The sequence below is a fragment of the Populus nigra genome, chromosome 19 (assembly GCF_951802175.1).
Source record: "Populus nigra chromosome 19, ddPopNigr1.1, whole genome shotgun sequence".
In the NCBI taxonomy this organism is placed as follows: Eukaryota; Viridiplantae; Streptophyta; class Magnoliopsida; order Malpighiales; family Salicaceae; genus Populus; species Populus nigra.
The window spans coordinates 12,588,988-12,726,647 of record NC_084870.1 but is presented as its reverse complement, the minus strand read 5'-3'; the positions used below and the strand labels follow the sequence as shown (position 1 = coordinate 12,726,647).

General features: G+C 34.9%; 18 protein-coding genes, 1 non-coding gene and 1 pseudogene across 28 annotated transcripts in view; 14 read left to right on the top strand and 6 right to left on the bottom strand.

Moving 5' to 3' along the window:
- Positions 1-118, top strand: part of LOC133680227 (zeaxanthin 7,8(7',8')-cleavage dioxygenase, chromoplastic-like) — a 1,788-nt gene extending 1,670 nt beyond the window's left edge. Inside the window, exon 1 of the mRNA XM_062103033.1 lies at positions 1-118. This exon is cut by the window's left edge and continues 1,670 nt beyond it. Coding sequence (XP_061959017.1) covers positions 1-118 — 118 coding nt within the window.
- Positions 119-13,363: 13,245 nt separating this feature from the next.
- Positions 13,364-18,523, top strand: LOC133680602 (outer envelope protein 61-like). The gene is made up of 11 exons (XM_062103628.1): positions 13,364-13,719; positions 14,373-14,603; positions 14,809-14,865; positions 14,985-15,113; positions 15,293-15,370; positions 15,475-15,545; positions 15,876-15,925; positions 16,032-16,206; positions 16,762-17,335; positions 17,693-17,836; positions 18,104-18,523. Exons 1-11 carry the CDS (start codon positions 13,624-13,626, stop codon positions 18,248-18,250), a joined length of 1,752 nt encoding a protein of 583 aa, XP_061959612.1. The 5' UTR covers positions 13,364-13,623; the 3' UTR covers positions 18,251-18,523.
- Positions 18,524-22,885: 4,362 nt separating this feature from the next.
- Positions 22,886-23,308, top strand: LOC133680226 (uncharacterized). The gene has a single exon (XM_062103032.1). It carries the CDS (start codon positions 22,886-22,888, stop codon positions 23,306-23,308), a length of 423 nt encoding a protein of 140 aa, XP_061959016.1.
- A 3,877-nt stretch (positions 23,309-27,185) lies between these two features.
- LOC133679936 (uncharacterized) lies at positions 27,186-28,919 on the top strand. 3 transcript variants are annotated; one of them, XM_062102677.1, is made up of 2 exons: positions 27,186-28,287; positions 28,596-28,919. In XM_062102677.1, the coding sequence occupies exon 1, from the start codon at positions 27,306-27,308 to the stop codon at positions 28,095-28,097; it is 792 nt and encodes a 263-aa protein (XP_061958661.1). In that variant the 5' UTR covers positions 27,186-27,305; the 3' UTR covers positions 28,098-28,287; positions 28,596-28,919. The 3 variants fall into 3 exon arrangements, with proteins under 3 accessions (XP_061958661.1, XP_061958660.1, XP_061958659.1); XM_062102676.1 differs by having other exon boundaries at positions 27,186-28,311; XM_062102675.1 differs by having other exon boundaries at positions 27,186-28,449.
- A 3,632-nt stretch (positions 28,920-32,551) lies between these two features.
- Positions 32,552-35,690, top strand: LOC133680421 (uncharacterized). 3 transcript variants are annotated; one of them, XM_062103363.1, is made up of 5 exons: positions 32,552-32,735; positions 33,117-33,310; positions 33,522-34,492; positions 34,684-34,731; positions 34,926-35,690. In XM_062103363.1, the coding sequence occupies exons 3-5, from the start codon at positions 33,566-33,568 to the stop codon at positions 35,337-35,339; spliced, it is 1,389 nt and encodes a 462-aa protein (XP_061959347.1). In that variant the 5' UTR covers positions 32,552-32,735; positions 33,117-33,310; positions 33,522-33,565; the 3' UTR covers positions 35,340-35,690. The 3 variants fall into 3 exon arrangements, with proteins under 3 accessions (XP_061959347.1, XP_061959345.1, XP_061959346.1); XM_062103362.1 differs by having other exon boundaries at positions 32,553-32,735; positions 33,512-34,492; XM_062103361.1 differs by having other exon boundaries at positions 32,552-33,310; positions 33,512-34,492.
- A 2,169-nt stretch (positions 35,691-37,859) lies between these two features.
- Positions 37,860-43,531, bottom strand: LOC133680641 (magnesium transporter MRS2-11, chloroplastic). Of its 3 annotated transcripts, none has more exons than XM_062103671.1 (14): positions 43,080-43,530; positions 42,930-43,002; positions 42,751-42,821; positions 42,581-42,666; positions 42,373-42,472; positions 42,196-42,264; positions 41,714-41,794; positions 41,464-41,626; positions 41,244-41,289; positions 40,404-40,484; positions 39,428-39,510; positions 38,762-38,805; positions 38,545-38,662; positions 37,860-38,312 (listed from the first exon to the last, which is right to left on the bottom strand). In XM_062103671.1, exons 1-13 carry the CDS (start codon positions 43,428-43,430, stop codon positions 38,567-38,569), a joined length of 1,344 nt encoding a protein of 447 aa, XP_061959655.1. In that variant the 5' UTR covers positions 43,431-43,530; the 3' UTR covers positions 37,860-38,312; positions 38,545-38,566. The 3 variants fall into 3 exon arrangements, 2 of the variants coding, with proteins under 2 accessions (XP_061959655.1, XP_061959656.1); XM_062103672.1 differs by having other exon boundaries at positions 42,382-42,472; XR_009836357.1 differs by lacking the exons at positions 37,860-38,312; positions 38,545-38,662; positions 41,244-41,289 and having other exon boundaries at positions 38,756-38,805; positions 43,080-43,531.
- Positions 43,532-44,090: 559 nt separating this feature from the next.
- Positions 44,091-50,281, top strand: LOC133679609 (organellar oligopeptidase A, chloroplastic/mitochondrial-like). Of its 3 annotated transcripts, XM_062102258.1 has the most exons (17): positions 44,091-44,339; positions 44,464-44,631; positions 44,724-44,847; positions 45,522-45,598; positions 45,927-46,070; positions 46,178-46,408; positions 46,477-46,567; positions 46,805-46,926; positions 47,066-47,173; positions 47,271-47,516; positions 47,600-47,745; positions 48,015-48,132; positions 48,521-48,680; positions 48,765-48,796; positions 48,942-49,007; positions 49,905-49,976; positions 50,064-50,281. In XM_062102258.1, exons 1-17 carry the CDS (start codon positions 44,223-44,225, stop codon positions 50,148-50,150), a joined length of 2,109 nt encoding a protein of 702 aa, XP_061958242.1. In that variant the 5' UTR covers positions 44,091-44,222; the 3' UTR covers positions 50,151-50,281. The 3 variants fall into 3 exon arrangements, 2 of the variants coding, with proteins under 2 accessions (XP_061958242.1, XP_061958243.1); XR_009836180.1 differs by lacking the exon at positions 48,521-48,680 and having other exon boundaries at positions 44,092-44,339; positions 50,064-50,130; XM_062102259.1 differs by lacking the exons at positions 48,521-48,680; positions 48,765-48,796.
- Positions 50,282-50,602: 321 nt separating this feature from the next.
- Positions 50,603-51,370, bottom strand: LOC133679610 (protein AGENET DOMAIN (AGD)-CONTAINING P1). The gene has a single exon (XM_062102260.1). It carries the CDS (start codon positions 51,248-51,250, stop codon positions 50,831-50,833), a length of 420 nt encoding a protein of 139 aa, XP_061958244.1. The 5' UTR covers positions 51,251-51,370; the 3' UTR covers positions 50,603-50,830.
- An 846-nt stretch (positions 51,371-52,216) lies between these two features.
- Positions 52,217-57,141, top strand: LOC133679653 (uncharacterized). Its single transcript, XM_062102311.1, has 11 exons — positions 52,217-52,391; positions 52,488-52,799; positions 53,117-53,182; positions 53,342-53,481; positions 53,903-54,029; positions 54,780-54,931; positions 55,023-55,158; positions 56,133-56,217; positions 56,322-56,593; positions 56,740-56,885; positions 56,961-57,141. Exons 1-11 carry the CDS (start codon positions 52,266-52,268, stop codon positions 56,971-56,973), a joined length of 1,575 nt encoding a protein of 524 aa, XP_061958295.1. The 5' UTR covers positions 52,217-52,265; the 3' UTR covers positions 56,974-57,141.
- A 781-nt stretch (positions 57,142-57,922) lies between these two features.
- LOC133679234 (GDSL esterase/lipase At5g22810) lies at positions 57,923-59,656 on the bottom strand. The gene is made up of 5 exons (XM_062101772.1): positions 59,362-59,656; positions 59,137-59,267; positions 58,809-59,042; positions 58,458-58,713; positions 57,923-58,378 (listed from the first exon to the last, which is right to left on the bottom strand). Exons 1-5 carry the CDS (start codon positions 59,603-59,605, stop codon positions 58,185-58,187), a joined length of 1,059 nt encoding a protein of 352 aa, XP_061957756.1. The 5' UTR covers positions 59,606-59,656; the 3' UTR covers positions 57,923-58,184.
- A 1,853-nt stretch (positions 59,657-61,509) lies between these two features.
- LOC133680225 (putative phospholipid:diacylglycerol acyltransferase 2) lies at positions 61,510-66,407 on the bottom strand (annotated as a pseudogene).
- An 11,514-nt stretch (positions 66,408-77,921) lies between these two features.
- LOC133680266 (UDP-D-apiose/UDP-D-xylose synthase 2-like) lies at positions 77,922-80,925 on the top strand. The gene is made up of 9 exons (XM_062103093.1): positions 77,922-78,292; positions 78,387-78,479; positions 78,602-78,709; positions 79,367-79,481; positions 79,563-79,696; positions 79,789-79,890; positions 79,978-80,070; positions 80,169-80,304; positions 80,381-80,925. The coding sequence occupies exons 1-9, from the start codon at positions 78,017-78,019 to the stop codon at positions 80,491-80,493; spliced, it is 1,170 nt and encodes a 389-aa protein (XP_061959077.1). The 5' UTR covers positions 77,922-78,016; the 3' UTR covers positions 80,494-80,925.
- Positions 80,926-83,841: 2,916 nt separating this feature from the next.
- Positions 83,842-88,002, top strand: LOC133680387 (BTB/POZ domain-containing protein At3g44820-like). Its single transcript, XM_062103303.1, has 5 exons — positions 83,842-83,914; positions 84,495-84,596; positions 84,914-84,983; positions 85,676-86,875; positions 86,955-88,002. The coding sequence occupies exons 2-5, from the start codon at positions 84,547-84,549 to the stop codon at positions 87,522-87,524; spliced, it is 1,890 nt and encodes a 629-aa protein (XP_061959287.1). The 5' UTR covers positions 83,842-83,914; positions 84,495-84,546; the 3' UTR covers positions 87,525-88,002.
- Positions 88,003-88,682: 680 nt separating this feature from the next.
- TRNAS-GCU (transfer RNA serine (anticodon GCU)) lies at positions 88,683-88,764 on the top strand. Its single transcript has one exon. It is a non-coding gene; the product is annotated as a tRNA-Ser (tRNA).
- A 184-nt stretch (positions 88,765-88,948) lies between these two features.
- On the top strand, positions 88,949-92,894 carry LOC133679402 (protein RETICULATA-RELATED 1, chloroplastic). The gene is made up of 7 exons (XM_062101989.1): positions 88,949-89,750; positions 89,859-89,957; positions 90,081-90,301; positions 90,855-90,924; positions 91,157-91,236; positions 91,962-92,026; positions 92,371-92,894. Exons 1-7 carry the CDS (start codon positions 89,229-89,231, stop codon positions 92,562-92,564), a joined length of 1,251 nt encoding a protein of 416 aa, XP_061957973.1. The 5' UTR covers positions 88,949-89,228; the 3' UTR covers positions 92,565-92,894.
- A 1,108-nt stretch (positions 92,895-94,002) lies between these two features.
- LOC133679983 (AP-2 complex subunit alpha-1-like) lies at positions 94,003-105,198 on the top strand. Its single transcript, XM_062102750.1, has 27 exons — positions 94,003-94,442; positions 96,164-96,295; positions 96,681-96,806; positions 97,014-97,076; positions 97,153-97,250; positions 97,342-97,549; positions 97,775-97,846; positions 97,927-98,019; positions 98,775-98,876; positions 99,028-99,125; positions 99,424-99,505; positions 99,619-99,707; positions 100,264-100,369; positions 100,467-100,532; positions 100,663-100,769; positions 100,860-100,964; positions 101,058-101,178; positions 101,315-101,497; positions 101,606-101,845; positions 102,097-102,177; positions 102,319-102,483; positions 102,592-102,678; positions 102,799-102,924; positions 103,857-103,937; positions 104,017-104,088; positions 104,414-104,493; positions 104,583-105,198. Exons 1-27 carry the CDS (start codon positions 94,311-94,313, stop codon positions 104,728-104,730), a joined length of 3,063 nt encoding a protein of 1,020 aa, XP_061958734.1. The 5' UTR covers positions 94,003-94,310; the 3' UTR covers positions 104,731-105,198.
- Positions 105,199-107,277: 2,079 nt separating this feature from the next.
- Positions 107,278-115,742, bottom strand: LOC133680009 (DDT domain-containing protein PTM-like). 2 transcript variants are annotated; one of them, XM_062102785.1, is made up of 9 exons: positions 114,583-115,742; positions 113,489-114,196; positions 112,028-113,264; positions 111,556-111,844; positions 111,258-111,382; positions 110,669-111,132; positions 110,518-110,546; positions 108,838-109,389; positions 107,278-108,740 (listed from the first exon to the last, which is right to left on the bottom strand). In XM_062102785.1, exons 1-9 carry the CDS (start codon positions 115,380-115,382, stop codon positions 107,812-107,814), a joined length of 5,133 nt encoding a protein of 1,710 aa, XP_061958769.1. In that variant the 5' UTR covers positions 115,383-115,742; the 3' UTR covers positions 107,278-107,811. The 2 variants fall into 2 exon arrangements, with proteins under 2 accessions (XP_061958769.1, XP_061958770.1); XM_062102786.1 differs by having other exon boundaries at positions 114,802-115,741.
- A 4,714-nt stretch (positions 115,743-120,456) lies between these two features.
- LOC133679260 (E3 ubiquitin-protein ligase RSL1-like) lies at positions 120,457-124,398 on the top strand. Its single transcript, XM_062101803.1, has 3 exons — positions 120,457-121,242; positions 122,908-123,683; positions 124,058-124,398. Exons 1-3 carry the CDS (start codon positions 120,520-120,522, stop codon positions 124,170-124,172), a joined length of 1,614 nt encoding a protein of 537 aa, XP_061957787.1. The 5' UTR covers positions 120,457-120,519; the 3' UTR covers positions 124,173-124,398.
- Positions 124,399-127,029: 2,631 nt separating this feature from the next.
- Positions 127,030-129,017, top strand: LOC133680224 (AT-hook motif nuclear-localized protein 7-like). The gene is made up of 5 exons (XM_062103030.1): positions 127,030-127,381; positions 127,917-127,984; positions 128,100-128,231; positions 128,339-128,500; positions 128,682-129,017. The coding sequence occupies exons 1-5, from the start codon at positions 127,030-127,032 to the stop codon at positions 129,015-129,017; spliced, it is 1,050 nt and encodes a 349-aa protein (XP_061959014.1).
- Positions 129,018-129,348: 331 nt separating this feature from the next.
- On the bottom strand, positions 129,349-133,838 carry LOC133679277 (GABA transporter 1). The gene is made up of 7 exons (XM_062101820.1): positions 133,644-133,838; positions 132,462-132,692; positions 130,829-130,926; positions 130,547-130,733; positions 130,325-130,452; positions 129,917-130,150; positions 129,349-129,838 (listed from the first exon to the last, which is right to left on the bottom strand). Exons 1-7 carry the CDS (start codon positions 133,750-133,752, stop codon positions 129,458-129,460), a joined length of 1,368 nt encoding a protein of 455 aa, XP_061957804.1. The 5' UTR covers positions 133,753-133,838; the 3' UTR covers positions 129,349-129,457.
- Positions 133,839-137,660: the final 3,822 nt, after the last annotated feature.

The window sequence follows — 137,660 nt, the reverse complement described above, 5'->3', positions numbered from 1 at the left end:
TATGGATGCCAAGTCTCCAAATCTTGACATTGTTGCGAAAGTTAAACTTCCTAGACGTGTTCCATATGGTTTCCATAGCCTCTTTGTAAGTCAAGATAGCTTGTCAAATAACTGGTAATTAATTACAAAGAAATATGTATTCGAACAGTGCAATTAGCAGCTAGTTAATATCGGACTTGTAGCCTCTTTTTTTCCGTTGGAAAAGTAATTTTTAATAAAAACAAAAAAATATTAATTTTATATAGTGATTAATTGGAAACGTTTCTTGCAACTAGAAAGTCATGATCAAGGGCAATCTAAAAGCTAAAAGATATTTTTCTATTTTTATTGTACAATATTGTTTTGCACATTATTTTAAGGAGACCCAGTCCATCGGCTTTGAATCGCCGGGCCAAGTTTTATAATCATGTTCGTGATTCTCTACCAAACCCTTAAGAAGAAAAACGTTCTGGATGTGGTGAGATATACAATTAGTTTATGAGAAAAATCAATTGTGGCATCTCGACCCCAGCTAGCACATTTAAAAATAATTATAAAGTTTCTTAGATAAGATTTTGCATGAATGAATGAATGAATCGGTCCTTATATATTCGTGTAGTATATATGTATTAAGAATATAATGGTTAGGTGAAAGTTTTCGAAGAATTGATGTATGAATTATAAAACTTTGATTGAATTATCAAGTATTTCAACAATTTTTTCTTTACTTTTACTTACTGAAAGTCGTCTTATTTTGAGCGTTGTACATAGCAAAGCTTATGTGAATTTTTATTTTTTTTATAAATTAATATTTTTTGATGTTTTTAAATTGTTTTAATTTACTAATATTAAAAATAAAATTTTAAAAATAAAAAATACTATTATTTCAATATATTTTCAAACCTCTAGAGTCGTACATGTTAAATTAATTGAGATCAAATAGAGAAAGGAGGCTAGAATTCTGAATAATCTGTATATTATGAATGCTTAGTCTTAACCTAAATACAAATAGAGTATATATAGGTCAAACTGAAAGTACTATTCTACCCTTAATAAATAAGACCACATAAATATTATTTAACATCTCCCCTCAAACTCACGATGCGGCAGCTACAAGCATCGAGAGTTTGCCAACCAGAAAACGAAAACGAGAGATGGAATGCGCCTTAGTAAAGAAATCTGCAATCTGCAAGGAAGAAGGAACAAAAGGCAAAGCAATGGTGCCATGTTTGAGATGATGACGAGTAAGATGACAATCGATCTCAATGTGCTTAGTGCGCTCATGAAAAATCGAGTTATGAGCAATCTGAATAGAACTCTGGTTGTCACAATACATAGGAGTAGGATGAGAAAAGGAAATTCCCATATCAGCAAGTAACCAACGTAACCAAACAATCTCTTTGGTAGTAGATGCCATGGCACGATATTCTGCTTCGGTGGATGATTGAGAAACAATAGATTGTTTCTTGCTCTTCCAAGAAATAAGAGAATCACCTAAAAAGATACAGAACCCGGTAACAGACTTGCGATCTGTGGGATCACTACCATGATCAGCATCAGAGTATGCACGCAACTCCAAGGAAGAGGTGGATGAAAGTAAAAGACTCTGAAAAACTGTACCCCGAAGATATCGCAAAATACGAAGAACAGCTGCCCAGTGAACAGTAGTAGGAGAAGCAACAAACTGACTAACAACATGAACAGCATATGCAATATCTGGACGAGTAATGGTGAGATATACCAAACTCCCAACAATAGTGCGGTATAAAGTAGGATCTGTCAAAGGTAAACCATCAGAAGAAGAGTACCTTGCGTTAACCTCAATAGGAGTATCTACAGTTTTGTTATCAGTAAGTCTAGCCCGCTCAAGAATATCTGCAACATATTTCGACTGAGAAAGAAGGTAACCTCTAGGTGAGTATGCTACCTCAATACCCAGGAAATATCGAAGATAACCCAAATCCTTCATTTCAAATCGTCTAGCCAACTCTGTCTTCAAAACTGAAATACCATCAATATCATCACCAGTAATAATCATGTCATCAACATATAAAGACAGAATGATACGACCTGCATCAGTGCACTTAATAAAAAGAGCAGAATCATGACTGCTAGAAACAAAGCCAAGAGACGAGATCACAATAGAGAATTTCTCAAACCAAGCACGAGGTGCTTGTTTGAGACCATATAATGCTTTCTTAAGCTTACAAACATATCCAGAGTCATGTGAAATACCAGGAGGGGGTGCCATATAAACTTCTTCTTGAAGATCTCCATTCAAGAATGCATTTTTAACATCAAGCTGAGAAATATGCCACTGACGAACCGAAGCTACAGCAATAAGAGTGCGGATAGTAGTCATTTTTGCAACCGGGGCAAATGTCTCCTCATAGTCCATACCATACTGTTGAGAGTATCCTTTTGCAACCAGCCTAGCTTTGTATCGCTCAATAGACCCATCAGAATTAGTCTTGATCTTATACACCCAACGACAACCAACAACACTCTTACCAGGAGGTAGAGGAACCAGATCCCAAGTATCTGTCTTATGCAAAGCAGAAAGTTCCTCATCCATAGCTTGCTGCCAAAGCGGATCAAGAATTGCCTCTTTATAGGAAGAGGGCTCAAAGAGACAATGAATAGAAGCTAAAAAGGAAGTAAATGATGAAGAATAACAAGAATAAGCAAAATCTGGTAGTTTTGTGGACTTACGAATGCGGATGGACTGACGTGGAGGTGGATCAACAATCTCAGATGAAGCTTGAGGGGCTGTAGATGAGAATGGAGCTTCAGATGTGCTAGAGAGTAAAGTACCAGTACCTGCAGAGTTATGAGTACAAATTGATCGAACATAGGGAGAGGTATCATTACCTTGTGTAAGGCTTGTTCTGATGATTAGAGAATGGCTTAGAAGGTACTGCTAGTACAGAAGGATTTGAAGCAGAAAGAATTCCCTTTTCAGAATAAGACTGAAGACGTATTTCTTCAGCCAATAACTCACTGACAACAGAGTCAACAGAAGGCAGTGGAGTACGATGCAGAATTGAACCTCTAAGTCCTTCGAAGTCACTGCGAAGCGCTGTTAAAAACTGTACCAATCGTTGCTGCTCTCTACGCTCAATATAGGCACCACATGCCTTTAATTCTGCTGATTCTGTAAGAGCCAATTGATCCCAAAGATCTGTCATAGCAGAATAAAACTCTTGAATACTCATATTCTTCTGATGAAGAGCTCGTATGTCATTCTCTAATTGGTACTGTTTTGCAAAATTTGATTGCGTGAATAACCTTTGCAGATGATCCCAAAGCTCTTTTGCTGTCTCATACTTCGCCAACTGCGTACCTATCGAATGCTCAACAGAATTGTTGATCCAAGTAATGATCTTTGCATTATTTGCTTCCCATGTATCTATCAAAACAACATCCCCCTCCTCAATATTCTTAGGTATTATATATGTTCCACTAACATACCCCCACATCTTCTTACCCTTAAGAAAATTTCGCATTACATAGCTCCAATACGAATAGTTCTTCCCATCCAACCTCACACTCACAGACTGAAGCGAATCATCTCTTTCAGTAGCCATAATTAACAATCACAGAGAACCAGAATGCAAAAACAGCGGAAAACAAAATACCAAATTGCAGAAACTGAACAGAGATTGCAGAAACTAAACAAATATCTTCTCAAAATTAAACGATTACTCCAAAACACAAAATCAATTTGCAGAAACTGAACGCAAATACCAAATTGCAAAAGCTGAAGGGTAGATGAAATACCAAAATAATTGCAGAAACTGACAAAATTCCAAATTTTGCAAAAGCGGAAGACAAAATCTCACTCCAAAAAACCAGCTCGTTTCATAAAACCAGCTCTGATACCATGTTAAATTAATTGAGATCAAATAAAGAAAGGAGGCTAGAATTCTGAATAATCTGTATATTATAAATGCTTAGTCTTAACCTAAATACAAATAGAGTATATATAGGTCAAACTGAAAGTACTATTCTACCCTTAATAAATAAGACCACATAAATATTATTTAACAGTACATAGCAACTTCATGTTGTTTTTTCCGAGCTAGCTGTTACAAAGGTATCATGGATCGAATCTTTGTTCATCAAACCTCCTGGAGTCCTAATGGTGGTCGTGATTTTTCTGGCCGAGTCCCTAGTACTTGCATTTTCCTACAACAATACAGATTGTCTTACCAAAAAAAACCGAATGAATTTCTTGTGGGGAATAACAAAAATAGAGTGCTATATATATTTCTAGATGAAACAGCAAACAAGCCCCACAGTTGAAAGATTTTAAGGCTTCCTGAATCTGTCATAGAAAAAACTAGTTTCCATGCCCACATTAATTTGGAAGGATTCCTTAATAGTTCATCCATCCATGTCAAGGTGGTCCTCAATTTCTATGGCGGTAACGAAGAGTGAGGATTTGCTAGACTTGCAATGTTTAGTTTCTTGAAGGGCCTTATAATAGGCAAGATCGAAATATTCCTGTATATCAGAATTTTCCAGTCATTTTACTGAATAGCAAAAACCAACAGCTACAACTAAGTTTCAATCCCTTACAAGTCCTTCAGCAGCTCGATCATAAACAAAAATTCACCTAAATATCGAGGGGTATTATTAGATCCTACTCTTATATTTTACAAAAGAAACGAACAGCAACACCTGCAATTCTTTTATTTTCTCTATTTATTTATGATGATCCACTTGCAATTGGAGAATTTATTCATAAAAGAGTGCAGTGGAGTGGAGTGTACGGAATGGTTGCCCACAAGCTACATCTAGAAACTGAAAAATATACATGCATTATTATTATTATTATTATTATTAACTATGACTAAAACATCAGCCTTTTACTGTGACTGCACAGTGCAGTCCACAGTAAAAGGCTAATATCTTTAGAGTGCTATATATTTCAAAACAAAACAGCAAACAGGCCCCACTACAAGTTACAGGATTTTAATTCCCTTAGCTTCCTGAGTCTGTCACTAATTTTCTTAGTTGCATTAATTTGGAAAGATCCACTAATATATAGTTCATCGATCCATCCACGTCAAGGAGGTCCTCAAGTTCTATGGTGGTAACAGAGTGAGAATTTGCTCTTGCAATGTTTAATTTCTGAAACTCATATGATCCCTGTATTTTTCTCTTATTCTTTTCCTCAAATGATATAAATAATCATATAGTTCATGAGGTGTGAATGCAAAAGAGTCTGGAATTTATATATATCAGAATTGTCTACTCATTTTTACTGTATAACAAAGAGGAACAGCAACAACTAAGTTTCAATCAGATTACATGTTGTTTTAAGTTGATTTAATTCAATCAGATTACAGGTCAGACAAGTTTTATATATAATCATGTTCGGGATTCTCTACCAATTAAACCCTTGAAAAGAAAAACGTTCTGGATGGGGTGATATACAATTAGTTTATGAGAAGAATCAATTGTGGCATGTTGACCCTAGCTAGTACATTTAAAACTTAGAAAGTGTCTCAGATAAGATTTTGCATGAATGAATGAATGAATCGGTCCATATTCGTGTAATATATATATATATGCATTAAGAATATAATGGTTAGGTAAACGTTTTCGAAGAATTGATGTATGAATTATTAAATTTTGATTGAAAATCAAGTATTTCAACAATTTTTTCTCTACTTTTACTTACCGAAAGTGATCTTTGAGCGCTGCACGTAGCAAAGCTTATGCGAGAAAGTATTATGATTCCATTTTAAAATTTTTATTTTTTATTTTTTTATAAAATTAATATTTTTTGATATTTTTAAATTGTTTTGATTTACTAATATCAAAAATAATTTTTAAAAATTAAAAAAATATATTATTTTAATATATTTTCAAATAAAAATATCAATATTTATTTATATTTATAAGAATTTATTAATAAAAGAGTGCTGTGGGGTGGGTGGAGCTAGGGAATGCATGGTTGCCAAGAAGAATACTATTTGCACGAGAAGAGAAGTTAAAAAATCAAAATATTTAAGGTTTTTATCTATATGAAAATTAGTCCAAATTTCATTTATAAGGACATTAATAATATCCAATAAACTTTAGTTTCCCACATCCCTTTAATTATATTATTCTTGTAAGACAATATATATTGTATTAAAATTGGCATTTTTCGAAACCTCATCTCATAAATTTACCTTTAAAATTAATGAACTATTTTATATATCATTTTTAATTCATAACAAAAGAATGAAACTAAACCGAGTGGTCTCTGATTTACAATTTTCTTGTAATCTCTTGTCATAGTTAGGCAAAGATAGACTAATATTGCCATGACATCATTGACAAGCTAATCAAGGATGCATGCACACGCACCATACACAGAATCGCAATAACTTCAGAAAACAAAAGAATGAAACTAAGCTGAGTGGTCTCTGATTTACAATTTTCTTGCAATCTCTTGTCATAATTAGGCAAAGATAGACTGCCATGGCATCATTGACAAGCTAATCAAGGATGCATGCACACGCAAGTACACAAAATCGCAATAACTTCAGAAAACAAAAGAATGAAACTAAGCCGAGTGGTCTCTGATTTACAATTTTCTCGTAATCTCTTGTCATAATTAGGCAAAGATAGACTAACACTGCCATGGCATCATTGACAAGCTAATCAAGGATGCATGCACATGCAACATACACAGAATCGTAGTAACTTCGGAAAACAAAATATTTTCAGATAAAAGAAAGGAGGAGGCCCAGGAGGGTGCTCTGGAATCGACAGTTAATTCGGAATTGAATAGCTTGTAGCATCACCAAAATATCAAATTCAGGGTCCAACACTTCCCGGCAAAAAAAACAGAATAATCCGTGTCAGAAACACACATATCAGCTAGCCCTACCTAGCAACAAAATTCCTACCGAGACAGCATTCTTGAAATTGCAGCCCATAACCCTGCAGATTACACAAAGCAGCAAATGACAAAGTGAAACACATGTTCTTCGTTTGATTTTAATCAGTCCATTGGTTCATGTTTTCTTATGCTGCAATTCCTGGTCGTGGAAGGTCTTGATCGGTATGCTTCATGTTGGTTTTTCCGAGCCAGCTGTTATACAGGTATCATGGATGCCTTGTTCATCAAACCTCCTGGAGTCCTAATGGTGATCTTGATTTTCCTACAACAATACAGATTGTCTTACCAAAAAAACCCGAATTAATTTCTTGTTGGGAATAACAAAAATAGAGTGCTATATATTTCTAGATGAAACAGCAAACAAGCCCAACGAGTTGAAAGATTTTAATTTCCTTGGCTTCATGAATCTGTCATAGAAAAAACTAGTTTCCATGCCCACAATATTAATTTGGAAGGATTCCTTAATAGTTCATCCATCCATGTCAAGGAGGTCCTCAATTTCTATGGCGGTAACAAAGAGTGAGGATTTGCTAGACTTGCAATGTTTAGTTTCTTGAAGGGCCTTATAATAGGCAAGATCGAAATATTCCTGTATATCAGAATTTTCCATTCATTTTACTGAACAGCAAAAACCAACAGCTACAACTAAGTTTCAATCCCTTACAAGTCCTTCAGCAGCTCGATCATGAACAAAAATTCACCTAAATATCGAGGGATATTATTAGATCCTACTCTTATATTTTATAAAAGAAACGAACAGCAACACCTGCAATTAATTCTTTTATTTTCTCTATTTATTTACAATGATCCACTTGCAATTGGAGAATTTATTAATAAAAGAGTGCAGTGGAGTGGAGTGTACGGAATGGTTGCCCACAAGCTACATCTAGAAACTGAAAAACATACATGCATCCACCCGATACAGAATCACAGTAACTTCAGAAAACAAAATATCTTCAGCAATTGCTGTTGTTACCAAAAACATATCATAAGGTTGCATCACAATTGCAAGTTTCAACGTCCAGTAACTTTTACTATGAGAAAATTAATAAATACAAACAAAAACACTAACATAATATTTTTATCTGTAAATTACAATGAATTTTACCGAAGAATTACGGTTGGAAAAAAAAGAATTAAAACAAAGCAAAAAAATACGATGACATGTCATTTATACCAATGGAATTAATTCCGCTGGTAAAATCCGTTGGTAAAGTGTTCACTTCTCCCTAACACTATTTATCACGTCAATTACAAAGGGAATCACTGACAGAATATTCCGTTGGTATTGTCTAGAGAGCACTGGAATTGTTCACTTTCCAATTGCACTGTTAATTATTGTTCTTTACAGAAGAAATCATTGACGGATTGAAAAGTCGTCGGTGTTATTTGATGGGTTTCTGAAAATTTTAAGTGAATTGAAATTTTAAATTAAATATTATAGACAAAATTATCACCGACGGATTGAAAAGTCGTCGGTGATATTTGACGATTTCTGAAAAAATTTTATTAAATTAAAAATTTAAATTAAATATTATTAACGAAATCACCGAGGGATTGATTAGAAATATTAATATTTAATTATCTATCAGTAAAACCATCAATAAAATACCTCAATAAATAGAATGCCTCATTTCACAACAGATGGCCCTGTTCCTCTTCTTCTTTTTCTTCTCCTTCTTTTTCTTCTTCCTCTTATGTAAAAACCATCAACATTCCTTTCTTTCTCTTCTCTCCTCAACTCCTCTTCTTCTTCATTCTCAGGTATGTTTTCTTTTTTTTTTTCTTTTTTCTTCTCTGATTTTTTTTAATATTTAACATACTTTATGAATTTTTTTTTCTCTTCTCAGCTTCACTCACAACTACATTAAGGTAAGATTTTTTTTTCTTCTTCTTTTTTTGTGTTTTTTTCATTCTATTTGTTTTTTTTTTTCTGTTCTTAATAATTGTATGAATGTTGTTGTAGGATTGTTTTTCATATAAGATCAATGTTGTTGTTGTTTTATTTTTTTTGTGTTATTTATTTGTTGTAAATTTTGAGTTGATTTTCTTCTTCTTTTTTCCAAGCAACTCAATTCTGAGTGTTATGAAGTTTTAATTTATATTAATTTAATTATTTTCTAGTTTTGTTAAATAGTTTTTTTTTTAAATATATATTTTTAAATAATCACCGACGGAATTGCATACGGTATTTTCTTTTGGTTATATGACAATTTTCCCGAGGGAAATACCGACAGAATGAAGCGGGAATTTTTTTTTTTGTGTGCATTTTCCGTTTGTAAAACAATTGGTTTTTTATTTTTATTTTTACCGAAAGAATTAGCGACAGATGATGGAATTACTGATGAACGTTATTCCGACGGACGTATTCCATCAGTGAATTAGTCGGTAAAATTTTCACCAATGGAATGGTAATCCCGCGCCAATGAAAAAATTCCATCGATAAAACTATTAAATATTATAATGTTTCATTTATTTTTGTAGATTCAACCTAATAATTTAAGCTTATGAGCAAAAACACATGTATTGGCAAGCCAACCTTGCAACAAAATTCCTACCGAGAGAGAATTCTTAAAATTGCAGCCGATAACTCTGCAGATTAGACAAAGCACAGCTAAAAAGCAGCAAATGACAGAGTAACACATGTCCTAGGTTTGATTAGTTAATTAGTCCGTTGGTTCATATTTTGTTATGCTGTAACCTGGTCATGGCAGGTCTTGATCGATACGCTTCATGGTGTTTTTTCTGAGCTAACTGTTATATAAGTATCATGGATGCTCTGTTCATCAAACCTCCTGGAGTCCTACTGGTGATCATGTGTTTGCTGGCCGAGTCCCTTGTGCTTGCATTTTCCTATAAAAACACAAATTTTTTTACAAAAAAATCCGGATGCAATTCTTGTTGGGAATAACAGCAATAGAGTGCTATATATTTCTAAATAAAACAGCAAACAAGCCCCACAAGTTAAGGATTTTAATTTTCTTGGCTTCTTGAGTCTGTCACTAATTTTCTTAGTTGCATTAATTTGGAAAGATTCATTAATATATAGTTCATCGATCCATCCACGTCAAGGAGGTCCTCAAGTTGTATGGTGGTAACAAAGAGTGAGAATTTGCTCTTGCAATGTTTAATTTCTGAAACTCATATGATCCCTGTATTTTTCTCCTTTTCTTTTCCTCAAATGATACAAATAATCATATAGTTCATGAGGTGTGAATGCACAAGAGCTTGGAATTTCTTTAAGCACCTTATAATAGACTGGGTCGTAATATTACTATATATATATATATTAAAATTTTCCACTTATTTTTACTGTATAGCAAAGAAAAACAACAACAACTAAGTTTCAATCCCTAACTAGTCCTTTAGCAGCTCGATCATAGACAAAATTCACCTCAATATCGAGGGCAAAATGGCAAGCACCAGTCCTGCTTTTATATGCAAGCACAGTCCTTGTTCAATCGTTTAGTCTGGCCCATACTCTTAAATAATGACATGTGAAAGACATTTGACATTGAAGACATGAGTACTGATGGATTTTATAGAAAGGATTTCTCAAACTCTAAAGATCGCACCCCCTAAATTGTAAAGAAAGTATAGTCTCTCATGTTCTAAAATTGCAGCTCCCTCTGAACTGAATAATCATCTATTCAAAAAATAAACCCCAAAACTATTTAATTAAAATCAAGTCAAATTAAAATTATAGAATCTATTTAGAAAAGGAATCCGAAAATAACTATAAAAATTAAGAAACTTTCAAAACGATCCCGACCTGAACTGGTTACACCCAGCTGACTTATTATAAAACCGGGTATGTGGAGTGTGTTAACAAAATCTCAGTATAATCCAACTATCTTTTCATCAAAAAGCTCGTTTGTGCTTCTTTACATGTCTAGGAATCTTTTGTGTTCGGATGCAATGCTGTTTTGTCTACCAGGTTTTGCTCTTCATCTTGACAGCTGTTCTTTTTGGTTGCCTGTTTTTGGAATGAAGCTTTAATGGATGATTTCTGTATAGGACTTCTAACATGGTTATTTAAGGTGTAGGCCTTGTTAGATGTAATAATTCTAAAAAAATCCGAAATAATCACAAACTCATTTTGTTACAGCAAATTAACCTACTATAGAAGTGGGCAGGTGAAATGTGCTTATATAATTTCAGCTAATCAAATTAAAAATTAGATTTGTTTCTGACAGAAAGCTCGTTAGGCTGGTACATGCGTTTCCCCCGAGACTCTATGATTTGCCATTCTATATAAGAACTGAGCCAATTCTCTTATTTTAAATCTTGACATTCCCTTGAGTAGCACTTGGCAGTGCTATTCTGATCTCTAGTGCCCTTAATTTGTTGCAAGAAATGGGTTCTTTCTCCAACATGTACACTGATCCAAAACTCTACAAGAGAATGTCAGGAAATACTTGTAATTAATGTTCCAGCAAGCCGAAGCATAATTGCCATAGGCCGGCCTTCTCGCAGACGAGAAGCATGGGTGCCCGCACTCTGTTCCCTCGAACAAAGCACAAACAGAGAATTAGAAAAGAAAGCAATCTTACCACCTTCGTTACTTTTATCCTCTCTGATTTCAACCTTCCAAAAAAGCCTTCGCACCACCATATCCAAATTCATTGATCACCCTCCTCTCGATCCATCGGTCAATCCAAATCAAGTGTTCGCAGGAAATTTTGCACCGGTGGATGAGCTAGAGCCAACAAATTGTGAAGTGGTGGAGGGTGAGCTGCCTGGATGTTTGAATGGTGTTTTATCTTAGAAATGGTCCAAATCCACAATACATACCTAATGGTCCTCTCCATTCCTTAAAATTATCTGGAGGCCAAGCAACCTATTGTAGCCGCCATGTCAAGACTTACAAATACATGCTCGAGAAAGAGGCCGGCTTTCCCATCTTTCCGAATATGCTGTCTGGCTTACAAATATAGCCCTGCAGATATTCTTGGGCTTTGTTATTTTTTGTGGAGGGTCATGTGTGGCCACATCAATCTCATGAGAGGATTTGGTTTAGCCAACACTAGTCTTGCGTTCTTTTCGCATAATCTCCTTGTTCTTGGTGAGTCTGATCTACCATCCGCCATTTTCTTGACGCAGGAAGGAGATATCGAGACATAAGGTAGATGGGATTTTGATAGAAAGCTATTTGCAAGCGTGACTGCATGCACACCCCAAAGGTGACAAGGATACAAAGGAGGCATTCGCTTTCCAGTACTTCAACTTCATATTTCCTCCTTACAGTACAAAGGAGCACAAAACTAGCAAGTTTTAAGCACTAATCAGGATCATTAACATTAATAATGAAAATTTAAACTTTGATCTATTTTTAAAATGCCAAATTAACTATAAAATAAATAAAAGAAAATATTAAAAAAATCAGACTTTTAAAATGGTTAAAAAGTGATGAAATGTTTTTTTATACATAGAAAGGAGAGGGCTGGAGCCTGGTTTTGATGATCAACTCTGAGCTTGCAGACATTTTTTAATGGGCCAACAGTAGGCCCATCCTCAATAATTTGAAAAGAGGGACGGACGGCCGAGTAAATTTCGACGAAGCGAAGCATATTCGATTGTTACTTATTTCCGCTCGGTTTCTTTTTAATTGAATTTGGAGTCACTACAAATCAGTATCCAAGGAATATTTAAATTAAATATCAGTCCCTAATCTTCAGATTCTTGCTAATTTATCCCCATGTCTCCGATTCCCCATAGTTTCTTTACCGTGAAAATTGGATTTGTTAAGCTTAATTTTATTAATTTGAAACACTATAGTATTTTTTTCCTAGAGTATATGACATGGAAAAGTTTAAATAAAACATTTCTTTTCTATTAGCTGGAAATTAATTAATATTTACTTTGTCACTCTTAATTTTAATTACACATGTAATTACAAATATTGTGATTGTATAAATAAAGATGTGTGTAAAGTATCTTCAAAAGAAATATAATTATTAGCAAAAAAATATTATAAAGATGAATTGTTGGAATATTTGTTTAAAATTCTCATTGTTTCTCTTGATTAGATGAAAAGAATGATATAAAATCAATTTGATTGAAATAATTTCTTTTAAATTCTACTAAGTAAATCTTAGTATCTTATTAAATAATATGCAATAAATTTTTTAATTACAAAAAAAGTGAAAAAAATCTAGCAAATATAATATTTTTTAACAAATAATATATCAATTATAGATACTAATCATATCTCAATCCATACAATGAGACCAATATCCTATAGATGGCATATATACTATGTTGAGTTTTATACCTAATTTTTTTGTGACCAATTTAAGCTGAGATACAAAAAATCAAGTTCAACAAAATAAAATTTGGGGAGAAATTAACAATATATTAAAGACTGGGGACTTATTAGTTCATGAGTATATAAGTGGGGGACTGATTTGTATCTATCCCATTAAATTTTGGCAACTCATCTATTCAAATTCAACTCCTTTTCAATCGCAGTTCAGCTTTGGTGGGCGACCGAAAAAGTTTTGCCTTTCCAAAACACACACACATATACATATTAAAAAAAAAAAACACAACGGAATCCATTAACTACTTATGTTTCTCTCTCCTTGTTTTTACTAAGATTTGCAAAATCCTTTCTATCTCTGAAGAACAGCTTCCATAAAAAAGCTTCCTTTCCTGTTCAATTTTATATTTTTATACTTCTAGTTTTAGTTCACCAATTCTTTTTGATCTGTTTAATAATTAGTTGACAGAGAGAGTTAAAGATGTTTAACGGAATGATGGATCCTGAGTTAATAAAAATCGCTCAGGAACAGATGAGTCGCATGACACCCGCTGATTTCGCCAGGATCCAGCAACAGGTTTGCTTCTGCTCGTTTGTTTTTGTTTTTTTATGATAATTTTGACTTGGGTTTGTTTTTAATTGAATCAATTCATGTGTAGTTCAGTTCAATTTTGGGAGAAACTGTTTTTTCTTTGTGAATTTTGATTTGATTATCGTTTAGCATGGAAATTGAATTTTTGCCGTTGATTTTTTGTTTTTTTATGGTTAAACCTAGCTTTTTTTGTGTGTTTTTTGTTGAATTTAAATAATGGGCTGTCCTGTTTTCCTTATTTTTTGGTTCGAATCGGTGGAGATTTTAGAAAATGCAAGTTTAATTCTTTGAGATTTTGTGGTCGTGTGTTGGTCCCAGGTTTGTCTGACGAAGTGTGTGCACCCGAGTTCCTTTTCATAATAATAATTCTTTAAGATTGTGGATGAATCTAATTGATTTGGGTACCTTTAGTCCTGCACAAATCAGAAACTTAGAAATAGAAAAGGGAAAAGAACAATCATTCTCGTTAAGCACTTAAGATGAATATATTGTAATGTTGCGTCGTGTTTATCTGAATTGACTATCGGTAGAAACTGGTTGTCAGTTTATCTGGTGTTGTTTGTTGTTTACATCCATGGTTTGGTCAGATTGTGATTGTATTGATTTTGATTGTTGTGGTGTGTTGGTTGGTGTTGCAGGTAATGTCTAATCCTGAGTTGGTGAAAATGGCATCGGAAGGCATGAGAAACATGAGGCCTGAGGACTTGAAACAGGCAGCAGAGCAGTTAAAGCATACACGCCCTGAAGAGATGGCAGAGATTGGTGAGAAAATGATCAATGCATCACCAGAAGAGATTGCTGCCATGCATGCCCGTGCTGATGCACAGGCCACATATGAAATGAATGCAGCTCAGATGTTGAAGAAACAGGTAAATACAAATCTTAAATTAGATGATTTACTGTTTGTAAGCTTTCATTATGTGTGTATGGCGTTTTATTCATGTAGTGGTTAGTGGTGAATGTACTTAGTAGTTTAAACTTTAAATGCTGAAGGGTAACTAGTGCTAGATTTTGTAATTGTAGTCACTGCTTTTGTGTTTATTTGACTTGTGTATTTGAATCCTACCTTGGCAGGGTAATGAGCTGCATAGCCAAGGAAAGTTCAAAGATGCTTCGCAGAAATATTTGCTTGTAAGCGCTGCATCTTTATCTTTATCACTTTTTTATATATACAAGTATTGGTTCTTCCTGTTGATGTACCTTTTGCATTTTGAAACTGATGAAATTCTTTTCCTCCCCGTATTTCTCAGGCAAAGCAAAATCTTAAAGGGATTCCATCTTCCAAAGGCAGAACACTTTTGTTGGCATGCTCTCTTAATTTAATGTCTTGTTACTTGAAAACAAAGCAATACGATGAATGCATAAAAGAGGGCTCGGAGGTATGACAATCCACTAAGAAAATTCAGTTTACTCAGAGAACTGATGTAGTAGTAGTAGTAGTAGTAGTAAAAATATATTGGTGGTATGAATAGGGTTTGTTCCTTTGCTTTTAATTTATTTTTTTTTTGTGTGCGCGCGTTGCTTGCTTCTTTCTGACTGGATTGTTATATCACTTCAGGTTTTGGGTTATGATGCCAAAAATGTTAAAGCCCTTTATAGAAGGGGTCAAGCCTACAAAGAACTAGGCCAACTGGAAGTAAGTTCATTTGTGCAGATCTTGCAATTGTCAGCAGTGGTTGCTGCGTTGTGCTGTCTGTTCGTGTTTGATAAGATATCTAATGGCTTATTGATACATGTTAGGTTGCTGTCTCTGATTTGAGGAAAGCACATGAAGTTTCCCCTGATGATGAAACTATTGCAGACATTTTAAGGTATGGATTCATCTGAAACTCTTAGACCATTCTCTGGACCGGAAGTTGTACAGTTTGATATTTTCATCCACTATGATTTATGTCTTGTTAAAGAGTATGGGAGTCATTTGCTTGTTGAGTTTTTAGCTTTAGCCCTTTTATTTTCTCATTTGTTTTTCCTCAGCAGTCTACTGTTAAGTTTCTTGTCATCTGATTGATATTTAGGAAGTTTCATATCTTCTGACCTTCCTCTATATTGTATATAATGTGATAAAATTTCCATCGGAATTGTAAATAAAGGCACTAGTGTTTAATATGTGATGTTGATTGTAAAGTTAATTGTTGATACAGGAATGCTGAGGAAAGATTGGCTCAAGAAGGTGGCTATCATGCACCAAGAGGTATGTTATTTTCCTCTCTTTTTCCTTCAGCTCTCTTGAACGCCTACGAGTTGAATGTTCCATTTTAAAGTTCTCAATTGACAACTGATTTCTACTTGTTTGGCAGGAGTGATAATTGAAGAAATAACTGAAGAAGCTGAGACTGTCTCTGAAAACCTTAAGAGTTCATCAGCAAGGGAAAGCGTTGATACATCTAAAAGTGGAAGGGAAGGTCGCAGTGGGAGTTCAGCATCTAATCCAGAGCCTCTGGAGGCTTTGAAAGATGACCCGGAAGCTATGAGGTAATTTTTTATCCATCTAAAAATTGCTTGATTTTTATATATTTATTGTTTGACTCTAGTATTGGGTTCTCAACAGACCAGCCTATTTTTTTTTAAAGACTGTATAGCTGAGATATTATGGATTTTCATTCCCCTTGGGGATCGTCTTTTGTTAATTCCTCCTCCTTTTTCATTAGAGTAAGTTATCTGAATTTTATTGCTGCAATGGTGGATTTACATGAAATGATAATTGCAGTCTCCTGCAACATAATTGCTGCCATAATATAGTTTCCTAAAATTCTCTGATTTTGGGTTGATACTGTAATGGCATTTTTTTTTTTATTTGACATGGAGTTGGGGCAAACTTATGGAAGCATGCCCAATTTGTTTCATTTAATGAAATAACAAAACAAGGTCAACATAGTTAATATCTCCGTCTTTCTAACACTTCAAGTATGGAGTTTGTTTTCTTGCAAAAGGGTAGTCTTCTTTTGCTGTCAATTAACCATAAAGTTAGATATTAATCTTGGTTGTCAATTTGTTTTGATTTTCCATTTTTCCTTTGTCTGATTGTAGGCCATTCCAAAATTTCATATCTAATGCCAATCCTGAAACTTTGGCTGCTTTAAGTGGTGCAAAAGCTGGAGAGGTATCTCCTGAGATGTTTAAGACGGCATCAAATATGATCGGGAAGATGCCACCCGAAGAGCTTCAAAAAATGCTTCAAATGGCTTCCTCGTTCCAGGGGGAGAATCCTCTTACTGCAGGATCTTCAGGCTTCGGACCCGGTGCAGTTCCTCCAAATGTGACGCCAGACATGCTTAAAACAGCAAGTGATATGATGAGTAAGATGCCATCGGAAGAGCTTCAGAAAATGTTTGAAATGGCATCTTCTTTGAGAGGAAATGGCTCGGCTCCAGCTGCTGCTGCAGCTTTAAACACTGACGGACCAAGTTTGAGTGCTAGGTTAAAACCAACAGAAACTCGAGAAAATTATGCAGTAAATGGGAATAATGGCATCAGTGAAACTAGTTCCTCTGGTGATTTCCTTTCAAGTTCAAGAAATGCTCCTCCATCTAGCTTTCCTGCCTCAACTTCTGATATGCAGGAACAGATGAGAAACCAAATGAAGGATCCAGCTATGCGGCAGGTATGGTGGCTTTCTTTGCTTTAATGTTGTTGAATTATTGAATTCTTATCCCAGTAAGATCTCATTTTGCACATCATAGAATCCCTTTTGTCATTTTGAAATGATCCAATACACGTGCAGACTTACTTTCAGGTTTTCAAAGTATTATTTGCAATTCAAAATATCACTTTAAATAAATTCCCTGGAGAAAGTTCATATGCTAGAATATAGAAAGGCTTATAATTTGATAATCTGAATTTTTTTTATATACATCACACAATATTTTCTGGCTTGCTTAAAATTTAATAAATAAGATAAGAATATCACGTAATTGCATGGCTGCTGTATTTTAATGTCTGCTTGCTTGCAAATTGGCAGATGTTCACGTCAATGATGAAGAATTTGAGCCCAGAGATGATGGCTAACATGAGTGAACAATTTGGAATGAAACTTTCTCAAGAAGATGCAGCGAAAGCTCAACAGGCCATGTCATCTTTCTCACCGGAGGACTTAGATAAAATGGTACCTTGTTTTCCATGTTTACTTTCAATGCATTTGCATACTTCTCGTTCAAAATTTGCCAGCAATCTTGTTCAAGTTCTTATCTATAACATTTAAATAAAATGTTAGGTAGACTTTTCTCTGCCTTTTAACCGTGCTTTTCCTTTATTTTTATTACATGTTTGTTCTGAAATAACGGTCAACAAGGTTCAGAGTTGTGGCTATTCTTTTTATCATTGCCCCCACTGCATTACGAATGTAAAATAATTTTCCCATGGATTGCTGCAGATGCGATGGGCTGATAGGATCCAAAGAGGAGCTGAAGGTGCAAAGAAAGCAAAGAACTGGTTACTGGGGAGACCTGGTATGATTCTTGCTATTTGTATGTTGATCTTAGCTGTTATCCTCCGCTGGCTAGGCTTCATCGGGAGGTAGAGCAGGAACATTTTTGTATATCATTGTGATGCCCTAATTTAACGTTCATGGGGGCTAATTATCTTCGAAACATTAAGTGTATCTTTGACGCAAGGACAGGAAAGTAGTGCTAAAATGAGGTTAGGGATGGAGGGAAAACCTTGAGGATGAGGGGTTAAAGAGGGGGTCGGGAGGGAAACATGTGCTCGACTATTCATTGGGTAAATAAGACGGTTTACCCGTCACTTATTTTGTACGTCAATTCTTCATTAATGCATTGTTTGATTTGTTGGAGCTTTCGGATTTTACATAGTGAAGTTTTCTGAGGAGATAAGAACTCCAATGTCAAAAAAAGGAGAAGGGAGATCCAGACTAATTGGAAGTGACGTCCACAAACTTTATTTACACGACATGATAAGCACAATCAGACGTGCAAGATTTCATTTTCAAGGATATGAACTTCGTTGTCGGCAATCCACTTAAGCTGTAGTTCATTTGAAAAGTAATAGTTTGGGAAAATACTCTACTCTCTAAAAGTTTGAGGGTAAAGACAGGTAAAGCGCCACTAACTACACTACTATTTAAAGGTTTGTCACTCCTTTTTGCGATGCTTGAACTCATGTCCTTTTCAGTGTGTTTTGTGTTCAAAATATATTAAAATATAATTATTATTATTTTTTACATTAGTTTGTTTAAAATCATTGGAAAAGATTAAAAGAATCAGTTTTAATACCTTTTCATGTCAAACCTACTTTAAACATGCTCAAACAGGAGTAAAAATTAAAAACACAATACCAACCAGCCTCTTATACGAGAGCTTTTCCACTTAAAAGGTGTGGATTTAGACCATAAACTGCAATACTTTATTCATTTCGATCCTTCGCCATTTGTTTCAATCAATTTGTTGTTGGGGATGATGGTGAATTGAACCATCGAAACTGTTTAACCAGAACCATTGAAAATTGAAAAAAACACCCTTCTTCTTGTGTGATTTAACAAATAGCCTTATGTTTTAACGTACAGGTTAGCATGAAGACACCCTTCTTCTTGTATGAAGGTATCCCTCTTAATAACAATAATAAATAATGATTTGACTAATGATCTTACGACTTTTTAGCTCAGTTCTATCCAATGCACCAAATAAATGAAGGCTAGAGAGAGAGAGAGAGAGAGAACCAGAAATGAAGATTTTTATAGGTTAATCGTTATCATCCATCACCATCCGCAGGCACCGATTCCTCCATGGTTTACTGCTCGTTTACAAAGATGACAATTTCATCTCAATTTGATGAAGGCTGATTTGAATGGAATATTTTTTTCATATAGAATTACTTTAGATGATGGACAATGATATGAATTTATTTAACCTTAGGTAAATCATAGTTTACTGCAACTAACTACTACGGTGTTTAGAAATATAGTTGATATTATATTTTTTTAAATAATGAAATTTTTTAAAATTAACCTTTTTATATATTTTCAGATAATTTGAATGTGTTAATATTAAAAATAATTTTTTTAAAATAAAAATATTTTAAATTACAATTATTACCGCATATTCAAATCATACAAGAAACAACTTCCATCTTGACTACAACTTTGAATCCAAAACCTTGAATATAATGCTGTCCTGCCAATCCTGAAAAAGAATTAAAAAAAAAAAAACTGATGGTTTTGCAAAGTACCACCAACTCAGGTAGAAAGATCTTCGTGGCCCAAGAACTATTACACCAACTCACCTCACTATCATTGCCGCCAACCTGCCACGACACCATGCCACCTCTAGTTGGGCCAGAAAATTCATCCTCATTCGCCGGCAAATTAATATAAACAAATCATCTTAACTTGTAAATCTTGATTTGGGCAATGGCTAAACTTTGGTATTGCGATAAGAATATAGTTTTTTCTAAAACTTAATTTTGTTTAAATTGATTAATTATTTTTAAGTATTTTAATGTTAAAAATAAATGTTAAAAATATATTATTTTAATATATTTATAAATTAAAAACGCATCAACATGCAGCGCACTCTTAAACGGCCACGATATCTGTTACGTCACCGCTTGAGTTGGAATTTGACTTGATGATTAATTAATTGATTTTGATTTCCTGCCAACTCAGTTTTATTTGACGTCATCTTCAAACTTCTGAGCTTCACGTTTTTTTGTTGTTTTAGCACAGGCCTACATATAGCTAATCACGTAGGCCTGGAGGGTGTCTCTCACCACCAAATATTCTCTGGTGATAATCAAATTTATTTATTTATTTATTTTTTTTTTGTGGTTTTCTCAGGAAGGCTTGCATCAATACAAGAAGAGGAGGCTGATCAATGAATGAATGAATGAATGAGTTTTAAATATATAAAATAACTAAATAAGAACTGCAAGCTCTTTGAGCCTGAAATTATAAATTCACCCACGGCCACCGAGAAAAAAAAGAAATCAAATATCAAATCAACAAAATAAAAATTAAATAATAATAATAATAATAATAATAATAATAATAATAATAATAAGAAGAAGAAGAAGTGGCGAGTGAATTCACTAGTTAAAGGGTCCCGGTACAATTGAGAGCTTCTCTTGACTCGTCTCTTTGTATGCTAGTTCTCTCTATTATGCTTTTTAATTCAATTCACTCCCAAGCATTTTGCTTCTTTTCACTCTTTTTTATCTCTAAAAAGAAGTATTTTTTCTTGAAATTGACTATGTCGAGAAGCATTTTCATCATCAACTCCCTTGGTATTAATTAGGAATGGGATGACTGGATTTCTTCGGGCACTGTCATCCTGTTTATTTTTGTATTTTAAAATTATTTTTTAAAAAAATAAAATTTTTTTACTTTAAATTAATTTTTTTATGTTTTCAGATCATTTTAATATACTGATGTCAAATATAAATTTTAAAAAATAAAAAAATTATTATTTTAATATATTTTCAAGTAAAAACTACTTTTAAAAACAACTACTATTTAAATACCAAACCGTCTCCATGTATGAATATAGTAGGTTCGCAACAAATGAGCATGAAATTATAAATTCTAGATAATAATAATGGGAAAATCTAGGATTTATTAATAATAGAAACATTTCACGCCTCAAGAATCTTTGAAGAAGAGATGCAGAAACCACCTGTGATATGAAAATCTTCACCTGAAGATGCGTTAGGTTTAATTCAAACTTCAAACTCTAAAACGAGGATAATATTTTGTACATTAACGAATCCTTTTTCATTTTTATATATATGAATTGACTTTAAGATTGTTGATAAAATGAAATAAAGTTTGAGTCATGGATTGCTTTCTCAAGCAAAGCACAGAGAAGTCAGCAGGATTAATGGATCGTTGACTCCAGCTGATAAAAATAGATTCTGATAAAAAACAGAAAGATGCTTTTTTACATTTTTTTTTAATACCAATTTATTAAATGGATTGTTATTGGTCTAGAGAATAGATAAAAATAATAAAAGGAATTAATAATAAACACACCTTACACTTTTCATCCGAACATGCTAGAAAAGGAATGCAATAGTAACTTCTAATCTTGAACATGCTCATGGACTTATGATTTTAGTATAGATATAAACCTAAAGGTGAAGTTTAGAATGCTACTTGCAATTATTCTTATATTCTATTTAGAATTGCGTTTTAAATCATAAAGCTTTGATTTTTTTATTTATAAAGTTAGTTTTTTTATATTTTTAGATTATTTTGATGTTAAAAATAATTTTTAATAATAAATAAAGATATTATTTTAATATATTTTCAAATAAAAAACATTTTAAATTGAAAAGAAAACCACTTCATACTATTAAACACCTCTTGCTAAGAATGAAAATAAAAAATAACGTAGATAGAAATATTATCATTTTTAATAATTTAATTTATTTTTTTATCATTTATTTATCTAGATTTAAAATAAATTTAGAGAATAGCTACTTATCCTTGTTCTTTAAATTCTCAAAATCTTCTCCAAGAGAGGCCATATCAAATTTGATAACACCTACCCACTGTCCATAAATAAAAACAAATATTAATTTAAATTCACCACAAAAAAATAAAAATAAAAATCAAGTTGTAAGTTAACAAGTAACAACCACGTAATTTGGTAATTTCGACAGCCTTTCTTTTCCATGTGTTTATTAGTGGCTCGGAAAAGACCAAACCTTTATTGATAAAAGAAATACACAGAAAAAATCTCATCGAAACACAACAGAAACCTCTTCCCTTCGTGTCCGCGTTTGAAAGAAAAAGAAAGCCCACCCCTTTACTCGCCTTGCCTCTCGCTTCCTATCCCCACTTCTTCATTCCCTTGTTGAACCTAATCGTTTCCTTATTAAATACCTCCTCCCTCCTCCCTCCTCTTTGATCTCTTTAGCCTCTCTAAGAAACCAAACGGAGAAAAAGAAGAAGAAGAAGAAAGGGTCTTTTTCTGCAAGAAAGTCATTAGTCACACCCTTTTTTGACACCTCTTTAAATAATCCTTAAAGCCCATTAATCTCCTCGATTTCCCACTCCAGGAAACCAGAAAAAACCGAGTCTTTAATATATTTTTTTAGCCGGCCGAGTTGACTCGTTATGACTCGCCAGGGGATTCTTCTGCGATCACCTTCTTCGAACCGAAGGATGCAGCCTTTGTTGACAGAAACGACAGGGTCAAAAATGGTACCAACAGGAGAGGGGAGGGAGAAGAATTTGGCAAGGACGAAAACGCAGAGTTTCGGTGAGGTGGCAGGTGGCACGGCAGCGGTGTGTTGCTGTTGTCCATGCACGGTGATAAACCTTCTTGTTTTAGCCGTTTATAAGGTGCCGGCTTGTTTATGTAAGAAAGCCAAGACACGACACCGTTTGAGAAAAAAGAAGCAGAAAGAAAGGTCCCTGTTGTCTCCCAGTAGCGGTGGGTCCAGGGAGGAGGAATTACAGTCAGAGAAGAAGGCTACAGAGGTTGTGGAGAAAGGGAAATGCTGTGATCACCATGATCATAATCATGATGAAGAAACTGAAGCCGTTGATTTGGAGAAGCAAATGTGGGACCAGTTTTACAATACTGGGTTTTGGAGGAGCCCATCTCAAAGAGGTACATGATGGATGCTGCAAGACTGGTGTCTGGTATAAAATAATGGGTCTCGAGATTGTGCTTTGATGGTGGTAAAGGGTACAAATGCGGGGTTTTTTGAACTTGATAGCGATGGATTGGATTTGTACTTTGGAAGGAAGGGTACAAATGCAAATTGGTTTTTGTGTGCGGTCCAACGCGAGTTCGTGAAGATTAATTTCTGCGGGCCTTCGTGTAAGAACATAAGTTCTGACTTCTGAGTTCTTCTGACAATGGAGATGTAATGCATCATGCAATGTGGAGATGTCCTTGTATTGTCTTTCTGTTGGATAATTGACATGGACTGGGGTGGCGTGAGAAAAAAAAATTACACATTGGATTGTTTTTCCTTAATTATTCTTTTTGGGTTCGTGGGATATGATGCTTTTTGTGATTTGGGATGGGGATTTGAGGTTAGATTGAGTGAGAATCTTCTATAGAAGGGAATCTAATTCCATGATCAACAGACGTCTTAGCTTCCTAATTGTAAATCTGGTGTTCTTTTATAGTTTTTTGCCCTTTTATGTTCATTTTGTTTCTGGGTTTAGGCTGTTTTTATGTCGGATGTGGAAAAGAACAGCCTTGATTTGCTTGATTTTGAAGAAAATGATTTTCGGGAAACACGAGCATGGAACTCGTAGGCAGTAGTTCTACCTTGGATTAGAGAGAACACTAGATAATTGAATCTAATATTTCAGAGTTATTTTTGGTCCGAGAAGAAGACCAAGGTCATAGTTATAACCGAGATTGGTTCGGGGTGAAGAAAAAACTAGATAAAAAGTTCATCTAGATTGGTTCGGGCTGAAGAAAAAACGAGAGGATCTGTTGTTGATATACTGTGGCCAACAATATTGTCATTGAGTTTTTCAAATATTTGACTTGTGATAGGGATTTCCCACCTCTTAATGTGAACTCAATAATTTCATGAATTTATTCCTCCAACCATCCCAATTTCAAGATTCCTGTTGAATTGATGGATATGCTGAAGCTGAAACAAAGTGTGAGCCTCCTATTTATTTATCTTTCGGAAGTTGAAGAAGCATAAATAGAGGGTCAAGTGTCAGCATAAATTATGCTTTATGGGACGATGTATCAGTGTCAAATTGGCTTCTTTATCTTCTTGTTCGGAAACCCAGATTCGACCTTGCTTGATTCCATTTTTAAAAGCTGCGGAGTGCTGTTTTTTTTTTTTTTGAATAGTGTGGTTAAAGATGTTTTTTAAAAATATTTTTAATTTAAAAATAAATTAAAACAAATTTTTATATATTTTTATTTTATTTATACATCTTCACGTCAAAATCATCAAACAAAAAATAAAAATAAAATCAATTTATTTTATTTTATTTTTAAACAAAATATATTTTTAAAACATGCTGCAGACAAAATAAAAACCACCGCACTATCAAATATTCCCAGGGCACTTGTGATTTGGAATTTGAAGGCTTATCTGGTAATGAATTGAAAGTCACGATTGGATTTCCGATGTATATAATGCACGACCTGGATTCATTGGGGAGAAACTTCCAATTGGAAAGTTTTGCTCGCATGATTAATTTTTTCATGATCCAGTAAAATTCTAAATGAAAAAAATAATATTACGAGTATAAGAATTAAATCATTCTATATATATTAATTAACGTATCAGAAGAATTCTAAACAAGAAAAAATTAAGTATACTTGTTAAATCTTCTCTGTACTAAAGACCTAAATCATTAGATTGTTGATTAAATTTATAGGTTATCGAGTCAAACTATGCTAATTTTTTGAAATCAAAATAATATTATTTTACATTAAAAATAATAATTGGTGGTTGATCCTATTAAATCTTTGACCTGATTATTATCAATCAATGAATCCATTGAGTTATTCAAGTTTTATCAAATTAATATTAAAATTTATTTAAACTAAAACATGATATAAATCAAGTTTTTAATCACAAATTTCTCGGATCTATTAGTTGATATGGATGAAAATTACAAACCATGCTTATCATGACCCATCAGCCATGCATCAGTTTTCATAAATTTTTTGTTGGTGAGTTATTTTCTTTTAGGTCTTAAATTCCTCTCTTCCCATATTTATTTTATAAATTCATATTTTTCTAGCTTATTTAATGCATTCCATTTTGTTATTTTTTTTTTCAAAAAATGATAATGGTGGAGGATCCTAATTTGACCAGTCACTCCAACCAGTCTTGTTAATTCAATTTTCCTTTCTAGTTGTCCTGATATTTTGCCAGCCAAACCATTACTTAATTACTTCAAACTTTTTATTAATCATAATCCACTTTCTTTTTATTGAAGAAACTATTTTTATACTAAAAAGGAAGTATTGGAAAATTAATTTATTAAAAATGACTTGCACAGCATTATTAATTGCATTTCTAAATATTTTTGCAGAGTCAAATATGATTAAAAAACGGGGCATGTTAATGTTCAAAAGGCTGTTGACTCGAGAGAACAAGGCGTCTACTCGAGAAAGGTGCTTGAAATCATCGAGTTTAAGCGCTCGAATTTTCATTTTATAAGAACATCAACATCAATTGCAAATTTGCAATAATATTTTTGTAAAGTCAAATATATAAAAAAAAAAAGAAAAAACAATTGTAATAACCTTTCCATGTATGTGTCATGGGCTCGGTAAGCCTTCAAGTCAGAGGCCTTAGAAAACTACGTGCCCAATTTATTTGTCTAGAAGGCCACATTGCTGAAACAGTCGAATTGAACCTCGAAAAAGACCTTTAAATGGCTTCAAAATACCCTGTTTTTTTTTTTTTTTTTTAAAAAAAACCGTTTCGTTCTCAACTTTTTTTTTTCTTAAATTTTTTTTAGATTGTTTGAATGTTTTATATCATAAATATTTTTAAAATAAAATTAAAAATATTATTCTAATTCATTTATTAAAAATATGCCATCATTTTTATGGCATAAAGAATAATTATTTTTTTAATTCAATAACAAAGAATAATCGAATCAACATCACACATCAATCAATTTAAATTAAAACTTTAATTTTAATAATTTTATAAACACATCTTATATCATTTTTATCTGTGTTTAACATTCATTCAGGTGTTGGATCAGGCAATTTCAAGTGTGCAGGTATTGTAAAACATGAGCTAATATTGAATATTCAATAAACACTTTATATATTTATTTGTTTTGATTTTTTTAATAAATTAATGATATATTCGTGTTAGTATTTTTAATACAAACATTAAATTCAATTATAGCAATTTTAACAATAATCTTAAACAAACATATATTTCAATCTAAACAATCAAACTAAAACTAATTTTTTAAAATTTATATTTTTTAAATCACAAAAATAAAAACTAGTCGATTGAAACACAGTTGAAAACTTGATCCGAACCACGCATTAAAAAACATAGACTTGTTAATTGCTTTTCAATAACTAAGGCTCTGTTAAATAATATTTATGTGGTCTTATTTATTAAGGGTAGAATAGTACTTTCAGTTTGACCTATATATACTCTATTTGTATTTAGGTTAAGACTAAGCATTCATAATATACAGATTATTCAGAATTCTAGCCTCCTTTCTCTATTTGATCTCAATTAATTTAACATGGTATCAGAGCTGGTTTTATGAAACGAGGCTTAATCCCAAGCACAAGTTCGCGGATCCAACTCTGCGGTGAGTTGGCTGGGGGTTTGCAGGGGGCAGCGCGCCCTTGCCGGGGTTCGGGGCAGAGCCCCGAAAATTTTTTGGAGTGAGATTTTGTCTTTCGCTTCTGCAAAATTTTGAATTTTGTCAGTTTCTGCAATTATTTTGGTATTTCATCTACCCTTCAGCTTTTGCAATTTGGTATTTGCGTTCAGTTTCTACAAATTGGTTTTGTGTTTTGGAGTAATCGTTTAATTTTGAGAAGATATTTGTTTAGTTTCTGCAATCTCTGTTCAGTTTCTGCAATTTGGTATTTTGTTTTCCGCTGCTTTTGCATTCTGGTTCTCTGTGATTGTTAATTATGGCTACTGAAAGAGATGATTCGCTTCAGTCTGTGAGTGTGAGGTTGGATGGGAAGAACTATTCGTATTGGAGCTATGTAATGCGAAATTTTCTTAAGGGTAAGAAGATGTGGGGGTATGTTAGTGGAACATATATAATACCTAAGAATATTGAGGAGGGGGATGTTGTTTTGATAGATACATGGGAAGCAAATAATGCAAAGATCATTACTTGGATCAACAATTCTGTTGAGCATTCGATAGGTACGCAGTTGGCGAAGTATGAGACAGCAAAAGAGGTTTGGGATCATCTGCAAAGGTTATTCACGCAATCAAATTTTGCAAAACAGTACCAATTAGAGAATGACATACGAGCTCTTCATCAGAAGAATATGAGTATTCAAGAGTTTTATTCTGCTATGACAGATCTTTGGGATCAATTGGCTCTTACAGAATCAGCAGAATTAAAGGCATGTGGTGCCTATATTGAGCGTAGAGAGCAGCAACGATTGGTACAGTTTTTAACAGCGCTTCGCAGTGACTTCGAAGGACTTAGAGGTTCAATTCTGCATCGTACTCCACTGCCTTCTGTTGACTCTGTTGTCAGTGAGTTATTGGCTGAAGAAATACGTCTTCAGTCTTATTCTGAAAAGGGAATTCTTTCTGCTTCAAATCCTTCTGTACTAGCAGTACCTTCTAAGCCATTCTCTAATCATCAAAACAAGCCTTACACAAGGGTTGGCTTTGATGAGTGCAGTTTCTGTAAGCAGAAAGGTCATTGGAAGGCTCAGTGTCCTAAGTTGAGACAGTAGAATCAAGCTTGGAAGTCTAGCAGTCAGTCACAATCTAATGCTCATCGACCACCTCAGGGTTATAAACCACCACACCACAATACTGCAGCATTAGCTTCCCCAGGCTCTATTACCGATCCTAATACTTTGGCTGAGCAATTTCAGAAGTTTCTCTCCTTGCAGCCACAAGCAATGTCCGCTTCTTCCATAGGTCAGTTGCCTCATAATTCCTCAGGTATGTCACACTCTGAATGGGTCTTGGATTCTGGTGCTTCCCATCATATGTCTCCAGATTCCTCATCTTTTACCTCAGTGTCCCCTTTGTCCTCCATTCCTGTTATGACTGCTGATGGCACTCCCATGCCCTTAGCAGGTATTGGTTCTGTTGTCACACCTCACTTGTCTCTCCCTAATGTTTATCTTATTCCAAAACTCAAATTGAATCTTGCGTCTGTTGGTCAAATATGTGATTCTGGTGATTATTTAGTCATGTTTTCTGGTTCTTTTTGTTGTGTACAGGATCTGCAGTCTCAGAAGCTGATTGGGACAGGCCGTAGGGAGAATGGACTATATATTTTGAATGAGTTAAAAGTGCCAGTTGCTGCTGCTACCGCTGCTGCTGCTACTGCTGATTTGTCTTCTTTTCGTTTGAGTCTTTCATCTTCTAGTTTTTATTTATGGCATTCCCGTCTAGGTCATGTTTCATCTTCTCGTTTGAGATTTTTGGCATCCACAGGAGCTTTAGGAAATTTGAAAACTTGTGACATTTCTGATTGTAGTGGATGTAAATTGGCAAAATTTTCTGCTTTACCTTTTAATCGAAGTATTTCTGTTTCATCTTCACCATTTGATTTGATTCATTCTGATGTATGGGGACCTTCTCCTGTTTCCACAAAAGGAGGGTCTCGATATTATGTCTCTTTTATTGATGATCATACTCGTTATTGTTGGGTTTATTTAATGAAACATCGTTCTGAATTCTTTGAGATATATGCAGCTTTTCGAGCTCTTATCAAAACTCAACATTCTGCTGTGATCAAATGCTTTAGATGTGATTTGGGTGGGGAATACACCTCTAATAAATTTTGTCAAATGCTTGCCTTAGATGGAACCATCCACCAAACTTCATGTACAGATACTCCTGAACAAAATGGTGTAGCTGAAAGAAAACATAGGCACATTGTTGAAACTGCTCGTTCTCTCTTGTTGTCTGCCTTTGTTCCTAGTGAGTTTTGGGGAGAAGCTGTTCTTACTGCTGTAAGTTTGATTAATACAATTCCATCTTCTCATAGTTTGGGTCTATCTCCTTTTGAAAAGTTATATGGGCATGTCCCTGATTATTCCTCATTTAGAGTTTTTGGTTGTACTTGTTTCGTTCTTCGTCCTCATGTAGAACGCAGTAAGTTATCCTCTCGATCCGCTATTTGTGTCTTTCTAGGTTATGGTGAAGGTAAAAAGGGGTATCGTTGTTTTGATCCAATAACTCAGAAACTTTATGTGTCTCGTCATGTTGTCTTCCTTGAGCATATACCTTTCTTTTCTATTCCATCCACTACTCATAGCCTGACAAAATCTGATCTTATTCATATAGATCCTTTTTCTGAGGATTCTGGTAATGATACCTCTCCCTATGTTCGATCAATTTGTACTCATAACTCTGCAGGTACTGGTACTTTACTCTCTAGCACATCTGAAGCTCCATTCTCATCTACAGCCCCTCAAGCTTCATCTGAGATTGTTGATCCACCTCCACATCAGTCCATCCGCATTCGTAAGTCCACAAAACTACCAGATTTTGCTTATTCTTGTTATTCTTCATCATTTACTTCCTTTTTAGCTTCTATTCATTGTCTCTTTGAGCCCTCTTCCTATAAAGAGGCAATTCTTGATCCGTTTTGGCAGCAAGCTATGGATGAGGAACTTTCTGCTTTGCATAAGACAGATACTTGGGATCTGGTTCCTCTACCTCCTGGTAAGAGTGTTGTTGGTTGTCGTTGGGTGTATAAGATCAAGACTAATTCTGATGGGTCTATTGAGCGATACAAAGCTAGGCTGGTTGCAAAAGGATACTCTCAACAGTATGGTATGGACTATGAGGAGACATTTGCCCCGGTTGCAAAAATGACTACTATCCGCACTCTTATTGCCGTAGCTTCGGTTCGTCAGTGGCATATTTCTCAGCTTGATGTTAAAAATGCATTCTTGAATGGAGATCTTCAAGAAGAAGTTTATATGGCACCCCCTCCTGGTATTTCACATGACTCTGGATATGTTTGTAAGCTTAAGAAAGCATTATATGGTCTCAAACAAGCACCTCGTGCTTGGTTTGAGAAATTCTCTATTGTGATCTCGTCTCTTGGCTTTGTTTCTAGCAGTCATGATTCTGCTCTTTTTATTAAGTGCACTGATGCAGGTCGTATCATTCTGTCTTTATATGTTGATGACATGATTATTACTGGTGATGATATTGATGGTATTTCAGTTTTGAAGACAGAGTTGGCTAGACGATTTGAAATGAAGGATTTGGGTTATCTTCGATATTTCCTGGGTATTGAGGTAGCATACTCACCTAGAGGTTACCTTCTTTCTCAGTCGAAATATGTTGCAGATATTCTTGAGCGGGCTAGACTTACTGATAACAAAATTGTAGATACTCCTATTGAGGTTAACGCAAGGTACTCTTCTTCTGATGGTTTACCTTTGACAGATCCTACTTTATACCGCACTATTGTTGGGAGTTTGGTATATCTCACCATTACTCGTCCAGATATTGCATATGCTGTTCATGTTGTTAGTCAGTTTGTTGCTTCTCCTACTACTGTTCACTGGGCAGCTGTTCTTCGTATTTTGCGATATCTTCGGGGTACAGTTTTTCAGAGTCTTTTACTTTCATCCACCTCTTCCTTGGAGTTGCGTGCATACTCTGATGCTGATCATGGTAGTGATCCCACAGATCGCAAGTCTGTTACCGGGTTCTGTATCTTTTTAGGTGATTCTCTTATTTCTTGGAAGAGCAAGAAACAATCTATTGTTTCTCAATCATCCACCGAAGCAGAATATCGTGCCATGGCATCTACTACCAAAGAGATTGTTTGGTTACGTTGGTTACTTGCTGATATGGGAATTTCCTTTTCTCATCCTACTCCTATGTATTGTGACAACCAGAGTTCTATTCAGATTGCTCATAACTCGGTTTTTCATGAGCGCACTAAGCACATTGAGATCGATTGTCATCTTACTCGTCATCATCTCAAACATGGCACCATTGCTTTGCCTTTTGTTCCTTCTTCCTTGCAGATTGCAGATTTCTTTACTAAGGCGCATTCCATCTCTCGTTTTCGTTTTCTGGTTGGCAAACTCTCGATGCTTGTAGCTGCCGCATCGTGAGTTTGAGGGGAGATGTTAAATAATATTTATGTGGTCTTATTTATTAAGGGTAGAATAGTACTTTCAGTTTGACCTATATATACTCTATTTGTATTTAGGTTAAGACTAAGCATTCATAATATACAGATTATTCAGAATTCTAGCCTCCTTTCTCTATTTGATCTCAATTAATTTAACAGGCTCAACCTCAGTTTCAACTTCCAAATGTTTACCAAACACCATGAGACACCGAGTCAGGGGACAAACCCCATGTTGCTGTGCTGCAACCCCAAACAATTACTTCAGGTCAGTGGAGTTGGAGGGTAGGGTAAAGGCATCGAGTGCATGCTGAGAGAAAGGTTTTTTTTTTTCTTCCTGTTTTGTAAAGAAATGCAACGAGAGAGAGTGGTGAATTATACCATGGGAGACGGGGTCAATTATTTTCTTTCAATCCGAAGGTTTTTTTTATAGACAGATTGTTCCCATTTGGGACCTCCTAGTGATTGATGTTGGAGAAAAGGCATGGTGGGAATATTTCTTCTCAAGCTTCTTTGCTTGTTTGCTGAGCACTCAACTAAAAGGAAGAAGCTTTTGTGCTTAAGAAGTTTTTTAGCTGTGCTAAAAAAATGCAGGAGTATTCTGGTCTGGTTTGCCAATTGCCGCATATGGAGAAGGAAGCATTGGAAGGCATTCCTTCATTGTCCTTTTGTTTTGGAGGATTAAGAATTGCACCATTATTCTCTAAGGAGATCGAATGAACTCGCTGAAACAAGAAATCTCAGCTCCCTGTCGTGTTTGCTTTTAAAAAACATCATAACAATTGTTTTTTTATAATTTTAATATATTTTTAAATTAAAATTCAAAAACAAACAAACAGGTCAGGAGTAGTATGAAAGGTTAAACGACCATGAACGGACACGGGTTCTTGACTTCTTGGGGAAAAAATATTTTAGTAGGGAAGGAAAATAAATCACATCACATCCTTTACTTTTATGACAACGAAGATGCTACGAGCCATGTCAAGAGTAGTATCCAGAGCCCAGCCCAGAATCATCATCATCTTGCAACACTTGATCACCGGGGGCCCACATCATAAAAAATCGTTGCTTTCATTTCCCGGCAAGACTAGTTGTCAGTACTAAGTCTGATAAAACTCTCCGAAAAACCCTAATTCACCCTTATACCTCAACCACTTCCACCACAACCTGCACCCAAAAACCACCCACTCCCCCCTCTCTCTCCTTCCACCTCTTTCTAAAATTGAACAAAATCCCGTTTCTGAATTACCCACATGTAAAATTTTATTTATTTTGCTTCTCAAATTTAGTTCTCTGTCAGATTCAATCAAAACCCATCTCTTGAAATTAACTCCTTTGTTAAAAGTTTCAATCTTTTCAATTTTCACCATTGAAGTTCGCTCCTTTTTCTTCCAGTTTTAACAATTTTCTACTTCTTCAAATTCAATCAAAACCCATCTCTTAAAACTAAACAGTTGTCAGAAACTTTCTATTTTGGCCTCCAAATTCTTCCCTTTTTTCTCCCTATCTTATTCTCGTTCTCTAACTAGAAAACTCATATTACAATTTGAGAATTAGCCTAGAAATTTTCAACTTCCTATACATTAGTTGATTTTTTGTGTTTTGGTTTTTTTGGTTGTTGTTGCTTCAATGGCAGAGGATAGGAATGGGGATCGAAGTGAAGAGAGTGATTACACATCAGAAGATGAGGGAACGGAGGATTATAGGAGAGGAGGGTACCATGCTGTGAGAATCGGTGATACATTCAAGAATGGGAGGTATGTGGTGCAAAGCAAGCTTGGTTGGGGTCATTTCTCTACGGTTTGGCTCGCTTGGGACACTCAGGGATCGGTATGTTTTATGGATTTTCTTTGTCTTTATCTTTTTAATCAGTAATGTGAAATTTGCGCTAATTTATTAGAATAGGAATTTCAGTTTTTTATAGAAGGCCTTTTTTTTTTTTGCTTTATTAGATAATTTCATGATTCAGGAAATTCACATTAGTGTTTATTGTTTGACTCTTTAACAACACGAGAAATTCATTGTTTGTAGCGTTATGTAGCTTTGAAAGTTCAAAAGAGCGCTCAACACTACACCGAGGCAGCCATGGATGAGATAAAGATCCTTAAACAGATTGCCGAGGGAGACCCTGATGATAAAAAGTGTGTTGTCAAGCTTTTGGATCATTTCAAGCATTCAGGGCCTAATGGACAGCACGTTTGTATGGTTTTTGAGTACTTGGGAGATAACCTCTTGACCCTTATTAAGTACAGTGATTACCGAGGGGTTCCTCTACACATGGCAAAAGAGATATGCTTTCATATATTAGTGGGTTTGGATTACTTGCATCGCCAACTCTCAATCATCCACACTGATTTGAAGCCAGAAAATGTCCTGCTTTTGTCAATGATTGATACATCAAAAGATCACAGGAAATCAGGTGCTCCTCTTATCCTTCCAACCAGCAAGAACAAAATCGTGGCTGAATCTAGTTCTTCCAAAGAAATCAAGAGTTTGAATGGGGATTTGACAAGGAACCAAAAAAAGAAAATTCGAAAGAAGGCTAAGAAGGCAGCTCAAAGTTGTGCGCAGAAAGAAGCTTCCTCGGAAAACGATGCTGATCCCCAACCAACTAGTCCTGAAGATTCTAATGTTGATGCAAAATCAAATGAAGATTCTGTCGATGAACAATCAAATGGTTCTGTGATTAAAGATGATTCAGCAAACACTGATGGGCAGAAGGATGCTTGCCAAGCAAAACGCAGCAGAAGGGGGAGCCGCTCTACAAGGCAAAAGCTATTGGCTGCTGCTGATCTAAAGTGTAAATTGGTAGATTTTGGAAATGCTTGTTGGACATACAAACAGTTTACAAGTGATGTTCAGACAAGACAGTATAGATGTCCAGAGGTTCTTCTGGGATCTAAATACTCCACTCCAGTAGATCTTTGGTCCTTTGCTTGCATTTGTTTCGAGCTTGCCACTGGCGATGTCCTTTTTGATCCTCACAGTGGTGACAACTATGATAGAGACGAGGTATGTGCTCACGATGCAATCCTTTACCCCTTCCCCAATTCATCATTTTGCTGCAATGCATTGGTTTAATTTATTATATCACTTACATTTTTAATAACAGATGCATTCTATTAATGATAACACCTATGTTTTTGCTTCTGTGCTTTGCTTTATTTTTGTTCTGTTCTAACTTATCTAGGTTACACTTACAGGATCACTTGGCATTGATGATGGAACTCCTTGGCGTGATGCCGCGCAAGGTAGGAGTGTTACATGTATTTTAATGATTTCAATTGCATACTTATTTACGGCTTCCATGGATTTGAAAATGTTTATTGTTTTTTTGTAACATCATTTCTTTTCCGGATAAACTGAATAAGATCAAAATTAGCATTGCAGTATTAGGTTTTATGTACTTGCTGTGACTGTTTGAAGGCGTGTATATTTTCCTCAGGTTGCATTAGGTGGTCGCAATTCTCGGGATTTCTTCAATAGATATGGAGATTTGAGGCATATTCGTAGGTTGCGTTTTTGGCCTCTCACAAAGGTGCTTATGGAGAAGTACGATTTCAGCGAGCAAGATGCTAATGACTTGAATAACTTCCTTGTTCCCTTACTTGATTTTGTGCCTGAAAAGAGACCGACAGCGGCTCAATGCCTAAATCATCCATGGATCACTGCTGGTCCTCGTCTGCTTGAGCCTTCCATGCCAAGTTTCAAGCACGAGACAAAAGATGGGAATATATCTGAAACCGAGAAGGATGACAGGGAGGCTATGGAAGCTGGAATAGGAAATATAGTCATTGACGGAGCTTCAAAAAAATCCAAAAAACTGCAACCTATGGAAAATCCTTTGAAATACACATGATATAATTTCCAGGTGGTGTTTAACACCAGACTTTTCACTTGTACCTTTTCCAAAAATGGCTTCAATCTTCTATGAGGAACCTCAGCTTCCCAAATTCATTTGAGATCCATCCATATCTTGCTGTGGAATGTGATTTAGGAATCATCAAGTCAATAGTGTGGATGATTTGTGAGTTGAATGGTTCTAGTTTTGTAGAAGAGGCTCACACAGGTGTTCCAACTAAGAAATATGCCTCCCTCTGTATCCTCTGTATTTGACCCTGTTTTGATATATCTTTGTACAGTGTACAAGCATCGATTCAAGGGTTCATCATGTATCAGGCTTCTAGATTAGATGTGTTATTTTGAGACATTTTTTGAGGCTTCAGTTTTACTTTTTACCGGATTGCAATTGTTACATTGATTTCTTCTTCTGAGACAGTACTGGTTGCTGCTTGCTTAACCTGCTTGATGAATTATGCTGCTTTTGTTGATGCTATGACATAACCATTGAGGTTGGTGCTTTTGCCGGTTGGCCTTGAGCACAGCTATCGGCTTAAAGCAAGACGAGACTCCTTTCAAGCATGGATGGCAAAACTGCAACAAAAATGCAAGAGATGCTTTCGTTTCAATTGAAGCAGGAGCTCCAAAATCTAAAAGAAAGAAAAAGAAGAAAACCTAGAGGTCGACGTTGATCAAGGGAACTCGGTTTTTTCTTAAAAACAGCTTGCTATCACCTCTTTTTTTTTTTTTTTTTTTTTTGTAAATTAAGCCCATATTAATTACTCTTCATATATTGAAAAGAATTTTTTTTTTCGTATTTGCTGCACCTTGGGGCTGATTTTTGGGTTAGGTGGTGTTTGATAATATATTAAATTGTGTTTTATATTGTGAGATTTATTAAAAAATTAAGTTTAAAATATAGTTTTTATAAAGTTATTTTTATATGTTTTTTTAATTGAGTTTCATAAAACTGTTTATATTGTGAGATTTATTAAAAATTTGATTTTTTATATTTTTTTAATTTAATTTTTTTTTGTATTTTTAAATCATTTTGATTTGTTGATATTAAAAATATATATTTTTTAAAAAATTATTTAGTTTATTTTTGTATTTTAAAAATAATTTTTTTTAAAATTTAATTTTTTTTATTTTTTTAATTCAAATTATTATTTTTTTATTTTGATCATTTTAATTTGTTAATATTAAAAATATATATATTTTTAAAAAATTATTTAGATGTATTTTAAGTAAAAAACACTTTTGAAAAGAAACTATAACCAAATATTTTATATAAATTTTTTTTATTATACATAAATCTAAACTATAACTTTTAATAAAAATATATTTAAATTCAACTAATCATTCATAACCATATTTTTTTAATTTATTTTTTTAAAATTACAACCACATAAGCTGCTACCACATGTTATGAAACCATTGATGACGTTCCCAAGCTTTCTTCTTGCGGTCATTAGGGCAATGATAACAATGGTTTACTTTGGTCCTTTAGGATCGTTAATTGTGAAGCCAACCTCTTTCTACTGGCTGTGCAGGACTTCTTGAGCATTCAACTAATCCAGGCGAATGACACGAAGCACCTTTTTCCAGTGGACAATGTCACATGAATCATTCTAACTGGCAGCGAATCGCGGACACTGACGGCCAGTCTGTAGACTCGACTCTGTACCTACAGGCTACAGCAACAACCAGGTCCATCTCACCTTGACCATTACAAATTACAGGTCCCATGAATTTAAAACCCAGCAGAGCTGGAGAGTGACGGGTTCAGTTGGTTATTGAAACCTGCCGCAAAATTGGCTCCGACCTGATATCTGGTATTGTTTCCTTAATCTGCCAGGCTTTGTTACCATTCCTCATAAGCCATAAAAGGCTGGTTGGCATAGTTATTGAACAAAATCTGTCAATCGAGTCATCTAAGTTCCAAAAAGAATCCGATTGAAACGGAAAAGAAAGCACAAGAAGCCATGAACGTCTTCATGAATATAACCACTGTTGGAGACCGATGTAGAAAAAGATCCAGTCATTAAATCAACCGGATCAATTTTTATTATTATTATAATAACATTGTTTTTTAAAAAAAAAAATAATTTCTTGGTATTGACTTTCTAGATTTGAATTAGATTTAGCAAGGTTATTAAGTTAACCGGGTTTTACTAGATTAATGTCTTTTTTTATTCAAGCTTAGAGTCATGGTATAACAACTATGAACAAAACCATTGAGTATGCTCAGGTCAAATATCTGTATGCTAACAATGATACTGCACCTGACTCATAGCTATGCCTGAGCCTAACATTCAAATCAAAATGTTGCATGTTAAAAGATAAGGAGTCCATAATAACAATACTCGTACATTTTAAAATATTTTTTTTCGGATCATAATATTAAAAATAATAAAAAATATTATTTTAATGCATTTTCAAGAAAAATATACTTTTAAAATTAACTGCTACCACACTATCAAATACCCACTTAATCTTGCAAAGATCGACAAGTATAGACAGAGAGATAGGAGCCAGATGAATATGAAATTCTGAGATGCCATTAGACGTAACTGGAAACAGAGATTTACTTCTGCTGGGAATCACAGCCTAACAACAAAATTTTCAGAATGGCTATGGTACTCCAGTTTGCAAGAGCAAAAATACATGTTATTACTAAGGAACAATTTCTCCCCACTAGTTCGAAGAATAAGCACTTCCTTCTTTCCAGGAATTCGCAGAACCTTGCTCCGTTTCTCTTGTAAACATTGAAGCACTGGATATTGAAGTTCCATGAAACTTCACTTCTTGGTTTCAACAGCTGTAGTTGTGTACTGTCTGGCCGCAAATAATGTTAATGTAACTACCTACATACAGCTCACTAACAGCAATCAAATCAGACTATTATGCGCTCTAGAAACATCTTCGACTGGTCCTTGTCTAGGTGACTCGAATCAACTGGCCATGAGAGCTGCTTCAGTTTTGAGATCGCCTATAAAATACACAAGATAGCATTAGGTCAAGTCACTGCCATAAAATTTATCTCATGAAATTCATGATAAGGACTCATGAACCTCTGAAACATTAGAATATTTCTCATAATGAGCTGAAGTGGGATCTCCAGTTGACCTTGGATTTCTGCTACAACAGTTTATTACTAGAGGGGTCCTTAGTAGATCAAGAGATTTTGCTAGAAATAATGGTTCACGGGAAGCAGCACTTACCTATATTGAATAATTGCCCAGATTACAGTATCTTCCTAGCTCTAAGATATGAATACATGAGAAAAAATGCCACAACAGCACCAAAAATTATCCCAGCTGTTGTTAACCAAAAAGCAAACTGCAATTCCAACAAAGATGTTATAGCACAACAATTTTAACCAGACCAGAATAGAATAATATGGAATGATGATTTTGAACTTTTGGAAAACGAATATACCACATGCTCTTCAAGATAGGACTTCAAATTCATGCCAAATATACCTGCAGCCAGGAAACATTTCTTATGATAAGCATGCAAAAATAGATTCTCAGATCATTTCCTTCATGGCACTACGTATCATTAACAAAATAGCATATGTGACATTATTAGACACATAAGAAATCAGAAACTTGTAGCAGTATTTCAGCATGATCAAGTTTTCTGAGAGATGATTCTGGAGTAAACTGTTTGTTCATCTTTTGGAGTTACCTAAGTGCATGACCTTCCTACTTTACATATTCTCTCACATACTTGATTCCTTGTAAAAATACAACAGTTAATTTTCAGAATACAAGATGTGATTGAGATCCTGCTTGAGAACTAAATCTTCAGTTTTAACCCAACTTCAGCAGATATACCATTTCCAAATCCAATAGCTACCAGCATGAAATGATCATGCTGGTTAGGAAGTGGTGATCAATTTCATGACTTCAATGTTTGGAGTCAAGAATAATCAAGAGAGACAGTGTCTATTTGTAATCAATTCAATAGAAGTACAATATACTAATCAAAGAGATTTAATCAGTCATTGAAAACAAGTTAAATGCCGAGCAGGATGTTCATATAAAATAAAAAATCATAGTAAAAGAGGCATGATAATAGTTTTCAAGCTGAAGGGCACACCTGCAACTAGAGCACCCACAGCCACACAAAATGTCCCAACCTGGAGAAGTAATTCCACTCTGCTCACCTCAAGCCTCCGCGAGCTGATAAAGAAAGTTTAAAAGTTTGGGTATTCAGAATCTCACAAGTGTGGAACACAATAAATCCCATTAATTATGTATTACTGAAAAAATAACCATAAATCATTGCCAAGGTGAACTGAGCCATGGTTTTGTTTCTCTTCTTTTTTCCCACCATTTCCTTTCCACTTCTTCTTTTATTTTTCCTTCTTATTTTTATGTTGAGGGGTGTTCGGTAATTTACCCTCCAGGCCTCTAGGGCAAGGCTAGCGCAATTTTCTTGTGCTGTTTAGCTCGTTTGGCAATGGAAAGTACAATAGAATATTAAGTAAATGTTATGGTGTATATATATCTGCAGTAGGTGGAACAGAACTCAATAGAATATTAAGTTAATGTGAGGTAGTTCAAATGCAATAGCTCTGTGTTCAATCTCTAAAAATAACAATCAGATAAAATTTTACATATGATTAATACAAAGCAATTGTGTGCCTTTTGAATGGTCTGGCTAAGCTCTACTCGATGCAAAAAATCTGCAAAATTAAAAATTTTCTTTCTGTAAGCTAACTCATATAGAATCTGGCCTTGACTTAATGAGCACCTTAATTCTTTATTTAAGCCAAAGTCATTGTTCTAGGTCCAAGGTACCCACCAAAAGAATAAAACAACTAGTAAAGGAAAGGTTTTTACTAAACAAATGATAAAGAAACAGTCATTGAGTTTCATTCAGCCTAAACATGGGAACCATGACCCAAGTACATTCATGATTTAACTGATTCCGTGTGTCTGAGAAGGTTTAAAGCTTCAAAAAGTGCTTCAAAGATTATCTTCAGTTGAAACAAACAAAGAAAACAACTAAAGTTTAATTGGACTCTAAGACCAAAGCTAACAAAGCAAGAAAAGTCCAAAATAATTCAGACCTTAAGTTAACAGCAATGGAATCTTCCATTTCTTTTGCAGAATCAAGAAGTCTTTCTGCCTGACCATGACAAGATTCAGATCTGCAAAATCACAAGATATTGAGGTGCCAGTTTGCATAGTAGACAACGTAACTTCACTAACTGAAAAGATAATTCCAAATGCCCATCAACTTATTAACTGCTCCTTGGAAGATTTTTGTTTTTCTTATTTTATATTCTAGCAACAATAAAGGCTTTTGTTGATTCTGTAGAGTTGAATGAAATGAAAATATATATTATTTTCCTGGTTAAATCTGAATTGTGATGAATAATAAAACACAACCTCAACAGTAGCACCTATTGACGTTCCCTTGGAGGCCATGTTCAAGTTAAAAGTTAAATACACCAGCCTGCCTCCATTAGAAGGCTTGTTACATAGACCTAGCTAACTCTCTCTGATCATTCCAAAGCTCAAGATATAGACAATACTAGCAAAATGCCAAACTTTCATTCCAAGGCAACACATATCCTCACATGCGCAAGTAATCAGCATTGAGCTGCATATTATCTATAGAAATGAGTTCACTCTTTTTATATCTACCCACATGACAAAGGCACAAGAATACAAACATAACCTGAGGAATTATTGACACAATCCTGATGCACAGCTAAGCCATCACGTATTCAGTTTATTTTAAATTGTCAACCTTTATGAACAGTCTACCTTTCTTTGAAACAAACTTAAAGGAGAAAGTGAGAAATGAATTAGTGGAGAGGTTTCCTAAACCTATTATGCATAAATCATATCAAGTATGAGGAACTTTTATCAGATATCCTTGCAAAATGGGACTGGGGAAAGACCTCTGAAGGTAATTTTCCAAAAGCATCTCAATTTCTTCCTCCTCTTCTGCAAATGACAAAAATCAATCCCTGGTTAAACCTATTTTAGTAAATTATTTTCCTTTTCTCTGATATAAATCTCTTTTTCCATAAAAAAGAAAGAAAGAAGAAGTAGAAGAAGAATGCAAAATTGGAACATTGCTTATTCAAGTCAAGCATACGGAGCCTCTGTAGGTCTTACCTTCAGCAATTTGCTTTTCTAAGGGAAGAGAGCATTCCACAACGTCATTTCCTTTGAGTTTGCAGTTTTTTCCCATTATACATATCCTGCGTATTTCATGTTCGTCCTCCAAAAGATCAAGCAGCATTTGACGAAGAGCCCCTGCCCTTGAACCCAATTCAACCTTTCATGAAAAAGTGAAGGTGTAAGAATTAAAGACCATTTCTTGTCACAACAGTTATGACATTCCAAGTACAGTCAGAAACTGTACCAAGGCTTGCTTGCTAATACGAAGTTCCTCCAGTATATCTGCAGTTAACCGGTTGGGCAAAACCTTGAGTAAAGCTTGAACCTGGAGCAAACAGTAAAGGACCAGGTGTAAAGATTTAGCATGTCAGGAAGACCATAATATATAACCTAGCAAGCAAGTTGAATAAGTATCAATGCAGAAGCAACGTACAGATCATCGAGGTTTATTAAATGAAGAATGAAGGACTTTGTTCATGTTTTAGTAAAGCAACAAGGGAAAATATTATGCAATCCTGACCCTAGCAATATCAAGTAAAGCATGTTATACTCAAGTATCAACTAAGTGATTAGTTACCATCCCCTTTTTAAAAATTTGAATCTCGAGAACTAAAAATATTTCAGAAACACTTCTGGCAAAACAAAGAATTTTAAAGAACATCGAGACACACGCAAAAGAAAAAACAACACATAATAAAAGTTTACTCACTATGTGCCCATACTCACACGAGGTTCTATATTCATCAGTCTCTGCTCCAAACGCTGTACTCGTGATAGCAATGCTGCTTCAACAACCTAAAAGTTCAACACTGAAGCCACTTCAAAAATATATAGCTTTTCCACAAATCGCAACATGTAGACATCAAAACGCATTCATCTAGCAGTGTTAAGAATAAAGAGCACCTCACTGACCTCAAGCTCAAACGGCATGCATGGCCCTCCACTCGAGTTTCTGGGGTTCAACCGAGGCAACAGGGTATCTATAAAAGCTTTTCCTCCACTCCTAACAAGGACCAGAACACGGAGGAGATTGACCATTAGCTAAACTCAAGCAAAAAGAATAATAAAAGAAATGGAAATAATTTGTGCTGCTGCGGAATAAAAAAATTACCGATTATAGTCAAATATAAGGACACATTCTTGCATTGCTATCGCTCGCAATGAGCCCAGATTGAGTAAGATAGCATGCTCACGAACCTATAAGTTTACCACAATTCAACTGTTGAAGCCAAGCATGCACAAAATTCACTGCAAGTAATTAATTAAAAAAAAAGTAATTACCAGCAAAGATGGCATTGAGTTTGTCAAAAATAATGATGGATCAACACTGCGAATGTCTCTTGGTCGCAGACCTGATGAGTTTTAAAAAGATAACAGCATTCTTTAAGGAAATTAATTTAATACCAATCAATTACAAATATATTAAATTAAAAAATTAAAAAATTAATTTTGGCAGTCACCGCTAGACTTGAGTAACTGACGCCTGTTTATTTTCCGAGTGGATACCATTCCATTTGGCTTAACTTCTACAACCTTCAAAACGAAAATCAAAACGATTAGCAGAAACAAAAACGACACCGCACCAAAGGAAAAGGAAAGAAGAAACGCACCTCATAAACATGCTCACGAATCCCAAGGGAGAGAGAATCACCAAACGACGATGCTGTTGGAATCCTCTTGTTCTGTTGGAGCTGGACTTTAGTGTCTTCTCTGATTTCTGCTTCTTCTCCGACATCAGAGTCAGAGACTAAGCTGCTTTCTTGTTCGCTTCGATCCTCCTCCGTTGATTTGGTCAAACATTTGACTCTGGAAGATGATCTCACTGCGATGGGAAGCAGTGGACATAATTTTCTCTTGTGGATGAGAGAGAGAGGAGGAGGTGAGGAGGATGGGAGTGTAGAGTGAGAGAAGAGGAGGTGGTAGTTAGGTAGTGCCGGCGGAAATTGAAGAGATAAAGCCATTGATGTGGTGAGTGAGGTTCGGTCATGGACTGTAACGGAGCTGAAGTGAGAGGAAAGTAGGTGAGAGAGAGAGGATCTGATACTGATTGGCTTTTTAGCGATAAAATATAGGCTTTTTTGGATTTTTAAATTATTTTTTAATTAGGTAGTTAGTTAAAAACGACGGTTAGTGCTATTTGTGGCTTAGATTTAGTTTCGTCATTGATCATGTGTTTTTCTCTTTCAATTGCTCAATTTAATGGATTTTTAATGCAAAGAGCTTGAGGAACTGCCACGTGTTGGTTGTTTGGTGTTTGACACTTGGCTTAAGCTTTGTGGTTACTTGTCCACCTCGATTAGCACTATTCGGGGTCTGGTTACATTCTCCACAATGATTTGGTATTTTAAAAAGATTTAATAATTCTTATGAACGGTTACTCTAATATTTAAAACTATAAAATTAAGAAAAAAAATATCTCCGTAAGAATAATACAATTTATTCGATTAAGTAATTTTTGCATAGACTTAGATCAAGCCAATCAAATCATCCTATGTCCTCCGAAGTCCGAACTACGCCCATCAATTTCATTAAATATAGTCCACAACTCCGCATGGTACGCTGCCTGCCCACCAAATTCTCCATTAATTTATTAACCAGCACACATTAGGATAATTAAGCTAGAAATGTGAAAAAAAAATAAAAAAAATTCATAGTAGCACAAAAGTCAAAGAATCTTGTAATATGTTTGTTAAATACATAAATAGTTGTCATATGATGATAACTAGGAATGATCTATCAAGTGATTGTCATCCATGGCAGTTGATTATCAATACAACAATCCCTTGCTGGAGGACTTCCTCTTTCCTCCTTATGATGCCATCCAGCCCAAGCACGTCTCCCCTGCCATCCTCTCACTCTTGGACCAGCTTGTACGTTGTGTTAAGCTTCGGATCTTTCTCCTGTTTTTTTTTTGTTCTGGCAATTGTTTTTTACTGTAATTCACTGCATGAATTGAAGATTTTCCCGGAAGTTATGATTCTGTGATATGTGTAGGAGAGTAATTTGGTTGAGTTAGAGACTAGAGGAGAACCAACATGGCCAAAATTGGTGGAACCATTGGAGAAGATTAAAGACAGATTATCTGTTGTTTGGGGGATTGTGAACCATCTGAATGCTGTTATGGATTCTCCTGAACTTCGTTCAGCCATCGAAGAAGTCCAGGTAACTGTGTAATTACCTGTTTCTTTACCATCTTCATATGAATCACGGGCTGTGTTTTTTAGGTTAAAGAACAAAAAAATGTTTTCTTGCAGCCAGAGAAGGTAAAGTTCCAGCTTAGATTGGACCAAAGTAAACCTGTATACACTGCATTTAAAGCCATTCGACAATCTTCTGAATGGGAGAGCTTGAACGAGGCACGAAAACGCATAGTGGAAGGTATTGCAGCTTAATGAACTACAACTTATCTGGTTTTGGTTTTGTTGGTGTAAAATTAATGTTGAACGTCTAGCATATATGTGTATAGACTAGATCCACAGTTACAAGCCTAATAAAAAGTCGAACGATCATTTTGACGAAAACAGACTGAATTTTAAATCCAACAGTTGAATTGAGTTGAAACTTGGTCAGCGTATTCTGCACGCTCAGTTCTCTACAGAGTTGGTCCCAATTAGACTTGGAAGTTGCCATGTTGGAATCTTGTTTATTTTTCTAGTTATTTTCGCATTCCTTTTCTAGTTAGGTTTTCAGAGATTTTATTTGATCTGGATTTTCATTATTTAGCTAATGTTTAAATAGTAAATAGTTTTGAATGTTGCTTTTTAGAACAAGTTTAGAATTATTGACAATCAGAATTATTTCTACGTACAGCATTAGCTTTTATTTTTTATAAACGCGGCGTAAAAAAAATTGTTTTACTCTGCAGCACAAGGGTTATTTAAACTGTTGTTATAGTCTAAAATATTACGTTCTATACTTTCTGCTCAGTTTTTCCATCCATTGGATGTGCGATGGTTCATTGGTGATGATTTGATCTTTTAGCTCATGGTATAATTCGTTGGTGTACAACAAACAGATTCATCATAAACTGCATTTGTCTATGCTTCCCGCAGCTCAAATAAAGGAGGCAGTCCTCAATGGTGTTTCTCTTGAGGATGATAAAAGACAACGTTTCAATGAGATTCAACAGGTGAGTTTCGACATTGATGACACACATTAAAGCAGTAATGATACAGAAAAAAGACAAGCAAATGAAGGAGTTAGCTTTCCTTCTTCAGATCTGAGCTTGAGTCGGTCTTGATTCCAGGAGATATTATTTTTCCTTGTCAGCAGTATCAGGAAATTACTTTTTCTGATTATTATGGCATCATAAGTGGAATAATTCTAAGCTAAACATGTTTGTAACCTTTAAATTTTCTTAGGGAAATGAAAAGGAATTCAGAAAGTAGTTACCGGCTTACCGCTGCAATGTATTTTATTTTTATAGATTTGTGAATATTCCCTGTCATTGAGTTCAGGAGTTGGAGAAGCTAGCACAGCAGTTTGAGGAGAATATTTTAGATGCAACGAACAAATTTGAAAAATTAATTACAGATAAGAAGGACATTGAAGGAATGACAGCTACTGGGCTTGCAATGGCTGCACAAATGGCAGTGTCCAAGGTATACCGTGTCAAAATACTGGCCTGCATTGTAACAACTTGCATTTTGCCAAGTCATTTCTCGCATTTCTTCGTTCTCTTATATGCTTCATACTCTTGAGAATCAAGGGTCACGAAAATGCAACTGCTGAAAATGGTCCATGGACTGTCACATTGGCTGGTCCAAGCTATCGTTCAATCATGCAACATGCAAAGAATCGTTCTTTACGTGAAGAACTATACCGTGCTTATGTCACTCGTGCTTCAACTGGAGTTCTTGACAATACAGAAATCATCAATCACATTTTGAAGCTTAGGTTGGAGAAGGCAAAGCTTCTTCGATTCGATAATTACGCTGAGGTAGGACATGCAGTGTGTGTTAAATGTTCATTCTGCTGATCTTAGTAACTCGGGCATGGTCATTCCAGGTAAGCATGGAAACAAAAATGGCGACAGTTGATAAGGCAGAGGAGCTTATTGAGGAACTTTGTAATGCATGCCACAGTTCTGCAATTCAAGGTAATTGGCTTTTATTCTATTTCCCATTTAGTTCTTATTTAGAAATTCATATTTTTCCATCCTGATTATTCCAGGGTTTCTCTGGGGTTTTACTGTCTAGTACCTAGATAAGAGCACCTGTTGTTATGTTTTAAGATGACCATTTACAGATGATTGAATTTGATATTTAACTTGATAAGATGTTGAACATTGTGAATAATTTTGTCAATGGAGTAACTAACTTTTTATTCTTTGAAGACATGGAAGACCTTGAGATTTTTGCTAAAGGTCATAATGCTGTGGAAGCCAACCAACTTAGACACTGGGACATCAACTTCTGGAGCGAGAGGCTTCGCGAGTCGAGGTATGACATTAATGAGGTAGATCCCTTCCCTCTTTGTAGCATAAGAAATCAATGTGAATGTGGATGGAAACTTTGTATTCATCTCTTTGTTATGAGTTTTTTTTCCACTTTAAGCAAGGCTAAATGGTGTTCCCTGCTTGTTTTCTTGGCTGCAGGAAGAACTACGTGCTTTTTTCCCACTGTCAAGGGTTATAGAAGGTCTTTTTAGCCTTGGAAAGAAGCTCTTTGGTATTAATATTTACCCAGCTGATGGATTAGCGCCGGTAATCGTTTCACATCCTAAAATTGGTTTATGTATTCATGGTTTCAACATCAAACTGCAACGTACCTACAAATGCCGTTTGGTTTATGACTCTTCAGGTTTGGAACAATGATGTCAGATTCTATTGTGTCAAAAACTTATCAGATGTTCCTATAGCGTACTTCTATTTTGATCCATATTCTCGTCCTCATGGGAAACGCGGTGGGGCATGGGTGGATTTGGTTGTTGGTCGCAGTCGTGTAGTTTCACATGATGCCACATCATGCAGGCTACCGGTTGTGCATATTGTGTGTAATCAAACACCACCGTTGGCTGGCAAGCCAAGTCTCATGACCTTTCGTGAGGTAGGTTCTGCATTTCATCTTAGCTGGAAAAGTTATATTTCAGTATCTTTTGATATCTGATATCTCATTGTTGATGGCACCAGGTTGAGGCTCTGTTCCATGAGTTCGGCCATGCCCTTCAGCATATGCTGACCAATCAAGATGAAGGTCTTGTTTCTGGTACAAAAGGGGTAGAATGGGATGCTGTTGAATTACCTTCTCAGTTCATGGAACATTGGTGTTACCAAAGGTAATGTTATATAAAATAACTATCGTAATCATTCTACTTGCCGTTTCCTTTTCATTTCAACCATTTGTTCGATCCATGTAGAATCGCCGCATCAAATTCCATCCTTGCCTTGACTGCCTATAGTCCATACTCGCTGTAACCTTTACCTTTTCCAAATGGGAAACTTCAAGTGTGTCCTATTGTTGCAGTATACAACCTTGTTAATGCTAAGTGATTCTCTGCCTTTCGCTTTCAGTTAAAATGATGTGTTTTGCATCCCTATTTCGCAGAGATACATTGATGAGCATTGCTAAACACTATAAAACTGGAGAGAGTCTACCTGAAGATATATGTTCGAAGCTCCTTGCAACAAGGACTTTCCGTGCAGGTTCAGAATTGCTTCGTCAGGTAGATGGAATTATACTTGAATTCATTTCCTTACCTTTCTGCTCAACCTATATAGAAACTTCTGTTATTATTTTGATGCATACAACTGGCTTCCATTCTGTTCTTCAAAGTTTTAATTAAGAGAGGCCGTGCCAACAGCCATTCTACACGATTGTGGCCATCTTTGAAAGGGGTCTAGGAATAAAAGACCAGGCTAAAGTTCTGACCTTAAGCATTCCTGCATTAAGCGGCCTCTCTAAGACCCACCCTTATGCCTATGCTTAACAACCAGGGATTTAAATCATATTACGAAGACAATAACCTTAGATGATCTGTCAATGGGGAAACAGAATTTCTTAATTCATTACTCAAAAGGGAGGATTTTAATTGTTCAAAATGTCATTTGTAGCTACGATTTGCAAGTGTGGATTTGGAGCTCCATAAAAATTACATTCCAGGTGGGCTAGAATCTGTCTTTGATATTGATCAAAGAGTGAGTAGAAAGACACAAGTGATGCCCCTACAACCAGAGGACAGATTCCTCTGTAGTTTCAGTCACATATTTGCAGGTGCTTACTCAAAATACAATTATATATTTCAACTGGACCCTTGTCTTCCAATGAGCAGCTTCTCATTCATCATTTCTGTAACAGATACATATGCATCTGGTTACTATAGCTACCAGGTACATATTTAAGTTGCTGACTACTAGAACTTCCTTTTGATATTATTAAACAGCTTTAGTTAGCTTCCTTGAAATGAGTTTTTACATTAGTACTGATTCCTTTTACATTCCTTAACTTTCTGAATCTGAAAATTCTCGATGTCAGTGGGCAGAGGTATTAGCTGCCGATGCTTTCTCGGCATTTGAGGAGGCTGGCTTGAATAATGAAAAGGTATGGCATCGAATTTCTATGTCAAACTAGTTTCTACAAGTTCTCACACCTTAGAAGTGATGGTCCATATATAGTTCTGCATATTATTATGGAGCTGCTGTCCTTTACTCGACTAATAAGAAAATCTAGATGTCAATGAATGACTGGAAAGAAATGTATTTCACTCAAATGTAGAAAATGAAAGAAGAATACTCTGTTAAGAAAACTGTAAATGTTTCCCACAATTAATAAAGTGGAGAGTATAAATCTCGAACAGCAGCGCATTTGATAAGGCTGCAAACTCTTAATTAGCAGCCATCTTAAGGATCATTTCGTTATGACTAGATCTAAGTGCTGCGCAGTGAAAGAAACAGAAAAAGATTTGTACCTTTTGGTTGTCAAAATTGATGGATAAGTTCACCTCTTACACATCTTGCATCTGTATCGATTTGTTATCTTTCTGCTTATGCAGTTTGATATAGCATTAATAGGCCATGTCCGTATCAGTCTACGCCTCTTTCATTTGATATGCATGACCAGTTCTCGCAGAATCTATGTTTCAATTAGAAAGGGCCTTGTCAAGGTAGTCTGCCATCAGTGATTACCTAACCAAAGAAGTATCATGAAAATTTAAGTAAAGCCAATAAAAGTGTTGAAGAATAATATAAAATCATTTTTAGAGTCTATCTATCCGTTTAAACTTTTAAGTTAATATGGTTTTTAAAAGAACAAAAAAAGATAATTAAATTCTCCTAGTTTCTAAATTAGCTAAATCATAAGCATACAAGTTTTTTTTCCCCTCTCTTGGGAGGTTTAAATGGAATCACCACATTATTTTTCTTGATACTGCTTGATTTGTCTGTTAATCTCCAGAAAATTGTTTCAATGACTGAACTTAATAAATCTTTCTGCAAACAGGCTGTCAAAGAAACTGGTATCAAGTTTCGAGAAACTGTTCTAGCTCTTGGTGGTGGAAAATCACCCCTCCAGGTCATACCAGCTTAACAAATTCTTTGTTTTTCTTTTGTAATCTGATTTTCATGTTCTGAATAAGGCTGGGATTCATTACGCTTTCAGGTTTTCATTGACTTCAGGGGACGGGAACCATCACCAGAGCCACTGCGTAGGTATTATGGCCTAAAACCAGCCCTTGCTGTTTCCTGAGACCTTCATATAAGAGTTTGAAAGCAAGTTCTCCAAGGAATCCTTCAGCTTACTGAATCTTTTCATTCATTTTAACTTTGGAAAACGCTTAAATCTCGTATGTAGTAAAAAAAATGGTTAATGCTTGGTAACTGCTTGTTTATCATATACACAACCTGATCCAACAGTTAAATAAAATAACCTAAAACTATTTTAAGATTTTAGTCAAATCTGAAAGGTTAATGGAAGATAAAAGGGGAAAAAACAGAGTCATTCCCTTTGCATCTTGTTAATCGTGCACAGTTTTTCTTCTTCTTTTTTCAATGTTGAGGCATTGGCACTTCTGTTCTTGTCAATTTGTTTAGGGGCCAGAAAGACATGAACACAATAAACCGACTGGGAAAATTCAAGAAACAAAGAAAACAAATGCTGCTGAAGAGAAGGATTGGCATTCTACCTTAAACACAATTGCCTAGAAGAGAAAACTCAATCAGTTATAGAAATCCAACTAGATAATTCTTGCAGTACAAATAATGATTCAAGAAAACTCATTAAACAATCAAGAAACCAATCCTCATGATTCTTACAAGACTGGACTGAGCAATCAAGCATTACTACTACTAAAAGAAGAACCAATCCAGGCTAGAGACTACAAACAGTAGAATAGTCATTCCTTGTCAAGAAATAAAGCTAGTAGGCAGTCAAGAAACCATGTTTTTTGAAGAAACCCACTTTCCATTAGCCCAATCCAAGTGAATCCTCAATCTTGAGACATGGTAAGCTATCTCATCCCCTGTTGTCTCAAAGTAGACAAAATACAGAGGCCCTCTCTGTCCGGTAACCTTGCCTGCCCACCACCCATCATTATCAAAAGCGTCGACCTTATCAAACGCAGAAAACCCACTTCCAAATTTGATTCTTGGTGGCACTGGCCTCACCTCATCAGCAGAAACAGTCTCTATCAGTAGCTTTGACATGTCTTCCTCTTCCACTAAGTTGGTGTACTGCACCGCGAAAGAGTTGAGGTCAAGTTTCTTGACCACGGTTGCTGTATAGTATGACCCAAGAAAGCCTTCTTGTTTGCTGCATACTTCTACTTTGTCTCCTTCGTGAAACTCCATTGTTATTGAATAAATTAACAGAGAAAGAAAGAGAAAACTGAAGGAAACTCAGACAAGAAGAGCAAGAAATTGTTTTTCTTAGAATGTAGTGGAGGGGTCGCAGGTGGGTTGTTTTTATAGGCAGTGATTCTTTCCCTGGAGGAAATAGGATTTTGGGTCGGTTTGTTGTTGCACGCGGGGACCCTCACTAAAAATGTGCTTGAGTCCCTGTGTTTTGAATTTTATTAGGATTCAGTCCTTTGAAAACATCAATTTATTGATTTTGACCATTATCTCATTAAAACAGATCTCTTTTTTTCTCTTAATTTCCAAACATCCCTTTGACAATTTAAAATCTCAGAGAAAAACTAGTATAATGAGAGTTTACTCAAAAATCAAGAAATTTTATTAAAACAATGTTCAACAATCCTTAATATTGGTCTCATGTATTTTGAGAAATAACTTTTTAAAAAAATACCAGTCCATGAATACAATATGTATATATATACACACACACCACGAGACTAACTCTTTAAAATTTTATTACAATTAACACTCTAGTCTAAAATACAAAATTAAAAAAAAAAAGTAAATTAAAAACAGAAAATTTTTATTTTTTTTTAATTTGAGATGTACCTTTGACAATTTAAAATATTAGAAAAAAAACTAAAATAACAAGAGTCTCCATAAAAATTAAGACGGTTTAAAAAGACAATGTTCATCAAAATTACTTTAAGAGTATACCTCAATATCATATATTCAGGAAAATAATTTTTTTTAATATTAGTTTCATATTCTAATTAAAAAGGCCAAAAAACAAACAAACTTATTTAATCACAGAACTAGCCCTTTAAAATCTCATTTTATTTAACTTACCAAGTCCCACTTAAAAAAACAAAGAGTAAAGTGTAAAACCGGAAAATGTCAGGGGTATTCTCATAAATGAGAAACCCTGCAAAATTGAGAAAGAAATAAAAAGTGAGAAGATTTGAAAATAGAGGGAAAAAGTAAACAAAACAAAATCGAAGCTTAAGAAATGGCGTTGGAATCAAAATCAAACCCGCTAGAAGAACACCAAGACGAAGACGACAACGTAGAGGAAGAGACCCGTCACAATGAAGATGAACTTGCACGCAACCCTTCTGCACCGCCCGATTATGAGGTCACATCACAATCCAATGGCTTTAGTTTTTTCTTTGCTTAATCATTTCGAGCAAACAATTTATTAAAAGTTAGGGTTTGTTATTTATTATTGCAGTTTTTTGAAATTACAACAACCGTTGATCCTAGTTACATCATCTCTTTGATTCGGAAACTTATTCCGATCGATTCCGTGACCAGTCGTGATTCTCGTGGAGTTAACGGCAGTGATGATGGCGGCCGTGGTGATACGAATCAAATGGTGGAAGAGAGTGGAAATGAGTGTGAGAAAATGGACATAGTTATTGATGGTAGTCGAGGAGGAGAAGATAAGGACACGTGTCGTGGATTGGCAGGGGACGAGGTTTGGGAAGAGTATGGTTGCGTTTTGTGGGATCTTGCGGCGAGTAGAACTCATGCTGAACTCATGGTACTAACTGATTTTGCTTTACTTCTCCTTTTGTTGGTGTTTTGTGTTGTTTATTTGATGATAGTTTTGAATTTTCGAGTTGTTATGACTATGAATTCCTGTTCATGAGAAGATAATTAATGGGGTTTTTTTTGTCGAATTCTCGCTAATGCGTGTTATATCATTGTTTAACTTTTTGCGATATTTGTTATGGCATTCGGTAGGCTAGGTTTAGAAAAACATAGCATTGGCTTAGTAGTTTAACGTGATCAAGCTATAATATTTGTTACGGTTATGTATATATGTTTACTGGATTGGATGTTGACTCATCCATGCAGGTGCAAAACCTTGTGCTTGAAGTGCTTATGGCTAACCTTACGGTTTCGCAATCAGCACGTGTTACAGTGAGCTACTTTTTTTTCTTCTTTCTTTAAATATGTTTTTTCTTTTAAGTTGAAGTTATTTCTTGCCTTGTCAACTTCACTGAAAGGAATTGGTTGTTTGTTAGTTTGTTGAGATTTTGGTGCTTATGGTTGTGGTTTGTCTTTCATTTCATTGCTCAGGAAATCTGTCTTGGCATTATTGGAAACCTAGCCTGCCATGAAGCCCCAATGAAGCATATAGTCTCTGCAAATGGGCTGATTTCAACAATTGTGGATCAATTGTTTTCAGATGACACTCAATGCCTAGCTGAAGCTTGTAGGTAATATATAGTTACGAGTCTTTGATTCTTATTTACTCTATTTTACTTGGGAATTTTTAAGATTTCATTTACCAAAATTTCTTTTCATTTATAAAAGCATTTCTGACTTCTACCCAAGTTGAGAGTCTATAGCAAGACATGTACTTGAGAGTTGATAGCCTCTTCTGGAACATAAACTTTTTTGTTGCCTTACCTTTTTTCCAAATTCATCCTAAAAAACAAAACATGGAAGTGGTGATATTTACAGTTTCATATCCCTAAATGTTGTTGTTGGTTGTGAAATTGTTACTGATGCCAAGTCCTTAGTTGCTCGTATAATTTGTTAGGCTATGTTTGTAACATATTTGACACTGCCGCGCATATGATGTATTCCTCTTAATCCATGCTATACACTTTCTTTACAGTTTAAATTCTGACACAGGTTGTTAACTTTGGGTCTTCAAGGTAATGAATGTTGTCCCTGGGCTGAGGCAGTGCAGTCTGAACATATTCTTTGTCGTATTATATGGATTGCAGAAAATACCTTAAATCCGCAGCTTTTAGAGAAGGTAGCAGCAAAATTATATGCCATTTTGTACATATGCAACACTATTATTTTAATTTAAGCACACAAGTGCTATTTATACATTTACAGTAGCAAATGTGTAAGATGCTTGTAGGTTGCAACCATAAGAAAATAGCAATTATAAAAAACACATAACCAGGACCAAAGATGGGTACTTCACTGTTTTAAAGGCCACACCTATCTCCAAAATTTAGAGTTTCCAGGATGCTGGTGCTTGTTTGGTGTGCTGGTTTCAGGATGCCCTTGAGAAGCTCTGGAAGAAATAAAGATGAAATAGGAGCCTCGTAACCTTTAAACATTTGGGGTAGGTGAGGCATACTAATAACCAGGCTAGAGAGCTGAGCAGTTAAATACTTAATCAATTTTGGAAATTCTTTGGGCATATAGCTCTGTGATGCAGTTGCAATCAATTGTCCAGAGTGCATGAAGGACTTAAAGAAAGCCCATAATTGGTCTCAATTATCTTAATGGGGAATTACTGAAAATTTTCAATACTTAAATCAAATATGGAAATTCTTTAAAGCAAATTGTTGAGAAACATACTCTATTTGCATTTGCTTTTAAATGATCTCATCTGTTTTTGCATATTTCCACTTGTTTCACACATAGAAGTATGTAACACTTTGTGCTTTATGTGTTTGTATATGTGATTTTTTGTTCTTTTTAAACGATCAATTATTATTGCTTAAATTTTGTGCTTTCCAATGTCTAAAGAAGTTTCCTTCTTGAACAGAGTGTAGCACTGATACTAGCTATTCTAGAAAGTCAACAGGAAGCTTCCTGTACCATTGTCCCGTCCTTGATGAAGCTGGGTTTACCAAGTCTATTGATCAACCTCTTGGATTTTGAAATGAGCAGATTAACAGAGGAAAGAGTACCTGAAAGGTGTGACCTCGCCCCATTTGCATTGAAGGGTTAACACAATCAATATGTTGTCTGATACTCAGTTTGACAATCAATCTATATATCATTCCAGGTACTCTGTTCTTGATGTAATTCTTCGTGCAATTGAAGCTCTTTCCATTTTGGATGGTCATTCCCAAGAAATCTGCTCTAATAAGAAACTTCTCCAACTAGTTTGTGACCTGGTAAAACTCCCGGATAAAGCTGAGGTATTGTGACTACATAGTCCCTAATTAGCATTGCGAATCATATGCTGTGTGGCTGGTGATTTGCTTAAGCTTTAATTGTTGATAATTTAATATACAGGACCATAACAGCACTTGTAGATCTTCTGAATTTGGAACTATGACTATCCATCCTCCAATACTGAACTGACCATCTGTTAATGCTTTTCCATCCTCAAAACTAGTGCTAGGATGAAGTTTCTATTGCAAAGTTTTATTTACAAGCCCTTTTGGTGTGGGCTCTTTGTGATGTTTGTGATCTGCAAATTTTACAGCAGGCTTTCACATGCCTTATGTACTGGCGGGTTCAGGTTCAGGTTCTTAGTAATATGGTTTTTTCAGTGATACATAGTACATCTATGATAAGATTGCATTTAGGACTGCACATTTACAGTTCGCATAAAATTATGAAGTGGCTTCAACTTCCAAGTTTTAGTGATGTCATGAACTGGAACAAGTGTTTTATCATGTTTAATAACCATGTTACTTGGATTTTTAATCCTTTCTCCTAGTAAATGCTGCCAAAAAGAGTTCACACAATTCATTACTCAAGATCAGACCACACTAGGATTTTCTGTTTGTAGTTTATGAACATCATGTAGATTTGATAACAGAACTGATTTATGAAAGCCTATTCAAAATCCTCACAGCTAAAGGATTATACAGAACTAGTGAAGCAGACACCTGTGTTCCCTGTGTGATTTTTAAAACAGTAAAGCAAATAAAAGTCAATCTCTTACAATTGCTATGAGTGTGTGTTGACTAGGCCTTCTACTGATGACTTTAAGTTAAAAGATTTTGCAGCAACAACCGGAAGTGAAGGGAAAAGTTAAATCTTTAAGCAGTGACAATGGATGTCATCACGCTGGATGTTCTCATTTATGCTTATTCCTTGGCTTCGGGTGGAATCTATTGCTGCTTGACTAAATTGTGAAGTCATGTGCTAATCTGTGCTGCAGGTTGCTAGCTCTTGTGTTACTGTTGCTGTCTTGATTGCGAATATTCTGTCTGATGTGCCTAATTTAGCCTCAGAGATGTCACAAGGTATAATGTACTTGTTTCTTATCAGCAAGATTTATTCCTGAATCACAATCTTCTGCAAATAATTGGTCCCTAATTGAACTAGTGGTGACACATTGGCTGTCCAGATTTGCCATTCTTACAGGGACTGCTCGAGGTATTTCCTTTGGCTTCAGATGATGTAGAAGCAAGGAGTGCTCTGTGGAGCGTTATTGCAAGGTTACTCGTTCGAGTTAGAGAAAATGGCATGAGCCTGTCAAGCCTGCATCAGTATGTGTTGGTTCTAGCAAGAAAATCTGAGATTATTGAAGATGATCTTCTCAACCGACAATCTGATAATTCCTGTGAAGAAACCAAGGACTTGACCAGTTCTAGCTCAAAATCAAATCGAAGTACAGCTGTATCCTTGTCTTATTTTCCTAAACTTACGTGAGCAATACATAAATTTGATTTTGGAAAACTTACGCGCCATAAAACAATCTGCGTTGTTTACATGTTTCTCACATCATACACCTTTTATATTCTTTTCCCTTAACGCTGATTCAGCTGACGAGAATAGTCTGTATTTTAAATCAGTGGACAGCTTCAAAGGATTCAAAGGATTGTCTTAGTGGGGATGAGGCGGCAGGAGAACATTCTGCAGATGAGTTAAATGTTGGGAGATTGTTAGATTGCTGCCGAAAACATATCGAGTAAGTTCCTCTCTCTTGATCATCATTACATCTCTTCGCCATTAATGGATTCTGATTATTATTATTTTGTTACAGTTTCACCGAGTAATCATGTCTTGAGGACTGGTTCATCGTCCGAATTACTGTTTTGTGCAACATCCATTAATGCACCAACATTTTGTCTTTCTTTTAACAGAGGAATAACCGTGAATTAAATTAGACTAATAACTTCTTATGTTCCTCCTTCTGTAATCACATATTCTCCTTTCTTTTCCTACTTTTTCCCGGCAACCATTCAGCAGAAAGAAACTAATCAGAAAAACAATTCTGCGCAACCAAACAGATAAAATAACCTCGTGTGTTGTCAAGTGGAGAAAACGGGGCTTCCATGAGAATACCAAGTCACGAACAAGCTTCCTACTCGCCATCAGGGAAAAAAAAACAAAAATTTTCTAGAGAAAATCGGGGTATTTATTTTTTCTTTCCCGACAAAATACGAAATCATAAGATTTTTTTTCTTTTATTTTCCTACATGCGAGAAAGAAGAAAGAGGGGGGGGGGGGACCCTCTAAACTGAGCAGGTCAATGTGGACCGGGCCTCCAATCGAGGCTTCTTGGGTAGCCTCGTCAGGCCTTCGCAGGCCCGGTTTGAGGCCTGTTAAAGAAAAAAAAAGTGGAAAATTACTCAAACGTCCAGCCGCTTCAGTTTTTTTAAAATTGTGTTTAGCTAGTATTTCAGGATAAAATAGATGTAAAAAATAAAAACATGATTGATTTTAAAATGAATTTTATATTACAGCAGAAAGTATATGCTCTATCCCTATTATTTTCGTTTATTCTGTTATGAAATAATAATTGTTATATAAGGGAATTCAATCTTATTTTAGTTCTCTTAATTGTTATATAAAGGAATTAAGTCTTAATTAATTTAATTAATCAGGTAAGTTGATCAAGGATATCCCTTATATTGAAAAAAAGAAAAATGGTGGAAGGGTTAATGCATATATTTATGTAATAAATTTGAATTTTTATAAGAACAAAATAATAGGAAGAAAAACTTGAAGACAAAATAAATGGACGTAGTATTATGTTTTATTCATACACAAAGGATTACATGTAAACAACAGTGCATCAACTTAAGCTACATCGAGCAATTTAATGTAAAAATTGAAAACCTTCGACATGCTAAATTCAAACCATGATGTCTACCGAACACATTCCAACACCAAATACACACAGCCATACTCTCAAACAAAGATTAATTAAGCAATGCCATTTAGACAAATTCAATTATGAAAGTAGTCAATTTTAAGCATTTTATTAAAATATGAGAGAAATGCCACTGGTAAGCAAATCGTCCGCTAAGATCTTGTTTGCGGCCTCCGATGGATGAAAACCGTCCCAAAATACATACTCAGACGCATTTGCACATGTTCCTGGAGACTTTCCATTGCACAATATTGATGTTTCTACCAATCCTGTTCCACAGCAAGCCTTTCTTGCCTCTACAAATCCTGTATCCCACAAGTTATTTTTTAATTAGTAACAAGATTTGGGTAGAGACAAGCCAATAATAATTAATTTTGTACTTACCAAAGTCAGCAGGCTTTGTGACAAGGTCGTAAAGAGGTTGATAGATGTCGAAAACAAGCAAATTGAGGCCTGAAAGCTTGTTTACCAGGCTTTGAGATGTGGAATTGAGCTTGTTGTTGAAGGAAACTGCAACTTTGTTTAACTTGGCCACACATTCATTGCTATCAAACCCAAATATTGTGACAGTTGCTGGCAAGCATCCAAGTGGTGGCAGTGATGTCACTCCAATTTTTCTCGCTCCCAGCTTGTATAAATCCTGCACATAATTTGATTTTAGCAGCACTCAAAATTACATTAGTCTAAAACAAGTGAAGAACGACACAAGTACTGTGTGTTTAGGATAGGAGAGACCTCGATGAAACTTGTATAGGATTGTATGAGAAGATCTGAGAACTGATCAGGAGTGTAGACCTTGTAGAGAAGAGGGTTAATGTAATAGTTTTGAACAAAATCACTGCTACCAGCACTAATAAGATAGAGTGCACCGGATATGATTGATGAAGCATTGGATTTCCCTGCAATTCCTACTATCTTATTCTGGTATTCCTTGTAGTTCCCCAATTGCTGGCTCAATGGGATTGCATGCTACACCAGAAAACACAAAACACATTACTCAATTGTCTAGAGACATATGAGAGGACACAGAGATGCTAAGAGTTTGGGGTTTTAATGAAATTACATAAAGCTTTGCAGTAGTTTCATAGTAACCAGAAGCAGCAGAGGCAAAGTTGGCACCGATCAGGAGGTTCTTGCCTCTGGCTTTTTTGCTAAGATAGGCTGGTGGGTAAGAAGTGAAGCCTAGGTTCTCAGCTGTTTACCAAAAGATACAATAAACCCAGAAAAACAAATTAGTAGACTGAAAAACGAGACTGGATCCATGATGGGGTTTGGAAATGAAGTGTACCAGTTAAGTCTGAAGCAAGTTTTCCATTGCAGAACCTGCCGGTTGGTTTATGATTGACAAAGTCTCTACCATAAGGAGGGAAATTTGCTTTTATAATGGTGTAGAGGTGATTGTTGTTGCCTGCATCAACAACTGAATCCCCAAATATGAACATTGCAGGGACCAGAGGCTGTGCATTGACCTCATAGAGTACTAGAGCTAGAAGAAGAAGAAAGAAAGAACAGAGAGAATTTGCAAAGCCCATAGTTTTCAACTATTTTAAGCTGTGGAAATGTAGGAGTAAGAAGATAGGTATGTGGCAAACTGGGGACTTAAGGACGCTCTGCAGGTGAAATTTATAGTGGAAGGCAACTTTGTATGTATGAAAAGTCAAACTTGATCTTTATCAAGATCAGTGGTACCAACATCTGCTATATAAATGTTTTTCATTATACGTGAAATCTGAAATGTGACAACTTTTTTTGATAAAGTGTCACTTCTGTTACTTGTATTTTTTTGTCTATATTTTCACCTCTCATTCAAGCTACCAGCTATGTTAAGGAAAGGAATTTAGTTGTTTTTGAGTGAAATGATAAACATGCCCTTTGTCCCATTTCAGACCTATCCAGGTAGCATTTGTTTATTATTCTAGAATAGAAAAGACAGAAACGATATTTATTTTATGTTTTTAACTATGTCTTTTCAACCATGTATCATTGAAGACAAGAAAAAAAAGGCAGTCTCCTCAGTAGAGTTCCATTGACAATTCAAAGCTGGAGCACAATATCAGTGCAAGAGAAAAAAAAAATAGCAGTAGTTCCAACTATAACTAAATGGCGTGTCTTAATGAGGCATGGTTTTAGCTGTCCTAGCTTCTAAGATACCCTCTCATGGACATGATTAACTTTAAAAAAGAAATCTAGGGCACTTGTATTTAGACATTAATAGCTGCAACCCTCATCAGTTTTTGCTGGCCTTTGTATTGTGTGCCCTTATTTACTTCTGTAGCAGCTCTCCTATCGCTATCAGAATTACTTGGATGGTGATGACCCGCTGTAATATCATTCATGGACACTCTTCTATACCGAGGACCAGTGAAAAGCCAAGATTGCCCTTTGTGCTGTGTGTTGAGATTGTTCTGATAAGGACAGTGTTGTCCTTTCGTTGCAGGGTTACTTCTCTTATGGGCAAAAATATTGGTTGCTGTGGTTTCTTGTTCCTTTGGGCTTCAATCTTCAATACCATGTGAGATTTGGTGGGTATCAAAACCCTAACTCAGAACACACTTGGCTGCTGCTAGCTACTTGATGTTCCCGATCTCCTAATCCACTTTAGGGACATAAGAAAAAGAAAGATACGAGTTTAGTGCTACTTATTCTCCCATGTTAGGTGGATGATCAGGCTTTGCTCAGCCTGGTCAGACATTACAAATTGTTCCTGAGGATTAAGATAATGAAAATGCAAGTAAACTGGGTGGTAATTTTTGCTTTTCTTTTCTTGACTCGACAAAACTATGTAGTTGTTCTTACGATGCATTTATGCAACACAGTAAAACCCATCAATCTCAGAATCATTTTCCTAATTAATCTCTAGACATGACAATCGATAGTCGCAAGACCTAGCAACATACTGTCAATTCTTTCAGTGCTCCCTAAATTTATGTAACAAATTCAAAACATTAAAGTTCATCTAACTTATGATACTATTCATGTAATATGTATCATCTGCAGCCAAAACCCCAACATGCAAGTGTGACTGCAGTCTGCAGGCCTGCAAAGGATGATTCATTTGTTTGGTTTGCTTGGAATCAAGAAGCTCATAAGAATACATGGTCATCGCCTCAATTTGTTGTCTGCGGTTGCAAATTTGTAATCATACCCGAGTACTCTCTGCCAATGCCTTAAACTCATCCATATGAGAGGATGCAACCTGGAATCCCACCAGTACATTTTCTGTACTTTCACCCTGTGGAGAAGAATATATAAATTTTTATTCATGAGATTTTTAAGGAAAATTATTTCTTTTTTAACTATTTTTTTATTTTTATTTAGTTTAAGAAAATATTTCCCTGGTGTTTTATTTTTTTTATTTAGTTTAGTTTTCTATACCTACCGAGTAGATGAAAATCATACAAGAACGACAGCTAACATAAAATCCTTTTACACAGGGTTACCGCATGGAAACTTTAATTTAAAATTTTGTTATGGAATATTTAAAACTTTAATCTTATCCCTTTTCTGCAATCACGCATGACCTAAACTTCTGATATGTCTATCGCCCTGAAGGATAAATTAAGACCTTACGCCATGACTTCAGGCATTACAACATTGAGAAGGAATACAAAAACAAAAATGCACAGCCCAGTTTGTCCAAACCTCGACGGTCTAATGACCAGAACAGCCCAGCAGGAAACTCCTGCAGGATTGCTGAAGATAATGCTTCCAGTTTCTTGTGTGCCCTTTCTTCACCTCCAAAGCACTTCTCTCCTTAATCCAGGATTCACTAAAACTCTACAGTCCTTAAAACTATGTGATAGTGCTAACCACTGTTGAGTCGACAGGCCTCAATGCTGCAACTCCATTTTATTGTTAGTTCTCTCTCTGAGCCTGGCGGAAACTCTTTGTTATCGTGAGCTTTGGTAGTGTCAATAACGCAACATGATCACAGTCATAGATTTATTCTCTCGGACATTCTGAATATATCCGAAAATACCTTGTCACCTCCAATTTCAGCACCACTGGCTCCAGCGGCAACTCTCAGTACATCATCGATTAAAGCAAGATTTCCCATGATGTCCACATGTGCTCCACTCTCCAGACCCCTTCCTTCAAGGAGGCTAGCTGGTGGTTCGTGCCGATACTCTCTTATGTACGTAGAGATGCCAGATGGATTGAACCGGGTTCTTCCTCTCCACCCTTTCGCACACATGAAACCAGCACTTATTACAGGCACGCTCTCATCACCATCTGTTAAGTACACTCCACCTCTCAAGCAACTGTCCTTATCTCCATCAACTGAGCTATCAATTCGGAACGGAATGCTCTTGCACCTATCAGTTGTTGATAGCTTGTAGACATATGATCTCTCATTAGGGATCCCAACACCATAAGAGTAGTATATCTCCATATCTGGTGCATCAGGTAACCTGAAACAGAATCCCAACTCTTAACACCATTAAGATTCAGATCATGATAACAATAGATCATGTGTGCTTAATGAAGGAACGGATACACCTAAAATATTTTCTTCTTAAATTGAATTTGACAAAACAAAGAAAGGATACTCATACTCACTTGGTATCTAGTGGCTTAGACCAGTACCTGTAATGAGCATACTTAGGATCATCAAGATTGTCAGCTATCCCGTGAGTTACATGACTCGCAACACGTTGTATCATTTTTGGAGCCACAAACCGTAGTAAATGAAGAACAGATGTAGCTGTATAAGGTTTATTTTCTGCAATCTTCCTGATGCTTTCCCTGCTCATCTCATCATATTCAGTCCAGACCTCTCCTCCACAGATGAGTCAGTATTCTTGTTGGTTCTGCACCCAAAAATTCCTGTTGAAGCCTACAACATCATCCGCATCATGCAAAAAGAAAGAACAGTTTGCTAAAAGTCTAAACGAAAGGATCGCTTGATCTCCGCTGGCATTAAACAGGGTTAATGAAATCAAGCATGAAAGGAAATAAGCTTCCAATCTATAAATTGACACAGGAAGCACATTTCCCCTCGATGATTAACACAATCTTCGATTGCTCATCTTGCAAACTTCAAATAAGCACCCTATTCATGAAACGCAGCCTTTTTTTCTTCACAGTCCAGCATTTTGACTGGAAGTGAAGGTTCTCTCTGTTCAGCATATGAAGATTATGTTTTGTGTCAAGTGCACATGCAGCTAAATGCTAACATCCCACTAAGTGATCATCAATGCTTTCTAAGCGAAAGGAAGATCATGTTTGTGCGTAGGGAACCTGGCCACAGGGCTTCATACCTCCAGTGAAACTTAGTAATATTGTATCAAGGATGATTGACACGGTGCAATCAGATAAAAGGATTTCACAGTCATTTCTCTCGTAACCTAGCAAACTCTCACGGTTATAAGTAGCAGGATTAGTTAAGAAAATACCTTTGTGTCAACAGAGGGAAGCTGTGAGGATGATAATTGCAACGTTTCCTTTCCAAAAGAAATGATCCTTCCATACTTATCTGATTCTTTCACACGAAAACCCATCTTCACATCGCTGCCATTCGTATCGTTGTCTCCTACAGAAGCTTGCGAGTATCTTTTCTTTGAAAAATCACAAGCATGCCCTTCTTCAGGAGAACTATCCAAATTACCCCAGATGGTCTCTCCTCCTTTAGGTAACAATGACGCCATTGAATCCCATGTTCGAGTCACCCGCATGACATGCTCCAAGGTCTGAAGTCCAAGAATCTCAGAATTCAAAACGCCAGGATCCATAGCTCTGCGATGTCCACATAAAGCATTCCAAATAAATACATTTTTTGTCTTAAAAATCTACAATATTGGAAATTTATTTGTAGTTATTTCCTTAAATTTTTGTTTTATTTTAATTTTTGAAAAAGAAAAACTACAGAACTGACTCCAAAATGGATCATCAGGTTTGTTGCCTGTTGAACAAATTTTAGTAACGTAACCGCCTCCGAAATGAATCATCAAGTGCATTGTCTACTGGACAAATTGTATCTAAATGCCAACTAATGATGAGGCAGATTGCAAATACTAACCTGATAGATGCCACGTCTTTGGTTTCAGCAGAGAACAGATTACTGATTGTCTTCGGAACACCAAGAAATACCGGGCCGATATTCATGATTGCCTTTATGTGCTTTGCACACCAACCTGGACCACCACCGCCTCCCATCGGAGGAGGTGCTTCAACCCATTTAAGGAAGTGAAGGAAATATATAACCCCCATGGAATGGGACACCACTACCACTTTCTTATAGCCATTTGTTACATACATGAGCTCTATTTGACTCCTCAATCTACCAAGTGTCTGGTCCCGAATCTGCTCATCCTCAATCTATTTGACTCAATTCAAATTTATCTTAAACAAAAACGCTGATCAGGAATGAGAACATGACTAGAGAGGGAAGATTGATACATCAAAAGCATTTTGGAACAACCAGACACATAAGAAACAAGGGAAGTCACATGACACATAAGCATGCGTGCAAAACAAAAGTTCATGTTAGGTTCTTTAGCAAACAAGTTTTTTCGAGGATTCTAACATAAGAATTATGACAATTTACTACTAACAAAAATTCACAAAGGAGAAAATTTAAAGCTTCTTTGAACTATTTTTCTGCATTGCTCAAGTTCGGAGTTAATTTGAAAGCAAGAACTTCATCTGAATTACATAGCTCAATACTTTCAAGATTTTTAATCCATGGTTAATACTGCTGCGTCAACGGAATTACTTGAGAAATCTGGCAGTGTGTGTTAGACTGATGAACTCCTGCTTTAAGTGAATAACAAAAGGCAGGGGAAGAACCACCATACCTCTGTATATATTTTGGAAAGAAAGTCTCCGATCATAAGCTGCCATGTGCATATTCTTCCCTTCATAACCAATTTTTGCCAAATTCTCAACGAAAACAGCCCAAACAGAGTACCCTGGAGCAAAATAGTCAGCTGCAACCAGCCCTGGCACTGCACGTATTCGAATGCCCGGTGGGTCAAGGCCAGTCTCATTGTACAAAGACAGGTGCTCCAACAAACACAGTGGCCTAAAAATTCCAACAAAGATCACATATTAATTAAGTAATCTAGTCACCGAATTAGAGGAGCAACTGAGTGCTTCAAACTAGCAAGAACAATCTCATAAAACAAAGACAGCTCCAACTAAACATCGTGGTCCAAAACTCTCAACAACGATAATTTAACTCTATGATTATTAAATGGAGCAAAAAATATAATGTAATTCAACTATGTCAAGGTAATCTCCCTGTCATAAAACAGATGATTCAACCAACACAGTGGTCTAAAACTTTTGATACCGTTCCACTTAAGTTCACAATTTCAATCCAGTTGAAACCCAAATTGACCCAGGAAAATGTATTTCAACAATGCTGAGGAGGGGGTTTGACAAATGGAACCAAATTTGGTTATGCGTTGAGAAATAGGTGTTTAAACCAACACAAATTACACGATAAACTCACAAATTTAATCAAAATTAGGACATAGAAATGAAACAAAATGTGATTCTCAATTACAATACGAACCTTTTGAATACCTCAGTGAAGTTGCCACCCCAGAGTCGCTTTCGAAAAAGACCTTCTGCACAAGGCTTGCCCTGCCACAGCTCTAGCCCTCCAGTGACGATGCCAGGCACCAAAATAACTGGATGGAGGGCTGTCAAGCCTTCACGTTTAAGTCTTGTGCCGGGTGATTCAGGGACCTGAAAGCCAGGCAATGTGACTGGCAAACAGTGAAACAAGACTAAGAGAAGCCACCAAGTAGTGCACATGTACCCAATTATCCAACAACAAGAGTCTATACACCTCCATTCCTTTGGCTGTCTTTTACTCCTCTTCTTATTGTTTTGTCTAAAATGGTAAGTCGAGAAGGGTAGTGTTAGGTTTGAGAGATGGAGAGAGATGTTACTTGCTTACTACTGAGAGAGAGAGAGAGAGAGTCCGAAGGCGACAACAATTTGGAGCCTCAATCATTGGGAAAAGCACACGGTACGAAAAACGCAGAAACCCAGAATGTCACTATGACTCTTTCAACCGCAATTTCAGGTGTTGGCTTGTGGACCTGATTATTGCACTAGAAGAGGAGAGCACATGCGAGTACAGATATTCGTGTATGAATAAATGTATGGCGGTGTATAGGCACAATGTTCAAGGAGATGAGACATGATTGATTATAGGTATGGTGTGAAATGATGTTCTTCTTTTGTACTCTCTTCTGCGTTCTTGCTGCTGATATTGTCCAGAGATATAATATCTGATAGAGCCTTGAATGGCTTTCTTTTTTCTTGTTCCACTGCCCATGTGCTCGAAAGGACGGGTTTCATCCATGGTGGATTGCCCATTCTCTTTTTATCATTATGTGAAGACAAAATTAACTGCATTTTCTTCTTCTTTATCCTCGCAGCATACTGTTCCATTAACTTTCCTGCTTAAATATTATCCATTTGCACTCTGCATTGCGGCTGTGTGTGCAATGGAGCTATTTTTCGCCATGATTAAGTCATGATCCTGTGCTGGAATAAGAAAATTAAGAAGGGCTTGTTAGTTAGTTCAGAAATTGCCACATTTTCTCTCGGTTTCCCTCGAATCAAACTCTGCCACCAATTGATTTCCATGACCAAATCTACAAACCCCACCAAGCAAACCCTTACAGCTCTGATACCTTAGTTTAAGTGCCTGGAATTGTGCTTATAATTTTGATTTTATTTTTTCGAACTCAATTAACACAGAATGCCAATTGCAGTTTATGATTAAAAATAAAAATAAAAATCTTATCGGCTTTAGTTCATGACTTGAAAACTAAATTCATTCGTAATTGGATTGAAAGCAAGACATCCATGTCCAGACTTGATGCATTCAAAAAGAAATTATTTCTTTGTGAGGCTATAGTTAATTAATGCACATTAATAAACCTCCATTGAAGCGCATGTTTAATTGAGATTATTGCTCTTAAGTAGTTTTGCATATGGATCCACCTATGCCTATGATTGTAGACAAAACAATATTTTTGTCCGTGCTCAGCAACATATGAATATCATACTCTTAAAAAATTAATTTTAAACTAATATTAAAAATAATTTTTAAAAAATAAAAATAAAAATATTTTAATATTTTTTAAAATAAAAAATACTTTAAACTTTAATTTCTATCACAATTTCAGATATACCCGACTTCTTCTTTTTTTTATGGAGAGGGGCAAGGTGGAAAAGGTTAGATTTGACATATCTATATATATCCATTTGCCTAGTCATCTTTAGGCCATATACAAGGCACCGTTTCGTGTTTTTAAAAAGTTTTTTGTATTAAAATTTAATTTTTTTAGTATGTTTTATATTGTTTTTATGTATTAATTTTAAAAAAATAAAAATATATTATTTTAATATATTTTATCATAAAAAAATTTTAAAAAAGTAACCGCAATTGAAATAATACATACACAGAGTACTTTACGAGCACTTTTTCTTCGTTCTACTCAGTTTTCATCATAATTTCATGACCAGGTGAAAAGTATGGTTTCAAGTTTCAACTTTTAACTCGATGAAAAGGACAATAATACGTTTTTTTCTTCGTCGTTCATCTGCATAATGCTGGCCCTCGTCAAGAGGGGATGTGTAAACAAATTAGTCAAGGGACAGCCCGGCTCCAGTTCAGGAAAGGATGGAGTGTAAATTTTGAGCTGCTGAAGGGCCATCTCCCTCCCTAGGTCCCTCCAAAAAATCTCCTAATGAGTAAAAAAAAAAAAAATTTGGATCTTGGCTTGTGTAAACGGGCAAGAAATCTCCAAGAAAGGTACAGGGAGAAGATTGCCCAAACGGGCACTTAAGAAGATTCCTTTATTTAAGTGTGCATCCCCCGTTCATGGCCATCATCCCTTCCTTCGTGGAACTCTATATCTGCAACTTCTAAAATCTCTGTAAAAAAAATTTAAAATAAATTAAATTGAAAAAAAAAATTACCAAGTACTCTCAGCATATCATTCCCTCAAGTCATCCACGTAAAAATGACTCTCGCTAACTATCTTAGTGGTGGCCTAATAGTAAGAGTTTATGACTAAGAGGTTTGCTTTCTCTGTTGTCTCAAATTCGAGTCCTGTAGTTGCTTCTATAATAGCCACTGAAAGTTTGCATGGTCGTTAACTTCAGGATCCGTGGGATTAGTTGAGATACGCACAAGCTAGTCTAGATACCTACTTTAAACTAAAAAAAAAAAAAATAACCCCGCTACATTAACTGAAAACACCTGTAATCTCTCCATGCAGATGTAGTTGTAAGAATTAGGTGGGCCCAGCCCGGTAGATTTTGCCAGTAATGGATCAGGTATTTTCCTTTAAAGCCCATCACGGCCCAGTCAAAAGGAAAAAAAAATACAGAGAAGGAGAGAGAGAGAATACCAAACAAGCAAAGGCCATGCCATGCAGTCCTCTAGCAGGTTCCTACTCAATCCAGCTAAGGACTTGCAAGGAGCACATTTTGATCGGAATACATGAACACGGGCTAGAAACACCGCGTGGTCTTAGCTTCGCTGGATTTTCGTGTCGGTGCAAAATTCAGTGGGGGCCATTGTACGTGAGACCCGGTACAAATTAGTGTGGTAGAAACACTGCAGATTTACTGTATATATTTACTCATTACACCGTAAACAACACCTCGTTACAGATAGTACTATGAATGACATCGTAGCAATTGTGGAGGCGTTGTTTTTGTTGTGTTTAGATAAAAATTGATGTGGACTGAAAATAGCCAGGTTGGAAAAAAAACAGATACCGAGAAGTGAAAATTTTGCTGTGACCCGGCTTACCTGTTTAAAAACTCAATTGTAATTTATTTATTTTTATTTTTTATTATTAAAATAATATTATTTTAATTTAAAAACTATTAAGTCAGACGATTTAATAACCCAATTAAAATCTAGAACTCAAATCTAAAAAATATAATTACAATAATAGTAGGTCATGCTGGCAGTAAAACTCAATATTATTGAATCTTGTTATGTTTATTAGTATGAGTCATGTCCTGGTAAGATATGGTATTTTAATTTTTTTTAATTTTTTTATTTAATTTTTTTGTTGTCTGGTTGCGCAACTGTATCTAATATCCTTGTCATGTTATCCAAAATAATATTATATTCTAATATTTATGAATTGTTTTTTAATGAATTTTATTGTTAAAAAATTATTTATATAATACATATATATAAAAAAAGTATATGATGTAAATAAAAAATTTATTTAGATCTCCATCAACTTTAATATAATAATATTATAATTATAATTTTTCTGAATGTTTCTATTTTAAAGAATTCATTGCGCACATATTAAGAATATACAAATATAAATTTTTATGCCACTATTTAATTGTTTTTTGAATATTAATAAAGTTTGTTAAAATATATAAATCATTTAGTATAATCTAAAATGATGAAAGATAACACACTATATTTATCAAGATTTTCTTTTTAAAAAAAACATTACTAAATAAATTCCACTTTTAACATAACCATTCGACAACTTTCCTCTTTTTTTTTTACTAAAATAGATTAAACATATATTACATTCGCCATCATTGTTACTGGATTTGGTTTCATAGCTATACCTAATATCCTTATAATATTACCCAAAATAATATTTATGAATTGTTTTTTAATAGATTTTATTGTTCATAAAATTTCTTAAATATTATCTCAATATATTTTAAAAAATTAATATTGTAGAAAATAACTATTATGTAATAATATAATAACTAGCATATGAAATCGCGTTTCGTAGCGGGTCAATAATATTTTTTTAAAAATAATTAAAAATATTTGAGCTGGATTAAAAATACAGAATATATTTGCACCATCACCATCTTGAAATAATGTATTGAAAATATCTCAAGATATTTTTTTACAAAAATATATGGAGATAATATTTTTTTTAAAAAAATATATTTATTATATCATGACATCAAAATAACACAAAAAACATTAAAAAAAAATTATCTGAAGTAAATGAAAAATAAAAAAAATTCCAATATTTTTTCAAGTCATTTATGAAAAGCAAAAACAAACATGTTTTAATAAGAAAATTCAACCCAACCTTAAATGAAAAAAGATTATCATCACCCAACGAAAAAAATTAAATAAAAAAAAATTAAAAAATTAAAGAGGAACAAAAATAAAATTAGAAATATCTTAAAAGAAAAAAAAACAAAGACAAAGAAATTAGTTAATGATGTATTGGGTGGTGTTCTATCATGTGCTATTTATGGTGCTATTGTAAAAAATATTTTATTTAAAGATAATAATTATATAAATATATTTTGTGCTTTTAAATTAACTCAAATATTTTTATATTTTAAAAAATATGTTATTAACTTGTTGTGAAACGCAGGCTAATATGTTAGTAAAATTTAAGCCACGTGATTCTTATTTATGCTTTTGATTGCATGGACGTAAAATGTATTTTTTTTTTTTTAGATGTTTTAATATTCTTAGATTGTTTTAACATGCTTAAGCTTAAAATAAAAAATGTTTTAAATAGCAATCTTCACTATAATTTCCACTTGCAGACATGTTCGTAGCAGCAGTAGGGAAGTGCTTTTCATCTATTTATAAAATGGTTGGTGGATGAAAGAAAACTATAATTTATTTTATTTTATTTTATTTTTCTTGTGGAGATTTTAGACGGCGAGTCTTTCTGTTTTTTTTTTTTAAAATGATGGGACAGATCACGGACTACGGGAATAATTGGGTCTCTGGATACAAGTAGTGCTATTTGAGTTGGCTTTTTCTTCTTCATTTTGAACGGGGGATAGTTGAATTTTGAGCAGAATAATTTAAAAAGGGTATTTGTTATGTAGTCCATTTTAATGCCTGGTGATTGATGTTGCTACACAAACTGCAGTGGAGTTTTTACCGTGTTTGAAAGTGTAGTTATAATTATTTTTTTAAGTATTTTTATATTTAAAAATATATTTTTTATTTTTAACATTAGTGTATCAAAATAATTTTAAAAACACTAAAAAATATTAATTTAAAATAAAATAAATAAAATATTTTTTAAATGTAAAAATAAACAGAACAAAATATAAGATGATAATTACGCTCATGGTTGAGAATATATTGAGAATAATTTTTTGCAAAAATATGAAATTATATTGAGAATATATTTTAAAAAATCATTATCTGTCTTCAACTTAATTTTATTCGAGTGGTATAAAATATTTTAAATATACCAGACAGGACAAAACAATGTTGATAATCTTACACAAACATGCATGGAAGTGTAATGCATATGCTCGTATCGTGTAAGAAACTCGAAGCAAAACAAAAATTAATCAATCAATTAATATTATAAAATGCGAGCGCGCACCACTGGCATCCTCCAATAGCCATGTTCGTTTTCATCACCTCACCTCAATCTCTCTCCCACACGTCACCTTCCTTTTCAAAGCTTATTTAATATTTATTGATTGATGGTTTTGTTTTGTTTACACGTGAATGAAATATCAAAGTCGCCTTGCCGTTGCATCTCCATCAATTCCACCGGACCATTTCTCAGTGTAACGGACGGATCACTCGTTTGCGGGTTTTAAATAATTGTTATTTTTAAAGGTATTTTTTGTTTTGAAATATATTAAAATAATATATTATTTTATTTTTTATATTAGTGAATCGAAATAATTTAAGAAATATTTTTTAAAAAATCAATTTAAAACTGAGAAAACAAAAATTTCTAAATTCTTTTACAACAAAAATTGCATCCTCACAAGCAAACAGCCAAACACCACCAGGCCTGATACTATAATGAGAGGCAGTAATTATTTATCAATTTCCCACTGTCACTTTCCGTTGTTTATTTTCACGTGGCTGGCAAACGACAACTGGTAGTAAACTAAAGACAACTTGCAGAGAAGCTAGTGCTCGATTTGTACTGTATTTTGATTGTGATTGTTTTTTTATTTATAAATATATTAAAAATATTTTTAATATTAGCATATTAAAAAATTAAAAAATATAAAAAATATTAATTAAAAATAATTTTTTTCAAAAGAGCAAAAATACAAGGGCTTAAAGAGATATGTTCATCAAATGATGGTGTGTGTCTTCACCTATATATTTAGATTTCCCAAAAAAGTATTGTATCACTAAAATCATGTGATGAATTTTATTATTTAAAAAAAATTAAAAAAAAAGTGTTTTATACTTATAAATGATTAAAATCCTTGTTTTCTAATTGATATAGGATTGGTGGCATTACCTAAGCTTCTAGACGAGGGGCTTGAGTAGTTACAATTATACATGGTTGATGTTCTTATATGCTATGCTATTAATAATACGTGTTTAAACATGCACATAGTAAACCCTTAATAAATATTGTCTCAGTGACTTTATTTGAGATTGTAGTAGTGGTTGCGGTTCAAAATATTTTTCGTTTAGAAATACATCAAAATAATATTTTTTATTTTTAAAAAATTATTTTTATGATCAGCACATCAAAACAATCTGAAAATATAAAAAATATATAATTTTTAGCAAATAAAATAAAATTCAAAGAAACACGGTTCAGCCACATTCCCACACATACTCTAAAATTATATAATAAGTTTTTTCTTTTAAAATACATATACTTGAGAGAGAAACTAATATTAGTTGACATATAAACTATTCTAAAAATACTTTTTATTGTAAGAAAAATGTGGTTGCGTAAGGGACCATGGCACCCAAAACTTTGATGATATTTTTTGAGCCCTGGAAATTTGAAATGTTACAAATTTACCGAATTCAAGACCTTTTGAGTAAGAAAATAGACACCTCGCATCACAGGAATTACCTCCTATTCGCTATAGCCATCCTCGACTTGTTTTTAAAATATATACCCCCATGCTATTCCATGATCACATCCGCGTTCTAATTTTTCTACTTGAATGAGTATTTTATTTTTTTATTCTCATCAATAATTACAAAACAAACAAGATCTCGGAAGCTTTTTGGAAACGTAATGTAAATTGTATTTTTTAAAAAAATAAATTTTTTTATTTTTATTAAAAATAAATTTTTTTATATATTTTGAATCGTTTTAATATGCTAATCTCAAAAATAATTTTTTAAAAATAAAAAAAAATTATTTTGATGTATTTCAGCATAAAATACAATTTAAAAAACAACCACAATTACATTCTTTGTCAATTCATAAAATCATAAGAGAATTGAGCTCCGGTAAATGATTGAGAAATCAATTAAATTTCAACTTACTGTTCTAATTTGATTTCAATAATTAATTTATATAAATCATTCTTTTAATACGAGGATAATTTATTTCAGTTAAAATAAAAAAAATCTAATATTTTTAAACACCCGGAATTATTATATCACTGCATTGATTGTTAAAATAAAAAAAATAAAAAAAATAACCAGCTTGTTAACATGAACATTTTTTTTCCTAAAAATACAGTTGTCAAGTTTGATAATTGACTCGTAAAGAAACCTACATTATCGGGTTAACCTTCAAGTTATTATATTAAATTTAAAGTTACTGAGTCAATTTAAATTAATTATTTTATTTAAATTATTTTATTATTTTTTATGATGATCTAGCTAAGATTAAATCAAGTAAATTGAATCATTAAAAATTCAATCAAATCAAATTAATTTCAACATGTCATCTGTGTATTCAATATGAATCAGCCTCCAAGATAAGGCTAGTTCTCATAAAAACGAGCGAGGGAATGCTCGAGACAAATAAAGGAACAAGATCCTAGAAAAGAAATGTAAATAATAAACTTTCATAGGGGGAGCGTAACTTTCATAGGGGGAGCGTGGTAGAACGCGAGGAAAGCGTGGGTGGGAATTGTGGTAGCTGCTGATAAAAAATAAAAAAAAAACCACGTGGGCATAATAGACAGACAGCTAATTGGGAACAAGCCACTCACATGACCTGGTTGCCATCTGATACTCTCTGCGGATGACAGCAATTTTACTCGCTTCTTATCCTTGGAAGTTGGAACCTTCTACTCCCCCCCCCAGAAAAAAAAAAAAAAAAAAAAAGGCGCTCACATGACCTGGTTGCCATGGGATAGAAAATATACACAAGCTATTTTCATATGTTTTTATATGAAAAATTTTAAAGTATAGATAAAAAGGATTTTTTAGATATATAATTAGATAAATTATAATCATTTATATAAATAAATAAATAAAATAAATAAGAGAGGTGTTTATATCAAAATATTTGATATCGCAAAATAAAATATTTATCCATTTTATACCCATTGAATTTATTTATTAAAATAAATAAAATATAATAGAAATATAAACACATATAACACTGAGTGAATAATAAAAGGAGAAGGTATTATTCAAGGCCTAACTTATTAGAAGTATTATTTCTAAAAAACTATATTTTTATAGTATAAAGCTTATATGCATAATATATATATATACACACATACACAAATATTAAACACAAGACAGGGCATTAAAAAAATTACTATCACAAAATAGCTCACAAAATTTGTGACATAAGTTATGAGAATGGAATAAACCAATAGAAAATTAATTAAAAATAACCATAAAATTATTACTTTTTATATAAAACATTAATATAGAGTGACAAGATCATAAAAGAAAACAAGGAGAAAAGGGGTCCCTTGCCATATTAACTCTTTAACTTGTGATTATGTCATTGGATTGAACCACAACAAATAAAAAACACATGAAGCCCATTCTCGAACAAACTAGACGTTGATGGATGAAACCGAAAAAAAAAAACCAATCACATAAAAAAACTATAATAAAAAAAGAACAAGGGTAAAAATCAAAACAAAAAATAAATTAGAGAGCATGAAAAAAAAAATTTGAGGTTAAATTAAAAAAAACTTTAACAAAATGAAAAAATAAAAATAACGAGGGCCAGATTGAAAAAACAAAACAATATAAACTTTGAATGAGATGTAAAATTAAAAACCAAACAAACTTTAACAATAAAAAAAATGAAAAAAAAATAGAAATTAAAAAAATATATGATAACGTAAAAATAATATATGATAAATTGCAGTTTAAGAACTAAGTTAAAAACATAAAATTTTTATTACAAATGGGCCAAAGATGAAAATAAACAATAAAAAACATAGAGTTTTGAATTCAAAAATCATGAAAAAAGGGGACAAATATGCACTTCCTCCTGTAAAGAGAGGGAAAAAAAAAGAACCAGGGCAGCAAAACACCAATCATTTGTCGTCGCGCATCACAATAGGAGGAAGAAAACATAGTAGCACTTTCAGGGACATGGTGGAAGGCCATGCTTGACCAGCGAGTGGCATTCCATGCGCAGCTAAAAGAATGGGGACGCCATCCACGCGATGACATGTAATGAACACATGCCAGTAACTTTAAAAAAACTTTAACAAAATAAAAAAATAAAAATAATGAGGGCTAGGTTGAAAAAAACAAAATAATATAAACTTTGAATGAGATGTAAAATTAAAAACCAAACAAACTTTAACAATAAAAAAATGAAAAAAAATATAAATTAAAAAAATATATGATAACATAAAAATAATATATGATAAATTGCAGTTTAAGAACTAAGTTAAAAACATAAAAAATTTATTACAAATGGGCCAAAGATGAAAATAAGCAATAAAAAACATAGAGATTTGAATTGACAAATCATGAAAAAAGGGGACAAATATGCACTTCCTCCTGTAAAGAGAGGGAAAAAAAAAGAACCACGACAGCAAAACACCAATCATTTGTCATCACGCATCACGTTAGGAGGAAGAAAACGTAGTAGCGCTTTCAAGGACAAGGTGGAAGGCCATGCTTGACCAGCGAGTGGCGTTCCATGCGCGACCAAAAAAAATGGGGATGTCATCCACGCGATGACATGTAATGAACACATACCAATAACTTTTAAAAATAAAATATTAAAAAATAAAAATAAAATATCAAAACAATCCCCCGCACAACCCTGAAGATTACAATAAAAAAAATGAAATGATAGGAACACCCCTTAATGCATTTTTTTTTGTCTCTTTTAGGAGCATAGATATATTTTAATTGTACCCCAGTAAGGAGATAACCAAAAAGATTTTTGGTTAACAATTCTATTTGTTTTTCATCAAGAGGGTAAATAAGTATTTTTATTGATCTAAAACCCGTGAAAAAAATAATAATACTCATGATCAACATCTTCAAGTTTGGAAACGCGGGGCAACCCATGTTTTCAAAAAATTCAATTTTTTTCCACCTAAAAGTTAATTTGTTTTTGTATGTTTTAAATCGTTTTGATGCGCTGATCTCAAAAATAATTTTTAAATAATGAAAAACATCATTTTGATGCATTTTAATATAAAAAATACTTTAAAAAATAATCACAACCACACTTTCAAATATGCTTTTGAGTTTTGTTGATTTATGGTATCAAAGCGTAATCTCACCTCTCAAACAATTTAAAAAGATTTAAATGCCCTTAAATAGTTCTGATGACCCACGGGCTATATAAAAAAAAAACTAAATTACCCTTATAACCAGGGATCGAATTTTTTTCAGCCAGGAAAAGTGGAAAAATAATCATTTTGTTGTAACAATTCATAATAATACATGTCTATTCATACAACGAAATGACTACTCCCTATAGCGTTTATGTCGATTTTTTAAAATAAATTTCTTAATTAATAAAAATAATAAACATCATGACTCGAGGTTGTTACGAATGGATACTTTGCTCCACCATCGGTTAATAATAGCAATGGTTACAGCGAGATAATATTTGGAGTGTTTAATATTGTAGTATATAGTATCTTTTTATTTAAAAATATATTAAAATAATATTTATATTTATATTTATTTTTATTTTCAATATCAACATATCAAAATTATAAAACAATACTAAAAAAACTTTAATTTAATATCATTTCAATTCAAATACATTTTTCAAAATGCACCAAAACAAAAAAATAAAATATAAAAACAAACCATACCTTACATGTTTATCCCTTGCACGGTTAGTCATCGAATAAACTACAACTCATTTTAACTATAATTTTATCTCAAGATTATTTGAATAACTCAGATTTTATGTCATAAATTCATCAATTAGCTTATTTATTTTCATCTAATTAACCTTTGATATGATTTTTGTCACATTCCTATTTGATCTCAAATGATGATTGCAAATATAGATTTATTCACTTAAAGCTAATTAATTAAAAGTATGTTTTCAACGTTGAGAAAAAAAATAATTTATGTTAAATCACCATGTTGAATGAATGTCTTCAAATTATAATTTTGAAACCCTATCTAATCTATTAACCAGACCTGTTAATTTAGAATATAAATTTAATCATATTTTTTTATATTTTAATTAAATCAATTAAACTCAAGTTACTTTACATGTTAACTCATGTCTTAAATGATCCGATCATATTTTTTATTTATTTTTTTAAAACAATGTTATTTTATTTTTATTTCTTTTAAAAAACTATCCAATTACTTAAATCTCCCTTATTATCTCTCAATGAACACAAGAGAAGTTAATCTCGTCGTATAAATTAAATAACAACCGTTTTCTGATCTGGCTTATATCTTTCAATCATGGAAGAGATTAACAAAAAAAAAAAAAAAAGAAGGAAAGAAAGAAAGGTGGAAATTGGATTTCTGTTGCAAACACAAGCGCCAAAACAGGAGGTTATTTCCCAAAAAAGCAAACAAACAGTAAAACACACACTATTCCACCGCGTATCACGAGCCCCAACACGTATCACTCTTCCACAGCGAGTATTTACCTCATCCACACTCGCGCGTACAAATAGACCCACAAAATCAATCAATTTATCACACATTAACATCGTCTCCCTACTAATATAAACCACTGCCTAAACTTTTCTCCATCCAAAAGAACTCTCATTTCTGTCCATTTTCTCTTCAGAAAACACTTAATTCCCTCCCTCCCTCCCTGTGATTCCTAGCAATGGCAGCATCAACGGTGAGGATTAATCTTGATGGAAAACCGATAAATCAGCTAACAATATTGATGATCGGTGCCGGTGGTTTCATCGGGTCCCACCTCTGTGAGAAGATCTTGCAGGAAACTCCACACAAGATCCTAGCTCTTGATGTTTACAGTGACAAGATCAAGCACCTTCTCGAACCGGATAGTCTCGAGTGGGCTGGCCGGATCCAGTTTCACCGTATCAATATTAAGCACGATTCTCGCCTCGAAGGCCTAATTAAGATGTCAGATCTGGTAATTGCTGTTACTTATTTTTAAGCAGTTAATCTATAATCAAGCGCTAATCATTGTGTTAATTTGTGTGTTTTGGTGCTAATGTGTGATGCAGACGATAAATCTGGCGGCGATCTGTACTCCAGCAGATTATAATACGCGTCCTTTGGATACGATTTATAGCAACTTTATTGACGCGCTGCCCGTGGTAATGTTTGCGTTGGTTTTGTTATTATCGTTGAAATTGATAAAGATGCGGTCTCTATTTATTTTGTTGAAGTTGATGTGTGGTTTGATGTTAATTGAATTTTATTTTTGGAATTATATTAGGTGAAGTACTGTTCAGAGAATGGGAAGCGTTTGATTCACTTCTCGACTTGTGAAGTGTATGGAAAAACTATTGGTAGTTTTCTTCCTAAAGATAGTCCTCTTCGTCAGGTACGATTCGTGTTTTCTTTGTTTTCTTGATGTATGTTAGCGAAGGAGCATTTTTAGGGTACTGTGATTTTGAAGGGTCTTGATCTGTTTGTAATTTTAGATTCGTGATTTAAGCTGCACTTGATGTGCTTGCATTTACATGTAGAGGGGTTGGGTCTTTTTCGATATTTTTACAATAGTTAAGTGCACATACTTAGCTTAATGAAAGTCATTAAGGTAAAAATTTAAAGTTTCAGAGACTTTTAGTCGAAGAGATGTGTTAGAGAGTAATGGAAAACTATTTTGGGGGCTTATCCTACTGTCTACGCTTCTGGGTTGAAATAGTTCTTTGACAAAAGGAGTTCTTTGACAAAAGGTGTGATCACAAAAGTTTCTGAGCATTTAGTTAGGTCATGTAAAACGTTTATAAGAGAGTGCAGGTCATTGGTATTTTCTATTTTGGTTTGGCTCGATTAGAGGTAAAGTTTAGAAACTGATAAAATTGCGCAGTTGGATCATAGCTTGTCTATTATTGATGTTCTTGTTTGAATTGGGAGTTACAAAAGTTGTTATGTTTTGGAATTGCTTTTGATTTTGATTTGTTCTGTTATTTAGTTTTTCATCATATGGTTATAGTTAGAAATGAGGCCAGTAATTCTGTTCGATGTGTTGTGATAGGACCCTGCATACTTTGTCCTCAAAGAAGATGCCTCTCCCTGCATTTTCGGTTCTATCGAGAAGCAGAGGTGGTCCTATGCATGTGCAAAGCAATTGATTGAGAGGTTGATTTATGGTAATCAATCTTGTCCTATGATCTTGCGATTTTGAGTTACTTGGAACATTTTTTTCTGACTTCCTTTCTTAATGGTGGCAGCTGAGGGTGCAGAGAATGGGCTTGAGTTCACCATTGTGAGGCCCTTCAACTGGATTGGACCCAGAATGGATTTCATACCCGGCATTGATGGCCCAAGTGAGGGTGTTCCCAGGGTTCTGGCATGCTTCAGCAATGTTAGTCTACTTTTCACATCATGGATTTTAATCTCATTATTTCATGTTTTTGTGTTCTTTGATTGTGATGTCCCATTTTTGCTTGGTCTCAGGCTCTTCTTCGTCGTGAGCAACTCAAGCTTGTTGATGGTGGTGAATCCCAGAGAACTTTTGTTTACATCAAGGATGCCATAGAGGCGGTCCTCTTGATGATTGTACGTGTTAATTACCCCCCCCCCCCACCCTCTTCTTCTTCTTTTTTTTTTAAAAAAGGGATACCTAATGGTGTGATTTTTATTTAGGAAAATCCTGACAGGGCCAACGGTCATATTTTTAATGTTGGCAACCCTAACAATGAAGTCACTGTTAGGCAGCTTGCTGAAATGATGACAGCGGTGAGGAGTTGTTCTTGTATTTTCGTTTATGTTAATGACTACAGTGCTACCTTCTTCTCTGCCTCCTGAAATTGATTCACTTACTTTTCTTGTAACAGGTCTACGCAAACGTAAGTGGTGAACCTGCACTGGAGGAACCCACAGTTGATGTCAGCTCCAAAGAGTTCTACGGTGAAGGATATGACGATAGTGACAAGAGAATTCCAGACATGACCATAATCAATAAACAACTTGGTATTGCCTTGTTTCTTGAGCTACATTTTCAAGTTTACTCTCTCTAGTTCTTGACATTTGTTTGGTGGAGCATCAGGTTGGAACCCCAAGACATCTCTGTGGGACTTGCTTGATTCAACCCTCACTTATCAACACAAGACGTATGCCGAGGCAGTCAAGAAGGTTATCTCAAAACCCACAACCAGCTGAAGAAATAAACCAGACATGAGAAAAGATGTATTCTTGGACGGGCTGGTAATTAGCAGGCGTTTCTATTCTTTTCAAGGAAATCGTAAGTATATCATAATGGTTGATTCCCAATACGCTACAATTTTTGTTTTTCCGGGTGTCGGTGGTCAGTGGCGTACTGTAGCTCAGGAATGTGTTCTGAACGTTAAACCTCGAGAATATATTAGATTCTGATCAGCAAGTACATCTGTCTTACTGTAATTTGTCACTTGGAGCATGGGTTGCCACATAAAGGGGGCGTTATACAAGCTTGTTCTATTTCTTTAGAGGGGTTTGCATGTCCGTGCCTCCATTCTGTTTCTGCTGCAAAGTGTTGTATTAATTTGTTTACCCTCTTGAGCCTTTTTCCTTCAAATTATTATTTATTAATTCCAATCTTGTTAGCCTTTTTCACCTTCCTCTCGTCGCAAAATCTAGACCTGTTTTAGCTTGAGTCTCAAAAAAGCTTGATGCTCTCGTGCATCCTGAGTCTTAAGCCTGCTAACGCGGGCTGAAGTTGTGTTTTCTTGTCTGCGAGTATATGGTCTTGGGCTCCTTTGTGTTTCGGTAGCCTAATTTTTTGGGGCGTGATGCGTAAAGAGAGGAAATTGAAAGAAAGGGGGCTGGTTTTTAATTGAATCAAATCATATAATTTATTGATCGATCTGGTTAGCTTAGCTACCTGGACGGACGATTTGGTTAAATCCAATTCAGATCCAGTATGATTAACATTAAAACAACAATATTATTTTAAAGAAATCAGCAGACTTTTCTAGATTCGTTGTGGAATCGAGTTCAATAACCATGTTTTACACTTGCTTATATCAACAGAAGAAGAAGATTATGAAATATATATATTTTTTTGATAACCCGGGTGTCCGGGCCAGCTTGTGTGCACCACGATTATTTTCCGGGTCTACTGAACATCCTACAAGTCTAGTAGATAAATAAGATACCACGAGGATAACAAGCATATACATGGAGGGTCGAACTCGGAACGGGAGGTAAGGTAAACCTTTGACCACTGAGCTAGACCCTCAAGTACATTATGAAATAATAACCCTCAAGTGCATTATTATGAAATAATATTTCAATCGACAAGATGGATACTTTTAATCCAAAAAATAAATTTTCAGATCGTGATGTGTTTTTTTCATATTGTTTATAGAAGCTAATCCAACATTTTTATTTAGTAAACTAAATTTCAACAACCTGAGCAACAAATATCTGGTTGGTTGCAGCGTGCGGAGTTTGAAGAGAGAGTAAAAACAAATTAACTCCCACAAAACCGTTGACCCATTTTCTACATGAAGTTATATATAGTGTTCAGGGCCCAACACCGTGAGAGGAAGGCATGGAGGGTGGTGAGTTTTGAATCTATAATTATGCTTCCATTTACAAAAAGCTTCCTTCTGCTCCCCAGCATTTTCTTCATTGGCTTGGACACCCTGGCTAACAATAATAGCATAACCACTGCTTGCTTTACAAATGATACCTCTTCAGTTTGCTTGCTCTCTTCGCCTCCTTTGCAAAGCACAAAACATGTCATCAACCGCCCATACAGATCTTCTGTTCCGGATAGATTCAAAACATATTTTTTAAAAGCCAACCATACATCAAATTTGGACCAGCATCATCATTAGCGTCATCATGCGCGAGAACACGGATTGTGTTCTATCGAAGCCTTCGGCTAGAACACATTTTAGAGCTTTTATGCTTCAAATACAATATATCTCCTTGAAAAGCACATTCTTCAAAACAAAATTTATTATGAGACTATGAACATGACAATATCATTTAAAAAAATATCCAGATAACAGATCCTGCCCAACCTACTCTGTCCATGTACTTAGAATTTGAGAATTGAAATCCAATTTTGTAACATGTTCATCCGATGGCAATTTATATTTGACGTGTACTCACTTTGCATATCAATTAGTGCTAATGAGCTTTCAATCCTTCATTGCAGAGGTATATATTATTAAGTCAAGAATTAATCATCAATACCATGAACTTAACAAAAAATCAAGGTTGTAATAATAGTTCCATCATTCCCTTTGAAGTATGTTTGTTTTTACTTTTTAAAAGTGTTTTTAGAAAGAATTAATTTTTTTTATTCTTTTCTTTACTTCAAATTAATATTTTTAAATTATTTTGATGTGCTAATATAAAAAATATATTTTTAAAAATAATAATAAAATATTATCTTTATGTATTTATGAATAAAATATATTTTAAAAAACAACGAACTAGTATACTTTTAAATGCATCAGAAACCACCAGGACAATATAAACATTCTCTCACGAGTACAAGTGCGTGTGTAAGAATTAATAACACGTTAAAGAAAGGTTGGAATGGAGATAAAAAGAAATGGGATTCATTTTGAGAACAAGAAAGAGAAGTCTCTAATTGTGCAACTCAAGCCACATCGAATCAATTGGTCTCTATGATTGAATCACTCATACATAAGTTAGAAAAAAATAAATCAAGGAAGAAGAAGAATTTATTCCCACTCGCTTCACCATCAAATAAAAATATCATGTGTATCAGATGATCAGGCTTCTAAATTAAGTACTTCCCATGATAAAAACAAAAGGAATAATAAAATCACATGTACTCTCCATAAAAGCCCAACACGAATATTTAAAATTAAATACACAAATTCAATCTTGCTAAAAAAAAAAACAAGAAGAAAAAAACCAAAACACCCGAGAAAAATAATATGGTCCTGGCCTAGAGTTTGACATGAAAAAAGAGTATGAACTATAAAGTTATTAGGTGAACTTGAATTAGTTTTTTTAATATTAAAATGATAGTTGTTTTATTTTTTTTTAATAAAATTTCTCAGATTTGATCAAAGTTGATAAATTATGTTAGGTTTTTTTTGTTTTTGTGGTGTAAGGGTGTTTTTTTTTTAAATAATTTTTATATTGTTTTTAAACTATTTTGATATAGTGATATAAAAATAAATTTTAAAAAATAATAAAAGTATTATTTTAATATATTTTTAAATAAAAATTAATTTAAAAAACAGCAATCACCATGATAAGCAGTTTCGATAGGTAAGACTAACCAAGTTTAATAATTATGGTACCAAATTCAAGACATGTCCAAAACGCAAGGTTCGATCGTTAAGACTAACCAAGTTTAATAATTATGGTACCAAATCCAAGACATGTCCAAAACGCACGCGTTTTGAATGATGATTGCAGGCAAGATGATCGAAAAAAAGCGAGACAAACCATCATTTTTTTAACCATAGTTTGGCCCTCTTATCATGACGCTTGTCCTTCCTGTTCCTCTTAAATACCTTAGTAGCCGGCCATTAACTCCAAGAATCTCGTGCTTTGTTTTCTCTCCTTTGCCCGCATCAAATCTCACAAGCATTTTCCATTACTAAAGGTTTTCATTTTCACCTCCCCACTCTTTATACCAACCATGTCGTGATCTGTGCATTCCTTTTCCATGCCACCATATTCTCTTTGTTTTTTTTCTTCTCTTTTACACTAAGAATATTGTTCTTGAAAAACATCTTTCTAGAATTTTTTAAATTATAACTGAGATCGATACGCTGATACATGGAACCCGTAATAATTAAGAACTCACTTTTTTTTTTTTCCTATTACAGGGTCCATACTGTTAGTGGTTTTCTTGTTACCTTGGCATGCAAAATTCTTCACATTTAGAACACACTAACACACACTTCAAAACTCTTAAAACTTACACTTGTATGTGTTTTTCTTAGCTGTAAAGAGGCCCACAGTTTCTATTGTTGCCCACACGACCACATTTGACACCCCTAAGCTAAGACCTCTCTTGACTCGCCCTCTCTCCCCTTGTGTTTTTGTCATGTCTTTCTCTTTCTCTTTCCCTTTTTAACACCGTGAAGGTGAAGTCATTAAGCATGTTTCTGTTTCTGTGCTTATTTGCCTTAAATTCCTTTTCTTTTGTATCCGATTGAGGATTTTGCTTGTTTGAGAAGGAAAAACAGCGAAGAAAAAGAGGAGGGGTTTTAATTCTCTCTTAGCTCGGCTATGACCCCTGCAGGGAAAGTTACTGGTTTTCACAAAGAGGGTAATGACTGGTATGTTTCTTCACCATATCTCTTTTAATCTCTCAAACCCATATTTTAAATTTATTTTCTTGGGATTTTTGACTGTTTTCTGTATTGGGTGTGTTCGGTTTGAGTTTATTTGTCATTGGGTTTGTTCTAAAGCTGTGATTGTGTGTAGTTACCAGAATTATGTATTGGAATTTGAATTTTGAGTTCTTTTCCTTTGTTAAAACCATGCCTTCTAATGTAATTCACGGGCTTTTGAAGAAAAAAGGAATTTAAAAATAAAATAAAATTGATTGTGTGTGGGATTGACTGATAATATGATTTCTTGGTGGGTTTTGCAGGTTCTGCAATGCAGGGTTGCCAAGTGATATCACTGTTGTTGTGGATGGTATAAAGTTTCATCTTCATAAGGTAGGTTGATATTCACCTACTTGAAGGGGTTGAGAGCTCCAGTCACTGATTCATCATCCTTTTGTTGTTTTGTGTACCTGCCTTTTAATATTTTTGAATTCTTTTATCTATGGTTTATGTAAAATTGTGGATAGTTTATACCCTTTTCCTGGTTGAATTTTTGACCTAAATATGTTTGATGCCGATCACGATTAGAGTGTTCGGCATGGTTTATAGTGGTGGTGCTCAGGAGTGTAGTGCAGTTTCTGGGATATTACTGGATATTGTGAATCACTTGCTTTTAGTGGGATCATCATTTTCCTTGAGACCATACTCCAACATGCTTTTCATCCAGGAAACAAAATACCTTTCATAAAAAAACCCAAAACCATTTATATTGCTGCAGGATGCAGAAAATCTGCTAGCTAATACTTTAACCTGTGAACAGAGTGCCTATTGTGGCACAAGAAACTTGAAGGTTTAGTTTACATCTTCTTAAACATCTGGTTTGATTTTTCTTGAAAAATCAAATGACATCATTTTTCACCGCACCTGGTATGAATTTTAATTTCTTACCAAATCATAGTGCTTTCTATGCTTGACTTGATCAAATTGTACTGTATTACTTATTTGCGCAAAGACTTCCTCAATGGGGAGCTGATGGTATTAGTCAAATTGGATTTTGGAAATATTGATAACATCTTATTGTCCAGTTTCCATTGGTGTCAAAATGTGGGAAGATAGCACGAATATGTGAAGAATCCTCTGAAAAGGCACTCGTCACAGTATTAGAGGAATTCCCTGGTGGTCCAGACACTTTCTTGATTGCAGTAAAGTTTTGCTATGGCTTACGGATGGAATTGACACCTAGAAACATAGTAATGGTGTATTGCGTAGCAGACTATCTTCAAATGATGGATGAGTATGGAGAAGATAATTTGCTTTCCAAGTCTGAGAACTTCTTCCACAAGAATGTACTTCACAACTGGAAAGACTGTATATTGGCTCTTCAAAGTTCTGATCCTGTTATTGCAAGGGCTGAAAAGCTCCAGATTATAAGAAAATGTTTGAGTGCTCTATCCATGATGGTATGCACAGATCCTAGTTTGTTTGGATGGCCCATGATGATGTATGGTAGCTTACAGAGCCCTGGTGGTAGCATCCTGTGGAATGGTATAAACACTGGGGCAAGAATCCGAAGCGCAGAATCTGACTGGTGGTTTGAGGACATCTCATACCTTAGTGTAGGTTTGTTTGAAAGATTGATAAATACAATGGAAACCAGAGGCATAAGACCTGAAATTCTTGTGGGTGCAATTATGTATTATGGCAGGAAGTACTTACCGGGCCTGGGCAGGTGGAAGAGTGGACAAAGTGGGAAAACTAGAACAGTTGCCAGTTTTAGCTTGACACCTGCTGTTGTTGATCAAAAGGTTTTGATAGAAACCATCGAGAAACTTCTCCCAGAGAAGAAGGGGAAATCTTTTTGCTGTTTTTTATTGGGACTTCTTCGAGTGGCACTGATACTGGGTGTCAGTCAAATGTGCAAGGACTCTTTAGAGAGGAGAATAGGGATGCAACTGGAAGTGGCTACCCTAGATAGTCTTCTTATTCCTGCGTATTCAGATTCTGATACTTTGTATGATGTTGACTGTGTAGAAAGGATCATTCATCATTTCATGTCTTCAGAATCAAGGACTACATCATTTTCTCCACCATCATTGGACCCAGAAACATCTCCGGCATCTGAACCACTAAGAAAGGTTGCAAAACTGATAGATAACTACATCGCAGAGGTTGCTTCTGATGTAAATTTGAAACCTAGAAAGATACGCTTTCTTGCAGAGGCCCTTCCGGAATCTTCAAGGCCATTGCATGACGGGCTTTACAGAGCACTAGATATCTACTTCAAGGTTTGAAATTATTGGATTTGCTTCTGAAATACAACCTTCTTAGTTTAGAAGGTTTCTGATTACTTGTGGCATTTTGCAGGCACACCCTTGGCTATCAGAGAAGGAGAAGGAAGAACTTTGCAACACCATTGACTACCAGAAGCTCTCCATTGATGCCTGTGCCCATGCTTCCCAGAATGCAAGGTTACCGCTTAGAGTGGTTCTTCAAGTCTTGTTCTTTGAGCAGATGCAATTGAGAACTGCCCTTGCTGGCTGTCTAAATGTCTTGGACACTGAAAGTGCCCCTGCTGGTCCAATGACCGTTCCTAGTGAAATGGCGGGCCAGATTGTGCAGAGAGATGGGTGGATAACAGTTGTGCGAGAGAACCAGGTTTTAAAGGGAGATATGGAAAGTATGAGGTCTAGAGTTGGGGAACTTGAAGAAGAATTTAATAAAATAAAACAGGAGATGAAGAAAGTGACCAAATCACATAGCTCTCTTAGTTCCCCTCGCTTGGTTGCCAGGAAAATTGGGTGCAAGCTTATCCCACGATCCACAGATGCCCAGCCTGATCCTGTTGACAGTGCTGGACCCACTCCCAGAACATCTGTTGAACAAGCACGCCGCTCCCACCATTCGAGGCACCGGAAGAGTTTCTCTTTGTTTTGAGAGTAACACAAGGACACTGAAGACTGATTTGATGCATAGAAGGTGTGCTAGTTCTACAAGGCAGGGCAAAGAGGATCACAGTTTCGTATCACAGAATTGGTTTCAAATTGTATGGAAAATGGAATGCAATTTCTCCTCATCCTCGTTGAAGTGTACTTCTTTCGAAAATATCTGACCATCTGGAAAGGGAAATCTATTAGACTTCTCGAACCACAGGATTATGGAAAGTCCTATAGTGCTTTTTAAAAGCAATATGCTCCAATCCAAATCTGGACTCGTAGAGAAATGTTACACCAGATTTAGAATGGAGCTGTCATACATCATGTATTTATCATAGAAGAAAAGTGTAGTTACTTTTTGTTTGTGGTTTTTCTGGCACCCTTTTACGGCCCATACGTGTATAGCTCTGTGAATTGTTTTTTAAGATTGCCAAACGTTGGAAATATATCATAAAACTCATGTTGCATGTTTGAACTTCCATCTCAGTCTGACTAATTTCTGTATTCTTTATGTTTGATGTTCCAATTTGTATGTTTTCAAGTCTATGCATTGGATAATTTTGACGATGATTCGGCTCTCTAAAATGCGTAGTATACATCAACTAATATAAGCTGCAGTTTTCTTCCTGGAACTTCAGGCTTGCAGTTCTAAAGCCTCCGGTTGCTTTAGGGGAAAAACAGAACTAAGTCTAATGCATGTGGAATTTGTCTGCAAAGCCTTTTGGCATTCTTTTTGAAGATACAGGTGAAAACGAGCAAAGCAAGCAGCATTTTTTGGATTTGCTTCTAACATCCTAATGGGGTGTTTGAGATGTTACGGTGATAGAGCCTTTATGGGTTTTGGCGCGAAGATAGTCTTGTTAGGGTGCCAATTTTCATGCCCATGAAGGCAAAATGTAGCTAAGATTCAGGATCCTAAGAAACTTATATGCCTGAAGTGGAGTACTGTTGCAAAAGAAAAAGCCAGGGGAGTGCTAAGCTATCCTCAAAACGTGCCATGAATCAAGAAAAGATGAATGGCCCAAAAACACTCCAAGGAGACCTGGAAATGATAAAATTAATTCCAGAAGGAAGAAGAATACTTTAGGGCGAGGAGAAAGAAACTTCAAGAATTATTTATGTGTTAAATTAATAATGTTGTATGCTTCTTCCAACAAACGTCGCTTTGGCCGAGTGGTTAAGGCGTGTGCCTGCTAAGTACATGGGGTTTCCCCGCGAGAGTTCGAATCTCTCAGGCGACGTTTCGAAATTTATTTTGAACAAATTTCGAAAGAGTCCTTCAATTTTGGATCTTTTTCTACAATAAAATTGATGAAAAAAAAAAAACCTTGAGACTAAACTTTTGATGACTCAATTGATTAAAAAAACATTGTTTGAGTACTTAATCGTGATAATCTACATAATCAAGGGACTTTCCCCAAAACATCCTCTCCAATCTCTGTGCTCTCGACCGCATCCAATCCCTCGAACCAGTGTTCTCACTCGACACATCACCCGAACTCCTAAACCTAGTAACTCCTCCTTTAAGTCCCAACATACTACAAAATAAAAACCAAACAGACGACAGACTTTGCCTTTTTGACTCGCCGGACAACCACAGATCAAATCGGAGTAAAAAATCTGTTGTCTCCGTCGAGACAACAGTAACTAAGCTCTATTTAATAGTATTACTTAAAAAAAATCATTTTTCGATAAGAAAAAAATAATGTCAGCTTCTTCGCTGTACTGTAAACTCTCCCCTCTCTCCAACTCCTTTGCTTCTAACGACGTCGCTCCGATCACCAATCTCACCGTCAAGATTTTCAGTTCCGTCAAAAACCACCGCAACGATTTCCGTTCTCATCCAATAAAATTAGTCTGCTCTTTCAACAATACCACTCACTCTGTTAAATGCTCCCTTTCTGATTCTACCTCCGGTACCGTTACTAACGGTAATTTGAACGATGATCCCGGGGTTTTGGATATTTCTTCTGAGTTGAGAACTGATGGCGGCGATAATGGTTGTGGGGGTGATAGTGGAGGTTCTTCTGGTAGTGGCGGTGGAGGAGGAGGAGGTGGAGGAGACGGTGGTGATAGTGAGGAGAAGGAGTTTGGACCGATAATGAAATTCGAGGAAGTAATGAAGGAAATAGAGGCACGTGGAGTTGAGCTTCCTGCTGATATGATGGAAGCTGCTAAATCTATCGGGATTCGCAAAATGTTTCTCCTTCGTTACCTCGATTTGCAGGTCTTTTTTTTAATGATTTTATAAAGTTATTGATTTTCGTTTTAAAATTTAATAGAATAAATATAATAATTGTTTGATTTTGGTGGTATTGTAAATCTGTTATTGCAGGGATCAGCTTGGCCACTAGGTTTTTTAATGAAGTACTGTACTATGCTGCGTAATCGAATGCTTGCTGATCCTTCTTTTCTTTTCAAAGTTGGAACAGAGGTTTGTTTCTGGTAATCTTTTATATATATATAGAGAGAGAGTTGTATATGCGGGGTTATTTGAATTTGAAGTATTCATATTATGCATTGAAATTAATATTCTTGTTGATGATGGGTGTTGCAGATAGTTATCGATTCGTGTTGTGCAACGTTTGCGGAGGTCCAGAAGAGGGGAAAGGATTTCTGGTCAGAGTTTGAGTTGTATGCGGCGGATCTTTTGGTTGGGATCGTGGTCGACATTGCTTTGGTTGGATTGCTAGCTCCTTATGCTCGTATTGGGAAGCCGGCTGTTTCAGGTGGGTTGTTTGGGAGCATGCAGCAGGCATGTGCGGCTCTTCCTAGCAGGTTATATATTCTCCCTTGAATATTAAACTTAAGTAGTGTTGCTTTATGATTTGAACTTTAGGCGCCATATTGCCTAGAATATCGAAATGTTTTTTTTTTAATGCTCTAATCAGCTGAGATACTCTAGCCACTTCTATAAACTCAACTTCATTGGTTAGAACCTTGCCGTGCTGCTTGACTAGTGAGGGAAATGGTCATTTGCTAGTAAAATTCATATAGGGCTTTATTGGCCATGCCACTTTGGCTGGACGAGAACTTGATGGTTAGGTCTTCATTTAGCTATCGTAGGATTTGACCTTCTTGAATGTTTACTTCAATGACAATATATGCAGGAATCATGTAGCACTTGGAGAGTTGCGTTTGACCACTTGATACAAAATTAAAGTAACTGTTACTATATAAATGCAATGAGAAGCATTTCCATTCAAGGGTACCATGTTGTACCCTGTTGATTCCCTTTTCCATTCACATTCTCTTATTGCAGATTCTCAATTTTGAGAATATACCGTTGGTTTCTTGCTTCCTTCACAAAGCCTCTTATTTTTTTTTGCAGTGTTTTTGAAGCTGAAAGGCCAGGATGCAAATTCTCTGTGAAACAGCGCACTGCCACCTACTTTTACAAGGTACCACATGTGATTCAAATATAGCTGCATGTTCAGAAAACCTCAAAACTGACACCCCAAAGGGAGGGTGCATTTTAGTTGTTATTGGTATCTTATTTCACAATTCTTGTTTTAGGAACTGTGTTCGAATGCATGTTTCATATTAGTCCTTGGTTTTCTATGCTTCTAGTGGTACTTTTACTATTACTTTCTTCTGCTTCTGATGTACTTTATTGGAAAATTCTGTATTCAGGGTGTATTATACGGTTCAGTTGGGTTTGGTTGTGGACTTATTGGCCAAGGCATTGCTAATCTAATAATGACTGCCAAACGGTACTCCTTTTATCTTCATGATTTCTCTCTCGTTCTATTTCATTGTTGTTCCATAAATGAATGGGCTTTGTGATGCTATGAATATATCCTCGAGTCTTTTTTCTTATACAAAATGTATCCTTGAGTTCTGACTTTTAAATCATTTAAGAATGCCATATCAAGCAATTTGGCTGGTTCTGTTTTTCTATTGAGTTTGATTTATATTCATAAAGATGTTACTCTCTCTATTTCAAGATGTTTGGGCTGCCTTAAGAGTGTCAGTTGTACTCTGCAGTTGGTCTGGCAAATGGGCCATCAAGCATTAGTTTCTCTCATATTTATTTTTCATTAACAATTGAATTGTATATTATTCTGTTTTGTCTACCGAGCATACCAGGGAAATTGAACAATAAGAGTGCATGGTTTCCCATATTAGAGGAAAATCTACTGAGTAACGCATGCCCCTGTTGCAGCTGAGCAGCTGGAAAATATATGTCTGAGAAATTTGTATTGAAAATGATACCTTTGCGTTTGCATTTACCTGTTCTATCTTCTACTTGTAAAAAAAAAAAAACCTTCTACTTGTTTTCTTCAAGAAGCTGAAGCTGCATAAGAGTTCTATTTTTATTTGTCTTGCTAAAAAATACAATGCTCTATGACAGTGGTGGTTTTTTTTACTAAAGGTGATACTTGTTCTTTTGGAGATGAAGTGCTAATTGCTTTGTTCTGTTTTTCTCTATCATCAGAAGCATAAAGAAATCAGATGAGGACATTCCTGTTCCACCTCTTGTGCAAAGTGCGGTTCTTTGGGGTATGTTTATATATAATTTTTTCCAACTTCTGGTTTCTAATTCTTGAACAATGGCAACTTATCAGTGCAAACTTTGTTGGCCAGTCTATTTTTGCTATTGGTTTCCGAACTAGCTGAGCTGAGGTTTTAGTCGATACTGCAACATTTAAAATTTCATTTTGTTTTTAGTCTCTTTTGCAGCAGTAATTTCATTTATTCATTAGGATTACGTAAGTAATTTGCTTTCAATTTTTATTCTGGCTAGACTTTTTGCTCTCCCATCGGTATTCTGATGATATATTTATATGATTCTTCGTCGTCTTCTTTCATCGATGCCTTGCTGTTTATGGTTTTTGCCTTGTCAGGTGTGTTTCTTGCTTTATCTTCCAACACTCGCTACCAAATTATTAATGGACTGGAGCACCTGGTTGAAGCATCACCTGTGGCAAAACAGGTCCCACCTGTTGCCATGGCTTTCACTGTTGGTGTGCGATTTGCCAACAATATTTATGGTGGCATGCAGTTCGTAGATTGGGCAAAATTGAGTGGGGTGCAATAGTTGAAGTCGTCTCCTTCACTTTCTTCTTCCTGCTATGAAATGAGTACGAAAGTTCCCGATTCCTCAGGGTGACCGTGTCTTTGCTCGACGGGTGACCAGAAAGGCACTTGAATTTAAGGTTTTCTTACCTCCCGAAGCCATTGATGGACCCATGCTCTTCCATTCATCACCTTGAAGCAGAGTAACGACATCTATCATGGGATCAACAGAAGCCTTTTCCTTTATGCTTTGGCTTGTCAGCATGACAACCGTTACACGCGGTTGGTAGGATATTAAAAATTTAAACATAGTTAACTATATACAATTATACATTTAAGGTTTCATTTGAAATTTTGTTAGTGTCAAATAATATTTTAAAATACAATCTCGATCACATTTTTAAACAGAATTTAAAATTTAATTCAAATACAGGAAAAGCAATTTATGTATTAAGGTCGGTCCATTTCCCTAAACCAAAAAAAAAATAAAAAATTCCATGGTTTATACAAATTTTCCTCCACTAAATTAAGCACAGCATCAAAAAGGGGCACAACTAATAACTTGTGGGAAAACGAAGAACTCCAACTAAGTGGGTTGGACTAGACTAGACTAGACCAATATAATTGTTTTTGTTTATGTTAATAAACAGTTTGAGATCAAATTCATCTCCTCCAGCAAAAATTAATGCTCCTGTATGATTAAGGTAAACGAACCTCCTAATTAAACAAAATAATCAAAAACATCATTTTGTAGAACGACATAGTTTTAACAATGGAAAAAAAATGAAAGAGGAGAGATAAATTAATAAAAGATGCGTCGCAAGCTTGAATTGTTGATTAAGATCGTAAAATGAAAGCGGTTTGTTTTATATCTCATCTTGTTATCTAAAATTGAAAAAAAAATAAATACTAATATATTAAATTTGGGAACTTGATTTCCATGCTTGAAAACCGCTTCAAGGATAAATAATTCTCAAGAAAATAAAAATATTTGCAATATGTGGATAGTGAGATGAAAATGAAACCAAAGTAAAAGAATTAAACCATATCCAATTAATGTTTTTTTTTTTTTTATATATAAAAAAATTCCATTAATTTTCCAACTATTATCTCGAAACATGGATTGGCCTGGTAGTTTCAATCTAAAATTTAATTAATTAAAATTTAAATTAGTTTAGATTAAAAAAATGAAATAAAAAATTGGTTAATCTAATTAAAAATCTAGATTAATCTAATAACTTATCAAAATTTAGTTATTAATCCGTTAACTTTATGAATTTTTTATTAAAATAATATATATATTTATTTATTTAATTTTTAAATTTACCGAGCTTACCTCAGGTTTTGATTTTAAGAGGTTAAATTAAATGAAATTAAATTACAGTAAATAAAAGTCGTCTCCCGCAGCACCCCGACGGCTTTTACAAATTTCCTCAGTCCACCCTTTCTCTCTCTATAGAAAAAAAGAAAGAAAAAGAAAAACACGAAAAATAAATTCTTCATTTCTGTTTCTCCCTCCCTCCCTCCCTCCCTCCCACCCTTTCTCTCTCTACAGATCATCCCGTCAAATCTTCCTCTCTCCTTCACCATTTATGCATCAAATTCACACTCAGATCTCCATTTCTTCAAGATCTCATTATCTTAGATCTAACATCCATTCTTATTTTCAAGAGAAAGACGATTTTGTAGTGGAAAACTGGTTATTAATTTAATTATATTCGATTAATTAATAAATCAGCCCTCTCTAATTGTTGGATCTGAGAGGGAAATGGCGTTATCAGGCATGAGAGGACTCTCTGTCTTTATAAGCGATATTCGAAATTGTCAAAACAAAGAGCAAGAAAGACTTCGCGTTGATAAAGAGCTTGGCAATATCCGTACTCGCTTCAAAAACGAAAAGGTTAGGGTTTTCTTTTATTCTTATTTTTTATATGTAATTTAATCACTTTTTAGAAATAGAGAATGTTAATTTAGCACTGATTGCTTCAATTTCTTATTTATTAGATCATCATGTAATTATAAGAATTGTTTTTCTTTCTTTTTTTTTTAATAATCTGTGTTTTTTCTCTTAGTGAAGTTTGAAATATTTCAAGTTTAACTGAGCTAATCCAAGTATATGGGGATAAGAGTAAGACTCAGCTGAATCCGTTGATTGAGTGGACCCTACTGATGAGTCTTGCAAATCTAATGGTTGAGATTTCTCGGGAAGTGAATGTAGGATTTGTTTTTTGTAAGATTAACATTTCTCATAGCATAAGTATTTAGGGCTGCGAAAGGGAAGAGTTGGTGTCGAGTGAGCTCATGCTAGTGAATGACATTAAGATTGAGCTTCTTTGATGTTTCTGTTATCGAGATACTATCTTTCTTTCCAGGTAATAGGCTAGAGCCTTTTAAGGTAGTGTGTCTGAATGTTTACTCTTTCTGTAGATGTGTACTGGCGATGCATCTGAAAGGACATTTCTTTTTTATTGCATTGAAATGCATATGATCGAATGATGAGCTCAATAAGACCTATGATAGGTAAGGCTTGTGTGGAGAATGTTCGTATGTAAGAAGGGAAACGCAAATAAGTCAGTAGCCTACCGTCTCAGATGTAAGAACTCTGTCAATGTTGTTCCAATGTACCATATGCAAACTTGCGGTGCTGTAGGGTGTTGGTGTAGCTGATTTTAGATTTCAATCAAACTTTAAGGCTGGTTACTCATATTTTGGTTTTGAGCAATTCCATGGAAACAAGAAATGCATAGACCATGATATGCTGGGTGTTTGTCTATGAACGTGGATACCATTATATGCTGGTGCTCGACTACAAGTTTAGATTATTGTTTTGGCAACCCATTAATTTCAAGATGAAGTGCTTTCATTAGAACAAGAATCCTATTCAAATTTGTGGGTCGCTGTCTTGGAGATTGCACTCAGATCTTTGAATTTCTTTGCTGGTGGGTGGGAGGCTAAAAAGTTGCATTCAAGCCTCATAAATTTTGTTTGTAAAAGCCATGGGAGAAAATGATTACATGAACCTGGCTCACCATTCTAGACTATGGACCAACCAATTGTAGAATGAAATATCATTCTATCTATCCACACCATCAACTTTAAAATGAACAGGCTATAACCTTGATTATAAAAAAAAACAAAATATTTATTAAGAGGTGAGAGAAAAATGATTTGAGTTTTCTAATTCGTAAAATAGGATGATATATAATTCTACAATTGGTTGGTCCATGATCTCAAGTGGTGAACTAAGTTCACCTAATAATTTCTCGTGAAGAGAAGTTTATTTTCTTACTAGAGGGTTTAGGCTCATTCACTAGGACAGAATTTTTAGCAAGGATTCTGCTCACATTCTTAGAGACTGTTTTTTTGCTGCATCTTGTGCCTTGGTCGACAAAACCTCGACGTTTGTTCATAATATCTACCTGAAATTTAAATGCAATTTTATTAAAGTGCCACACCATCAGAAAAATACAATCTCAAGGGATAACAGGAATGTTTTTACCTAGCTCATGTAAGAATCTATGCAGGTGTTAATTCTCGCTTGTATTTGTATCAGACAACACTTGCAGTATTTTATACGTCGAGAGAGCTGTTATGTATGGGCATTTTTGTTTCTTTTGACAGGGCTTGACTCCTTATGAAAAGAAGAAATATGTTTGGAAAATGCTTTACATTTTCATGCTAGGCTACGATGTTGATTTTGGTCACATGGAAGCTGTTTCCTTAATATCCGCACCAAAGTACCCTGAAAAGCAGGTAAATATTTTTTGCATTTCACAATTTCTAATGGTTATCAGCTTGTATAAGTTGAATTATTGAAAACAATGGTTATTCTGCCTTGTTTCTCCATAAACCAAAGGATGTGCTCCAATCAATAGGAACCACTAACATGGTGAAAAAAGCTGAAAGCCATATAATTATAACAACTAAATTTTGTAGAATGACTAGTGGAGGCCTTCAAGATCGTTGGAGATGATATTTTTTATTCATTTTCTTAAATAAATGTCAAGTCTTTCTCCAAAGCTATGGTTTCCATGTTGTGATCAGTTTAAGTTCAAATGTACTTGTGTTCCTGTTTTCTTTATATTATGAATCGACTTTGGTGTTCAATTGATTTTCACCTTTCTGTGAATGCCTGCAGGTTGGATACATAGTGACATCATCTTTGCTAAATGAGAACCATGATTTTCTCAGATTAGCAATAAATACAGTGCGCAATGATATTATTGGTCGGAATGAAACTTTTCAGTGCCTGGCTTTGACTATGGTATGGTAACAGAAGACCTTTTTCTTGTTTCTAGACTACACGATCATATTATTAAGATGTTTCAGAAAAGTACCTTTATCTATTCTTTTGTTTTCTCTTTAGTGTCTATCCCTCTTTCCTTTCTTTGCCTTGCTCTACAACATGTATTTGATTTCACAACTCTTAGACTCACTCATGTGAACTATGATATCTCTCTGATCTTTGTAGGTTGGAAATATTGGTGGGAGAGAATTTGCTGAATCATTGGCACCAGATGTTCAAAAGTTACTAGTAAGGGACAGCAAAAAAATTGTGAGCTTGACTGACATATTTTGAAAGCTGACACTCCCCCCATTTTTTGTTTTAGATTTCTAGTAGCTGCAGACCACTTGTGAGAAAGAAGGCTGCATTATGTTTGCTGCGCTTGTACAGAAAAAATCCAGATGTTGTCAATGTAGATGGCTGGTATGCTTTTGCAAATTAGCCATTAGACTATTATCCAAAATTACCTTTTATCTCTGCCAAATCAAATTCTCTCTTTTTCCAAATGCCTCAGGTCAGATCGGATGGCACAGCTGTTAGATGAACGTGATCTTGGTGTTTTGACGTCTTGTATGAGTCTTCTTGTTGCTTTAGTGTCAAATAACCATGAAGCGTATTGGAGTTGTGTACCGAAATGTGTTAAGACACTGGAGCGACTTGCTAGGAACCAGGATATTCCACAAGAATACACTTATTATGGTATTCCATCTCCTTGGCTTCAGGTCAGTATACACACACACACACATATGTATGTATGTTTTTTCTTCTTTTTGTCCTGTCTCTCTCTTTTAGAAAAAGAAAAAATGAGATCCTTAGAGAAGTTGATTACCTCTGATCTTGTCTATACAATTTTCCTCTTAACTAGTAACTCTTAAATTTCATGAATGTTAGCTGTCAGCAATTTCTCCATTTATAGCTGACAAGTTCTTGTTAATGATATTACACAGGTTAAGACAATGAGGGCTCTTCAGTACTATCCGACTATTGAAGATCCTAATACTAGAAGATCCTTGTTTGAGGTCTGACTATTTTCAAAGAATTTAATTCGACATTTTCCTTAGAATTTGTGTTTCTAATAAAATCTAATTGGTGGTCTCAGGTCTTACAGAGGATACTAATGGGAACTGATGTTGTAAAAAATGTAAATAAGAACAACGCATCGCATGCTGTTCTCTTTGAAGCCCTTGCTCTTGTAAGTTTACTGCTCAGTTAAGCACGTTGGTGCATCAATATGTTATATAGAACAGCTTAGATTTTGTTTGTTGATACGATGTACAGTGTTGTTATTGACAAGCGTGTGCTCGTGGTTGGTGTATTGTGGGAGCAGCAGTACCTTGTCTGATTTTGCAGAAACTAACCATAGGCACAAAACAAAGAGCATTATAGAAGTTCTTCATTTGGATGCTCAGTAAGCATCATTTCATTTATCTTGAAAAGGGAATTTGGGTGTTCAATGGGAAATTGGACAAGCTCTCAATGCAAGTATTATTACTGCTTATGTAATAACATAATTGAACATATATTTTTTGTGTTGTGTGGATACTAGCACCTCTCTTCCTCTCATGTGCATGTGATTAAAGAAAGAAAAGGATTTTGAAGGAAAGAACTGCCTTCAAGTTGATGAGCTTTGGTGCTTACATCACCATTTAAGCTCTTGGCATTGGGTGACATTTTGAGACCATCCTTCTTAATTGCCTCTCTACTCTGGTTGGAAATGCATGTGATTTGGTTCCTGCCCTCACTTTCAATAAATAGATGATTAATGAAGTTTATAGTTATTTGAGTATTTTATAGGGACCTGGTGTTGTGTTTTATTTATTGAGATGGATGATAGATTGACAAAGGTGGGACTTGAACTTGAGGTCTCACCCTTCTCACTTTGCAAGAGTACCAATGATTTGGGAGCCTATTGGTTGTGGTTTCTGGATCTTAATTTCCTTTTTGCAGGTAATGCACCTTGATGCTGAAAAAGAGATGATGTCTCAGTGTGTTGCCCTCCTTGGCAAATTTATTGCCGTTCGTGAACCAAATATCCGTTATCTTGGCCTGGTAAGTCATAGAGATGCTGTAACTTTATTTTTTTAGCAACTCAACAAACTTATGAGAGTTGATTGATGTTGAAACTTTGGTGAGTAAATCTCTAATTACTGCTGTATAGCTGCGTGATTGAGTATTACATGGCATTGCTGTTCTGCTGCAGGAGAATATGACTCGGATGTTGATGGTTACAGACGTGCATGATATCATTAAAAGACATCAGGCTCAGATCATCACCTCATTGAAAGATCCTGACATCAGGTTAAATTTGAGAGTGTTGCATTTTTCAAATGTTTTCTATTTTTTTATGTTGTTTCTGATGCATATGAGTGCTGCACTTTTCTTCTTTGTTTCCTTTTGGGTATTTCATGTCAATGATTATAAAGACGATGGCATCTTAGCCACAGATGTGGATCAGATGCATGCGCAGTGTATTGAAAATCAAATGTTTATGAGGATAAAACTATTGAATGCTTGCCCTAAATGCCAACTGCTTCTCTTTAAAGCTTAGATCAAATATATTCTGTAGACTTTAGCTGACTTCAAATTTTCCCTCCAGTATCCGTCGGCGTGCTCTTGATTTGCTTTATGGTATGTGTGATGTTTCAAATGCAAAGGACATAGTGGAAGAACTATTGCAGGTATAAATAAACACTTTGAATCTATGGACTAATGTTTTGATGTGAATTTAGTTCACAGTTCCTTTGAAATTCTTTACACCGAGAATGTGCACTGACTTTTATCTGATGTTCAGTATCTTAGCACAGCAGATTTTGCAATGCGTGAGGAGTTGTCTCTTAAAGCTGCTATTCTTGCAGAAAAGTTTTTTCCTGATTTGTCTTGGTAAGGATTTTTTGCCAGTCAGCTCTAGGGAAATGTTGGGCATAGTAGCAGTGAAAGCATAATCTCTTTATCATTTGGACATAGGTTAGAGGAAATAGAATGGACAAGTGTTCAATTCAAGTCACAAACATTATTGGCATTTGCCGCTAAAATGAGATGTTGAATATGATTTCGGGTGTTAAAAATACATACTTGGAATGACAGGTCTCCCTAGTTAGCAACCGCCTTAAAGGATGTGAAATTTCTTATAATGCTTGGTTTCATATTTCTTGTATGGTTGTTTATCATATTATTCTGCTTATATTAGTGGCAAACTAATAGCTCTACATTCCGTGAGACACTGCACTATCTTTCCTGCTTCATAATAGTTTAACTAGATGTAAGAATTTCAGTGCCAATGAAACCTATAACAGTGGTAGTAACTAAAGCTCATGGCTCAACCATTTGTCGGTTGTCATTTCCTGTTTAGAATGGGTAGATAATTTGTTTATTATTAATCAGAAACACCCAAATATCAATTATCAATGTGTATTTTATTTATTTATCTTGAACATAGGTACGTGGATGTGATCCTTCAATTGATTGACAAGGCAGGAGATTTTGTCAGCGATGATATATGGTTTCGTGTTGTGCAGTTTGTTACAAACAATGAAGACCTACAGGTAATTAAAATATCTGTGGCTTAAGCATAATGAATCTTGTTTATTATAGAGACCTCGATCTAGAAATTTTCAACTGAGACTCGAAACATTTGATCAGCCTTATGCAGCAGCAAAGGCCAGAGAGTATCTTGACAAGCCTGCCATACATGAGACAATGGTCAAGGTGTGTAGTTCTGTGCTAACTCCTTTTGACACCATTACTAGTTTGTTATTACACTGATACAAGAAAGAAAGTAGGGGGTGGTGAATGGAGATGTGTGACTTGTATTGCTATTTGTATGTGGTTGTAACAGGTCAGTGCATATCTCCTTGGAGAGTACAGCCACCTTTTGGCCAGACGGCCTGGGTGTAGTCCGAAGGAAATTTTTAGTGTCATACATGAGAAGCTTCCTACTGTATCGTAAGTACACCTAACCTTTCTCCATCTTTTTTGTCAAACTTGTGTTTTGTCTTCATTGGTCATTTATATGAGTAATGAATGTGTCTGCAGAACTACTACCATTCCAATTCTTCTTTCCACGTATGCTAAGATCTTAATGCACACTCAACCCCCTGACCCAGAACTACAGAAACATGTCTGGGCAATATTTAACAAGTAAGATTACTTTGCTCCTCTCATCCTCCGCGTTAAGTTGGTATCTGTTGGTTATTCTGCAAACCTCCTTAAAACTGTTTGGTATTGTCATAGATACGAGAGTTGCATTGATGTTGAGATACAACAGCGAGCAATTGAGTATTTTGCATTAAGTAGGAAAGGTGCAGCTCTAATGGACATATTGGCTGAAATGCCTAAATTCCCTGAGCGTCAGGTAAGTGTGTTTACTCAATAATTTTTTCTGAATAAAGAATCTTTCTAGGTTACCATCTGCAAGTTCATCAATGGCTGTGATTAAGGGATTCAGCTGCATGCTATTGTAACTAACTGTTTCTCACTTTGAATTTCAGTCTGCATTGATTAAAAAAGCTGAGGTTGCTGAAGTAGATACTGCAGAGCAAAGTGCAATTAAGTTGCGGGCGCAGCAGCATATGTCTAATGCTTTGGTTGTAACAGACCAACAACCTTCGAATGGGACCCCTCAATCTGTTGGCCAGCTTAGTCTAGTAAAGATTCCCAGCATGAGTGGCGATGTGGGTAGTTCTTGTCTAGTATTTATGAATCCTGGAGTTTTGCTTGGAAGAATGTTTAAACAATTTCTGAGCTGCATTGGGGAATCTGTTTTATGTTTATCTTGACAGGAGCATACTTCAGCAGTTCAAGAATTGTCCCAGGCAAATGGGACTTTGGCTACAGTAGATCCTCAATCTCCTTCAGCAGATCTCCTAGGTGATCTCTTGGGTCCACTGGCAATTGAGGGCCCTCCTGGAGCTGCTGTCCAATATGAGCCAAATGCAGTTTCTGGACTGGAAGGGGTTCCAATTCCAGCGGATGATGCAGCAGCTATTGTACCTGTAGGAAAGGAAACTAATTCTGTCCAGGTATGTTGTTTGTTATAGTGTTATTGTCTATTTAGTCTAGGAAATTTTGATGTGAAAACTTGAAAGTTTTTTTGCATTTCAAACTGTTTGTGCTTTTCATTGGTTAGGCGGATGGATTTGCTTGAGTGCCTTTGAATGTATAATGCAATCCAGTTCTATCTTAGCTGCTGTGCATTGGCAGATGTAACATGACTTCTATAGCATTTTGATTCTTGCTTCTGACGAGCTGAGTTTGTTCATGATGATTGCAGCCAATTGGAAATATCAATGAAAGGTTTTATGCTTTATGCTTGAAGGATAGTGGTGTTTTATATGAGGATCCAAACATTCAGGTACGAGTTTCCTTTTTCCAAACAGTTAATTTTCTTGGTTAGATGCTTAAGCCATTTCCCTTTATGCATTTAAAGTTGCCTTTACAGTTTGCAAAAGCTTCTCCAAGAACTGCCCTGATTTTAGAATCAAATATTTTGCAGATTGGTATTAAAGCAGAGTGGCGAGCTCAGCATGGACGTCTTGTCCTTTTCTTGGGAAACAAAAACACTTCTCCACTTCTTTCTGTTCGGGCTCAGATATTACCCCCTGCCCATTTAAAAATTGAACTCTCATTGGTACCTGAAACAATTCCTCCACGGGCACAGGTAAAATGCTTGTAATTGTGAACTGGCTGTTAGTCACTATAGGGCACCTTTTTTGTCGTAATTTTTCTTCAACTATAGTATTTCTTACTATTTCCTCTTGTTGTATAGGTGCAATGCCCGCTTGAAATAATGAATCTCCATCCAAGCAGGGATGTTGCTGTTCTTGACTTCTCGTACAAGTTTGGTACAAACATGGTACATTATATATGAAATGTGTTCTGCATTGCTAATCTTTGAAATAGCTAATGTCAAGCTAATTTTTAGCTGCCTTCTATGTTCATCTTTACACTTATCTAATTTTTGGACTTTTTGTAGGCCAATGTCAAGCTTCGCCTTCCAGCTGTTCTGAACAAATTTCTTCAGCCTATTACAGTGTCTACTGATGAGTTTTTCCCTCAGTGGAGATCACTTTCAGGGCCACCACTGAAGCTTCAAGAAGTTGTATGTATATTTTGCCTTTCTGTTGCAATACAAGTATAATTTTTGTTGAGTAGAAAAATTCTTTCCCTTCCAGTTTGCTATTATATCACCATTTCATCTGGTCTGTTTCATGGTGATGGATATAGCTGCCTTTTATGTGATGTAGTTGGTAGAGTAGTATATTGAAGTCTTGCGGCAATAGATCTTTTGACAGGCTTTCATGAAATTGATTTTTCTTCTTGTGTGCTCATGCTTGTTTGTTACACTGTTCCAGTACTGTTTTAACTGATCACAACTGCTGTTAGAGCAGTATACACTTCCTTTCTCAGTCATGATAGGAAGGACATGTGATGTGATGTCGGGCAACTTTGTATCTTAGTCCCACTAAGATTTGGTATTGAGCTAGAGTTCATTTATTGAGGCCCACAGGTGTCCACAAGAAAGATAAATAGAAGCACTAGGAGAAAAAGAAAATGGAAAATACTTAAGACCACAGCTCTCTAACTAAATGAAAATACTCATAATTTCATTATCCTAGTGGTCCGAAACTAAATAAGAAACAGAAAATCAAATACGAAAAGGAAAAGGAAAACCATGATAGGCAAAGATTCCTATAAAGTGTGCTATTGACATATCTATGTAAAAAAATCCTAATAGACTAGGTTACAAGAAATCTCAAAACCTACAAGTCAAGTTATAATAATTTACAAATTCCTCTTCCTTGGCGGCATCAATATGTAAATGGTCAATCTCTGCCTTTAGAGGATGTAGCCTTACCTTTTCATTCATATTTTTCAAGGATGTCTAAAATCTAAACAGTCAATCTTTGAGTTTTTTTGTCTCATTAATATGACCAGTTGCAAGTTCTGTTGCCATTTGTTATGTTGCTATATCGTATCCCTTTCCATTGACTAACATCATCATATTGTATTATTACCCTTTTAATGACACAGGTTAGAGGTGTAAGACCATTGTCTCTCATTGACATGGCAAACATATTTACCAGTTCTCGGTTGGCAGTTTGTCCAGGGCTTGTAAGCGACTCTCTTTCCATCTTATTCCCTCGTTTTGAGTTAAATAGCAAATTGTTCACTGTTCTATTTTCTGTTTTAGGACCCAAACCCCAATAACCTGATTGCAAGTACTACCTTCTACTCAGAGAGCATCCGGCCCATGCTTTGCTTGGTAAGGATTTTTCTTTTTATTTGAGCTAAATAAATGGTTTTGTAATCTGTTGCTGTCATACAATGAGCATTTTGTATGGTGGATTTGTTAGTGGGTATGTAACACGTGGGTTGAAACCCTTTTGTGCTATAGTCCGATACAGATTTGGAGTTGAAAATACAAAGTGAAACCTTTTCCAAACAAGTTGCTTTGTATAATCACTTATTAACTCTCTTTTTCCCTCTCACAATTAGTTCCTTCTTGTTAGTTTGCAATGCTGATATTGTTTGAATTCCAATTTTGGCATGAAAGCCCTCTAACAGTTTCTTTGAGTTCTATATTTCAGATTAGAATTGAAACAGATCCCGCAGACCGAACACAGTTGCGGATGACAGTTGCCTCAGGGGACCCAACACTAACATTTGAGTATGTGTTTGATGTCCAAGCCGTGTGCCGCAAGTTTATCATCCCACACTTTTTAACAACTTACATTTCTCCACCTTTTCCTTACACAGGCTGAAGGAGTTTATCAAAGAACAATTAGTTAGTATTCCAACAGCACCGCCTCCACCTGCACCAGCACCACCAGCTGCTCCAGTAGCTCAACCAACCAATCCTGCAGCTTTGACGGATCCTGGAGCTCTGCTGGCTGGTTTGCTGTAACATTGAGGTGATTGACATGTGAAGATTTGTTCCATATACACTTGTAAACTTGATTTATACATTTGGTCCACCCATCTGTCCTCAAGAGGTGGATCAGGAAATTCACAAGCAAGGGCTGGCGGAATCCAGGGTGAGCTAATTTCGAGCGGTTCAAGTATTCAAATTGAATTCCAGGGGATGGTCTGGATTTTGAGATTCTTTTGCACTATTGTAATGTGCTTAGTGAGTTTTTCTCTCTTTTTTCGCTTCCATTTCTAAATTCTATTTTGGGGTGAGGGTTTCTTTGTTTTCTTTTTTTCCTTGAAAAAATCACTCCTTTCTCTTCCCAGTGTTACTGGATTTGATTTCTGGAGCACAAAATTTGACAGCGCTGTAAGATATTTACCTGAAGTAGAAGAACCAGTTGTAATAGTTTGTATCTGATTCTCAATGCATAATCATATTTTCAGCAAGAGTTACAGGTGGAAACTTAGAGCAATCTTTTTTTTTTTTCCAGATTTTGCTTCACTCTTTTATTTTTTATTCAGAAGTTGTGTACTTCGGTATGCTTGCATCTCAAATTTGTACTCCGGTTTGCTATAATTACTGTTTGACTTGAGTATTTAACTTAAATACAGTATAACCTCGGTAAAATAATATTCTATAAATTAATAACTTAATTAAATGATGTATTTTTTTATCTGACATGGGATAAATTAATAATTAGTTAAATTTATTGACATTCATTGTATCACGATGTTTGAAGTTTTGAAAATATATATATATATATAGAATAATTGTAATTTCTAATTAGATAATATCAGTACAAACACAATGTATACATGTATTAAGTTCAATGTTTTAGAAAAATATAAAGAATACCTGGATAAATTATTTTTTATTATTAATTTATCAATTAAATAATATCTTAATTAATAAATTTTCATGTTCTTACGAGCATTAATTTATTAAGCCTTAATTGTACTTGAAATCTTGAATGAATTGAAGAAAATGAACCCCAATTTCACCACATCCTTTTTACTCCTGTATAACAATTAGAAATCTGCTCACTCTGCATATCCCATTCGTCATCCATGGCAACCATTGTAACCAGATCGATACTTGATCTTGCCATGGTAATACAAAATCCAAAATTTGCCAGACTCAACCACATAATAGGGCGAAGGTCTAATTTTCAATTCGTTACCATAATTAAAATCTAATATATAGGATCTTCAAATTTTGAGAAAATGGTTGCCAGTGCTCGACTGGAAGCAACACAGGACTCTTTCTTTATGAATCAGCCAGAAAAGTTGGTTTCTCGTTCAATTATCCAAGGCACAATACTCAATTGAAAGCCAATATTTCTCCTCCTGAATAATGAGCAACGAGAGAGGTGGGGGAATTACTTTAAAATAACTATTATGCTCATGTTTGATAATCTGTCAATACTGGTAGTAAACGACTTGTCACTCGTGGATGACATCACTTATAAACCGATGACTCAACCCAGTTGAAAAACCAGTTCAATCACTCAAACGATCTAATTGAAAAAACCAGCCGGTCTGCTTTAGTTCTGAAACATTGGGTTGCTGTACTGTTAATCATTCAAGGCAAAGTAATCAACCGAAAGCCAACATTTTCTCTTAAGAATAACAAGCATGGAGAGATGTGACACATTAAACTGACATATTGTACTGCTCCAAGAAGATACTTGAATTAATCCCTAGCTATGATGGTAATTTCCGATTTGTGATTTTTCTTTTAACACAAATTCTATTCTGGTATAGGAAGATACCCTCCTCAGAAAAACATGGGAATACCCTTTACTCAGGTAACTGGGAGCATGCTTAGAGAGCAAGTAATAAAAGAAGCATGCATGTATAAAAGGTACATAGGACAACACATTCACACATTAGAATAATGATTAAAAAAAATTGTGTTCCCATGCTTTTAATAATGTGTGTGTTTTTCCCACCCAAAATCTCTGTTGTTCATAGAGATACAAGAAAATGCAGCGTCCAGGTCTTCTACCAGGTTACAGGATTTTCCCCTCTGATCAAGAGCTGGTCGTTCATTATCTTGACAAGAATGAGCCTGTCTCCTGCACTTTTGTTGTCAAATATTTTGCTTGCTTGGTTGAAACAATTTGGTTTGTGTTAGAAACATAACGCTATTTACCCTTCAACTGATAAACAAGTTTGCAAGTCAACTTGTCGCCCCTTGGAATGTCAACTGAAAAATCCCAGTTAAATTAGGGTTTTGTAGCCACCATGGTTACTGAGGTATCGCAGCTGGTTAATAATACTGTTGCTATTTTTTAAAAGAAAACCATCGATGCCTTAACTACCGAATTATCATCTAAACGTATAGCTTTTTAACGGATAATGAACTGCTGATGGAAGGCAATTTTAAAGAATCCACCAGATATTGTATTGTACCTGATCAACCCTAATAGAAAAGATGTATTAGGATCCAAGATTTGAGGTAGGGATGAAAATTTTCAATTCTACGGAAAGCTAAAATGCCAGTTCTTGATCAATCTTCGACAAGGAAATACATAGAGACTGGCATTCTAAAAATATCAATTTCAACCTATCTCAAGAAACTTGTGATTTAACTTTGATTTATACATCCAATGCAATCAGATAAGCATAAGAAAAAAGAGTTGCTTATCTCTTCCTATCAGGAAAAATATTTTAAGCTTGTGAAGTAATTCACTCCACAAGATTCTAAGAGTGGCGAGGATTACCTTGGCAAATTATCCCAGTTAATTCTTGAAAAAAATAATCTAAACTTCGAACCTGAATGATTAAGTGGGAGGGAACTTGCGATGAAGCATCATGTTGTACCAAGTACCAAAACATCCGAGCTAGAAAGAGATATCACCATGGCACTTTACAAAACCTTCTCCAGCTTTGACAATGATGAAGCATGAACTGGTTCGTTATCATCTTTACTTCACAAGGCACAACCTTGGCGCAGGTCTGCTTCACACGAGATTTTTCAACTGCTGTTCAATTTACAGCCCCATCCATCAGAACTCTGAAGAATCCCCGCATGACAAAAAAATTAAGCAAAAATTTGTGGGACAAAAGCCAGCTACCGCCACTCTCGGCAATTGCCACACCTCCAGCTGCCCTCTACAGGTGAAGACTCAACCCAAGGAGAACAATGGCGGTGCAACACTAGGCCACAGATATCACAAGAAAGATCAGGAGATGGTACCAAGTCAGAACACATCTTACAAGGCATTGTGTTAGGAGCAGATTGCAGAGACGCGTCACAAGATGTGCCCGTTGTATGTTGCTTTGGGAACTCGTGTGCTGAAACTGCATGAAACTGATTTTCACAATTTCCCAAACCATTCCCAGAGGCATCAAATCCATCCAACTGGCCACCATCATCAGATGCCAGCAACTCCGTTAAAAAGAAATATGTTTGTGGTTCAAACTCCGTATCCTTGTAGTTTACATCTTCACAATCAAACATCATCTCACCTTCAAGGCCATTACCAGAAACATCCCATTCTGCGCAAGATATCTCCCCTTCACAGTTCATGGCACTGTTTGTTTCAAGAAACATGGATGAATCGGCATGGTATATATGAGTCCCAGAAATATCTTCAGCATCTCCTTGGCGCTTTCCTTGTCTTCTGACTGGAAGCTTTTGCTGCCCTTGTCCAGCAATGTTACATTCCAAATCCACTCCAGGATTCTGCTCTGTAATTTGGTAAACTCTTGAAAGAGAGACAAGAAGAGGATCATCATCCTGTACAAACACGTTCTCAACAGGTAACATTGGAGTAGTTGGCTCAAAACCTCTGGATTCAACAATAGTTCCAGAGTCAGCTCCTATTCCTTGCTCCGATGCTCTCTTTTGTGGCTTCATAACCTCTAGCTTCTCATATCCATGATCAACCCTGTAAGGACAATTTGGTGATTTTATCCTACGACACCTACAACACTTGAAGCCTATAACATCAGCAAGTTTCGACTCTTGAACTTCTACAGCTTCCGCATGAAACCAATCTGCAGAAGACAAAAAGAACATGTTTCATAAAACAAAAAACAACCATACTTTTCTACTTAAAAGAGGAATGTCACCTATGATGTGCAGAAGGCTTACTTGAACAAGTTTTGCAATGGATATACATCAGATCACAATTATAATCCTCTCTGCACAGATTACACACTGGCATTAACCAGTTTCCATTTGGACTACCCCTTAATAGAATGCTTTTATGCCTGAAATCAATTCCTGTATCTTCATTGTTCTTCTTCCTCCATATGACACCCCAATTACGTGATCTACTCTCAGTTTTTGTTGCCTTACCAGAAGAGGAAGTAGCTTGTTCCACTTCAGAACAACTATCCTGGGTTCTACTTTTGGTTTTTGTTGCCTTACTAGAAGCAGAAGTATTTTGTTTCACTTCAGAACAACTCTCCTGGTTTCTGACAGACACTAATGGTTGATTATGAACTTTAATCCCTGTGTCTTTTGTAACTGTCACTGCAGTATGACGTTCTTGCAAGGGAAATGGACTGGTTAGAGATTTGTTACTTTTTTCACTAAAATTAACAGCTCTGGCACTGTAGCATCGCTTGCAGGTGACTGAAAACTGAGCTTCCTTATTTGTATAAATTCTTGAACTTACAGTACAGTCCTGGTGACAATAACCTAACCACAATATAAAACCAAAATGGAACCATTAGTGCAAACAATCAAACTCTCCCATCCGCTTATATAACCAAGGAAAAACATAAGAGCAGATCTAAAAGGCAGCTTAAAAGAACACAGCATACTTGTCAGTCTGTAAACTATCCAAGAAAATAAAATATAAAAAAAATCTGTTCATGTTTTGTTTTTCAATTTGGAGTTTGTTACATCCCCGTATTATTGTATTCATTCCTAATATGATCTTTTCCATCCTAAACAAACGAAGCACAGAAACCTTATTTCCACCCTCATGCAAGTTCAAGAATCAAAGAATATTGCTGTATTCTATGATACTTAGCTCCTATGTAAAGCATTGAAAACAAATATTATAATCATGAACGTCATCCTCTTTTGCAACTTCCAAGTCATCCTGCAGTCTGTCTGTAAATCTGCTATGAATAAAGGCTGTATGATATTGAAACAACATTGGCTTACCTTCTGATTGCCCACTTATAGTAGCATTTATAATTCAAAGCCTAAAATTCTCAAGAAGTTTCTTAAAACTTGATGGTGGTTAGCTATAACTATAATTACACACTCTAAGCACTGTAAACATTAACAAAAAATTGCGGTAAGGCTGTTAATCCTAAGTGTCATTGTACATTTGAATACAGGCATTTAGCACACCCTCATATGAAGCAAAGAAGTAGCCAGTTTTAACAGTTCAAAAACAACCCCACAACATTGTGTTTTTTTCCCGATAGCAAGGGATGTTTGAGCTGAACTTTAGCACTGTTTAAAGTTCTCCATCCCAATTTTCCACTGGGTCCTCGTACAATTTTTCTCTTGGGACTTTACCATGAGGGATAGTCTTTTCTAAATTCAAATGAAAGGGTGCAAGGGATAATTTCAAGGGTGACTTAAGCAGTTACAATGTAAGAGACACGTAAATATTTTAGCGCAGCGGCAAAATCCGATGATCACCTGAAAAAATACAGGCTTGCTTTTGCTACAAGAAAAAATACAGGCTTGCTTTTGCTACAAATAGAGGCGCAGATTAACACAAGTTTAGAACACATTTTTCAAAGTTCAGATCAAAATAGAGCACTTTGCAATATATTAAGAATACCAACTTCGTCATAAGCATACCTTGGCAAGAACTGCATGTGACCGTATTCCTGAAAATCACATCGACAGAGAATAACAAGGTCAGGGCAAGTTGCAGTGAAATTTTTTTCTTTCCCAAGATGACAGTTGCAGTGAATTTAGAAACAAAAACAGAATAAGCATAGAATATTACCTAATCAAAACATCACATTGACATGAAGCACAAGAGCACTTGTCCAACTTATCTCTCTTAAAGGCAAGATAAGAAAACATATCCCTGCGGGAAGCTCTCAACTGTCTTCTTTGCAACACGGATAACTCATTTGAAGGCTTATTAGATGATGGTGGAATGACATCTACGCTTTCTTCAAACTCTTTGATTAAATATAAAGGAACGTGCAATTCAGAAAACCAGTACTTATCCTTTCCATCTTCAGTTTTCTCAATTTCAATTATATTCTTCATGATGCGGGAAGGAAGATGCTTTTGGTTCCCAAAAGCAATTCCATACCTAATCTTCTTTTCTTCAAATTTCTTATCACAAATGACTGCATTTCTAAAAAACGATGCCTCAGTCTCTGAACCTTTTCCATCCTGGAGGTTCTGCTCAGGTCGAACAAGATCACTCCATCTCACATGATAGTCTAGGTATCTAACCTGATGAAAATTCCAATACCATTTTCACAAGTTGGACAACTAGAAACTATTATAGACAAATTGCTGTTAGACAGAACATGCCAAACAAAAGAGGAGGAAGCTAGAAACAGAATATGATACCAAACCTGAAGTGCAAGCTGTGATGCATTCTTACTCCTTTCGACTGCGGCTCTCCAAATCAACTGTCTGCTTCTATTCAGAATCTCCAAATCATCAGCGTAATGGATACCAGAAATCTTTCTAGAACCACCTATGATACAAAAACAAAAATTGCAATTTTCATATTACCTCCGTTTATAACAATTACTAAATGCAGCTAGGATATCATTAGAACTTTCAATAATACAAAATACGCAAACAAAGCAAAAAGTATGGTTTAATTAATTTTAGAACAAAGGGGCAGCAAAGGTTTAAAAAATATACCTTGCCTAGCTGCCCTTTTAACCATTGACTGAGGCAAAATTGCTTTGTTGGATACAAGCTTTAATAGAGTTCCCCCTCGCCACCAGACAAAACTTTTGTCATGGCCACCATCAGCTGCAACGTCAATCACACCAGAATGTTTTCTATGTCGTTTCCCATTCACTCCTCGTCTTTGTGTGGTTCCAGTAATACTTGCAGAACTTTGGGTCACAGAAGATTCAACCAACCAATCGTCCATTGCCTTGACCCAATCCCCAGAAAGAGCAATAAGGCGGATATTTTCCTCAAGCTGCAAATAAACACGAAGAGGTCACATCAACCAAGCCAAGAGTCTGACATACATTATGATAAATAACAAAGACATTTAACACACAAATAGGGGGACTCAAGAAATGACCAACAGCCTCCATGGTTAACTAGGCTGAAAAAATGGACCAACTTAATAAGCACACATGAAATCAAATAAACTTACTTCAAGCAAGGGCTGTTTTATTGCACTATAACTTGAAGCATCTTCTACTTGTTTACACCACTGTTTTCGGTGAATTGCACTCAGAAAGGGGCCAACTGTAAGACCACATAAAATCTCCCCCATGCATAAAATGTACATTGATATGCTAGAAAGACTTCCCTCTCCATTCATAATTGGGCGAAGTCCACTGATTATCTTCGAGACACCTTTAGTAGCAGTCAAGGCAGCAGAATTTAACACGCATCCCCTTCTGTTGCTGGAGGGCTGCTTGCATGAATGACACCAACCACACCTCTCTCTTGGCACCTCCACAAGCTTTCTTTCAGAACTTGGCCAGAAAAAACGGGAGGCTGCTGTTGAAAAAGCTTTTACTTGCAATAAAATGTCAGAAATAGCTTTCCTGCCATTGCCTGATTTCTGAGTCTCTGAGTGACTTTCCTCGGATGAAAGAACACTGAGATTAGCAGCAGCAGAGGCAGCAAAATCCCCGTGCATATAGTGATTTATGTAGGCATGAGGTTTGAAAAAAGTTCCCATGTAAGAACAACTATTTGTTGAATTTCTCTCAACCATTTCAAAGCCTGGATGATTGCCTTCCTTGCTTTGGGAAAACACAAAAGCTGGTAAACAATTTCCAATTTCATTCTCAATACGACTGCCTATACTGTTTGCTGATGTACATTTGGTAAGTTCTTTTGCACTTGATCTGTCAACCCGGCTTTGCTGGGTTACACCAGATGGATCAGCAAGCTGGTTAACCGATTCAGTAGACTCCAGTTTAATCTGCTCATGCGGCTTCATGCTCATAAGATGGCAATTTCCTGTTCTCGACATTTCACCGTCGCTCACAATGTACCGAGGACCAACTTGAAACGATGCATCAAGCGAGGTATCAAGACATGAAACTGCTACAATATCTGTATTGCTTCCATTTAAAGTAACTGCATTCTCAGCCACAACATTCTGTGGAACTTTATGGCTTTCCTCACAAAAAGGAAGAGATATAGTAGAAAATATTGCATCTTCCTTCACAGATGCTATATCGAAGCCTCTTTCCATCTTTTCCAAAAGTGAGGATGCACTTTGTGGTATGTTCCAATGCTGTACAATTGCCTTGCAAATCTCTGAGTATAATAATCTATGTTGCATGGATTCAGAAAGTGTTTGCAGAACCTTTGGGATTTCCATCAGATTGTAGTATCTGAAACATGGTTCTCCACCAGTAGAAGCTTTCAGCCTGGACAGAAAAACAACTCAAAAGGAGGGAAAACATGAACAGGAAATCAATAGACTAAGAAGCATTGCCAAAGACAAGATGCTCACGGTCCTAAAGACAGAATCTAAGAACTGCTTTGGCTGTTTTAATGCCACTTGTTTTGCAAATAATATGAAGCTTAGTAGGTCATAATGCATTTAAATAATATTCAAAAAATGGGGGAAAAAAGGAAGGCTAAAACATACACCAGTAAGTGGTTGCAAGTACCCATGAAGACTTGCTCATACAAATCAATTCCGAATACTTCTGCTCCTCTATGTGATGATCTCATTGAAATAGTAGGTCCCAACTTGTTGATGGTGCACTCTGGACAATACCATGGGCCTTTAGGTATATACATTTTGACGACACCTATGCATCTTGAATGATATGATGATGGGCATCCATCACAACAAAGCAAGATTCCATCCATGCCACAAAGACGGCATTCATCCCCATTTCCATCTACGTCAGCATCAGATGCATTCCCATCCCTTTCAGTACCTTTGGAGCCCAAATGCTTTGAATTACTGAAAGGCTTGCTTCCCTGGCTTCCTGCAATGATATCCATGGTCTCCCTGTCCTTGCAAGCTGAAGTCTTGGAACATCTAGGATGAACCCTTGTTGGTCCATTGTCAGGAAGAATGGCTGTAACAACATCAGGATCTAGGCCAACTTCTGACTCTTCACAGATATCAACTTCTGCTCTTAGCTCCACAGAATCCAAGGCATCATCGCATAGGATCTGCAGAATCATCAACTTCCTACCCACTGGCAAGGAATAATACTCCCTCTTCCAAAGATGATCATAAAGTCCTTTCCACTCGGCTCCATTCGCATATCCCATTATTGTAAAATAATGGACCAAATGAACAGGCCAAGTGAGTGAATCAAGCAAGAGCCAATCCACGCTCCTGCACAGAAGGAGTGGAACACAATTCCATAGATTAACTGGCAGAAATTGGATAAAAAATCAAACACAACATCACATACAAACACATGCATATACCCCACGTCTAAGTTCAGGAATATACAGCAAAAAAACAGGAAGGGGAATTAAGTATACATGCAGAATTTGTACACACATGCAAGAGCAATATCCCATCAGAACATCTTTTAATCACAGATAGAGTATCGAATTTATTATATTGTCACCCCACACCCCCAAGTAGTTAAAATCCACACTGTATCATTTTCACAAAAACTATGAAATTAAGTAAATGTTACAAAATTGTCATAAAATTTTCGGTCATTGAAGAACTCTAATAGGCAAATTAAGTAGCAACACTTTTATATATACCTCAAGCATTTTGATGCAAGCTCAGAACCATCTGAAGAGAGTGCTTCAAGACGACGTCTCAATGCTCGCATCAAAGCAAAATGAATGGCATCCAACAAAGTGTTTTGGATTGAGCAATTAATCGCCCCCACCAAATCATCCAATGTAAAAGGGCTCAAGAAAAGATGGATATTAAATGACCTCAAAAATGTATACACGGAAAAGAGATGTGAGACATACTCGTCCGGCACACGAATACTCCCTGATGATGAAGGCAATTGCGGTGGAGGAGCAACTGGAGTCTCCACTTCCATTCCCAAACCCCCAACACGCACATGCTCACATGAATCACTCGAGGAATCCGCATAATCCTCATCATGCACCCCTTCATTCTCAACCGTCAACCCACCACCCAACTCGTTTTTTGAATCCACCACTTCCTTCTCGGCTTCCACCTTCCTCTTCTCACTCTTTTGCAAAACAAATTCATCTAACTTTTCCCTTCTAAGAACCAGTTCATCATCGAAATCACCATCCCCTAATATTATCTTACGAAACTCGCCACTCTTCAAATCCTCGAAGCCCCCATCTTCATAATCCACCCTATACAGCCCAGTATCATAATACACTATCTTCCCCAAAAAAATCCCACTCCCAAATTCTTTCAACACATACCTACCCACTAATGGCTTCCATCTAAAACCCAAAGCTTGCTTTTTCAAAGCACTAGCTACTAATTTCTTATCTTCACTCTCCTCCTCGTTTAGCTTCCGCTTTTTCGGTCTACCTCTACCCCTTTTTTTAACCTCCGTAAACTCCATTATAAAATTACAATCGAATCTAACCAGACCCTAAATCCTTAAAAATCCAGTGCAAAATGTCAGTAAATCGCTAATTTTCCACTCAAATAAAAACAAACATTCAATAGCACACTCGATTGTATCTCCTCGTGGATCAAAAACTCATCCAGGTCTCTAAAAAAACAGGAAAAAAATCAATAATTCGACAAAAAAAAAAAAAGCAGAACTCGATTATCAGAATATAAATTTATTGCTGTGATTATCAGAATATATCTTTGTTAGGTTTTAGCGGTCACCATTGAAGAAGATTTTGAGGATTTTTTAGAGAGAAAGGTGCCTTGATAAGAGAGAAGAACGGCGTCTCTCTGCTATGAAATAGTGATAAAAAAATACCTATGTCGAGAACGTGTGTGACTCGGATCCGAGTTTGACTCATCTGAGTTGTTTTGCACTCGGGTTTTTCTTTTCTTATTTACGTGTTGACGTGGATTTTATTTTTTACTTTTTGTAAATTAGAGAATTTGGGGGAAAAGGATTGGTATAGTGGAGGCAGCCTTACGGCAAGAGTGTACACCCTCGCTCTTGTTTTTCTGATTGCATTTTATAATTTGACTTTTTTTTAATGATACCTTGCCAGATTCTAAAAGTCGAATAAAAAAGTATGTGATATGTTTTCGTGTTTTAAAAAAAATATTTTTTAAAAAATATTTTTTTTTATATTTTTATATCATTTTAATATGCTGATGTCAAAAATAACTTTTAAAAAGTAAAAAAATATATTATTTTAATACATTTTAAAATAAAAATATTTTAAAAAATAACCGTTATTATATTCTCAAACATCCTCTATATACTGAAGAAATTATTTTATCAATTGAGATAGTAGTGCCTTAAAGTTGTTAAATAATGTGGATAACCATGTCTTTCTATAAAATTTATTTTAAAAAAATTAATTTTAGATCATTTTAGTATGTTAGTATTAAAAATAAATTTAAAAGAAAAATATTTAGATGTATTTTTAAATGAAAAATATTTTAAAAACAAAATCATTATCACAATACAAAACATATCCTTAACTAGTAATTTTATCATTTTTTTAAGATAAATAATTTATATAAAATTACATATATTACACGCGGCGGAATTTGAATGATTTTTACAAATCAGTAAATCTAAGCAATAATGACTTATTTTAATGCATGTTTTAAAATATTTTGTGAATTCTTAAATTAAAAATATATCGAAGGACATGATAAAAAAAAAATGTTTATAAAAATTTAAATTTAAAAATAACCAAATAAAATGAGACAGGTAAACATTTAAAAAAAAAAAAAACAGGAAAATAGTGTATAAAATAAGTAATTATGTCATTCCTTGTTTATCAAAACGTGATGGGTTGATGGATCTGTGAACTAAAAGCACAACTCCTTTTTGTTCTTAATAAAAAAACTATAAATAAATAATTGCATGGAGTTTTTTTTGCACGCTGAGATTAATAAGTTCTTTATAGATTGGTTTTAAATAAATTATTTTTCAAAGTGATGTATTTATAAAAAAAATATTTACTACAACCTTTTATTATAAATAAATCTTGACATGGGTAGAAATCACAAATCAACATGCTTCGAGGTAAATATTACAAGAATATATTAATTGGTATTTAACTATAAAACAGCACAATTTTGTTAGCTTTCTCTAAACGAAATATTACAAATATTTTAGCATTTAGATTTTCTTGCTCCGATTTTTATTTTCTTAACAGTAACATATAAGCGAATGGAATATTTACAAATATATTCAGATAATTTTTTATATATTTTTTAACATGATTATCATGAAAAAAAAATTCTAAAAACATTAATACGAAACAAGTTCAAGCACCACCTAAAGTGATCTTCACGTTCCAGGAAGGCGGCTATTGACCATGTGAGCGGGGCCCATTAATTGGCTCACGGCGAGTTGGATAGCAAACGCCACATGTGCCTACCTGTAGACAATTACACCCTCTCGACAACGAAAATCCTTAAGCTTACCGTCCGCTAAATATTTACATCATTTAAAATTCATGTCTATTAAAAATTTAACAAAGCGGGAATCTTATAATCCACTCGTGGCGACAACGAGTTGACTCGGAGATGCGGCTGATTTAGTTAACTGGGACATGAAATCAAGGTCCAAGCACTGGTGTTTTTTTTACTTGACTACTTCAGAAGGCTCAAATGGAACATGAAACTGGGCGAATTGGCGGGAACATCTTCCACTTAATTACGTAGCCCGCCAAGATTTTTAAATATAATGGAGAAATGGGTGGTGTTGCCGCTAATCGTAAAAACTCTTCAAGTAAATATTAATCATTTTGTGTATTCATGGCACGTGTAATTATGTTTGTGTAAATAATTCAACAAATAAGATTTAAATTGATCTACCTAGTTCTATTGATCAAATTGATGATTATATTGTCGTTATATTTGTTTTTATTTTTTACATGCAGTTGATAAATTATTGAATCATTCTTTATACTAAAATCATTTTTTTAAGCAGTGTTAGAACACAATTTTTTTTGTTTCTTTTTATTATTTTAAATATATATATATATATATATATATATATATATTGATATACTAGTGTAAAAATTAATTTTTAAAAATAAAATAATATTATTTTAATATATTTTTAAAGAAAAAACACTTTAAACCATAACTATAATCACGCTCTCACTCTCAAGGGGACCCTTTTAAACTAAAATTATTTTTCTAGGCAGTGTTTGAGAATGCAATCTTAAAAAAATTAAAATTTTCTTTTTTATTGGTTTAATTTTTTAAAATTATTTTGATGTAATGATATTTAAAATAATTTTTAATAAATAAAATAATATTATTTTGATATATTTTTAAGAAAAAATATTTTAAACCGCAACCACACTCTCAAAACCTTTTTAAACTAAATTATTTATCTATACTTTGAAAAATATCGTGTGTGGAATTTTTTTTAACCTTTCAATTATTTTAAATTTAATAGTATAAAAAAATAAATTCATTATCAGTCAACTTCAAAATCTTACAAGTAAAAGTTAGATATTCATATTATTTATAAATACATAATTTTAATTGACTATATCATAATCCGTGCAGAGGCGTGGATACTCACTAATAACAGCAAAAACTGGAAAAAAAATGCAACCCAAAAATCCCAAACACAATTTCATCTTTGCCCTTTTTGCCAAACCAATGAGGATGTGTCCAATAGCCGAGGGTAAATTAAAAATATTATTTTTTATATATTTTTAATTAAATTTTTTTCAAATATATCTTGCATTAAATTACCAAATACACACTTAATTTCAATATCCTGCCAAGATTTTCAAACGTGATAGCAAAATTTAGGATGTGTGTGCAATTGCCGAGACTTTATAGCAAAATCGAGGGCATTGTTGACATGATCCACCAAGAATCCTTGATCCGGAAGCATGGCATAGGTAATTTTTTGCATGGTAAAAACAACTCTTGATCCCAGGAGAAGGCTTTGACACAATTGATTTCTGTGCTGTATTTTTTATTGATCCAACTAACATAAGTCGAGCAAATGAAACTCGAATTGATATGTCTACCTCGACTAATGAATTAGTTGATCATTTCTGTGTATTCAACTCGCGTTTTCAGTGATTTAATTTTTGTGATGGTAAGAAACTACGCTCGTAACGTGGTAAGAGAAATCTATAGCCCACGATACTTCAGATTTTAGATATGTAGATCTACCATGTCTTGTATTTTAATTTTTTTAAAAGGTTAGAAAATGATGATGATGGCTAGTGATGCAAAGAAGGGCCTCGACAAAACCACTCCGATGATCTGAGCTAACATATGCAGGGGCGGAGCAAGAAGAAAAAAGTAAAGGGAGCAAATTAAAAAAAATAATTTAGAAAAAATAAAATTTTAATTATTTTATAAAAAAAGAGGTTGGCCCGAGCCCCTGCCAGCCTCCCCTGGTTCCGCCACTGAACATATGTGTGTATCATGTACGTAAACACATGTACAAACATGTCATGTGTGTCTGTAAAACAGAGTTTAAGGAGAGAAAAACACGAAGTTTTGTTCAAATAGTAAAGATTTAATGCCTTGAAAGTCTAGACTATTTGTATAACTTTCTTGCTCGTCTAGGTGTTTTCGTGTGGCAACACGATAATAGATATGTTTTGCTACAAGTATTTTTTTACTACTTGAAGATAAAGACTTGGAGTGGATCACTGCAAAGATTGTTATTGTTCTATAAGTTGTGTATTGTTTACGGCGACAAAATGATTAATCTCCAGGAACATTGCCTAATGATCATGTTTTCATTCGATACATGCATGTTTTAATTCAAGCACAACAAGTGGATTTAAGTGCATCGACCCCATTCAAGATTCGGTTTCATGGAATCAGGGGTGTCTTATAACTCAACTAGTCTTTTGATCTGCACTCTCTCGCCGGATTAAATCAAAAAATTTTAAATATATATAAAAAAACACTAAGAATATGGAGGATGATTTTGATAATATTATTAAACTTAGACAAGTAGATAAATCTCTAAATCTCTTGGTTTGACTTATTGTGTAGTCCAGGTTTTTTTATTAAATAATGTAAGAATTACCTCGATGTGAATCAGTTGATTTTATAAATTTAGAGGCAACCTCGATTATCAACAAAAACATAAATTAACCTGTAAAAAAATAAAAATAAACTTATTTTAAAAAATATTAATACAACAATACATTGAATAACTATGGTCACATACAATATGATCCATGGATTAGGCCGAGTTTGATATTTTTTTAAAAAATAATTTTTATTTTATTGCATGATAAAAATTAAATACTTGTAATTTTAAGTATCAATTCTAAAATGGTATAATTGAATTTTTTTTAATGAAATGAGGATAATTTTTATTTTATAAAATATAATTAATAAATATAATTTATTTATTGCTGAGTATTATGGGATCTTAAATAATATATATTTTTAAAAAATTATTTAAAAATATAAAAAATAATATTTTTTAAAAAATCAAAATTCGAGGAACCGGTTTGCAAAGACTTCTCAAACACGCCAGCCAGCTCTGATCCGTCAACATATAAAAACCTAGCCAGGCGAGAAAACGAAAGATCGCACGACTCCGAGACATGGAGATGGAGTCTGGAGTGCTGACGGAGCAACGCCGCGAAATCGAAGAGGCCAAAACCTTAAACTCTGATCTCGACTTGGCATTCAATCTCCAAATGCAAGAAGCGATGACAGCCTCCCTTTCCATCCTCAATCATCCTCCCTCAACGGTCTCGCCATCTTCCTCCTCCACTCCCAAAAACGAAGAAGCAAAAGCAGAAGCAGAAGCAGAAGATTTCGACTGCTGCTCGACTTTTTTCCTGGAGGATATTGTGAGGCTGGATCAAGAACGCAAGGACCGTGAAGAAAGTGAGAATCTAATGAGAGAAATGAGAGAAGATCTGGACCGTCGAATGCACGATCAAAAAGTCGCTAGCGAAATCATGAACATCCCTGACGAAGAATGGGAGGAATACGGAGATGATTACGAAGACCCGTTCGAGAATGGAGAGAGGGTTAGTTTTTTCAAGGTGTATAGCAAGGGAGTGGAGAGTGAAGAGAGGATCAGGGATATAAAGGCAATTGTGGGTGGAATAGGAGTTGCCATTTGTGATTCCAAGGATAATTTGATTTTTGAAGTTAGCAAGGGTATAGATGTTGGTGCAGAAGGCAGTAGTAGTAATAAGAGTTGTGCAGGGGTTTCAGTGGAGCTCCAGGCTTTGATTGAAGGGTTAAATGCTGCTTTTGCTTTGGATTTGAAAAACCTCACCTTCTTTGTTGACCACTCTATGCTCTACCAATATGTAAGTGAATTTCACTCTTTTTTTTTCTTCTTCTTTTTTTATTATTATTATTATTATTATTATTATTATTTAAAGATTTAATTTTTTTAATGCTTGATTTTAGTTTATTTGGATGGGCCATTCTTTGACTTGTCTGGATTTGTTTTGGGTATGATTTTTATGTAGTTAAATCTCTTATGCTCTACCAATATGTAAGTGAATTTCACTCTTTTCTTCTCCTCCTCCTCCTCCTCCTCCTCCTTCTTTCTTAAAGATTTATTTTTTTTAATGCTTGATTTTCACTCTATGCTCTACCAATATGTAAGTGAATTTAACTTTTTTTCCTTTTATTATTATCATTATGATTTTCTTTAAAGATTTAATTTTTTTAATGCCTGATTTTAGTTTATTTGGATGGGTCATTCTTTGACTTGTCTGGATTTGTTTTAGGCATGATTCTTATGCAGTTAAATCTCAATCACTGATAGTTCTCTTCAAGATTATAAACTATGTTGTCTCGAAACTCTTCATGTTACCTTGATTATAAAATGTGTCCCAAAAAACTACAATGGGTTCATTAGGTTACATGACAGAGGATCCTATATTATTTGTAAATGATGGTGAAACTCAAAACATATTTGATTTGCTCCTTAAAACGTGTAAAATTCTCACCGATAAGCTTACTGGCTTCTTGGGCCACTGAACAATAAACATACCTTCCTAGGAGCTTTTCATGCTGTAAAGAAACTTTTGCTGTTATAATCTTTGGGTGTGTTTGCACTGGTTTAATAGTATCTTTGTGCAACTAGCCTTTGGAATTCACTGTGAAAATGTTACTGTTGGGCTGTTTTAAGGCCTCCTCTTTCAGGATGTTACTTTGGTTGGATTGCAATGGATGCCCTTGTTTTTTTTTTTTTTAGATCCTAGCCAAAAATATGGCTGCTTTCAAAACTATCCACAATGTGACAGGAATGATTCTGGTTACTGAAATTTTGAATTCAAGGCTAAATCCTAACTGGTTGTTACACGGTCAAGCTGCAGAGCCAGAGATCAAATTAAAATGTTTTTGTGCTGTCTATATTTGTTTGAAGTATACAAGTGATGTCAACTAGACTTACACTGCTACCGAATCTGCCACTGTCCATGCACGTTGCCATTCATGTCAATAGTGTTTTTGTCAAGCCTTGAACTATCCATTATCTAGACTCAGCCCCTGCTGCTAATTTTGTCGATGCTGCTGATTTCAACATTGTCCCATGGGTTGTCACTGCCCACTGTGTCGTTCTAGCGTGGTTTTCCTCAGTGTACCCCTGATGAATTTTGCCCCGTTACAAACCTTCCCCATTAGAAGAACCTGATGTCCTTGTCGGCCAGACCTGAAGTACCCCTGCACCAAGTCTGTCCACTGTCACAAATCATTTTGCAAGTGACAAGCATTTGCTTCAAATGAAGTCAGCAATATCATTGTTGTGGTGTGGTAAATTTTTTATTTGTTTTCCTTTTCCTATTTGCTTCAATTGAGACTTCCTGTGATTCCTAATTTGAAACATTCAGTGGCTTGTTTTCAGCAAAGCTAAGTTAGTTGAAATTCTAGTTGCTAGTCATTATTGTCAGCACAGACATTTTCCCTTTTCAGTCTTTTAAGCTTCCAGGCTATTGGATGGTTAAAATTGTATGTATATGCAGGTTACTGGTGCTGTTCAACCACAAAATGGTAAGATTTCGACCTTGGTGAATCAGGTGTCTCTTCTTCAGAAAAAGTTTGCAGATTGTAAGCCGTCCCTTGTAGCATGCTCTGATGTCAAGTTTGCATTTAGATTTGCAAAAGACGCTATAGTTTCTCAGATCACTTGGCCTGCAGAAAATAGCAAAGGCAAAAGGAAACTGAAAGAGACTTGTGTAATATGCTATGAAGATACAGATGTAGATCAGATATTCTCAGTTGATGGCTGTTTTCATAGATATTGCTTTCCCTGTATGAAACAGCATGTTGAAGTGAAGTTACTTCAAGGGACAATGGCTAAATGTCCTCATGAAGGCTGTAAATCTGAAGTTAGTATTGAGACTTGTGGGGAATTCCTGGACCCAAAATTAGTTGAGATAATGAGCCAAAGGAAAAAGGAAGCTTCTATTGCTGTTACAGAGAAAGTTTACTGTCCATATCCAAGATGCTCTGCATTAATGTCAAAACGTGAGGTTTTGGAATATACAAATTCTTCATTTGTTGGTGGTGAAAAATCTGGAGCCAGGAAATGTGTAAAATGTCATTTCTTTTTCTGCATCAACTGCAGAGTTCCATGGCACTACAATATGACCTGTTATGATTATAAAAGATCAAAACCTCATCCCCGCACGGAAGATAAGATGCTTGATAGTCTTGCAAAAAGAAAACTTTGGCGCCAATGTGTGATGTGCAAAAATATGGTGGAACTTGCTGAAGGCTGCTATCATATCACTTGCAGGTAACCGTGCTCTGTATCATTTACTGGACACTTATTTCTATTTTCACCTATTATTTCTCAATGGAAACTTAGCAATACTATAAGATAAAAAAAAACTAACGGAGCACTAATCTACTGCCTTGTTTGTTGGAAAATATTGCTTCTCGTTTATATACATTGAACTGGTGGAAAATGGTATGGTTTCCTATGGTGGGAACCCAGCTGTCACCTATAAAACCCAGCAGTCTTGCCCTACTGCAGCAATTTTTTGCATCTTGTTTATTGTTATCGTAATTTGATACAGCATGGAATAAGAAGTCATGGTTAATAAGTTGAAGACTTTTTTGTCCTACACCGTTCTAACTTCATTCCTTTCCTATTATTTGTTCTGACAGATGTGGATACGAGTTCTGTTATACCTGTGGAGCTAAGTGGAAGAACAAGAAACCTACATGTAGCTGTCCGATCTGGGATGAGAGAAACATCATTCGCGATGGGAGAAGGCGATGATCACGGTTGCCGTGAAATGACATTTTAGGCATATTTTCCTCTCTCGGCTTTTGTTCAATTACAAAGTAGAAAACCTTCATTTTGTATATATGCTTATGGGTGAAGGTCTCAAATCTTGATTCTCCCCAAGGAGTTCCTGTTTTTCAGGGACCATTAATTATAATAGCAAGCAAAACCTTTAAATTATGGAATTTGTGCTAATTAATTCAAATTATCGGTTTGCTTATACGGGGATCTTTGATGACCACATCCGTACACCAAGCCAGTCCTTGTACATTGGCAGCATTTCCACATGCATATCATGAAAATTCTTGAAGCTTTAGGGAAATTTTGTTTAGTGTAAAATATTTTTTAATTTTTGGCTTGAAGAATTTTTCATTTATTAAAATATTTTTTATTGATTGCGGTGGATGAGGCAGTCTTGATGCTAATAAAAGAGAGTGAAGAATGTGGTAGTAGTTGTTTCAAGATTATTTTTTTTGCAAATTAATTAACCTAGATAAAAATCAATCTAAAATTTTATGAAGATCTAATAAACGGGACAGTGAAGAATGAGGTGGTAGTGGTTAAGAAGCTTGCAGGTGTGCAGAACATAACTGTCTACTGTGGTGCTTTAGGTGTTGATTTGAATAGTCTTTGAGTTTGCAGCGTCTGCAGTTATTTGATATTCTTCAGAATAAGGCGCCTTCTTGTTGTTCCAACCATTTGTTTGAATCATATGCATATATGGCACATAGCATCTAGTGTCTAATGCTGTGACTGTATAGAGAGGGACATGAAATTTCTTTGGAGCTTGCATTGTATATATAATGTGTAGGACTCAGCATAGGATACCGCACCTGCGTGGCGAGGGGGAGAGAACTTCAATGGATCTCGTGTTTGCATATATAGTGCACAGAGCTTAGATACTGAAAGAGAGGGAGAAAGAACTTCAATGGAGACATTTTTTGTTTCCAAACTCCTGTCTTTAGTAATTTAAGTCTTTGCAAGATGGTGTATTTGGAATCTGTTGGGAAATTCGGCGTTTTGAATCTTCCCAAGGTTTGAGTGAGACAATGCAGCAATGCTGGTCTTTTAACCAGTGACTGATGATACAAGGTTCCTGAGTTCTGATTTACTTGCCAGAGTTGACTCTGAAATGCAGGAAATTCTAGAGTCTTGAGAAAACCAAGCCCTGCCTCTGGAAGTTGCGGGCACCCAAACAAGCATCAGTGCACTGGAGAAAGCTATTTGGACACTTGGATAGAGAGGAATGAAGACCCGAATCCCAGCTTTCTTTCTGAAGCAGATGGCTGCATTTTGTTTTTGCTTGGTTTGCACTGTCTCCCATGGTTTTTACCAAAATAATAGAATAGTATTGAGGCAGGATATACTGATCAAACCCATTGATTGATACAGATAGAGGCAACATGATTTTGTTTGAGCTTATTTCATGTTGTTCTGTAGTTAATAAAAATGACTGGTTAAAGCATTTGAGTATGGGATAGGTTCTGGAGGCCATGCATGGCAGGCTGGTTTATCTTAAATCCAATCCCTTCTTCTTTCCTCCTCCAGCTTGAACTTAAATGGATTGTTGCCGCTCTTCTTGGCACTCCCTTTCATGGCAATGCACTTCATTTCCGTGGCTGAGTGCGTCTTGCAACCCTCAATGCAAGGTTGATTTCAGTTACTTGTTGTGTAGATGAATGCTGTGATTGTTTGTTTGACAAAAAAAAAAGGCAGCTTAATTGCATAATCTATATTTTTTTTGCGAGGGATAGAAATATATTTACCGGCATGCCGTAAGCACAACCAAATTTGCAGCTTGACGTATCAGAAATATTTCAATGAGAAATTCTTGCTTTTGCCTATGACTCTTGTCTAGCAAGCAAGTTGTGGTTGTTGTTATCAAGAACACTGGCCGGAAGCTTGCGAGTTGGACTCAATCATCTGCTCAGTGGATCAGGCTGAATACAGACGGTGCAAGTAAAGAGAACCCTGGTCTTGTGGGTTGGTTCTGGAAACCTAAATTTAGAGTTGGACTCGAACCGAGTTTATAATGATTATTATCTGATTATATATTTGCCTATTTTTTCATGTGGTAAAAAACGTCAAAATATTTAATATTCTATAAAATATTACTTCAAATTTATATTTAGTATCTACAATATATATATAAATTTATAAAGTAAGATTTATATTTAGTATCTACAATATATGGTGCATTGGATAATTAGCCAGTTTTTAAATTATATTTTGTTTAATCCACCAATTGTTTTTTTTTTAAATTCAAAAATCAAATTTCAAAAGTAAATATCAGCGATAAATATTACATCATTTTCCATTCGTTTTTGGAAATAAAATCTCTTTAATATAATAAAAAATCAATTTTAATTATTAACAAAATTATTGTTTTATTACTAAATGCATCATAGATCTTTATTTTATTTTATTAATCAAGGCAGATTCTCTCCCCTAAGAAAAAAAAGAAGTTAAAAACCAGTAATAAATATTGTAACCGCAATATTTGTCCTTTTCTAATAAAAAATCCAAAATACCCACTTATAATATTTCAAGGAATTAATTAAATAAAAATTCTGTTTTTTCTCCATTATATATTATTGCCTAGTTATCACAACATAATCCCAAGGAAAACAAAATCTTTCAACATATAGGTTTCTTTCATGGCGCCTTTTCCACACCACCATTGTTAGTTCAAAACCCTTCTTCTTCCATAACCCCTTTATTTTATTTTATTTTAATTTAATTGACACAAAAAAAATTCTCTCTTTTATTTTTTATTTTCCTTCAACGTGTGTTTAGTATTATTATTTTTTTCTTTTATGTAGTAGTTACGGGTTGCATGGAAGAGAAGAACATGATAGTCTCTGATCAGACTCCTATTATAACAACAACAAAGGACCATGACCCACCAGGCAACCAGGTGGTGCACAAGGTGGCAACAGGTGGTAGTGATCATACTCTAGAGCCAAACAACCTTGGTGGTGGTGGAACAGGCTGCTCTGGAGGGTCAGGCTCAGAGAGTGTTGTTGAAAACACCTTGAAAAGAAAGAGAGGGAGACCTAGGAAGTATGATGTGGGTGCAAACCTAGTATCATCACCGCCTCTGTCTCCGCCACCGGGCCTTTCTTCTTCTCTTTCGAGTTGCGAGAAACGGGTTAGAGGGAGGCCTCGTGGTTCTGGTAAACTTCAACTCTTGGCTTCCCTTGGTGAGCACTCAAATTATGCACTTGCTTTTATTATTGTAAGGAGTACTAGTTGTTATTGTGTTGCTTTGTTCCTTTCATTTATAGGTTTGGGTTAATATTCAATGGTTTGCTTGTTTTGTAAAAAAAATTTCCTGTTTCTCACGTGCGAAAGTTATGCGTCATGTATTAATCATCGTTGGGATGTGTTCAGATCATGGAATGAGCTGTGAATTAAGACTTCCTTTTTTGTGTGTTAATTCTTTGAAGAATGTGGCAATAAGTGAGAAGGAAGAGAATCCTCTAGTTTAATAGAGTGTTTATTTGTAAATGCTATCCCATATTTTTAATCCTATCTTTCATGTAATAAAAGAAAAAAAAATCATGATTTCCTTTGTGAGAGTAAGCTTAAATCTCTTGCTTAATTTTTTGAAGGGGATTGTAAAATTTGATTTTAAATCAAAATGTGTTAATTTCTGTTACATTTTATTTAATTTCCTTTGTCAAAATTCTTAAATTGCCGCCCCCTTAATTTTATTTTGAAATTCTCCATGTAAAGGTGGTTTTGCAGCAGAAACAGCAGGAGGAAGCTTCACCCCTCATGTAGTGCCCGTGCATACTGGAGAGGTACTGTAAAATATGTGAGAATTGAGTTAATTTGCTTAGTCTTTTTGTATAATTACAGTGCTTCTCATTGTTTCGCCTGTGTCAAGATGTTCTAATTCTATTTTGTGGTCTGCAGGATATTGTTACCAAGTTACTAGCATTTTCTCAAAAGGGTGCTCGAGCAGTTTGCATTCTTTCAGCTACTGGTGTTGTCTCGAGCGTTATTATGCGCCAGCCTGGTTCTTCTGGGGGGATTTTGAGATATGATGTATGATATGATCATACCTGAAGAAAAAAACTTCCTTTAGTTTGTTTCTTCCTCCTCCTTTTCCTTTTTTCTGATGTGCATTCTCGATAATTTTTCATTTCTTATAGGGCCCCTTTGAAATTCTATCTCTATCTGGATCATTCACTTTCAGCGAAACAGGAGGTTCGAATCGCAAAAATGGCATGCTAAGTATTTCCCTAGCTAAACCTAATGGCCGGGTTTTTGGTGGTGGTGTTGCAGGCTCTTTAATCGCAGCTGGCCCTATTCAAGTAGGTTTTGCCTATTCATTTTTCTAAGAAAGCATTCACTAGATGTTTATGTCTCTTGTCTACAATCTGTTGTTTACAGAATACAGAGTTCAAGGATTTATGGGTTTTCTTTGCAATTGAACTGTTTTATCAGCTTGTTCGTTTTTAGGAACCTCACGCTATATTTGTTTTGATTTACCAGCTCATTATTGCCAGTTTCAAGCAGAACATCGGCAAGGAAATTAAGAGGAGGCAATCAGCTGACCCTCCTACAGCTCCCAGTCTGCTTGCCAACCCCGATATGGTAAGGGTTCCCACACAAATTGCTGGAACCACAGATGCAGAAGATAAGTGCACTACACCGACATCTGCACTTTCAGAACCAAGAAATGAAGAAGCAGGTAGCACAATCATTTCAAACCAACAAGCAAATACTGGTTCTCAAAACAGTAGTGGTCAAAATGTCTTGCAGTCCCAACAGCCCATTCCAGACCAAACAGTACCTCCAGATGCCAATGCTGGAGACCCCCGGTTATGAAAATCTCTATATTTATATATGTGATAGTTCTTAGTAACTAGCAATTGAAATTTGGGATTCGTTTGTTTTTTTCCTTTTTCATATCCAATACCTCTTATTAGATGAGAGGAATCTTGTTCTTGCAGTTGCATACTGATATATAGTTGAATTGAATCTCAATTCCCTGAATTTGTTAGCTTTAAGCCATCAAAATATTGTACTTCTCTAAACTTACTCAGGGAGTTAGCTATATCAGCTCAATATAGAAAGTTTTCTTGCTGTCAATTGTCAAACAGTTGTTTCTGATTCCTTGTTGGGAGATTGCTTGTTGTAACAGGAATACAGGATATCGTTAGTTCCTTACTTTGGGGAGCTGAGAAGGCTCTTTATTAATCATAAAGAAGAGTATCAAGATATACATTTGCTACTAATAATGTGAGCCAATATGCCATTTAATCTAATCAAACATTAGCAAATAACCTATAAGTTTTGGCATCAAGACCTATTTGTCTTACCGCTGCAACCGCTGCTATAACCCCTATTGCTGAGAAAACTACTGCAATAGTGACATTCAACCAGAAAACAATGCTCCTCTTCGATGGCTTGAATGTCAAGTTGAAGAAAACAACAGGCAAGACAAAGTCTAGAGGGATGAAACCAAAAGCACCAATCAATGAATTGATATCTCCAAAGAATGGAAGCATTGCTGCTATTGTAGTTGCTATGATGACAGACATTGACCTTGAGACTGCCCTGGGGATTACATTTCGAGCAGAGAATTCTTTTCGCTTCGGGTCTGAAAAGGTGTTTTCGAGTACTTCATTTGTAGGCTGCAAGTAAACCTGCAGGCATGCCATGTAGTTTAAGTTAGTGTTGTGCAGATTTAGGAACAGAAAGAGACAGAAAGGAGATGCTCATACCACAGCTACTGCTGATAATTGTAGAATGGTGAAGATGTTGACCATCAAAACAAACCATTTAGGCAACAAAGTTTGCCCATCAGCTAAGAAGTTGCTAATTACTAGAGGTTCAGAATTGTTGCCAAATGCCCAATAACCAGAGATGGCAACACTAAAGAAGGTAAGAGAAAGTACAGTGTAGCAAATACATAATCCCTTGAACATCTTCCCTTTCACAGGCGGTGCTACTGTTGCCTGCAACAAGAAATGTTTTGTCCACTTGGTTAAATTATCTTCTCCTATTGAAGTTTGTATTGAAAACTGAAAAGGATCTTAAACCTTGACTCGACCAAGGAGAAACTTGGTCTGAACGAGCAAGATCTGGCCTAAGGATACCATGCATAATAGAGGGAACTGGACTTTCCATACCTGGATTTCTGGGATGATCCCATTGCCGTATGTTGTGGCAATGATAGCAATGGCATTAAAGATACCGAAAAGGCGATCTTGTGTGTCTCCATTCAGAGAATAGTCCTTTGGTTCCTTCGATGAAGTTCCTGTGATTAATAATAATAAATAAAAAAACAGCCTAATTAATTATTAACTTATAGAAAATTGCTGAAACGAGTGTTGTTCATTATTATTGCTTACCAATATGAATTGAACCACCAGTGGCACAGGCACTATAAGCTAGGGTTAGAACCAGGGATACCAAGTTGATGTTCCTTAACGAATGAAAAGATGGGATTTGCGCTAATATCAACATTAAGCACCCAAATATGACTATAAATTCGTAAAGCTTCATTGGCCCATCTGGCTTTGACATTAAATAAATTGTCTGCAGAAAAAACAAAACAAAAAAGGTAAGACTATCTTATTTTCATTTTATTTTATTTTGTGAAAAAAAAAAATTGTTGCCGCCATAGTTCTCACCTTCATGCATTGTCCTCCAAGAAGAGTACAAGCAACAACAGCTCCATAGCACACCATAAATTGAATTGGACCCACAAAATACTTGCCCCATTTTGGCCCTATAAAATCAACAATTTGGGTGTGAAATGCTAAGAGCTCGGTGACCATAACCCCGTATACATGATCGACATCTTCTAATCTAAATCCAATCAAAAATTAATATTAAATTAAATTAACTCGGGGTTATTAAATTTTTTTAAAATAAAATATTAATTTGATAAAAAAAATTTAAATAAAAGATTTTAACTTAATTGTTTTAAGTTTTTAACTCAAGTTATAGGATTAATATAAAAAAAATCTAATCCAGAATAATATAAAATGAAAATATTTAAAATTCCGGTTGATGAGCATCAATAAAGTTTTTCAAACAGATATTAATTTGATATTTTTTAAAAATTAACATAATTTAAATTAATTGATTTGAGTTTTTGACTCAAGTAGATCGGATTGACATAAATTTAATATCAATGTTGATAACCATTATCTATCCATTTATCCGAGGTTTTTCGGATTCCTGCGGACCCGCCTTTCTTGACATTAAAGAAACTGACGGAGTACTCCTCTTGCATTGGACCTGAGGTTTTTGAATAACAATTGCATTTGGACTGAAATGCTGTGAGAGTCAAAGCTCACTGGGCCAAGCCTAGAAAGTCGGGCCCATATAGCCTAATTTTCTACGATCACGTGTCAAATTTATTCAACGAAAAAGATAGGGTCGCGGGCCGAAACTTTGACGTGGGAAAGTCAAGTAAACATTTTAATCAGATAGGTAAGAAAGCGAGAGGGAAACTTTAACCCAAGATTCCCATCACAATTATTTATTTTTTACATCTAAATGTCGTCGTCATCATTATCAAGCAGATTAAAGGTGTGTGTGTGTGTGTGTGTGTGTGTGTGTGGGTGTCCAGACACGGTACCATGATTTCTTTGATGACCTCTCAATTTCTTGCAAGCTCTCCCATTAATTTGGTCTCAACTAGTGCAAGCTGATGCAAGAAATCACCACACCATCTTTTCTTTTGATATTTTCTTTCTTCGGAATTTAAGCATGACATCCATACAAGAATTAGTGCATTTATGGTTTTAATTTTTTTTTTCATAAGCTCTTTTAAAATTCAAAATCCTAAACCCTCAAGTGGAAGATTGTCATACAATATATCGTGGATATATTTATATATCAAGTGGACAAAATAAATTTGAGAAAAGATTAAAACATGCTGCATGACCAATCTAGTAAAAACATTCATAATTTTACATATAATTGTTAAATCAAGCTGAAAATTAATGAAAATTTTATATAGATCCTGATCTCTACATAGTTGGCTAAAAAACATAATTGAGATTATAAAAGCTTTTAAATAGTTATTTTTTATTTGTTTTTTTTTAATAGGCTAAGTTGGTCCTGACATGGAGAAAAGATATCACACCACTAATTGGATATCTTCGTCAACATTTTTGGGAGACTGTGCATGTTGTTGATTTATTAGTACTATCAGGGAACTTAAAACACATATAAAAAAAAATGCTAGTGTTAATTATCTATTCAAAATCCAAGCAAAAAAAAGCGAGGGGAGGAGGGGTATGAGTTAATTACCCAGTATTTGGTTGGCCATGTCCCTGAACCGAAGTTGGCGATTACCCTTTTGAGCATGGTGTTCAAGAACTAAAGACAACAAGTTGTATGAATAGAAAGTGACCAGAGCTCCGATCAGCAAGAATGCAACTCCAGCCGCCCACCCAAGAAATGTGAAAGCGAAGGGCAGACTAAGAAGAGGTGGTGCGACAATTGATGTTGTTAGGTGGTAACCACAATGCAGCCATGATCCTGAAGTTGTGTGCACATTGAGAATATAAAAAAAGTCAAACCAAATATTCCATGGGTTTTTTATACTCGATTAATTAATACAAATACTTTATTTTCAAAAAAAAGAGAGATAAGATTCGAATCTTATTGCAATAATTTTTCTAAGAAATGATCTTAATAGTCAACAGGCTTATAATGTAAATCTTACTCTTTCATTTTAAAGATGATGAGCTGTGATCAATATTTGTGACAAATGAAAAAAGAAAAACAATCTTGATTCTTGAGGAATGGAGTGTTTTTTTTTTAATCTTTTGATATATATGAAGATCATTTTTGGAAAACTATATGTATGATTAGTTTGCTACATATACTTATAAATTAATTTCACGTAATAAATTCATTTACTAACTTATTGGTATTTATGTGAGTGATGGTGATATTATTAAATCATTGTATTGAGCAATGGAAAAAAATCTTTGCCATAAATACGAGTCAAAACATCAAAACAATTATGCCCATATGGCATTAAAATTCATACTACAGTACTGCTCTCTCAATAGTCAGTAGAATCACTTGGCATCAGGCAAAATAAATTAGAGAGTCGTATTGAAAATCTTTATATCCAAATCTTTGTTTAATTTGTTATAAAACCAAGTAATTATATTTATATGCACTTTTTTAAAAACAAATGGCCGATATCGGAGATTTCTTTAATAGTATTATCTGGGGCACGTTTTCCTCTATATGTGGAAAGCAATAGTCATGTGTTTGTGCTAAAGGAGAAGGAATAGAAGAGGTTTTATTAAAAGAAACACGAAAGGATATAAAAAAAAGAGAGAGAGAGAGAGAAACTAAAAGGCAAGGAATAGAAAGAAAGATTCTGTAAACTCACGAGAATGGAAACTGCATACAAAAAGAAGATGGAAGGCGTAAAATATTGCATGAAGCAGCTCGTTGGTTGGTGTGTTTTACCTTTGGATTTGAGAACAAAAAGGGCACCGGCATCGAGGTCCTTTAGCTGGTGATCGGCTCCTTGCTGTGAGACCTTGCCATCCTCTCCATGAGCTGCAACAGCGCCCATCTCTCTATCTCCCTGCCTCTGAAATTGTGGTGAAGAAAGATGGAAGAGAGAGCAAATTAAGGAAACCGCAAATATCACACATGTGGACACATATAGTCAACACAAGCTGGCTGACAACTCGAAAGAAGATGACGAAATTGCCTTGTTAGCTATCGCGTATAGGGCCTAGTCGGGCATTTTTTATTATTATTAAGTTTTGATTAGTTTCATCAAATGCTATCGACTTTATTCCTTTCGTTTTTGTTTTGTGCTGCGCTGCTTCCGACGCTACTATGATGTGGTTGGTTATTATTTTTTCAGTTAAATTAAAAAAAAAATTCCTGACCATTTAAATACAATGTTTTTTCTTTAAATCATGTGAAAAAAAGAGATAATGATAACAAATAGAATATACTGGTTACATGACCCGCGCGATGCCACAGGTCAATAGTTTTTGCATAAAAAATATTAAAAAAAATTAATATCTAAAAGTATTAGGTCTTTTTACAAAACTATACCCAAGAGTCTTGGGTGTGGCTGCAACGCCTGACCCAAGAGTAATATTTATAATATTAATAATAATATTAAACTTGCATGACCCAAGTTTAAGTGGGTCTGACTGCAATACCAGACCTAATAGTCTTGGATGTGGGTCTGGCTGCAAGGTTGTGTCATAAAAATATGATAATTAAATATATTAATTAAAAAGAAAAAAAACAAAAGGAAGAAAAAAATTAATAAAGAAAAAGAAAAAAATCTGAATTAACTGGGTTAACCCTTCAAACCAGGTTAACTCGTCAAACCTTGGATTCATGTCGTGAAAGTTTGATAACTAAATAGAAAAAAAAAATTGACGGGTTAACACAAAATTAACTGGACTAACCCGTCAAACCCGGGATCCGTGTCATGAAAATTTAATAATTAAATAGAAAAAAATTTGAACATTAACAAACTAAATCAAACGAAAAAAATTAATTAAAAAGAAAAAAACAAACAAAAAAGCATTAGCCTTTTCATTGTGGACTCCAGTCTGCAGTCCATAGTTAAAGGTAAAAAAACAGCAAAAAAAGAAAAACTAAAGGCATCATTCGATAACTTCATAGAAAAAATTTTAATATTGATGAGCTAAATTAAATAAAAAAAATTAAATAAAAAGAAACAATAAAAAGAAAAAAAACTTATGAGAAGAAAAAAATTAATGAAGAAAAAGAAAAAAATCTAAATTAACTAGGTTAACCCGTCAAACCTGAGATCCGTGTCATGAAAATCTGATAACTAAATAGAAAAAAATTTAATATCAACAAACTAGATAAAAAAATTAATTAAAAAGAAAAAAAAGGCATCAGCCTTTTTACCGTGGACTGCACTGTGCAGTTCACGGTGAAAAGCATTAAAAAAAGCCAAAAAAAAAACTAAAGGCTTTAGTCTTTTCATTGTGGACTGCATACAATATTAAAAGATGAAATCGGAAGAACAAAACTAACGAGGAAAAAGAAAAAAAATTTGAATCAACCTGGTTAACCCGTCAAATCAGGTTAACCCGTCAAACCTGGAATTCGTGTCATGGAAGTGTGATAACTAAATAGAAAAATGATTTATTATTAATGAAATAAATTTAAAAAAAATAATTAAAAATGAAAAGGTAAAGAGAAAAAAAACTTACAAGAAGAAAAAAACTAATGAAGAAAAAGAAAAAAATCTGAATAAACTGGATTAACCCGTCAAACCTGGAATCCATGTCATGAAAGTCTAACAATTAAATATAAAAAATTCAATATTAAGAAACTAAATTTTAAAAAATAATTAAAAAAAAACTAAAGGCATTAGTTTTTTCACTGTGAACTGTATTGTGTAATCCACAGTAAAAGGTTTAAAAAGGAAAAGAGAAAAGAAAAATAAAGACACACGCCACAGGTTAAATTTTTTTTTCTTGCATAAAAAATATCAAAAAATGCTAAGATCTAAGAGTGTTGGGTCTTTCTACAAAGATATGCCCAAGAGCTTTTGGTTTGACTGCAACGCTTGACCCAAGAGTAATAAAAAAACAGAAACCATAAGAATAAGGATCAAGTTAAAAACACCGATACATAATGAAAAAATTAAACATGTAGAATTTTTCAACGTGTATGTTTTACATAAAAAATCATAAATGTAAATAAATAGCTTATGCACATCCAAATAATTAAATCATAAACTATTTGTGTAAATAAATAAAAACAAAAGGTCATCAACAATGAATAAAAATGTAATTGGAAAAATTTAGAAAAGAATATAGATCGAGATATTTAACATGTTAAAATTAGTGTCAACGGGTTTCACTAAACAAGAAGAGTTTTATGATGGTTGTTTTAAATCTTAATATAGTCTAAGAAATTAGACCTAGGTCAAGAATGCAATTTTTTTTTTTCTAGTTTTGATTTAGTGGTTTAGGCTGTTTTTTGAGTTTAATAAGTTGATTTCTTTATGTTCGAAAGGTTTTGTGGTTGAAAAATGGGTTTTGTTGGTAGAAAATTTGTAGGCTCAATTTTCCGACTAACAGATGATAAGATATGAGTTGACAGATGACATATCATGTCATAATAGGCAATGGGTTGACTTTCTATTTTTTTTCTTCAAAAAAAAAAACAATGGCGAACTACCCTTTTAAAAATATAGGAAGCCTAGGGCTTTTCATTTTTTGGTACTTCTGTTTTTGAACCAATATCTTTTTTTTATCATTTTAAAAATAATTTTTAAGTTTGTTTTTTAATTAATACTCATCCCATGTCATTTTTTTTGGCTCATTTAGATTTTTTTAAATAATAATTATTTTTTAATTATATTAAATGCCTTTAATTTTTCAAGAAATTAGTATGATTCATATGTAATTTTTTAATATATTTCATATAAACTAAATTGATTTTTATAAATTAGAAATGTTTATTTTTTATAATATTTTTAAAACATGCAACCTTGTATAGTTTTTTTTCCTTTTATTTTATTCAATAAATTTTACGTGTCTGTTAATTTCTATTACAAATTAATTTTAATAAACAAATTCATTAAACATAATCGGGTAAATAACTGATAAATATCTTGATTTATATTTAATTCTTAATTTTTGTAATTTTATTTTTATTTATAATCAATGTCTTTTTCTATCAAATTTTCCTAACCTCATGATTTAGGATACATGATAAACAAATAATCTTGACATACCTCATGTTTTAGTCATAGATTTCGCGTGTTAAACTAGCTTTGCCCATAACATTTTTTTTTCATTTGATTTTTGCTATTGTTGTCTTATTTTTTTTAACATGTTATCAAATTAATCAAATTTAATTTTATTATTGAATTTTTTTATTTTTTTAAAACATGATCATTTTTTATTTTATTTTTAGATTGAAGAAATTTGATCTAACTCGCTGTCTCGCTTCGAGCGAATAATCTAGTCTAAAACTAAAACAGGACAGGAGAGGCAGGAAAAAAAGAAAAGAAAAAAGAACGGGGCATGAGAAGATCGTAGGCAGCCGAGGATTTTCTTATACCTTGTCTCTAAACAAAGTCCCCCCTGTCCCCTGTTTATGTAACAGACAGGGGATTAAGTAAAAGGAATGACAGATTTCATGAATCTTAACAGTTTGAACCTGTACATGTAATTGATCCTTAGCCGACAAGAAAGACTTTTATGTATTTTTAACACAAAGCCTATGCTGTCTGGATGATTTCCTCTCTATAAGCTCTCCATGTGCCTGATTTGTACTTTCAATGTATCGTTCTATTTATTATTATAAAAATTTATATAATTATTAATTTTAAAATTTATAAAATTAATTGAGATAAACAGAGAGAATTCAACTCAAATTGAAGATTGGATTGGAATATATGTGGATTATTTTTCGATAAGTTGTAATTCGATTTTTGTCAATGAGATTTATATTTTCATTATG

Coding starts and splice junctions, on each gene's coding strand:
- LOC133679936 (XM_062102677.1), top strand. CDS start 27,306: ATGGCTACTGAAAGAGATGATTCGCTTCAGTCTGTGAGTGTGAGGTTG.
- LOC133680387 (XM_062103303.1), top strand. CDS start 84,547: ATGACCCCTGCAGGGAAAGTTACTGGTTTTCACAAAGAGGGTAATGAC. Junction 84,984..85,675: donor TAAAGTTTCATCTTCATAAG/GTAGGTTGATAT, acceptor CTTATTGTCCAG/TTTCCATTGGTGTCAAAATG. Junction 86,876..86,954: donor CACTAGATATCTACTTCAAG/GTTTGAAATTAT, acceptor GGCATTTTGCAG/GCACACCCTTGGCTATCAGA.
- LOC133679653 (XM_062102311.1), top strand. CDS start 52,266: ATGGCGTTGGAATCAAAATCAAACCCGCTAGAAGAACACCAAGACGAA. Junction 53,482..53,902: donor TGCCTAGCTGAAGCTTGTAG/GTAATATATAGT, acceptor ATTCTGACACAG/GTTGTTAACTTTGGGTCTTC. Junction 54,932..55,022: donor GAGGAAAGAGTACCTGAAAG/GTGTGACCTCGC, acceptor ATATCATTCCAG/GTACTCTGTTCTTGATGTAA.
- LOC133679277 (XM_062101820.1), bottom strand. CDS start 133,752: ATGGGCGCTGTTGCAGCTCATGGAGAGGATGGCAAGGTCTCACAGCAA. Junction 132,693..133,643: donor TTTTGTTCTCAAATCCAAAG/GTAAAACACACC, acceptor ACACAACTTCAG/GATCATGGCTGCATTGTGGT. Junction 130,734..130,828: donor TTGGAGGACAATGCATGAAG/GTGAGAACTATG, acceptor TTTTTTCTGCAG/ACAATTTATTTAATGTCAAA.
- LOC133680009 (XM_062102785.1), bottom strand. CDS start 115,382: ATGGAGTTTACGGAGGTTAAAAAAAGGGGTAGAGGTAGACCGAAAAAG. Junction 111,383..111,555: donor TAAAAGGGCAGCTAGGCAAG/GTATATTTTTTA, acceptor TTTGTATCATAG/GTGGTTCTAGAAAGATTTCT. Junction 110,547..110,668: donor CAATGTGATGTTTTGATTAG/GTAATATTCTAT, acceptor TGTGATTTTCAG/GAATACGGTCACATGCAGTT.
- LOC133679609 (XM_062102258.1), top strand. CDS start 44,223: ATGGCAGTTGATTATCAATACAACAATCCCTTGCTGGAGGACTTCCTC. Junction 45,599..45,926: donor GTTTCAATGAGATTCAACAG/GTGAGTTTCGAC, acceptor CATTGAGTTCAG/GAGTTGGAGAAGCTAGCACA. Junction 49,977..50,063: donor GTGGAAAATCACCCCTCCAG/GTCATACCAGCT, acceptor TTACGCTTTCAG/GTTTTCATTGACTTCAGGGG.
- LOC133680421 (XM_062103361.1), top strand. CDS start 33,110: ATGGCAGAGGATAGGAATGGGGATCGAAGTGAAGAGAGTGATTACACA. Junction 34,493..34,683: donor ACAACTATGATAGAGACGAG/GTATGTGCTCAC, acceptor TTACACTTACAG/GATCACTTGGCATTGATGAT. Junction 34,732..34,925: donor TTGGCGTGATGCCGCGCAAG/GTAGGAGTGTTA, acceptor TATTTTCCTCAG/GTTGCATTAGGTGGTCGCAA.
- LOC133679234 (XM_062101772.1), bottom strand. CDS start 59,605: ATGGGCTTTGCAAATTCTCTCTGTTCTTTCTTTCTTCTTCTTCTAGCT. Junction 59,268..59,361: donor ACTTGCTTCAGACTTAACTG/GTACACTTCATT, acceptor TTTGGTAAACAG/CTGAGAACCTAGGCTTCACT. Junction 58,379..58,457: donor CACAAAGCCTGCTGACTTTG/GTAAGTACAAAA, acceptor TGTGGGATACAG/GATTTGTAGAGGCAAGAAAG.
- LOC133680602 (XM_062103628.1), top strand. CDS start 13,624: ATGTTTAACGGAATGATGGATCCTGAGTTAATAAAAATCGCTCAGGAA. Junction 13,720..14,372: donor TCGCCAGGATCCAGCAACAG/GTTTGCTTCTGC, acceptor TTGGTGTTGCAG/GTAATGTCTAATCCTGAGTT. Junction 15,371..15,474: donor AAGAACTAGGCCAACTGGAA/GTAAGTTCATTT, acceptor GATACATGTTAG/GTTGCTGTCTCTGATTTGAG.
- LOC133679610 (XM_062102260.1), bottom strand. CDS start 51,250: ATGGAGTTTCACGAAGGAGACAAAGTAGAAGTATGCAGCAAACAAGAA.
- LOC133679983 (XM_062102750.1), top strand. CDS start 94,311: ATGGCGTTATCAGGCATGAGAGGACTCTCTGTCTTTATAAGCGATATT. Junction 97,847..97,926: donor CTAGAAGATCCTTGTTTGAG/GTCTGACTATTT, acceptor TGGTGGTCTCAG/GTCTTACAGAGGATACTAAT. Junction 99,506..99,618: donor TAGTGGAAGAACTATTGCAG/GTATAAATAAAC, acceptor TCTGATGTTCAG/TATCTTAGCACAGCAGATTT.
- LOC133680266 (XM_062103093.1), top strand. CDS start 78,017: ATGGCAGCATCAACGGTGAGGATTAATCTTGATGGAAAACCGATAAAT. Junction 80,071..80,168: donor TTGCTGAAATGATGACAGCG/GTGAGGAGTTGT, acceptor TTCTTGTAACAG/GTCTACGCAAACGTAAGTGG. Junction 80,305..80,380: donor CATAATCAATAAACAACTTG/GTATTGCCTTGT, acceptor GTGGAGCATCAG/GTTGGAACCCCAAGACATCT.
- LOC133679402 (XM_062101989.1), top strand. CDS start 89,229: ATGTCAGCTTCTTCGCTGTACTGTAAACTCTCCCCTCTCTCCAACTCC. Junction 89,958..90,080: donor TTTTCAAAGTTGGAACAGAG/GTTTGTTTCTGG, acceptor TGGGTGTTGCAG/ATAGTTATCGATTCGTGTTG. Junction 91,237..91,961: donor CTAATAATGACTGCCAAACG/GTACTCCTTTTA, acceptor CTCTATCATCAG/AAGCATAAAGAAATCAGATG.
- LOC133680224 (XM_062103030.1), top strand. CDS start 127,030: ATGATAGTCTCTGATCAGACTCCTATTATAACAACAACAAAGGACCAT. Junction 127,985..128,099: donor TGCCCGTGCATACTGGAGAG/GTACTGTAAAAT, acceptor TGTGGTCTGCAG/GATATTGTTACCAAGTTACT. Junction 128,501..128,681: donor TCGCAGCTGGCCCTATTCAA/GTAGGTTTTGCC, acceptor TTGATTTACCAG/CTCATTATTGCCAGTTTCAA.
- LOC133679260 (XM_062101803.1), top strand. CDS start 120,520: ATGGAGATGGAGTCTGGAGTGCTGACGGAGCAACGCCGCGAAATCGAA. Junction 121,243..122,907: donor ACTCTATGCTCTACCAATAT/GTAAGTGAATTT, acceptor ATGTATATGCAG/GTTACTGGTGCTGTTCAACC. Junction 123,684..124,057: donor TGCTATCATATCACTTGCAG/GTAACCGTGCTC, acceptor TTGTTCTGACAG/ATGTGGATACGAGTTCTGTT.
- LOC133680641 (XM_062103671.1), bottom strand. CDS start 43,430: ATGGCTTTATCTCTTCAATTTCCGCCGGCACTACCTAACTACCACCTC. Junction 41,290..41,463: donor AGAAAAGCAAATTGCTGAAG/GTAAGACCTACA, acceptor TGTCATTTGCAG/AAGAGGAGGAAGAAATTGAG. Junction 40,485..41,243: donor TTGGAAAATTACCTTCAGAG/GTCTTTCCCCAG, acceptor GTGATTTTGCAG/ATCTGAATCTTGTCATGGTC.
- LOC133680226 (XM_062103032.1), top strand. CDS start 22,886: ATGGTACCAACAGGAGAGGGGAGGGAGAAGAATTTGGCAAGGACGAAA.